The sequence below is a fragment of the Bufo gargarizans genome, chromosome 9, assembly GCF_014858855.1.
Source record: "Bufo gargarizans isolate SCDJY-AF-19 chromosome 9, ASM1485885v1, whole genome shotgun sequence".
Lineage (NCBI taxonomy): Eukaryota > Metazoa > Chordata > Amphibia > Anura > Bufonidae > Bufo > Bufo gargarizans.
The window spans coordinates 82,432,918-82,577,096 of record NC_058088.1 but is presented as its reverse complement, the minus strand read 5'-3'; the positions used below and the strand labels follow the sequence as shown (position 1 = coordinate 82,577,096).

General features: G+C 43.0%; 1 protein-coding gene and 1 long non-coding RNA gene across 3 annotated transcripts; one reads left to right on the top strand and one right to left on the bottom strand.

The window, feature by feature from the left end:
* Positions 1–23,652: 23,652 nt before the first annotated feature.
* On the top strand, positions 23,653–68,105 carry LOC122919894. The gene is made up of 3 exons (XR_006386830.1): positions 23,653–23,755; positions 65,259–65,314; positions 67,430–68,105. It is a non-coding gene; the product is annotated as an uncharacterized LOC122919894 (long non-coding RNA).
* Positions 68,106–98,905: 30,800 nt separating this feature from the next.
* Positions 98,906–143,930, bottom strand: LHFPL1 (LHFPL tetraspan subfamily member 1). Of its 2 annotated transcripts, none has more exons than XM_044306525.1 (5): positions 143,863–143,930; positions 136,397–136,473; positions 130,173–130,888; positions 106,866–106,964; positions 98,906–99,485 (listed from the first exon to the last, which is right to left on the bottom strand). In XM_044306525.1, the coding sequence occupies exons 3-5, from the start codon at positions 130,555–130,557 to the stop codon at positions 99,367–99,369; spliced, it is 603 nt and encodes a 200-aa protein (XP_044162460.1). In that variant the 5' UTR covers positions 130,558–130,888; positions 136,397–136,473; positions 143,863–143,930; the 3' UTR covers positions 98,906–99,366. The 2 variants fall into 2 exon arrangements, with proteins under 2 accessions (XP_044162460.1, XP_044162461.1); XM_044306526.1 differs by lacking the exon at positions 143,863–143,930 and adding an exon at positions 143,712–143,732.
* Between the last annotated feature and the right edge of the window lie 249 nt (positions 143,931–144,179).

Below are 144,179 nucleotides of genomic sequence, written 5' to 3'. Positions count from 1 at the left end.
TTTTGGCAACCCCCCACCCCACTCTCTCCAGGGCAGACCTGTGAAGGGAAGCATACTTACCTGCTTCCCTACACTGGCTTGCAGTTCTATTGCACCACGGCCTTGGATATAAACTTTTGTCTTAACACCGATGCAGCCAATCGCTGACTGCAGAGGTGACCTGCTCTCCTTGCATCATGTGACCATTTGACATGACACAAAGAGAGCAGGTCACAGACAAAAGTTTATATCTAAGGCGCCAAGCGTAGCAGCTGAGGCTTTGGAGTGAAGGAGCTCGGAGCCAGCACTGGGAAACAGGTATGTATGCTTTCCTTGGCAAGTCTGTCCAAAATGGAGGGGTTACCAAACCCCCCCACCCCCACCCCTCCAGCATACACACACACATGTCACTTTTGAAGCGTTTTTTAATTCAGCTACTGAAAAAACCTTCACCAGTTTACACTGTGTGCACAAGGTCAAACTTTTTACATTAACGTCAATGGGGAAACTGTTGGTGGAGTTTTGAATGTGGATTTAGCAGTGGAAAATGCCCAATGTCTACTGCAGAATCAGTAGCAGATTTTAGCCATGTGAAAATAGTTTCAAAGTATTGGTGGCCCCCTGAATTAAGGTAGAGTTCCTTCTGAGGTAGGAAGATAAGGAGTCTTGGTAAATGAGACAGGCCCAGATTTAATGTGTGCCCCTAAAATCTCTTAAAAATGACACCTATCTGTACTTTTACTGTAAGCTACTAGTAATTCATTCATACAGTAACTTCTAGTAGAAATAACTATGGAATGGTACATCATAGAGTCATAAGAATATTTGCCCCAGAATTGTTATTAAATGGAGAATTCAAGTAATTGCTCCTCGTTGAACGGGTATTCTAACAGAAAAGTATATGGTCTAAAGTAGTAAGGGTGCCATGCAAAAAAAGGCAGTGACTGGTGGCAGCACTCACTCCACTTTATTGGAATATCATCACTGGACCAGGAAGGACAAAATGACTGGAGACCTGACATCTTCAATATAGGAATGGTGAGGGACCTATTAGGTGAATACTGCCTTTTTCATGTTTATCTGCCATAAAACTCCTTTAAAGTCTTGGAAAACTGATGTTAAAAAAAGTATCTTACTTCTCTGGCTACGTGAGTCTTTGGTGAATATTTGTCACGCTTCGGTGTAGGAGGGAAACCTGCACCGAACGTAGGAGGTAAAGGGGTGAGGGGAAAAGGCCTGGAAACCAGGAAAAGGAGAAGGTCACCTCCTAGAGAAACCCTAATCAAAGTCCTCACTGACTGCAAGTATGAACTGACCTCAAAGGTAGGTGAGTTCATACACAGGAACCTAAAGTCCTAACTCACCCTGTATGACCCTGGTACTAATGTCAGGACAAGAGACAACCTGTTCCTCCAAACGGTAGTACACACAAATCCTGTCCTAATCTTATAGCAGGACAAGTTACTTCAGTACACTGAGCCAAAGAGCTGCCTCATCATCCTCTCTGCTTGTCAGGGATTATACAGCTGATAAGATCTTAAGCTGACTCTATGTAGGAATGGAGTCCATGAGGAGACATGAAGTACATAGAGGAGGGTGGGAATGTGGATAATAAGCAGCAGCTTTTGTATGCAGTCTCCATTACCAGAGTCCCACATTACCACAGTCTGTCCTGCCCGTCCTCTGTACTTGATGTCTCCTCATGAACTCCATTCCTACACAGATTTAGCTGAAGATCATATTAAAGTCTATTCAAGAACATAATCCCTGACAAGCAGAGCAGAGAGAAGGATGATGCAGCTCTTTACCTCAGTGTTGTGAATTAACTTGTCCTCCTGTGTGAGTAGGACAGGTTTTATAGGACAGCGGCCATTTTATTTCTCCTAATTATTGCTCCCTAGACAAAATGAGCCATTATAACTAATGAAAGATATTTGGGAATATATTTATAATAAAGTTATGGGTGATCAGCAGCCTTCGGCACTCCAGCTGCTGTGAAACTACAACTCCCAGCATGCACACTTACTCAGTTATTCTTGAAACTCCCATTGAAGTGAAAGGAGGTTTCTAGGAGTTGTAGTTTTTAGAACAGCTGGAGTGCCGGAGGTTGCTGATTCCTGCACTATAGGGATAATGCATTGCATTTTAAAAGCAATCAAAATATTGTCTGTTAATAGTCCCACAAGGGACTATAAGTGGTAAAAAAAAGTACAAAAAAAAACCCAAAAACATTTATTACCGGTAAGTTTAAAAAAAATTCCAGAAAAAAAACAAAATGCTTTTTTCTATTGAAAATACAGTTTTCAATGAAAAATTTGCAAAAAATAATCTCCTCCATATGTTTGGTATCACCACATCCATAACGGCCTGCACTACATAAATCATGTAGACTATGCCATACAGTGAACGCCATAAAAAAAAAAAAAAAAAAATGACTAAATTGCTTATTTATTCTTAGTTGTCACTGAAAAAACTTAATAACAAGTGATCAAAAAATAATTATTTACTCCAAAATGATACTAATAAAAATCAAGCCCTCACTCAACTCCATAGACATACAAATAAAAAGATGGGTCCTTTAAAAAAAGGGGTAGTAGTAACTAGTCAGTAGTAACAAAGTAGTAACATGTAAAAAAAAACTATATGCATTTAGTATCACTGTAATCGTACTGATCCAGAGAATAAAGATGTTATGTGATTTATACTGAAAAAATGAATGCCGCAAAAAATTTATAACGTAAAACAACTCAGTGGCAGTATTGCTGTTTTCCCATCTCCCTCCCAGAAAGAGTTAATAAAAGTTAATTATAAAGTTATGTGTATCCCAAAATGACACCATTAAAAACTACAACTTGTCCCGTAAAAAAACAAGTCCTCATACAGCTACATAGACGGAAAAATGAAAAAGTTATTGCTCTTGGAAGGCGACGATGAAAAAGGAAGAAAAACGCTTGGTCAGTAAGGCCCAAAACAGGCTGGTCACTAAGGGGATATATGTGTCTTGGCTCTGTACCTCTGTGTTTTGTACCTGAACTCTAGACCAGTTCATTAACCATACGTCTACTGATCATGACTTGTTTTCTGGATTAAACACCCTTTTCTGCTGAATTGGCTTCTTCTCAATCTCCTGGTATTCTGACCATGGCTAGTTTCTGAATTAACTCCTCATCTGCTCATTGGGCCTATTATCTCTCCTAATACTGACCGTGCTTGCCTTCTGCTCTTTTCACCCCAGTCACTCTGGTAGGTCTGCTTCTAGTGAGCTCATACCAGTTTTCTGCTACCTTACTCTGCAGACATAACCTGGCCTTCTGTGGACCCTGGTGAAGAACCTAGGGTTAGCATTAGCTTCCTACCAACTGGACTGTTTAAGGAAGGCAGTTTCTGAGTTTGCTAGCTGTAGTACTGCATGGCCATCATAATAATTCTTACACACTACTAGGGAAGCAGAAAGAGTTCAGTGCAGGGACCAACGCACCATGGAACCCATAGCAGTTTTACAGCAACATGGACGGCCTGCATGGTGAGTACACCATTGTGGAGATCACTTCAGCAGTGAAAGAGAGCGCACCAAGATCAGCATTTATTGTAATAACACGACGACATGTGTCGCGCGACATTTTGTTGCACCAATGTTGCGCGACAATTTTTATAATAATAATCTATGGTGTTGCACTGCGACATGCTGCGACTGCGACACGACAGTAGCAAAAAATCCATCCAAGATGGATTTTTCTGCGACTGTCGTGTGCGACACCATAGACTAGCATTATAAAAATTGTCGAGTTACATTGGTGCGACAAAATGTTGCGCGACACATGTTGCAGTGTAGTTGTGCCCTATGTGGTGCACAACTTATTGTCGCGCAACACATGTCGTCGTGTAGCCCTAGACTAAAACTCTTGACTTTGAGCAACAACTAGCTTATATGTTGTTTCGTTTTAAAGGTGCCAATTGGAATTTAAGAGTTAAGCGTCATATAGGGCAGTACACAGAGTCTCCTGGTGTTCCATAAAATTAGATTGTATGGGCCATACTGTATCTGACCTTAGTAAGATTACTAGTAAAAGGAGGTTGTAGCAAACAGATAGTAGTATTGAGTATTTAATTAGCAAGTCATTGAAGCTTTTAATAATTGAACTCCAGCAAAATCATGCCATTGCATAAAATGTACACTTGAAGCTCCTTGTAAGAAATATTTCATACTTGTAAATTACTTGTTTTGATTTAAACCCTCCGAGATCTGTATAAATACAACAAAATGTACTTGAACCCATATATAGAATATGTAATTAATGCCAACTCTGAAAAGCAAGAACACATAATTTGTTGGTAGAGGTATGAATGTACTGCGGGTATTCTCAATAAATGCTTTCTAGGCTTTTAAGTGGTAAAGTTTGATCTAAGACCCGGGGAAAGCACTTTAAGGTACTTTTAATCCTTGGATTTAAATGTTTTTCTAAATCTATTTTCAAAATTCAGAGCTGAGCAATTAGAGTCTAAGCTTTACCATGAACACAAGCAATAGAAATGTGGTACAGTGACCTGCTCTGTAATTTTGTGTTCTCTCCACTGTGTAAAATAATGAATGTCTAAAATGTAATTGCAACAGATGGAGTGAAATGCAACAGTATAAACTAATGTTCGAAAGGAAAATTCTTGAGAAAATAGCCTTTTATGATGCAAAGTACTAAACGAAAAGGAAATGCAATTTGTTCATATTTCATGTTTAGACCTCCTTCTCATCATATTTCTGAGCACACTTGGCTTGTGACTGGAAAGCATAACTTCTAGGCATGAAATTCCTAATGTCCTAGCTTTTCAAAATTTGCTTCATATATAGACACAGTAGACTTGTTCCTATAGATGTGGCTAGAAGGGCACCTGGTAAAGGGAAAGTTACACCATTTTTAAAGTATTAAAGTGATACAATATTTTTTTATTTTCTATTTTTTCATTTTTTTTTTATACCCATTGATTTTAATCCATACCGTTGTTTTTATATTGCGTTATATTATCCACACATTGTCTTGCAATTATTTGGTTCCTAAGCCCAATCCCCCCACCTTTTTTTTCTATTTGTCTCAGCGGCCTTCCCACCCTATTGATTGGCGCTTTTCCAGGGTCTTCTCGGATGGAGATTGGGAGTGTCCTCACACCCAATTCCCCCGCCCCTTGTTACTTGTCTTCATTTACCTGCAGACTCTTCTACAGGGCTGACCCTGAGCAGCAGCCTTTCCTCGGTTCCCTCTTCCTATCCTCCGCTCCTCCCCTGGACACCTGCTCCATTGGATCCCTGTAACCCTCAAACTCTCTCTCTTTCTCCGCATATATGGCTAGTATGCCAGTGAATCAAATACATTGTTATTTAGGCACTCACAGTCAGGGGCGCACCCACAGGGGAGGTCCAATGGGTCCCCCCCCCCCCCAGAAGCAGTTTCAGATAAGTGGGGGGCGGTGGCAGTGGCAGCAGAGCCGTGGGAAATAAGCGCTTTCATTGTGGAAGCACTTATCTCTCTACATTCATTTGTATTGCCGTTCTCAAGACAGCGATACAGTTAATTGCTATGGCGGGTCATCGTTGTGCCATCCGAGCCTGGCAGAATGCCTGCATCACATCACTGCTAGATGCAGGGAGGTAAGTATTAGAGTTAGTTTTATTTGGTACAATGCTGTTGAACGCACTACGGGGGGAAAGCACTATGGGGGCACTATATAGGGACATTTTATACTGGCACACATTATGGCAGGTACTATGGGAAGGGAAAAAGCAGCATTATTGTAGCATCTACTGGGGGCACTATAAAGGGGCATTTTATACTGGCACAGATTATAGGGGACACTATGGGGATGGAGGGGAGCACTATAGGACATTTACTGGGGGCACTATATAGGGGTATTTTATACTGACACGCATTATGGGGACATTAGTTCAACTGGGGGAACCAAGAGGGAGTATTTTTTGTACTGGCAAACAACAAGGGCATTTTTGGACTAGTTCACATTACTAAGAGGTATTTTATGCAATGGCACACATTATAAAGGGGCAATTTTTGTACTAATGCTTATTTTAAGGGGGCATTTTTTGTACTGGCCCACATTAGGAGGCATTTTTCTACTGTCACATTATAAGGATAATTATTACTACTGGGGGCGTTATAGTGAGCTTTATTACTACTGGGGGAATATGAGGAACATGATTACTAGTATGGGCACTTGGGAGCATTATTGCTTCTGGGGCACAGTGGGAAGATTATTACCATTGGGGGCAGTAATTACTACTAAGTGCGCTCTGGCAGAGAATTATTACTATTGGTGAGACTTTGGGGAGCACTATTACTGTGGGAGGCCCCATAGCATAGTATCAGCTTAGCACAATTATTTGGGGAACATTATGTTTACACTTTTAGTGTCAGGGGCAGTATTTGCTGGGTGTAGTTATTTTTTAGGGCACTGTGTGCCAATGATTATTGAAGGGGGAGCTATCTGTGTGGTACAAGTATTTTCAGAAGGACTGTTTCTGCAGTACAGTGTTGGGGAGCAGAGCGTGCACAGTATGGAGGGTGGCAGGATGGGGTGTTCAGAAGGTGGGAAAATGATGGAAAAGTAGGAAACTAAGATGTCTGTTTGTCAAACTTCAGAGACAAGAGATAATTATCATGGTGGTCTACTCTGAATGGAGAAGATGAGGAAAGAGAGCATATACATTAAAGAAGATGTCACTGGATGTAAGAGGTGTGTGGGGCTGTATTATCCTGTATGCTTTATAGTGTTGTATGTAATGTAAGGAGGGAAGTGGTTAGGTTGAGAATTTGGCATGGGGGACCATTTCAATTTTTCACCTCAGACAGCAGAAAGGCTAGGTTCATCCCTGCACTTTTAATTCTGCCAGTGTAGCAGTCAGGGGAGGAAAGAACCACAGGGCAGGATTAAAATACAGTACAGCAGACAAGGAGGCTGAAGCAGATACCGGCTTTATTAAAGGGCAAAATATAACGGCCGAAAAAAATTGGATTAACAGTATTGTGCCAATGCACCAGAGGTGCAATCGACAAATGACAAAAACAGGTTTACATAAATTTACAGAAAGATAACTGAACTTTGCATCCAAACAAAATGCGCTCTAAACAGCAAACACATAAAAAATGCAAGCTACTCTCCTCTAATATTCTCTTGTCTGCCCCTGCTAACCAAGGCACGTTTCTAAAACGCACTGACTAAGTCTCCTGCTCTATGTCCTACCACAGATTAGCACCGGTGCACACTCACAGTTCTGCAGGTAGCTGCTTGTCTTGGTCTGCAGGTGAAGGCAGGTGCAGGCTGGCTCCTGATCTGGTTGCTTGCTTGTCCCAGCACAGTCTTTTCCTCTCTCTATCTAGATTGCAGGAGCAGGCATCCACATAGTTCAGCTCTGACAGGAGAAACCCGTCGTCCTGTCATAGATCTCTGAATTGAACACTTTGCTCCTCTGGAACACACTTTGCAGTCTCTGTTGATCTGTCCCACAGCAGCCAGGAAAAATCACTTTATAATCCCTGTAGCTCTGTTCCACAACAGCAGACTCTCTTTGTACACCTCAGCAAGGATGCAGCACTCCAGCTCTCCTGCCCGGGAACTTCAACTCCTCCTGCTTCCTCCTGGAAGCAACAACTTTCATTTCTCTCTTAGCAACAGAGTGGCCTTTTGTGGCCGGAGGAAGACATTACAGTCTGTGTGAAGCCTTATCATTAGCAATAGAGCGCAATGTAAATTGGTGTTTCTAGGGGCTGACCCTTACACCAGCACAGCACAGGGATTAGTGTTGAGCGAATCAAAGCCAAATGAATTGACTTTGATCCAAATTTTGGTTCGCTGCAAAGCCAAATTTCTTCACACTTAGAGGTAAAGAATCTATTTTTCCTGAAATGGCAAAAAAAAAACAAAAAAAAAATACATACTCATCCATTTGCTTATGGAGAGGCCATCACGGTCATCATGATAAATTTTGCGTGGGGTGACATGGGATGTCACTGCGCTGGTCAGGCACAGTGATGTCATCAGTGATGATGTCACTGCGCCTGGCCAGCGTGATGATGTCATCACACTGCCATGCAATATTTTGCACAGTTTTTTCAATCAAGATGGCTAGACGGCCTCTCCGTGAACAAATGGATAAGATGAGTATGTATTTTTCTAACCCTGATTAAACCCTGAAGGGCCTTCATTTTAATATCAGATGTTGTTATCAACAATGAACACAGCATCTGAGGGGCTCAATGACAGAGGGGAGCGTGATCGATATTCCCTGTCATTGTGCCCGCTAATTAAAAAGTAATGTGAATTAATTATGAAGTCATTCGTAAGAAATCTAATTTCTTAGGGTCCATTCACACGTCCGTATGTGTTTTGCAATTTGCGGATCCACAAAACATGGACAACGGCAAAATTGCGGAACGGATGCGGACTCGTTTTGCAGACGTGTAAATGGACCCTTAGTGAAATTTGTCAAAGCAGTCGAATTGAATTTTTCATAACTTCACTCCCTCCCCTCTATGTATGATGTGTAGAGCTGGGTTCCTCCCACCTAGACCTACACACCTTAACTATCGTGCAGCTCCTCTTCCAGTTTTCCTTGGGCACCTTCAGGACTAGGAAAGAGGAAGCAAAGCTGCAACAGCTCCTGCCAGAGCCAGCCAAGTGGTGGGCAGTTTGTGAAACAGAACTGGATGGTGAGTCCTGTCACATGGAGTGAAAAAAATATACGGTATTTTGAGAGCAGTAAATGTATTTTGCGGCCCTGAGTATTAAGTACAGTGTAAGATGAGGTTCAGACTCTTACCTTCAACCTCAACAATATAATTTCAGCTGTATGGTGTTTGTTGGGAGTGGCCCTTTATATGTTGGAGGGGCTATGCGCGCTGCCTTTATTCTCCTCGGGCCCCCCTAAATAAAATGTATGGGGCTCTCCTGCTCACAGTACTCTGGAAGTGAATTGTAAACACCCAGGGAGGGACAAGGGGAAGACTGAAGAGAGTCATTGCACACAACATTCAGATTTATTCTGTAATAGCAGTTGAACATCATTTAAAGTTATATATGATTTGGTGTGCCTGAGATGCTAATCTGTGCCTTTCAGCATGTAAATCTGGCCCTGCTCTCTATGGATAGATAATAAGTGATGATACTGTGACTTTCTTTGTTATAGAGACATTGTGGCACCTAAAAAGTTGAATTTCTAGGGTTGACTGGGGGCACTGTGGCAGGCTTATACATGCCTATTTCTGTTACAGACCTCTGCCAGACTGTTCTCTCTGCAGTAGTTCCCATGTGGAATATTATAGAGTAAATCATGCTGGATTTGATTAGAAAACCAAACAGGAAGTTAATGAAGACAGGAAGTTCTGCATGTAAACATCCTGCCCAGATGCAGAAAAAAGGGAAAGGAAAATGCTGACATAAAAAGCAGATCTTTGAGGCAAAAATATGCATTGTTTGGGGTACTATGGGCAGTTAAATATTGGATATGGTAAACCAGGCACTATTCTCCATAGCCCCTCTAACACCATCCCTTTCATTAATGATTATTTTTGTCTGCTGCACATCTAAACTGAACTGACCAGCTTTTCCCCGGGCCCCACTTCATGCCTCCTGATGCCTAGCCCACAGTCAATTCTACAATAGACAAGCAACTTTAATCTCCAGTCCTCCAATACCTTTTTCAATTACCAAGTCTACTCAAGTTTCCAGGTCCTTGCTACTCCCAGGTGGACAGACCCCAGGCCCAACTTTTTCATAAGCCAACCCACAGTTTCCATAAAACAGGACCATCCACTCTTCATCTTTGACACCAATATGCTTTTAGCAGGCTTTGACTGCCAATACTTGTGCTTGCTCAGAGCCTAACCAAAGCCTAATATGTTAGAGGCTGACCAAAACAGATCTCCTTACCGCACTATCCCCTACTTCATGAAAATCAGCTCTTTGTATATCCTTTAATTTCTACTGCAGCAGCAACATTTAGAGACAGCAGTAATTGCTACAGCAATAGTATACAGTATAGCATACAGTGCCTTGCAAAAGGATTCACCCCTTGGTGTTTTTACCTTTTTGCTGCATTACAGCCTAGTATTAAAATTGATTAATTAAATCAATTTTAATTTTAAAGGAACAGATAAAATTGTACAAATTGTTACAGTGAAATAAAAAAATACATTGTTTATAATACAAATAAGTGAAAAATTGTATTCACCCTTTTGTAATGAAACCTTAAAAATGGTCTGGTCCAAACAAGTCACATAATTAATTAAATTGGATCACCCTTTGCTCTTTGGAGTATTCAAGTAAAATCTACCCTCCAAAAGCCATATGGCACTCATTCATTCCCTTCTGAGCCCTGCAGTGTGCTTATACAGCACTTTATGACCACATATCGTGAGTTGGTAACTCATTGGTAACAAATTGTGGTGTGCATGGCATTACCCCCTTGTGAAAATTAAAAATTTGGGCCTAAAGCACCACTTTCTTGTAAAATACAGTACAGACCAAAAGTTTGGACACACCTTCTCATTTAAAGAGTTTTCTTTATTTTCATGACTATCAAAATTGTAGATTCACACTTAAGGCATCAAAACTATGAATTAACACATGTGGGATTATATACATAACAAAAAAGTGTGAAACAACTGAAAATATGTCATATTCTAGGTTCTTCAAAGTAGCCACCTTTTGCTTTGATTACTGCTTTGCACACTCTTGGCATTCTCTTGATGAGCTTCAAGAGGTAGTCACCTGAAATGGTTTTCACTTCACAGGTGTGCCCTGTCAGGTTTAATAAGTGGGATTTCTTGACTTATAAATAGGGTTGGGACCATCAGTTGCATTGTGGAGAAGTCAGGTGGATGCACAGCTGATAGTCCTACTGAATAGACTGTTAGAATTTGTATTATGGCAAGAAAAAAGAAGCTAAGTAAAGAAAAACGAGTGGCTATCATTACTTTAAGAAATGAAGGTCAGTCAGTCCGAAAAATTGGGAAAACTTTGAAAGTGTCCCCAAGTGCAGTCACAAAAACCATCAAGCGCTACAAAGAAACTGGCTCACATGTGGACCGTCCCAGGAAAGGAAGACCAAGAGTCACCTCTGCTGCAGAGGATAAGTTCATCCGAGTCACCAGCCTCAGAAATCGCAGGTTAACAGCAGCTCAGATTAGAGACCAGGTCAATGCCACACAGAGTTCTAGCAGCAGACACATCTCTATAACAACTGTTAAGAGGAGACTGTGTGAATCAGGTCTTCATGGTAGAATATCTGCTAGGAAACCACTGCTAAGGACAGGCAACAAGCAGAAGAGACTTGTTTGGGCTAAAGAACACAAGGAATGGACATTAGACCAGTGGAAATCTGTGCTTTGGTCTGATAAGTCCAAATTTGAGATCTTTAGTTCCAACCACCGTGTCTTTGTGCGACGCAGAAAAGGTGAACGGGTGGACTCTACATGCCTGGTTCTCACCGTGAAGCATGGAGGAGGAGGTGTGATGGTGTGGGGGTGCTTTGCTGGGGACACTGTTGGGGATTTATTCAAAATTGAAGGCATACTGAACCAGCATGGCTACCACAGCATCTTGCAGCGGCATGCTATTCCATCCAGTTTGCGTTTAGTTGGACCATTATTTATTTTTCAACAAGACAATGACCCCAAACACACCTCCAGGCTGTGTAAGGGCTATTTGACCATGAAGGAGAGTGATGGGGTGCTGCGCCAGATGACCTGGCCTCCACAGTCACCGGACCTGAACCCAATCGAGAAGGTTTGGGGTGAGCTGGACCGCAGAGTGAAGGCAAAAGGGCCAACAAGTGCTAAGCATCTCTAGGAACTCTTTCAAGACTGTTGGAAGACCATTTCAGGTTACTACCTCTTGAAGCTCATCAAGAGAATGCCAAGAGTGTGCAAAGCAGTAATCAAAGCAAAAGGTGGCTACTTTGAAGAACCTAGAATATGACATATTTTCAGTTGTTTCACACTTTTTTGTTATGTATATAATTCCACATGTGTTAATTCATAGTTTTGATGCCTTCAGTGTTAATCTACAATTTCCATAGTCATGAAAATAAAGAAAACTCTTTGAATGAGATGGTGTGTCCAAACTTTTGGTCTGTACTGTATATAATTTCTCATTTTCGCAGCCAAGGAAAAATGGATTAAAATGGAAATGAAGTTTGTAAAATCAGTTTTGAATAATTTGGGGGGTTTAGTTTCTAAAATGAGGTCATTTATGGGTGGTTTCAATTATGTAAACCCATCAAAGTTACTTCATGACTGAATTGGTCCTTTAAAAAGTGGGTTTTGAAAATGTTCTTGCTTCTAAAGGTAGTTTCACACTTGCGGCAGAGGATTCCGGCAGGCAGTCTGTCAAAACGTATGCAAACTGATGGCATTTGTCAGACGGATCAGGATCCTGATCCGTATAACAAGTGCATTGAGATGCCGGATCAGTCTCTCTAGTGTCATCTGGAAAAACGGATCCAGCATGCTGTGGTATTATCTCAGTCCTAAAAAGTGAAAAAGATTGAACTGAAGACATCCTGATGCATTCTGCACGGATTGCTCTCCATTCAGAATGCATTAGAGAATAAAACTAAATCTAATATTTTCCGGTATTGAGCCCCTAGGACGGAACTCAATGCCGGAAAAGAATAACGCTAGTGGGAAAGTACCCTGAGGTTCTAAGCCTTTAAACTTCCTAAAAAAATAAAATGACATTTACAAATTTATTTCAACATAAAATAGATATATGGGGAATATTAAGTAATAACTATTTTATAAGATGCCACTATCTATCTTAAAGGCAAGGAAATTAAAATTTCGAAAATTGAGAATTTTTCCCAATTTATTTTAAAAAATTATAAAGAAAGGTAAGACAATTGGACTCTAATTTACCACTACCATGAATTACATTGTGTCACATGAAAACAGTCTCAGTTCAGAATGGCTTGCATAAGTGAAAACATCCCAAAGTTATTATCACATAAATGACATGTCAGATTTGCAAAAATCGGCCTCCCCTCCTCAGGTGTAAAGTGGCTGGGTGAAGGGGTTAATGACTTTCTTCTGTTATCATCCCTCCCCCCTCATCTGTTAGGGTTAATATTATATACCCTGTAGTTCAAACATAGCTGCTATTTTGGCACACTTCTGTGTTAAGAGCTGTATATAATGTGTCACTTTATACATCCATTGGCTAATATCACTTTTAAACCCCTTAATGCTATAGGCTTGAACCCTCCCTCGCCGAGATCGCCTGTAGAATGGTAGTCGCCTCGTGGTCCTATTAGCTAACTACAATAAAAGCCATCTTGCATACTCTTGAAATCCTTTGGGTCATCTATCAATAGGACGACGAGGTGACTACCATTCTATAGGCGATCTCGGCGAGGGAGGGTTTGGTGTCAAGTGTCTTGAGCTTATCTTGCACTACCCTCGCTGGTGAAGTGAGTAACACACAAGATTGTGTACTTCTTTTATAATAGTCATCTTATATGTCATTATATAAACATATACCTTTAATTATGTGATTTCATATAAACGCTTCAACTTTTATAATTCACATCATACAGCCTTTTCCCCTTTGCAAGTTTTTTATAGCAAAGTGAGATGTCAGCTTTATTGCTGTCCCCTCGCCTCTTCACTCACTCTTCATTCTTGAGCGCTCCACTGGTCCTTTTTTCCTTTCGTGTATCCATTTTCCAACCAATGTCAGACATTTCTAGCTATGTGACATTTGACATTGTCTTGATGGAAGATCCCATCTGTCCCAGGTACAGTAATACAATCAGCATGTATAGGTACACGAGAACTACAAGGATGGCGTCTTACCCAAATCAGTTGAGAGTGCTTTCCACATGGATGAGTGGGTTCAGAGAATGCCACAAACACATTCCCCATGTCCTTATAATGTGACTTGAATGTGTATAATTATAAGTTGAAGTATTTCATTACCATTCTGTTAATGAAGATACATACCATAGCCATTGTCATAATGTGTTCATTACCTTCACATTTCACTACTATTCTTTCCACTAATACAAGTGCCATAAATGGCGTGTGTGTTCTGCTGACAACCCACGGCTGTTTTCTTCTGGTATATAAATTGTTTCCATTGTATAGAATATAGATATTTAAAGCAATTTTAATAATAGCTTTCTAGTATGCAATCCAATTCCACTTCCCCATCTTGTAAAGCACATTCTATATATGTTTGCATTTATAGTTTTATTCATTACAGAGGTTTTTCTATTTTCTCAAAGAACATGGATAACCCTCTTGTTTTCTAAACTAGTTTCTTAAGGCTATAAATCCCTTTGTGCAGCTTGCTATTGAAATACTGTATTTCTTTGAATTTCTAAATCCTGTTTATAGTTCTTCATCAATCTCCCAAAAACAGAAATACCTTTTCCCATCTTTAGATATGTTTGTATCTTCTCTTGGATAGCCCTGGCACAACTGTTTTATTGTGGCCTCCATCTTATTTTTTCCAAGTATCCTTTGACAATTAATTTAGCTTTGTAACATTTGCATTCTCAATTTGCATTCTATTTGGTTTTCATCCATTTCCATGCTATTGCTTTTTTTACCTAAGATAATTGAGTCAAGGTCCTTGTTTCATTTTTATGGACATAATCAATTTTTCACGTGCTGTCATTACCCTTTTTTTTGCCTTCTTCTTCTTGTAACTGATTAATCTCCACAAAGAATGTCCAATATTTTTGTAGGGCTGGACTTTAAAAGACAGTCATTATTATTATTCAGCTTGGTTATGTCTGAAATTAGTTCCAGATTATTATTACCATTATACAATTAATTGTGATCAAGTTTTTATTTCTAAAAATGTTTTAATTAAGAATATTGGTCCATAATCACTTACAAGGATGATCTAAGAGTTTAAGGCAACGTACGCATTTGTACTGGGCTTTTTTTATATTTGCTTTCTAAATGCAAAAAAAAGCAACTTTTTAAATATTCTTCATTAAAAATGTCATACCATTTTGCAGCTTCTACTATTTTCTACAATTTGTCTATAAAAGTCCTTTCATAACTGACTGTACTACAGATTCACATTTATGGGCTCTTTTCAGCGTACATACTGAATGTACGTTTACCATATATATCTGATATACTAGATACTGTTGTATGAAAACCATAGCCTACTACTCTATTCCATACTGCTTTTTTTGTGTTATACTAAGTGTATTCTTAAATCACAAACATGATGTAAACATAGCGCTAGTGATACCAGCAGGGAGGGAAAGGAAGAGTTTATTCAAAGCTGAGCGTGATTTATTTGGCCAGGATTGGAGCACCCAGAGTCTTCAGGGGAAGGAGGAAAGATCACTCAGCATCAGTGTACAAAGGGAAAAGAGCACACAATGCAGAATCTGCGGGGGGAGGAGAGATCACACATTAACAGCTTGAGTGTCAATATAGTACAGTAGAGAGGAGATAATATATACATAATATTAGAATTTGTAATTAGTACAGGAATGAAACTGTACTGATACATCAAAGCTAGTGAGGACAGCAAAATCCCGAATCCATGAAGCTCACGTCTAGCATATATTACTGGAAGGGATTTAGCCACATGGGAAAAGTATGAAACCAACAGTAGGTTGCGAACTGCATGTCAGGTCTGAAAATGAAGAAATGAAGACTGCAGCCTGAAATTATTGCAACTCCTTTAATTCAGGGTAACCACTTATACTTATTTCCCTTGTCTAAGGTGTCTATTGCCATCAAAGAGAATTTGCAACCAATAAATTCAATGTGAAACCAGGCATACTATCTTGTAGGGCTAGCTTAGTTGAATGTAGTGATTACTTTTACATAGCTATCTGTTGCTTCATTCTGGAGAAAAAGTACTTGCAATCCATATATGCAAATAAGCAGTCAAGTACACTGAGGACAGGCCCAAGACACTTTGTCACCCTTGCTGTCCCTGCTTCCACTGCAGGCCATTCCTTCTCTTTCTTGATTTACAGGTCCAGGTTCCTGCATAGTCATCTCACCTCACCTTGTCAATCAACAAGGAAAGAGAGGGGATTGTCCCACCCTCAGTGCACTTATCTGCCTATTTACCCACAAACAACTTAAGCAGGGAGGAATCATGACTTTAGTTGGGAAAATTGGCAAATCTTCAAAAAAACTAATATATAGCACTATATCAAATATATTCATTTTTTTCGAATATTCGTAATATTCTAAAACAAGAATATATAGCAATATAGCGAATATCCGAAAAAAACGAATATAGAGCATTTTAGCTAAGGCTACTTTCACATTAGCGTTCGGGGCTCCGCTTGTGGGTTCCGCTTGAAGGCTCTCACAAGCGGCCCCGAACGCATCCGTCCAGCCCCAATGCATTCTGAGTGGATGCGGATCCGCTCAGAATGCATTAGTCTGGCACCGTCTGTCCTCCGCTCCGCTCAGCAGGCGAACACCCGAACGCTGCTTTCAGCGTTCGGGTGTCTGCCTGGCCGTGTGCAGGCAAATGGATCCGTCCAGACTTACAATGTAAGTCAATGGGGACGGATCCGTTTGACGTTGATACAATATGGCTCAATTTCAAACGGATCCGTCCCCCATTGACTTTTAATGTAAAGTCTGGACAGATCCGTCTGCAGCTACTTTCACACTTAGAATTCTTTCTGAAATAAAATTGCAGGCGGATCCGTTCTGAACGGATCCCATCGTCTGCATTATATGAGCGGATCTGTCTGGGCAGACCCCAGACGGATCCGCTCTGAACGCAAGTGTGAAAGTAGCCTAATATAGTGCTATAATCTTCTTGCTAAATTGCTCTACATTCTTTTTTTTAGAATATTCGCTATATTGCTATATATTCTTGTTTTAGAATATTAAGAATATTCGAAAAAACTAATATATTCGATATAGTGCTATGACTCATTGGCCCAGGAGCAAGAAGCAGGGAGAAATCATGTTTTTACTCTACAATCCAAAAATTTGCATTACGAAAATTCGCATATTACGCAATCATTACCTTGCCGATTTTTTGAGTAAAAAAATTATATAACGAATATTCAAATTCGCGAATATTCACCAAATATTCCAAAAAAAATTCACGAAATATCGCAAATTCAAATATGACCCCTGCCGCTCATCACTAATGGATACCTGATTAAGCCTCTGCCAACAGGTTATGGGCCCAGGAGCAGACAAAAGCACACAGCTTACAGAAGGACAACAGTGATCAAAGGAAAGCAAGTATTCAGTGAAATTCCCAGCGCCAGTCCTGACTAACCAGAACTACAATCCTGGAATTCAAAGTGAAGATGCTTCTAATAAGAACGTAAACCAGATCCACTACCAGAGGATTGGCTGGAGAAGGATCAGGAAGCACAGAGCACTATCTCGCTCAGTATAGATGATGATCAGAGTGTGCACATATGTAAATGTGAAACTGCAGAAGAGATGTGGGAGAAGCTACAGAAAGTGCATGAAAGGATGAATCTCAGCAACAAGCTCTATTTAATGAGAAAAAACTACCAGTCTAAGCTAAGTAAGTGCCAGAATATGCAGAACATAAGAAATACCTTAGAAATTATAGAGCACCTGATACAAAGAGACAAAGATAAATCATTTCAGAACTTTTTTCACCTTTAATGTGACCTATAAACTGTACAACTGAATTGAAAAACAAACTTAAATCTTTTAGGTAGAGGGAAGAAAAAATATAAAAATAAAATAATATGGTTGCATAAGTGTGCACACCCTCTTATAACTGGGGATGTAGCTGTGTTCAGAATTAAGCAATCACAAGTAGCAAGTGTTAAGCAAGTGTGCACACCCTTAAACTAATACTTTGTTGAAACACCTTTTGATTTTATTACAGCACTCAGTCTTTTTGGATATGAGTCTATCAGCATGGCACATTTTGACTTGGCAAGGTTTGCCCACTCTTCTTTGCAAAAACACTCCAAATTTGTCAGATTGCGAGGGCATCTCCTGTGCACAGCACTCTTCAGATCACCCCACAGATTTTCAATCGGATTCAGGTCTGGGCTCTTGCTGGGCCATTCCAAAACTTGAATCTTCTTCTGGTGAAGCCATTCCTTTGTTGATTTGGATGTATGCTTTGGGTCATTGTCATGCTGACAGATGAAGTTCCTCTTCATATTCAGCTTTCTAGCAGAAGCCTGAAGGTTTTGTGCCAATATTGACTGGTATTTGGAACTGTTCATAATTCCCTCTAGCTTAAAGAGGACCTTTCACCAGAATTAAACTTCTAAAGTAACTATACAGGCATGTAGAGCGGCGCCCAGGGACCCCCCTGCACTTACTGTTATACCTGGGCGCCGATCCGTTCTCCCGTTATTACCTCCGGTATCTTTACAGTTAGGCTCCACCCAGGGGAACCTGCCGTCGGCTCATTCTCCCATGCTGTAGCGCTGGCCAATCACAGCGCTCAGCTCATAGCCTGAGAGAGAAAAAAGCCTTTATATAACAGTATAACAGTAAGTGCAGGGGGGGTCCCTGGGCGCCGCTCTACATGCCTGTATAGTTACTTTAGAAGTTTAATTCTGGTGAAAGGTCCTCTTTAACTAAGTCGCCAGTTCCAGCTGAAGAAAAATAGCCCCTTGGCATGATGCTGCCACCACCATGTTTCACTAGTGGGTATGGTGTTCTTTTGGTGATGTGCAGTGTTGTTTTTGCACCAAACATATCTTTTGGAATTATGGCCAAAAAGTTCAACCTTGGTTTCATCAGACCACAACACTTTTTCCCACATGCTTTTGGGAGACTTCAGATGTGTTTTTGCAAAATGTAGCCTGGCTTGGATGTTTTTCTTCGTAAGAAAAGGCTTTCGTCTTGCCACTCTTACCTATAGCCCGGACATATGAAGAATAAGGGAGATTGTTTTCACATGTACCACACAGCCAGTACTTGCCAGATATTCCTGCAGCTCCTTTAATGTTGCTGTAGGCCTCTTGGTAGCCTCCCCGACCAGTTTTCTTCTCGTCTTTTCATCAGGGACGTCCAGTTCTTGATAATGTCACTGTTGTGCCATATTTTCTCCACTTGATGATGACTGTCTTCACTGTGTTCCATGGTATATCTAATGCCTTGGAAATTCTTTTGTACCCTTCTCCTGACTGATACATTTTAACAATGAGATCCCTCTGATGCTTTGGAAGCTCTCTGTGGCCCATGGCCTTTGCTGTGCGACTAAGAAAATTTCAGGAAAGACCAACTAGAGCAGCTGAACTTTATTTGGGGTTATTCAGAGGCACTTTAAATGATGGCAGGTGTATGCTGACTCCTATTTAACATGATTTTGAATGTTCTATGTTCAGGTACTGCACAATGCGCTCCCTGTCCACCTTCCCTGGTGGTAGGTGCCAAAAGAAAACAACAAGGTACACTTTGGCTCTACAACTTCAGATCAGTATTTACCTGTTTCTGGGTCCTTGTCTGTTTGCCTGTGTGTCTGATGTCTTCTTCGTTTTTGCTCCTACGTCCAAAGTGAAGGGGATGTTGGGAGGCTGGACCCTATTGTTATTAGTTTTGCTGAGCCTGCCCCGGCCGGCGGCAATGCTCAGTTTGAAACTCAGCTCGCTTGCGTTCGCACGGAGCGCTGTGTGACGTCACAGTAAGAGCTACGGATAGCTAGGAGGACCAAAATTACTCCAACGCATTTCGAATAAAACGTTATTCTTCATCAGGGATACTGATTTGGACTCCTAGTGTTGTTTATATAGGTCCATGTCTTCTCCTTCATTTAACCCCCTCATGATTTTACATCTAATGTACCCAGGATGTAATGCGGTTTCCATTTAAAATATGCTGGGTGTCTTTTAGATGTGTCGGTAATGTTTTTACACAAGGTTGAAAAAAAAAATCTATATAAAAATATTACCGACACATCTAAAAAACAACCAACATACTTTAAATATTTTAAATGGAATTAAATAGAAACCGCATTGCATCCTGGGTACATTAGATGTAAAATCATTATATACTATTATTGAGAATACAAAAGGGTGTGATGCGGTTAAATTGTGTTTACAAAATCAGGGAGAATTGGAACAAAATCTAATTGATTTTGTTGGAGACTGTATTATGTTTATTTTAAAGAAAAAAATGTTTTTATTTGAAGACACATTTCATATACAGCAGTGGGGTACCGCGATGGGGACGAGATTCACACCGGGGTTCGCCAATATATATGTAGGTCAGTGGGAACAGCAGGTTATCCACCCAAATGGCGAGCTCCGGGCGAATCTCGTCCTATGGAAGAGATTCATAGACAATGTGATATTCATTTGGGGGGGGGGGGAGGGGAGGAATAATTAAATATGTTTTTTAATGAAATCAATAAAAATAAAATTTTATTTAGAATTCACACCGGCATTCAGTAACAGGGAAATACACTTCTTGGACCTTACCATTTATATTGAAGATGAAAAAATACAGACCAAAACATGTAACAAACAGCTTTATTTCATGGGATAGCTGTCATCAGCCACAATGGTTGGAAAACATCCCAAAAAGCCAGTTCATGTGGATTAGACGCAATTGTACAAAAAAGGATGATTATCAAGTAGACGCAGATAAATTACAACAGAAATTTGAACAGAGAGGTTATAATAAAGAGAAATTAATACACCAAAAAGAACTGGTAGGGAAAGCAAGTAGAAAGGTCCTAATGAACAAAAAGATAAAAAAAAGAAGGATGGAGAAGGCGGGTCCTTTGAAATGCCGCCAATCATCACGCAGTACAATGGGCAGACAGGAATATTGAGGAATATCATTAAAAGGCATTGGGAAACCCTGAAAGAAGATACAATTCTAGGAAATTACATCCCTAAGAACCCAAAATTTATATACAGAAAGGCAAGAAATGTGGGTAGCCTAATAGCCCCCACCAATAAATGTGTAAGCAAAAAAAGTAAAAGCAGTGAAAGTCAGACAAAAATTGGGGATATAAGAACAAAATTACAAGCAGGCTTTTTCCCATGTGGCACATGTGGAGTATGTAAAAAAATAAAAATAAGTAGAAAACAACATATAAACACGCAAATAAAAAATGAATGGAGAGCCAAGGTAGGGTCACGGCTGAGGATGGGGGAAACCCTCAGCCGTGCGATGCCAGATGCTGTAGTGGCTACTCGGCCATGAGAACAGGATAGGGAGCAGGTCACCTCCTACAGCGTCCCTACCCTGACCCTAACTCCTAACCTGCATGGGCCGACCTTTAAGGTAGGAGGACCCATGCGCAGGAACCTCGGAGCCCTGTCTTACCCTCCGCAGATCCCTGAGCTAGGAGCTAGGTAAGACGACCTACACCTCCTTGGCACGAAGGAGCAGGAGTCTCAATGGCCAAGCTGTTGGGAAAAGGGGAACACAAACAGCTATACGGGAATGGCAGGCGAACGAGAAGTTCCAGCAACCTGCCACAGCCTTGCTGACTGGATCCCTAAGCAGACAGGAATCCAGAACCGTATGCTGCACCAAAACATATGAAGGTCCCAACAGAACAACATCACACATCACACATATAAGACATCAACATCACGACAATACTTTAACATAGCAACAATACTTTATGACCACAGGGGTGGCTCTCACTGGCAAGGAAGATGGAGGTCACAGGAGGCTGCTCCAGCAAGCATGGCTGAAGCAACCCACTGAGCCATGCTAAACACCCAGGCTATATAGGCCAAGAAGCCACGCCCCACAGTCGGACACACCCAGTGACATCACACACACACTGGGAAGGGAGTTAACCCTTCCAGCACCACAGAAGGGAAACTCAAATATCAAAAGTGTCCAACAGTAGCAACACACTGTGGTTGTTGCCGCTGGCAATGACATGGGTGGCAACCGTGTCCTGGGAGATAGCCCGGAGGCCGGGACACTGCCACCACATGTAAAGACAGCCAGACGTTGCCACGGGCAACCACAGTGCAGGAAGAGTGTCAGTGCACACCACACATACTACACAGAGTGCACACAGACATACAACACAGTGAACACAACACTCACACCTAACATAGTGGAAGTCAGGTGAGACCGCATGCCAGGACAGCAAGCTGCCTAGCGACGCTCAGGCTGCTCTGCTGCTAAATACAAAACTAGTTGCCCGCGGCAACCACAAGTGAGGCCACACACCAGCGGCCCTCACCCGTGGTTGAACACCCATACAAAACCGCAGGCAACCGCATGCGGTGCAGGAGTCACGGTCATGGGCATGGCCGTGACAGGTAGCCATACAGAAGATAAGAGATCATATCACATGTAGGAGTCAGGGGGTTATATATGTAATAATATGCCCCTGCAAGAAACTAAACGTGGGTCGCACCAAAAGAACCCTAAGCAAGAGGATAGGGGAGCATATTTATAACCCCCACCTAAAATATTGATATGATATGATTTATCTTTGTCTCATTCTTTTACAGCACAGAAATCTGACATTTTAACAGGGGTGTGTAGACTTTTTATTAGACACAGGATCTAGTCACAAGCAAAGCTCATTTAAAGGAGACACGTCAGTGTTTTGTGTGCAAGAAAACAGGTTATATGAAAGCTGACTGTAGAGTATGGAAAACTAGAATGAATCAGCTAAACAGGCAGAGTGATCAACAAAGAGTTAAAAGTGCTGTCATTGAAGAAAGCAGCACTCCAAGTACTGAAGCTGCATTTATTATTATTTCAAGTACATCAAGACATGCATGGTGTGCAGACTGTGGAGCAACTAGTCATATGACAAATGACAGAAACTTCTTCTCTAACCCTGACCAAAGTAAGACAGAGAAAGTGATCCTAGCTGCTGGTCAGTATATGACTTCCGAAGGAGTAGGAGATGGCTACATAGGGGTTGTCACACTTCAGCAAATAGTATTTATTATGTAGAGGAAGTTAATACAAGCCACTTACTAATGTATTATTATTATCCATATTGGTTTCTTTGCTGGCTGGATTTATTATTCTATTACATTATACACTGCATGTTTCCATGGTTACAACCACCCTGCAGTCTATCAGTGGTGGTCGTTCTTGCACACTATAGGAAAAAGCACTGGCCTCTCTGGTGGCCGGAACTATGGGACCACACATAGACTAGAGCTTTTTTCTATAGTGTGCAAGCACGACCACCACTGCAAGTCAGAAGATCAACTAGATAAAACAAAGACATCCGCTGCTGCATCTCCCGATCGCGCAGATCAAAACATCCTGCGATGGGGGGTGGAGCTAATAGTAGGCTGCATCGGTGACCAACCTCCCTAACATCGCGGGTGATGCTAGGGAGGCTGGTCACCGTCACGGCCTGCTATTGGTTGCTTCCCCTATCTCTGGATGTTTTGATCCGCATGACAGGGAGATTCAGCAGAGGATGTGCAGGGATCCGGAGGGACGCAGGTAAGTATGCTCTAGAGGAGGTGCACGGGCATTCTGACGGTCATTATAGGGATTAGATAACCCCCTTAAGCCTAATGCCTTATCTACAAGTGAATGACCTGATGACTCTACAAAATGGATTACTGTATTTCCAGTAGGTCTGCGTGCACCAGAAAGTAAATGAATAATATTTGAACTCAAGATAGAATGAGAGCTTCAACATGTAGTTTTGCCATCAGCAACTCCTGTCCAAAGAGCACATGATCTGCAGCCTGAATATGCATGACTTATTTAATTAGATTACACAGCTTTCAGCCTTGATTGCCTGTGTTCTCCGTGTAATTGTCAACATGTCTCCCGTCTTGAAGGAACATTAGCTTCTTAAACAAGTAAGTGCCAGGGAAATGTAGCTCAATAAATAGGTAATAAACGTATTTTCACAGTGCAATCAATACTGTAAAGCTTGAGTGTACTTTGAAGAAGAGGTCACTTGGGATGAAAGCTAAATAATGTGAGTCTAGATGCTTGTTTCTAATGTTATAACTACTGTACATAGCATTTAGCAGGGTTTATTACTGATGAATCAGAACTATTGTTCAAACTGAATTTTACTAATGTGACAAAGCTTCTTATCGTATTAAAAATGCAATCTCATGTACTGTAAAGCTTAACATTTGAAATGCTAGGGTTACATTAGGGAATGGGAAGGATATTCCCATGGTGTGTGCCATTACTATTATGTAACACTTTCTCAGTATTATTTTACAGAAACGGAATGTTTACCAAGCAAAAAGTATCATCGAAATTTCAATTCTCTAAGCTTTAGACCACCAGGGATAATACATAAACTCCTTCATTGCCCTAGACCAGGGGCGGGTTGGCCATATACAGGGAAATTTCCCAGGGGGCCACTTGAGCCCTCCTCACAGGCGCTGGCCCAGCACATAACAATCTGATGCTCACAGCATTAATTAATGCTAGGAGCACCAGGTACATGTGCACTTGGCCAGCAGCCGCAGGTCTCTCCTCAATTTAATTGTATCACCATCCTGATGGCCATAGGGCAGTACTTTGTGCTGCACTGTGGTATTTGGTTTTGCTTGGGCAGTATTTTGTGGTATTCCTGCCCCCACCTACTTCTATTGTCCTGCCTGCTTGTGGCTTGTGTTGGCCCTGCCTACTTGTGTTGCCCTGCCTTACATTTCAGACTCACCTATAACTTGGGCCCAGTGGCGTTGCTAGGGCTGGTGTCACCCGGTGCGGTAGAAAATGGTGTCGCACACCGTTAGCTCAGCAGACCCCCCCTAGCAGTCAGAGCCTGGTCTCGGGAGGGGCACTGTCCGCCGCCACAAAACAATGGTGCTTATAGAACAGACTACACAGTGTAGAGGTATATCAAGTGCCTCTCTCCTCCCCCCCATGTCCCAGTGTCATAGTGCCACCTCCCCCAAAAAGTGCCAGTATCAAGTGCCTCTCTCCCCCCAATGTGCCAGTATCAGGTGCCTCTCTCCTTCCCCCCCATGTGCCAGTATCATAGTGCCAACCCCCCCCCCCATGTGCCAATATCAGGTGCCTCTCTCCTTCCCCCCCCATGTGCCAGTATCATAGTGCCATCTCCCCCCCCCCCAAAAAAAAGCGCCAGTATCAAGTGCCTCTCTCCTTCCCACCCCCCATGTGCCAGTATCAAGTGCCAAACCCCCCATGTGCCAGTATCATAGTGCCATCTCCCCCCCAAAAAAAGTGCCAGTATCAAGTGCCTCTCTCCTTCCCACCCCCCATGTGCCAGTATCATAGTGCCACCCCCCCCCCCCCCAAAAAGTATCAGTATCAAGTGCCTCTCTCTTTCCCACCCCCATGTGCCAGTATCATAGTGCCAAACCCCCCCATGTGCCAGTATCAAGTGCCAAACCCCCCATGTGCCAGTATCAAGTGCCTCTCTGCCCCCCCATGTCCCAGTATCATAGTGCCACCCCCCAAAGTGCCAGTATCAAGTGCCTCTCTCCTCCCCCCATGTGCCAGTATCATAGTGCCAACCCCCCCCATGTGCCAGTAGCCAGTATCAGGTGCCAACCCCCCTCCCCCCCATGTTCCAGCATCAGGTGGTGCCAACCCCACCATCATGTACCAGTATCAGGTGCCTCTCTCCTTCCCCCCCATGTGCCAGTATCAAAGTGCCAACCCCCCATGTGCCAGTATCATAGTGCCAACCCCCCCACCTCCATGTGCCAGTATCATAGTGCCAAACCCCCCCACACCCATGTGCCAGTATCATAGTGCCAACCCCCCATGTGCCAGTATCAGGTGCCAACCCCCCTCCCCCATGTGCCAGTATCAGGTGCCAACCCCCCTCCCCCATGTGCCAGTATCAAGTGCCTCCCGCTCCCCCCATAGCAGCAACAGTCGGGTATTAAAAAAAACACTTCTACTTACCTCCATGTCAGCGATGTGATGCAGCCTCTTCCTGTGTCCCGCCCTGTATGTCCATATATGGAGCCAGTGCTTGTGTATTTCAGAAAAGTTTCTGCTGGGATTCGAACCCACGACCTTCTCTAACAGAGGCAAAGCACCTAACCACACAGCCATAAGAGGTGCAGTGCCTCTGACTGAAAAAATATGAGACTTCTACTGTTATAGCTGGCTAAGTGTACATCTATACACATGACAGCTGCCCCAACACACCCAGCACTGCTATATCTCTATATGACAGCTGTCCCAGCACACTCAGCTCTGCTATATCTCTATATATGATGTACACTTAGCCAGCTATAACAGTAGAAGTCTCATATTTTTTCAGTCAGAAGCATTGCAGCTCTTATGGCTGTGTGGGTAAATGCTTTGCCTCTGATACAGAAGGTCGTAGGTTTGAATCCCAGCAGAAACTTTTCTGAAATACAAAGATACAGAAGATCGGGGGTTCGAATCCCAGACACATCCTCTCCTGAGATGATTATGCCTGGGATTCGTAAATAAGAAGTGTGCAAGTTGCCGGCCCTGCTGGTGTCAACCCGTCACTGGTGTCACCCGGTGCAGCCCGCAACGCCACTGCTTGGGCCCACTTTTAGGTTTATTTCCAGGGTCACTAAGTTCCCAATCCACCCTTGCCCTAGACCTCTAAGAATGCTACACTAAACCCTTTACTCCTGCAAACCACCAGGTTCGTAGCAAGATCACCCTTCCTTGTGCTCCCAGGATCTGTGCTGCATGGACTCTACTTGTAAATGCAGAAAACTAAATTAGAAAAGAGTCCAGCCTCTTAGAATCCATAAATCAGGACTTTATTCAAATCCATACATAGTAACAGTTTGTAAGGCTGAAAAAAGATGAACATCCATCTAGTTTAGCTTGTTATCAATGTCATTACTCATGGCAGTGTGTTTGGTACAATGTTTCATGACTCTCCTCTCCATACTACCAAGGGTAGTTAATTCAATATATGACAGATACGATACCCAATTACTTTGGTTGTCAGCAACTTAACATTACAGAAATAGTTCTAGACTCTGATTCAGCCTTTCTGTCCAGGAGAAACCCTTACGAAAATGAGAGAGACACCCAAACGATTACAAAAAGATCTCCAGAACCTTGCAAGAAATTGAACTCCTCTGTCAGACACAATATTTTCAGAAATGCATGGATCTTAACAATATGATCTAAAAAAAAAAAAACAAACAAGATCATTCCTTAGCTGAAGGAAGTTTGCTTTAGGCCTCATGCACACAGCCGTTTTTTTTAAGGTCCACAAAAACGGGGTCCATAGGTCCGTGATCCGTGACCGTTTTTTCGTCCGTGGGTCTTCCTTGTTTTTTGGAGGATCCACGGACATGAAAAATGAAAAAAAAAATCTAAGTCAAGTTTGCCATTGAAATGATAGGAAAAAACGGACACGGATCACGGACACAGATCACGGACGCGGATGACAATCTTGTGTGCATCCGTGATTTTTCACGGACCCATTGACTTGAATGGGTCCGTGAACCGTTGGCCGTGAAAAAAATAGGACAGGTCATATTTTTTTCACGGCCATGAAACACGGATCACGGATGCGGCTGCCAAACGGTGCATTTTCCGATTTTTCCACTGACCCATTGAAAGTCAATGGGTCCGTGAAAAAAAACGGAAAACGGCACAACGGCCGCGGATGCACACAACGGTCGTGTGCATGAGGCCTAAAGGAGCAAAATGAGATATTTTAGAAAACCTGTCCATCACCCAGATCATGGTCTTCCCTTGGAAGAGTGAAATATCTGTGATAAAAATCCATGGATATGTGTAACCAAGGACTCTTGGGAATAGGCAACGGACACAGCTCTCCAGCAGGATGAGATCTGGGGGTCTTGGACCTCGCACAAATTTCACACACCGAAACATTTGTCCGAATATCTTTAGAAATAGTAGGCTACCAATATTGTCTAAAAACCAACCTACTAGTGCCCTCAATACCCAGATGTCTGCTCAACAGAGTCATGAAAATCAGACAATAAAGGGGTCCGAAACCCCGCTGGGACAAAAAAATTATCTGCAGAAGTACCCTGAGCTACCTGAATCTGATAAATGGACATCTCAGAGCCAGATCAGGAGAAATAGCATAAACCACAATCCCTGCAGATAAAATCAGAACCGGCTCAATCTTCAGGGCTAAAGTGGCACAAAAGCTTCTGGACGTTCTTGGAACCCAGCCTATAGGTAACAGCAGGGCTATACATAGAAATCACTGGGCCCTATAGCAACAATCTGAATTGGGCCCCCTAACCCCGCCCACTACCCCACCCTGGCCCATCCTACCTTCTGTCCTGGCTCCTCCCCTGCCACACCCCAATTAGTCAATAAAGGAATGTATACATACGTTCGTACGTATTCGTACTGACCCAGAGGGCACAGGTCAGTTTTGCGGCAAAGGGAATGTAACCGATCTCCTGGCACCCCGACTGGTTACCTCCGTTGATGGATGCTCCTAGTGCTTCCCGAGGACTCCGAGCACTCCAGTCGACACCGATACCACCACAGGAACAAGGAACAGGAACAGCTCTTACAAGAGCTAGGAGTTATAGCCAGGGGTGTATACAGCGTATAGCAATCCCCACACACATGAGACGAGGCTCAATGGTGAATGTAAAACAGGAACTCTTTAATGGGTTATTTTTCAGCCTTTTATGCAGGTCTCCTAGCAAGGGACACTCCCCCTGGGGACCTTGTAGAAGACTGTGACAGTTTATATATTAGCCAATCACATGCATTTACAGTATTGATGTATGCTGTTTAGCACGTTTTTATTCTATTATCATTTTTTGTGCAGGAGTGTATTGTTCACGCCAATCACACGGCGTATGTGTGTTTTTTATGTACTTTTAGGGGTATGTTTTCAAAGAATTAAAGCAGTATATTAATATTCACCATTGTGTTTCCCTCTTGAGTGTGCCCCCTTACTATTGCTCTTACCTCATTTACAGTATTGAAACCTTCCTAGCAATTGTACACAAAACCCCCTTCCCTCTGTCTGCAATGCAATTAACAAAATACAATGGGCATTGTCTTTGAAACAATCAACAAAATACAATTACCAAAACACAATAGGCTCTGCCTGTGATACAATTAACAAAAATAATGGGCTAACTTAATCACTCACAGGCAGAAAACACACATAAAACACAGAAAACACCTCAAACCCCCACATACCCCCATAATTTATACATCCATGGTTAGCTCTGATCTAAGTGAACAACGTATCCAAAAACCACCCAGATCCGAGCAAGGGTTCACGAATTCCATGGAAGTCACATTTGACCGACCGCCAACATGGCTTTCCTGCCCAAAACAGTTCCACAGATTTAGGCTGTGTCTGTCTTCTCCTTCAAAGTTAGTATATGGGTCATAATCCTGAGGCAAGAGGCTGGCAAACAAGCCCCTCCAAAACCTAGTGGCGAGGTTATTTTCGCCACACATCTCCCCCTCCCAGGGAAGACTAACCAGATACCTGACCTCATGCCGGTCGGTACCTGAGTTAGTCTGACAGTCCACCCACAACCAAATACTGGACCTGTTGAATTTGGTAGCCTGTCTCTGTCCAGTGAGTCCACCAAGGTTATGTTGGTAACTGGTACTCCCAGTCTCTGTGTTGCTCCCTGGCTTGGAGTAGAGGTTGCTTTGTGGGAAGGGATCAGCGATACCCTGCCCTGGTGCCAGCGCATCAGCTAGGCTAGTCTGTGGGGAGTCAGGCTATGGAAAAGAGGATAGGGGAGGGCAGAGGCCGACTGCGCTCTGCCTAGATGCCAGCTCTTCCGCTGGGATGTGGTCAGGGAATCCTACCCCCAGGACCTTGTTGCAGATCGGCTGTGGAGAGGAGGAATCGCTTACCTCCTCCTCCTGGCATTCCTGCGGGGTTGGTGGGGGATCTCTACCAGCCGTCCAGCATCCTGGTAGGCCTGGTGCAGAGACCGCAGTCCCATCTGCACCATCGGAATTAGGGGTGTTGTTCCCCTGTGGAGAGAGACCAGTTGTTTCTTCTCCCTTTACAACACACTGCTGCTGGGGAGTCAGACTGACTGTCTGGACTCCAGGTAACGCTGGCTGAGAGACTTCGGTCCCATCTCTACCTGCCATCGGGAGGTCTTCCCAGAACCATTCGATGAAGTTCCCTACTTTGGGAGTTAATAGGGAAGCAGGGGGTATCGCCACCAAGTGTTCCCAGTTGTAGGGGGGGCAGATCTGGCTTTGCTTGTTGGGTAGGTTGGGGATGAACGGAGCCGAGCAGGTGTTGGTAGGTCTGCTCTAGCTCCCACTCCCTTGTTACCAGGTGGGTCATGTCTTTGTGCAGTAAACCTGATGGGACTAATGCACACTGGCGCAATAATATGCACTGACTGGGTCAGGTGTAAATGATAGTTAAAAGTTTTTGTTTGTGATGCCAATTGCAGCGTGCACAGGTTACAGTCTCAGGGCCCTTTAAGGTGTTGCAACTCACGTACCAGGTGAGGAATGCCAGAGTGGTATAATGTCTCTGTGTAGCAGTAGTAATAGTGTCAACGGTGTCTCCTACCTTGGTATGGCTGGACTCCTGGATCCTGGCTCACTTGCAATAAATTAGTGTGTTGCTAGTAGGAGTAAGTGAGGAATTCGGTAGTAGTAAATAAGATCCAGACTTGGAATATAATTCAACTTTTCTTTACTGGAGGCAGCATTAATCCATATGAGATACAGCAATAGTCTTGGGTCCCAGCAGGTATTGGCAATGTATGGCAGGGATCAATATCTCTTCTGCTTCTATCATATGCCTGGAGCTCTCTTGCAGGATTAGTCGTCTGCTTACGGCTCTGTAATTTATGGCAGTAATCTATATCTTCTGCTCTGTCTATCTTCTGCTGTGTATAGGACTGACTAGCTGAGGAGGAATTTGGCTTCTCCTGGTCTCTGGATAATACTCACAGTTAGCTCACAGGGAATGGTTCTTAATGGAGTTCTGGAGGTGGCTGCTTGCTTGTCAACCAGCTGAGGCTGAAGGCTCAGACTGGGAATGGTGATCTTTGGTCTCAGCCGAGACACGATCCTGGGTTGGGATCCCTAGAACTGGGAGCTCCTACCAGCACAGCCTTCCCCTAGCCGGACTGTATCAAGAGACTGTTTAATGCCTATGGATGTATTGTTATCAAGAGTCATCATCAGTAAAGTGCCATTTGGAGTTTCATCCTGTTTGCCTCAGACTCAATTCCTCTATTAACACTCTAGTAAATGGTTATACCTCCATATAAAAGGTACTGGTGTCACGATTACAAGGGACCTTGCCACTGGCACATTAATACAGACCAACAAGGGGACCTCGGACCACCATCTGGCCAGTGTCCCTTACACCAGAGTGTGCCCCAGAGAATCTTTGTGCCATTCTCCTTTTCACCTATGCAGGCCTGCCCAGGGACGACAAACCGTGAGTAACTAGAACTGTATTTACCTCGGCCCACCTATTGACCTCACACATAATTCCCCTGTAAGGTCTGGCATACCGCACAAAGTAAAACCAGATAGTAACACATATCCCTTTTTATATAATCAGTTTTTATTTTCTGATTACAAATTTTTCATTCTATTTCCTGAACATGATTATGGGGGCAGCGATATTGCCTGGACTGTTCTTAACAGCATTTAGAAAGAATTTTAAGAATTGCTTTACAGCAGCCTCAAGGCATGCTCTGTAAGGGTCCATTCAGACGTCCGCAATTTCGTTCTGCATTTTGCAGATAGGAATTGCAGAGCCATTTATTTCTATGGGGCCGCAGTTATTTCCATTAGTTATTTTGAGCCAAAACCAGCAGTGATGCCTACTTAGAAATGAGGGGTAATAGAAAGATCTGCCCCTGTTTTGTGTTTTTGACCCACACCTGGTTTTAGGACACAATAACTGATGGAAATAACTAGCCAAATAACGGCACCTGAGGGGTTAATTGTGTGGATCACAGCCCCCTGTAAGAGATCGGGTGCTGCCAGGACACAGGGGGCAGTCATGTACACAGTTCTTAGTATATTCTATCTTGAAGCGTCCCCATCACTATGGGAACGCCTCTGTGTTAGAATATACTGTCGATCTGAGTTTTCACAATATAACTCAAATCCGATGGTACATTCTAACATAGAGGCGTTCCCATGGTGAAAAAAAAATGGACACGGATCACGGAACAACGGAACCCCGTTTTGTGGACCATGATAAAAACATGTTGTGTGCATTAGACCTTACATTGTTTTCAGTGCCGGATCCGTTTTATTTGTTGTTGTTGTTTTTTTCTTTTCGTTTTTATGCAGCTGATGCATCCTGAACGGATCTCTTTCCATTCAGAATGCATGAGGCCTAAACAGAAACATTTTTTTCTGCTATTAAGATCTTCTGCCGGATCTCAATACTAGAAAACAACAAGTTAAGTGTAAAAGTAGCCTTAGCTTAGTTCCTGCAAGGGCATTTGTGTTACAGTATAAGAATTAAGACCTGTAAACTCTTACATATAATAATGGCTGACATCATTTACAAGAGTATGCACATAGGTATGTAATTAGAGATCTGTAAGTAAACTCGTCAAGTTCTGAAGAGAATGGTATTCATCCTACACTCATTGTTTCCATTTACCTCTCTTTGATAATGACTTAATTCCTATTTATTATTCACAGGCAGATCGGTCCTATTTCTTAGCTGTATGATAAATTGTACTTGTAACAGTGCTAGGAGATCTCCATGTTCTAACCACCCGTGTACCAACCTATTATTTATACTTCTCTTCACGTACTGATTACAGGAACAATCTTCTCTTTGACCTTCAGCAGCTAGAAGGTGAATACACATATTTATTGGGAATGTTTCATTCATTTATTTTTTCTTTATTTATTTTTTTACAAAATGAAGAAAGATACTCACAGACTTCAATAAATTGGAATTGTAATTTTAAACATAAACAAGTTATGTTCCTAACTGAAAACTAAATTGAAGTCACGTCCACACAGTGATTTGACAGTGACAGCAGTGTTGGATTTTTGGGGATTCTCGTGTTGCAGTCACAGCAAACATGCGAGTCATGCTGCAAACCCATTCATTGCTATGCCAGCCCCGCTACACTGCGATCTTTGGTCACATGACAAAGATTGTCATGTAGATGTACTCTAACATCAGGGTGGAGATACCATCCTAAGCAAATGCACTGGAGCCCTGGTGACTTGCCACCAACATAAAATGCCACCAGTGCTACCTACGGCAATGGCCGGACTCAAAAGGGGGGGAAGGGGGCCCCTAAGGGAAGGCCCACATGACGGGGGGTTTGGTTTAGGGAGCCCCAGGGAATGCTAGGATTGGCATAGCATAGGGGTGGGTGGGGGCAGGAGGTTCCGGATTGGATGGTTTAAGGAAGAGGGGAGGGGCGAAGGGGTTAAATACAGCAGGGGGATAGAAGACGGTAGCCATTTTGGTTACTTGAAAAATATCCCTCCCACCCTCCCTTAAGTTTGTCTGCAGAAGGCCGGGGATATGGTATGTGCATGTGCAGAATGGGTCGGTCTTGTCACAGCGGCAGTGGTGGTGGGGGGTCCTTGGAGTTGGTTATGGTGGAACTGGAGGACATTGGGAGGGCCCCACGGTGGGGCTGGACTCCCATGGTGGCCGAGCTGTTATGGTGGATTGAGGGGGGGCCATTCTGTGGTGCTTCCGAGCTGGGGGTAACGGCTGGAGGCAAAATGGCTCACCCCGGTTCGGCAGCTAGAGGTTTTGGGGCTTCAAGGACCTCCCCCGTTAGGATGAGTCATTGTTGGGAATTTTACGGTTTATGTTATGTTTGTATTTATATTAATAAACGGCTGCTGTGGCCAATACATTCCAACAGGTGTCCGAGTCTTTTATGGGTTGGTTGGGTGTGTTGGTGTAAGGGGGTTGACTGAATAGGAGAGTGCAGGTAATGGTGAAAGGGGCGAGTGAAATATAACCAATACCCCCGTCATGACTACTAGACTGAAAATGTATTGGTGAATTGCGAACCACTGGAGACATTGGTACACTAGTGAATAAATTGGTAGAGCCTAATTTCTCGCCCCCTGTCGTAGTTGTCCGTCAGTGAGGTATATGTCATATCTCCAGTAGGTGCTTTGACTGTGTGATCATAGAATTGGGAATAAAGTGATGTTTTTTCTTTAAATTTAGCCAATTGGTTTAGGAATGGAAAGAAACACTGTGTTAGAGAATGTAAAAAGAGGAGCTCTGAGATGATCACCTCCCAATTATGTAGATGTACTACTGCACAGCAACAATCCACAATGTTAAAGCAGATATATCATCAGACTTTGTTGCCCAAACTCATAACTATGAGGTCTTGATTGGACCTGCCCCATACTATTGCTGACCTAACATACTGTATGTCTGATGACAGATGCTTTTAATCCAAACCCTAAGGGTGTTATTCTGGAACACCACAACAGACACACTGGAACAAGAGCAGAATCACTAGACTGGAAGACCACACATGAACAGAGCTAAACTGAGACCAAACAAGCAGGGAACACAGACAGACCAGAGACATGGGCAAGATCACGTCAGACATGAGAATGGACACATATTGGACACATAGACCGGCAAGGACTGGAAAAGCAACAGAACAACAGACTCAGATACAGGAACAATTGTTGTTGCTCAGTCAAGAGGCAGGAACTTACAGAACATATATCTGAGCACATCAGCCTAAAACACCCACAGGCGCTCACAAACAGAAAGAGGGATTAACCTCTACATGGAACACAGAACGCACAGCAAGCAAGAGGTGATTAACCCCTGCCTTGCTGAACATAAAGGAGAGACATACACTATGGTCATTTTCACACCACAAAGTACCAACAGCCAGTATGCACAACACAGAGACGGATATGCACTGCCACACCAACATATGGTCCTAGATACATATCCAGCAGTATATGGCAACCAGCCCACACAAAAACAATAGGACACCACAAGTATACGCAGCTAGTATGCACAAGACAAAGGCAGATATGCACTGCCACACCGACAAATGGCCACCCATATCTAGCAACCAGTCCACACGGCATACAATGGAACACATTGGTGCTCGCCTGCTTCTATACCTACCTGTCACCTCAACCACCCACTGAATCTATAATAATAGACTAGGTAGTTAAATAATCTACAAAGTTTTTTATATGAATATTGGTTCAAAAGCGCTGCCTATCTACAAGTAGTGGAGTCAATCTGTTGTGCCATGTGCTACTAGTGCTAGGTGTGAAGGACTAGGGGCCCACCAGGGGATTCACCTGCTCCCCTGTGGGCCAGTCCGAGTCTGTGTGAATCTATGCTTAGAAAACTATGAGCAATAATGAGCACTGCTGATCTTCAGAATCCTAATCTCTCCAATGCCAGGCTGCAGAGTCTTCCTTTGCAATACAATTGCAACCTAAAATAAAAAATCACAGTATACCCTTTAGGTTACATACACTGATCAACCATAACATAAAAACCACTCACAGGTGAAGTGAATAACATTGATTATCTTATAATACTAGCAATTGTTAACTGGTGCGATATATTAGGCAGCAAGTGGACAATCAGCTATTGAAGTTGAATTATTGCAAGTATGTAAGACAGTGCATTTTCTCCAGTCTCAGGAAACTTCTAGAAGCTTAAAAAAATGTAGCAAAAGTGAGTCACGCCTGCATGGCGCAAGCAGTACGCGCATATTACATTGTCGATTTTCGCAATCAAGAAAATAATGACTGGAGATCACAAATTCTAGAATTTGAAAATTTATGGCGAATATTAGGCGCTAAATTTGCTTCATATCGTGAAAATGAATATTGCCTATGCTGCTCATCACTAATAACAATATGGTGGCTTTTTGCTACAATGGGGGGGGTCAGATATATTGTGCTATTATACATACCAATAATTTAAATTTGTTCTACTTATGCTGCTGTTTTAATTTTCTAACACTAGCTATTAGGGGCACCATCTTATTTTGCTATGAGGCCCTATACATTATAGTTACGCCCCTTTTTTTGGAACAGTATTCCCTGATGCTTTGCTGGGATTCTAGGAAATCAAACAAAGTATGCTGTTCAGTATGTAGTAATCCATGTGTGTTCCAGCATGAAAGGTGCTTAGCTTATGTTATGAGCAGTCATATCAACTCATAACAACTAAGAAAGCATACTGTGGGCAGGGGTGCACCTAGCCTTTCTGCTACCTAAGGCAAAAACTGAAATGGCACCCCCACTCCCATGCCAAATTCTCTACCTAACCCCTACCCTCCAGCCCTACTTGTTTAGCGTAGATAGTCATGATAATGTCCTTTAGCCATCTCTTGTCTCTGTAGAGCTTTGCACACAGACATCTTAGTTTCCTACTTTTCTATCTTCCTCCTCACCTTCTGAACACCCCATTCTGCCACCCCTAATACTATGCCCACTGTGCTCCCCAATACTATACTGAAGAAACGGTCCCCCTGAAAATACTAGTACCACACAGAATGGGTGTGGTGTGTGCTGGGAAAGTGAAAGAGCCAGCATGCCTGTCTCACTCATTTTCTACACCTGTTTTAGGCGTAGAAAATGGTCTAAATTTACGCCAACAAGGGAGCTGGTGTAGATTTTGAAGCGGTGGTGGATCAGCCAAAGTTACTTTACTTAATCTTTAATTATATTTTTAGTAAACTTTTTATGCACCTAAGTCATGTTAAAGGCTATGTACACCTTTGGGGGATTTCTTTTTTTATATTATTGCATTGTACTTATTTTGAGCAAAAACATTTTTTTTTAATTGGTCTTTATTAAAAATATGGCTTCCTTTTTTCTGTACAGAGCCGATATGCTCTAGAACAGGGGTGCACAACCTGCGGCCCGGGGGCCACATGCGGCCCTTGATACCATTCTGTGCGGCCCCCAACCATCTGGTAACAGACATGTATGCCTATGTCTTGTGGCTGCTCATATGTATTTTTCATGTATTTCTCTCATTAGATGGGAGTCCTGGAAGTGTAACTAGACCTTAATGGCATATAATGTGTGTTCAATATATAAGTACATTATTTGTTGTTAATACACCTTTAAATTTTAATTTCGGCCCTCGTCATTGGTTTAGTCTGGCAATGTGGCCCCCAACCAGGAAACGTTGTGCACCCCTGCTCTAGAAGCACCCATTGGATTTTCCATCAGATCAGGAGCAAACAGACTCCTTATCTCTGCTTTATGACCTCCTAAACACTCAATAGCTCAGTTCTTATCTTATTGATAACAACATGGCTTAAATAAGTGTTTATGACCTCCTAGTAGTTTAGAGATTAGGTTTGTTAGATGACTGGCACAAAGTGAACGTGAAAGTACCAGTAACATAAAAATTGCCTCTGAAGGAGTACATAGCTTTTAAGTCTATTAAGTCACGATAATACATTTGGTGTCAGAAGTGGGATTTGGGCAAAAGATATGCTTATTTTTTATGAAATTATACAAAGAGTTGATATGGTCTGGTTGTCTATGGATAGGATCCTGTGCATCCATAAGACAAGGGAAGGGTGACAGTTTAAGCTGCCATATGGGATCTCTAAAGCGTCTAAATATATATAGAGAGAGAGAGAAATCATTAACATAGTGTCAGGAATATGAATTAATATTTACTGTCAGCCATGTCCTCACACCCACCATTTTCTGAAAGATAGCAGAGATAGTGAACTCCACAGGAGGGCCCTGCTTCAAAGCCGCAGCCAGATAGCAGAAAACTCCTAGCAGGCCACATTTGGTTAAATTTCACACCTCCATTCAGACAGCAGGGAAAACCTTCCTGCAGGGGGTCTAAGCCATTCCCCAGTTCAATCAAATCTAGCAGACAGCCTGGAATCTGCGATTTATAAGGACTTATGAATCGCCCGGCCATCGCAAGCGCAAACCAGATACATATTTGTGTCCCGGTGGCCACGATGAACATGCCCATGGTCTAAGTTTCATGGTGGGATGCCAGGGAAGGGAGATATACATAACTCCCCACAGAAACCACATAACAGCACCATGTTTGGACTCTAGTTGTAGCCACAACCCAGACGGCTCAATTGGGCCTTGAACCACCTCCCTACGATATTCTGGTCTGGAGCTATGAACCCTAAAGGGTTTTGTGGGTCATTTATTGCCAGCCCAGAAGAGATGGGAGTGGACCCTTCCCAGAGTAAGGGACGGCTACAGTTCAAAAGGCTTTTGCCAGCATGCGGGCGTGTCTTTTTCTGAAAAGGGGTCACATCGTGCAAATGTGTTAGGAGATACCTGGAAACCAGCTGACATCACTGCCCTCCATGTGAATACAGCAAAGGAGCATTCACCTACCCGGTAACTGACCTGTGCTCTGTGTAATCCTGTTTGTACCATATTACCTGTAATGGTGACCTCAGACCACTGTATATATTCTTAGTGTATATTGTGTTATCTAGTGTGCCCTTAAGGCGATTAAATATATAATTTAATCTTGTGCTGTCTTGTATCTCGATCACGAATTCCTACGTCCGTGTTTCGGCCTAGTTATAAGCTCTATAGTTGGTTTCTCACCCTATATAATCCCGTTAACTGACCGGGCTTATATCAAACGAGAAGCTGGTGGCAGATTACCTGGGCTAAGACAGCGCTGTTTACACTGCAGCAGTGAAAAGGCTCTCTCAGCTTGTTGCCTCTTTGTGCCCGCGTGGACAGGAGGTGTCTGTGTAACTGTACCAAGCTGACCTTAGAGGTTCCTCCAGGAGGGCGTAACGTCACATCTTGGCAACTACCAAGAGTTCGACGTAGTTGACGTCAAGTGGGCACGAGGCGTGGTATCCGTCACACACACTTTAATAGAACTTGGGCAAATTTACAGTCTGCCCATTGATCTCACGATAATACATAAATCCCACAATAATGCTCCAGTATTTTTTTCTTTATTTCAAGCACTTATGTAGTGCTGCTATATTCCGCAGTGCTTTACAGACATTAGCATTCAGCTTTCCCCAGTGGAGCTCACAATCTAAATTCCCTATCAGTATGTCTTTGGAGTGTGGAGGAAACCCACGCAAACAAGGGGAGAACATACAAACTCCATTCAGATGTTGTCGGATTCAAACCTAGGTCCTCAGCGCTGGAAGGCACCAGTGCTAACCACTGAGCCACCGTGCTTCCCCCTATAATGTATTCTTGTACAAAAAATACCCACTTATAATGTGTGCCAGTATAAAATGGCCCCTTATAAGGTTTGCTAGTACAAAAAAAAACTTTTTAGAACCCCCAGTTATATGATAATGACCATTCCCCCCCCCCCCCACCATCATTTTGGCCCAACAGCGTGCTGCCCAATAAAAATAATAAACTCAAAAACTTACCTCCATTCTGCTGTCAGCGATGCAGTGCAGGACACAGACCTCTTTCGTTCTGTGAGCTGTATGCAACCTGGGTAAGGCAGCGTTATGATGATCACACCAGCCTCTGATAGGCTACAGGCACTAAAGCCTATCGAAGGGAAGGGTGGGGCAGGGAGACATCACTTCCATGCCCCGCCGCAGCATTCAACTGTATTGCTGTCCTAAGAACAGTGATGGAGTTGAATATGCAGAGATGAGCACTTCCACAATGGAAGCGCTCATAGCCCATGGCTCCTCCGCTGTCCTCCACTTGTCCCTACCTGCCACTGCGTGAGACAATTGTCTCATCTTGCCTCATTGATGGTGCACCCCTGACTGTGGGTGCTCCAGGTGTTTGCCAGTCCTGCGTACAGGAGTAGTTTTAGGCATCCAAATATGTACGTAGTCAAGCTCTACAAGATTTAGTCCAAAAAATTATAACCACCAGGTTGAGTCATCCTGGTTGACATAGAGCTCAGGTAGGGAGTCTAACCATAACCACTCTGATGATGAGAGTTACTGATTAACTAAAAGAAGGGGAGCATGGACAACACAGCTCTCCTGATTTTTGGTGTTCCTGTATTTCTTAGTTTAGTTGTCAATATAGAAACATAGAATGTGTCGGCAGATAAGAACCATTTGGCCCATCTAGTCTGCCCAATATACTGAATACTATGATTAGCCCTTGGCCCTATCTTATATTAAGGATGGCCTTACTTATGCCTACGGTATCCCATGCATGCTTAAACTCCTCCACTGTATTTGAAGCTACCACTTCTGCAGGAAGGCTATTCCATGCATCCACTACTCTCTCAGTAAATAATTACTTACTGATATTACTTTTAAACCTTTGCCCCTCTAATTTAAAACTATGTCCTCTTGTAGCATTTTTTTTTCTTTTAAATATTTTCTCCTCTTTTACTTTGTTGATTCCCTTTATGTATTTAAAAGTTTCTATCATATCCCCTCTGTCTCGTCTTTCTTCCAAGCTATACATGTTAAGGTCCTTTAATCTTTCCTGGTAAGTGTTATCCTGCAATCCATGTACTAGTTTAGTAGCTCTTCTCTGAACTCTCTCCAAAGTATCAATATCCTTCTGGAGATATGGTCTCCAGTACTGCACACAATACTCCAAATGAGGTCTTACTAGTGCTCTGTAGAGCGGCATGAGCACCTCCCTCTTTCTACTGGTAATGCCTCTCCCTATACACCCAAGCATTCTGCTAGCATTTCCTGCTGCTCTATGACATTGTCTGCCTAACTTTTAAGTCTTCTGAAATAATGCCCCCTAAATCCCTTTCCTCAGATACTGAGGTTAGGACTGTATCACTGATTTTATATTCTGCTCTTGGGTTTTTACGCCCCAGGTGCATTATCTTGCACTTATCAACATTACATTTTAGTTGCCAGATTTTTGACCATTCCTCTAGTTTTCCTAAATCCTTTTCCATTTGGTGTATCCTTCCAGGAACATCAACCCTGTTGCAAATCTTTGTGTCATCAGCAAAAAGACACACCTTACCATCGAGGCCTTCTGCAATTTCGCTGATAAAGATATTAAACAATATGGGTCCCAGAACAGATCCCTGAGTTACCCCACTGGTAACAAGACCATGGTCTGAATATACTCCTTTGACTACAACCCTCTGTTGTCTGTCCCTCAGCCACTGCCTAATCCATTCAACAATATGGGAGTCCAAGCCCAAAGACTGCAATTTATTTATAAGCCTTTTATGTGGGACAGTATCAAAATCCTTACTAAAGTCTAGATAAGAGAAGCGATGTCTACTGCACCTTCGCCATCTATTATTTTAGTCACCCAATAAAAAAAAATCTATAAGAATAGTTTGACATGATCTCCCTGAAGTAAACCGATGCTGTTTTTCCTCTTTTAATCCATGGGATTTTAGATGTTCCACAATCCTCTCCTTAAGTATGGTTTCCATTAATTTCCCCACTATTGATGTCAGGCTTACTGGCCTATGGTTGCCCGATTCCTCCCTACTACCTTTCTTGTGAATGGGCACATTTGCTAATTTCCAATCTTCTGGGACGACTCCTGTTACCAGTGATTGGTTAAATAAATCTGCTAATGGTTTTGCTAGTTCACTGCTGAGCTCTTTTAATAGCTTTTGGTGTATCCCATCAGGCCCCTGTGACTAATTTGTATTAATTTTAGACAGCTGACTTAGAACCTCTTCCTCTGTAAAGACACATGCATCAAAAGATTCATTAGTCTTCCTTCCTAACTGAGGTCCTTTTCCTTCATTTTCCTTTGTAAAAACTGAACAGAGGTATTCATTGAGGCAGTCAGCTAGTTCTTTATCTTCCTCCATATACCTTCCTTCTTTTGTTTTTAATTTGGTAATTCCTTGTTTTAGTTTCCCTTTTTCAGTTATGTATCTGAAGAATGTCTTATCGCTTTTTTTCACTGACTGAGCTAATTTCTCACCTGCCTGTGCTTTAGAAGCTGTTATAACTTGTTTGGCCTCTCTCTGCCTAATCTTATAAATTTGCCTGTCATCCTGTTTTTTTTTTTTAATTTTTTATAATTACTAAATGCTATCTTTTTGTTTTTAATGATTTTGGCCACTTCTGCTGAGTACCACAGTGGTCTCTTCTTTTTTTTGCTTTTACTGACAAGCCTAATGCAATTATCTGTTGCCTTCAATAGTGCCACTTTTAAGTAGTCCCATTTCTTCTGGACTCCATTGAAACTGTTCCAATCTGATAGGGACTCGTATACCACTAATCTAATTTTAGAAAAGTCAGTTTTTCTAAAATCAAAAACTTTTGTTTTTGTGTGGTGTGACTCACTGTACTTATAGTAAATCACACTGACTGGTGATCACTAGATCTCAAGCTTTCCCCTACAGTAATATCAGATACCAAATTCCCATTTGTGAATACTAAATCTAAAATGGCCTCCTTCCGGGTTGGCTCCTCAACTACTTGCTGTAAAGATAATCCCAGTAGGGAATTTAGAATATCTGTACTCCTGGCAGAACTAGCTATTTTGGTTTTCCAGTTTACATCAGGAAGACTAAAGTCTCCCATAATGATAACTTCCCCTTTCAATGTCATTTTAGCTATTTCCTCAACTAGTAGATTATCTAATTCTTTGACTTGGCTAGGTGGTCTATATATTACACCTACACAAGTTACCTTATGATTATCAAGCTGCAAGGTAACCCAAACTGACTCTAAATTGGTCTCGCTAACTTGTATTAAATTAGATTTTCTGCTTTCACATACAGGGTTTCTGCAAGCTCCATTTAGGTGAATGTAAATGATTTCCTGTCATGGAAAATTCAGCAACAAAATCCAAAGCATATGAAGGCACCCTTAAAGGGAACCTGTCATCACCTTTATGCTGCCCATACTAATGGCAGAATCAAGTAGAGACAGGTGAGTTGATTTCAGCGGTCTGTCACTTATAAGTTAAAAGTAAGTGGTTGCCGTTAACCAACATCATAATCATTGCAGACTGGGCCTAGAAAAGAGTCACGGCCACCTGAGAAGAGTCATGGTTATTCATAAATTCCTGCTCTCCTGCCCACCTGCTGATGATTAACTGTCTTCTACCTAGTTTTCTCCCTTTCTCTCTAGGAGAGAACTGCCAATCATCAGCAGATGGGCAAGGAGAGCAGGAGTTTATGAATAACCATGACTCTTCTCAGGTAGATCTGAGTCTTTTTAAGGCCTGGGCTGCAATGATTATGAGGCTGGTTCTGAGCAACCTCTTACTTTTAGCTAATGAGTGACACACTGCTGAAATCAGCATTTCTGTCACTATTTTATGCAGCCCTCAGTGAGGTCAGGATAACATTGATGACAGGTTCCCTTTAAGCACTCCCAAACATCCATTAAGCTCCTGGAAAAAAATTGCTTTGCACTATCTGATGTAAATTAATTCTTGTAGAACATCTGTTGGGTCAAAATGTTCACCACACCCCTTGGTATATACTGTGAGGGGTGTGGTGTCTAAAATAGGGTCACTTCTTGGGAGCTTCTTTTTTTTATTTTACATCAGAGCCTTGGCAGGGGCTGCATGTCTCAAATGCACATGGTGCTCTTTCTCATCTGAGCCCTCCCCATAGCAATTTATGACCACATATGGGGTGTTTCTGTATTCAGGATGAAATGGGTAACACACTGCAGGGTCCTTTTTCTCCTGTAACCCCTTAGAAATGAAAAATCTGAGCCTAAAGCAACATTTTCTTGTGAAAAAAATGTAATATTAAAATTTCCCCCACCAAGTGTTTTTAAAGTCTATCAAACACCTTTTAGATTAAAGTGATCACTATAACCCTTGAAAAAATCATTGAATATGTGGTTTACAAAACGAGGTAACTTTTTTTGGGTTTCCACTGTAGGGATACCTCAGAGTCTCTAAAAATGCAGCATGGTGCCCAGAAATCATTCCAGCTAAATCTGCCCTCTAAAAGCATATTGCACTCTTACCGTTCTGAGTCCTGGGGTGTGCCTATACAGCAGTTTATGGCCACATATGGTGTGTTGTCGAATTCCATAGGAATTGAGTAACAAATTGTGGGATCTTTTTTCTCATATTACCCCTTGTCAAAATGAAAAATCTGGGCCTAAGCCCTCTTTCACACGGGCGTTACGGATACTGTCAGGGTCTGTTCAGGGAATAACTGAATTTGCACACAAGTTTAGTCAGTTTTGTCTGCTGAAAACTACCTCATGTGAAAGAGGCCTAAAGTAACATTTTATTGGAACAAATGAAATTATAACAGCCAAGTGTTTCTAAATACTATGAAATGCCTGTGGAGTGAAAGCAGTCAGTACACCCTTCAATAAATTCCTTGAGGGGTGTAGTTTCAAAAGGGTCTCTTAGAATGTGACATGGCGCCCAAAAACCATTCCATCAAAATCTGCCCTCCAAAACCATATGGCGCTCCTGCCTATCTGAGCAGTGCAGTGTGCCCATACATCAGTTTTACTGTTATCCCTTGCTTCCTTACAGAAAAAAAAGGATTAAAATGTAAAATCTACAAAAAGTGACATTTAATTCTTGTGAAGCAGCATGTAAAAGGTTAATACATTTTATAAAAATCTAATTTAAATAGTTTGAGGTGTATAGTTTCTAAAATGGGGTCATTTATGGGTGGTACTATGTGAGCCCCACATTAGTCCTTAAAGTGGGTTTTGGAAATTTTCTTAAAACATTTTAAAAGTTCTTCTAAAAGTGCTTCTAAGCCTTTTAATGTCCTAAAAAATAAAATGACATTTACAAAATGTCTTAAAAGCAGAGAAATTCTAATTTAGAAAATAGCAGATTTTTACAAATTTTCTGTAAATTTGTTTTTATTTATAAACAAAGGTGAAACATAGTGACTCAAATTTATTAGTAACATAAAGTACGATGTATTGAAGACAAAACTTTGTGGTACTCTTTTGTAGATACGGTACTGGAAGTTGGGTTCCCACCCCGTAGAAACAAGAAGAATCTAAACTCCAGTTTATGCGATTAATAGGAAATGCGGTAAATCATATATGCGTGACGTTTCGGCCACAATCCGGCCTTCATCAGACTGGTACCGCTTATGGAACTATTTGGATCGCGGGCAGATTGCAGATTTCGTTCTGCTATTAGTGATAATGGCGCCCTTATCACTAATAGCAGAACGAAATCTGCATCAACTGAACGTGCGCCCGCGATCCAAATAGTTCCATAAGGGGTACCAGTCTGATGAAGGCCAGATTGTGTCCGAAACGTCACGCATATATGATTTACCGCATTTCCTATTAAATACAACTCATCAAATCGCATAAACTGGAGTTTATATTCTTTTTATAAAGTACGATGTGTCACGAGAAAACAATAAGTAAAAGCATTCCAAAGTTATTACCAGATAATGTGACACATGTCAGATTTGCTAAATTTAGCTCGGTCCTTAGGGTACAGTCAGACGACCATAGTTTTGGTCCGCATCCGATCGGCATTTTATGGGTCCGTACTGTGCTGTCCGCATCTGTATGTCCATTCCGTAGCACCGCAAAAAAGATAGTACATGTCCTATTCTTCTGTATTTTGCGGACAAGGATAAGTATTGTTACAATGGATCCGCTAAAATACTCATCGGACGTCATCAGTATTTTTTGTGGATCCATGTGAATGCACCCTTAAGGTGAAACTTGGCTATGTCCCTAAGGGGTAAAAGGGTCTGCCTGGTTTTCTCATATTGATGAGCTATATGTAATTACACTACTCCACCGCTACAATGTAATAACCCAGTTGAATAATAAACCCAGTTGAATAATAAAGGTATCGTTTTAAATTTAAGCACGTTAAATTCTATATTCTTTAAAACTTAAACTTTGTACGTGTAGTATATCTACCACTTCAACCTTTATAAGTCTGCTTTCTAAATGTTGACATTGGGCAGGAAAACTGTGAAGAGAATGCAACGCTCGCAAGAGCACTGCATTCTCTTCAAAAGGCTAATTGATGGGTTGCCGGGAGTTGGACTCCCACCGATCTGATATTGATGAGTTATGCCTCATTCACATGTCAGTGCTTTGGTCAGTGATTGTGACCCAAAACCAGGTGCAGCTCTAAACACAGAACAGGTGTAGATCTTTCCCTTATTCCTAATGTCTGTAAAGGCTCCAGTCCTGGTTTTGGCTCCCAATCAATGATGGACATCACTGACCAAACACTGATGTGTGAATTAGGCTTTTTCCTGAGGATATTTCATCAAAGTAAGAAAACTGGACAACCCCTTTAACAAGGTTGAACGTATTTGAATTCCTGATGGTGAAATATCATTTCTGATCCTATGTCTATCGGGGTAGCAATAGAGAGTGCAGATGCTGGATCCCTATGCTGGGGATTCCCGACACTCACAAAATACAATATAGGAACTAAAAAAGCAGCTAAAAGAAATGAAAAAGACCATCCATTCAAAACCCGTTTTGTGTAGATGTGAAAATCAATATAAATGAAAACTATAATCTTGAGAAGAATACTGCAATGGCAGAAAATATATATTTTTAGTTTTTGATTTTTTTTTTGAATACTTTTTTTTTTTTTTTTATCTTAACAATAGGAGCACCAGACTAGAAGCTACGTGGGCTTATGCTGTACTTCATAAAAAGGATTACCAGCAGTGTCCTTATCAATTCAAGGTTATACTGTTCAGACATACTGTATAATGTAATGGTAATAAATTAACAAACACAATACATAAGCGTCTACTGAAAGATATCAGCTGAACAATGCAATGCCCTTGTACATGGCATAGAATTGTGTTTTATCAGACTTTCAGGGCAGCTGGGCAAAACTACAATAAGCTATTAGGACATCTGTGGTTTAAAATGCGAACATTGTACTAGAATATGCTTCTAGAAGGAACTGAATTTTAATTGGGATGCAAATGGAAAGAAGTTGCTTTGGGAGATAGGAACCTCAATGCTGAGCCAGCAGTGAAAGCGATGGAGGCCGACTGTGAAGAAAAGCGTTCACATAAAATGAGATTGCAGAAAACTGGGACCTGGAAATCCTGGTGCGTGTGCTAGTGATAAAAAGCTAATAGTCATTAAATGCTGATTAGTAACTGGGCTGTTTATAGATAGTTCTAAGCTTCATTGCAAATGGCACAGTGGGGTTCCAGCCAAAAATATGAATGCTATGTCATTTCTAGAGTAGAGCTAGCAATAGATAGAGTCTTGAACCAGCAACCAAACGCCCTGCCATGACAAATATCTTTACAATTCTGTGACATCGTCTGTAAATAAGCGAGTCGTTGTGCACTCACAGTATAGCATCATGGGCCACTTGTTCTTATGTATCACAAGCCCCTGCTTCCTAGCCCCCCCTGCTGAGTTTTGTTCGATAGCCTACCCTAAATATTTTGGGTGCAAAGTTCTAAGCACTGGCTCCCACTTTTACTGAGTCCATCTTTTGCTTGATAAACTTTGCATTCGCTATACAACAATCTTTATCCTTCTCAGGACCCATGCCCACGAGAGTAGGGGCCAGGTGCTCATGCTGCAGACCACAAATAGTGGTACGCAATGCACGGGCAGTGGCCGTGTGAACTACGGACTCATTGACTTGAATGGATCCACGATCCAAAGCATACAGCCAAACATAGAACATGTTCCATATTTTTGCGTTGCAGAGGCATGGATGGGAAGGCCATGAAAGCACTTCGTAGACCATTGGGGCTTAGCAAATGTGGTGCCAATATTCCAAAAAGGGGTCAAAAATAGAGTTTGGAAACTATAGGTAAACTGATTGAGGGTTTTCTGGATATGCTATTCTGAAATATCTCAATGAAAATAAGTGAATAACGCCATATCAGCATGGTTTCATGAGGCATTGGTCATGTCAAACTAATATAATCAGTTTCCATAAGGAGGTAAGTTCTAGACTTGACAGCAGCGAATCAATGGATGTCGTATATCTGGACTTCTCCAAAGCATTTGATATTGTGCCACATAAAAGGTTAGAATATAAAATTAGAATGCTTGGACTGGGAGAAAATGTCTGTATACGGGTAAGTAACTGGCTGAGTGATAGAAAACAGAGGATAGTTATTAATGGTACACACTCAGAACGGGTCACTGTCACTAGTGGAGTACCACAGGGGTCAGTATTGTGCCCTGTTTTCTTTAAAAAAATGTATTAATTATCTTGGAGAAGGCTTGCACAGTAAAATATAATTTTTTGCAGATGACACTAAACTGTGTAAATTAATTAACATGGAACAGGACAGTATACTGCTACAGGGGGATCTAGATAGATTGGAGGCTTGGGCAGAGAAGTGGCAGATGAGGTTTAACACTGACAAATGTAAGGTTATGCACATGGGAAGGAATAATGCAAGTCACCCGTACATACTAAATGGTAAAACATTGGGTAAAGCCTCATTCACACGTCAGCGTCCATATTTAAATCCGTGAAAAGGTGGTCAGTGATGTCTACGTGAAATGTCTGTGACGGATCCGTGTTGGGTCCATGTGTTCATTTTTTTGCTGTCCATGTGTCATCCATGTTTCACTGACGCTGAACAGCTGAAAAATAATTTTCAAAGCATCTCTTCCTAATGATCCTTGAAACACGGATGAATCACAGATGGCATTGGTAGTTTTCACGGACCCATAGACTATAATAAGCATGAAGGATCTGTGAACATGGAAAAAATAGAGCATGCATCTGTGCTAAAAAAAAAAAAAAACCCACGGACAGTGCTAAAACACCAATGTGTGAATACACACATTAAAATGAATGGGGACGTGTGCTGTCCATGGAGAACACGAACAGCACAGGTCCACGGAACACTGACGTGTGAATGAGGCTTAACACTGACATGGAAAAGGTCCTGAAACTTTACAAATCACTGGTCAGACCACACATGGAGTACTGTGTACAGTTCTGGGCTCCTGTGAACAAGGCAGACATAGCAGAGCTGGAGAGGGTTCAGAGGAGGGCAACTAAAGTAATAACTGGAATGGGGGCACTACAGTACCCTGAAAGATTATCAAAATTAGGGTTATTAACATTAGAAAAAAGACGACTGAGGGGAGATCTACAGTTGCAAGAAAAAGTATGTGAACCCTTTTGAATGATATGGATTTCTGCTCAAATTGGTCATAAAATGTGATCTGATCTTCATCTAAGTCACAACAATAGACAATCACAGTCTGCTTAACCTAATAACACACAAAGAATGAAATGTTACCATGTATTTATTGAACACACCATGTAAACATGCACAGTGCAGGTGGAAAAAGTATGTGAACCCTTGGATTTAATAACTGGTTGAACCTCCTTTGGCAGCAATTACTTCAACCAAACGTTTCCTGTAGTTGCAGATCAGACGTGCACAACGGTCAGGAGTAATTCTTGACCATTCCTCTTTACAGAACTGTTTCAGTTCAGCAATATTCTTGGGATGTCTGGTGTGAATCGCTTTCTTGAGGTCATGCCACAGGATCTCAGTCAGGTTGAGGTCAGGACTCTGACTGGGCCACTCCAGAAGGCGTATTTTCTTCTGTTTAAGACATTCTGATGTTGATTTACTTCTATGCTTTAGGTCGTTGTCCTGTTGCAACACCCATCTTCTGTTGAGCTTCAGCTGGTGGACAGATGGCCTTAAGTTCTCCTGCAAAATGTCTTGATAAACTTGGGAATTCATTTTTCCTTTGATAATAGCAATCTGTCTAGGCCCTGACGCAGCAATGCAGCCCCAAACCATGATGCCCCCACCACCATACTTCACAGTTGAGATGAGGTTTTGATGTTGGTGTGCTGTGCCTCTTTTTCTCCATACTTAGTGTTGTGTGTTTCTTCCAAACAACTCAACTTTGGTTTCATCTGTCCACAGAATATTTTGCCAGTACTGCTGTGGAACATCCAGGTGCTATTGTGCAAACTGTAAACGTGCAGCAATGTTTTTTTGGACAGCAGTGGCTTCCTCTGTGGTATCCTCCCACGAAATCCATTCTTGTTTAGTGTTTTACATATTGTAGATTCGCTAACAGGGATGTTAGCATATGCCAGAGACTTTTTTAAGTCTTTAGCTGACACTCTAGGATTCTTCTTTACCTCATTGAGCAGTCTGCGCTGTGCTCTTGCAGTCATCTTTACAGGACGGCCACTCCTAGAGAGAGTAGCAGCAGTGCTGAACTTTCTCCATTTATAGACAATTTGTCTTACCGTGGACGGATGAACAGCAATGCTTTGGGAGATACTTTTATAACCCTTTCCAGCTTTATGCAAGTCAGCAATTCTTAATCGTAGGTCTTCTGAGAGCTCTTTTGTGTGAGGCATCATTCACATCAGATAATGCTTCTTGTGAAAAGCAAACCCAGAACTGGTGTGTGTTTTTTATAGGGCAGGGCAGCTGTAACCAACACCTCCAATCTCATCTCATTGATTGGACTCCAGGTGGCTGAAATCTAACTCCAATTAGCTCTTGGAGATGTCATTAGTCTAGGAGTTCACATACTTTTTCCACCTGCACTGTGAATGTTTACATGGTGTGTTCAATAAAAACATGGTTACATTTAATTATTTGTGTGTTATTAGTTTATGCAGACTGTGATTGTCTATTGTTGTGACTTAGATGAAGATCAGATCACATTTTATAACCAATTTGTGCAGAAATCCATATCATTCCAAAGGGTTCACATACTTTTTCTTGCAACTGTAATTACTAGTACAGAGATCTATTCCATCATCTATTTATCCGCAGGACTTTGACTGTGATGAGGGGACATCCTTTGAGTCTGGAGGAAAGAAGGTTTGTACACAAACATAGAAGAGGATTCTTTACGGTAAGAGCAGTGAGACTATGGAACTCTCTGCCTGAGGAGGTGGTGATGGTGAGTACAATAAAGGAATTCAAGAGGGGCCTGGATGTATTTCAGGAGTGCAATAATATTACAGGTTATAGCTACTAGAGGGAGTTATTCTGATTGGAGTTGGGAAGGAATGTTTCCCCCTAAAATTAGGAAAATTGGCTTCCACGTCATGTTTTTTTTTTTTGCCTATCCTCTGGATCAACTTGCAGGTTGAACAGGATGAACTGGATGGACAGATATCTTTTTTCAGACTTACTATTGCAGCACGCCAGACCTGCAGGGTATTGCGATAGTGAGGTCACGGTTATGGGCAATCGAGGGTTACTCACTTTTTGGAGGAGAACCCTGGGCAGGCATGCGGCAGTGAAGGAGAGGTAGACATAAGTTCCTCTGGGGCACACTCTGGATGTAGGGACCAGGCCTGATGGTGGATGAGGTGCCCTGGATGTTGCAGGTATTTTGAGTGCCTGGGGCAAGGTCCCTTTAAGGATCGTGACGCCAGTGCCTGTAACGGTGGCACACCGATTTGTAGGAGTAGTAATAGAGTACACAGATGGTAAACCAAACGTTGCTTTACTTTGGAAGAACAGTCCAACTTTGTACAGACAGTTACAGTTGATGATGATGATGCAGTCCCTTATATCACAAATGCACAGCAGGTTCACTTCACAATATGGCAGGTATAAATCTTGCAAGATACTTGGAGGGCAAACAGTTAATGCTTCGCAGAACTATGCTGCACTATCCCCTCAGCTATTCTAGCTGGCTGGATCCCAAGGCCCGGATGCCTAATTGCTGGCTTGAATCCTTGGTATATAAATCTTCCTCCAGTATTGACCCTTGCTTTATATTTAAGTACCTTTGCCCATCAGCTTACTTCTCTGAGCTGGGTGTCCTGTCTCTGCTGGGTTGCTGCAGGTTTCTCCCAGGAGGACCATTCCTACTACTGGGGTTACTTCATCTGTGTTAGCTGGATTACTGGTCTCCAGGCAGGCTGTACTCCTTCTAGCCTCCTGGTGCAACTAGAAGCCTGGACTATCCAGCTGCATGTCAGGAGGAGGCCCTCAGCATATCTCTGGCTGGTGCCTTCTCACTTCTGTCTCCACAGACTCCTGACTATGACCTAACCCCTCCCTTGTGTAGAGAAGGGTCGGCACTGCTGGATGGACGCGGTGCACGAGTCAGTGGGTAGACGTCCCAATACTTGCAATAAAAGGAAAAAAGACCGGCACTCGCGATGATGATGAATGTTGCTTACCCCTCCCTGTCTGGGCCTGGACATTTATACTAGGGGCTCCCTATCTCCCTCTAGTGTCTAGGATGTCTAACTACACCCAAATAGGCCTGCTGAGCATATAACAGGGGAACCAACATATGTAATAACACATAGAAAAATACATTAAATGCATATATAAATATAATATCACTGTCCCTTATGAGCAGGAGTAACACGTGACCCAATTAACCCTTGTGTAGTGCCCACTCCTACCTAGTGGGACACTACACTATGTTATGTTACTATCGTACTGTGCAAAAGGTTTAGGCAGGTGTGGGGGGGAAATGCAGCAAAGTAGGAATGTTTTCAGAAATAGTGTTAGTTTATTTTTATCAATTTTACAAAATGCAAAGTGGAGGAACCAAAGAGGTGTCTGATTGGTTCCAAATTTATCCTAAATATGAACAACGACCTCAAACATACAGCCAATGTCATTAAGAGGTATCTTCTGTATAAAGAAGAGCAAGTAGTCCTGGAAGTGCTGACATGGCCTTCACAGAGCCCTGTTTGCAATATCGAGTCAATCTAGGATTACATGACGAGGCAAAAGCATTTGAGCAAGCCTACATCCACAGTAGATCTGTGATTAGTTCTCCAAGATGTCTTCAACAGCCTTCCTGCTGAGTTCCTTCAAAACCCTATGTGCAAGTGTTTCTAGAACTGATGCTGTTTTGAAGGCAAAATATTGATTTAGATATTTTTTCATTCACTTTCCATTTAGTTAATTGTTAAAAATAAACTATTTATACTTATACTTTACTCTTATATTTGAAAAAAAAGTATTATTACTCTTACTTTGCAGCATTTTTTCACTATATATATATATATATATATATATATATATATATACTGTATATACATATATATATATATGTATATATATATATATATTGCTGATTGAACACAGACTCATTAATTTCTATAGGCCCACACAAAAGTACACATATCACGGACAAGAAAAGCAATTTCAAGTAATAGGAGAGAGAAAAAAGGTGTCTGTATTTTACAGGTGATTGGCAGACAGCTATAAGAACACTTTCATGTGCATAAGGCTGAACACTTATGAAATCAGAGGCCCTCTAGAGTCCTCATAGTAAATGCAGATTGCTATAACCAGATGCTTTTAATTTATTATGTGCTGCAGAATGTATTTATTTTTTAATTCCTTTCACATTTTCAATCTTTTTGTAATAATTGATAACTACCACACGAGGGCACTGTTTTCTTTCTTTCATGTTCTTAAATGATTTCAAAAACTGTACTGTGCTCAATAAATTATTACAACTGCATGCAGACTTATTCAGTAGCCATCTTTTATCAGCACTACCGCAAAGTGTGAACGGCGATAAGAATGAAAAGCATTTACCAAAACAGATTTCTAATCTCCATTTATTACCTAATGAATAGCTTTACAGTAACTAGAAACGTATGTATAACACAGAATAAAAAAATCTTTCTTAGCATTTCTCCCCACGTTTCCAATCTGTGTATTTTTTAATCTCAATAAACATAAAAAAAATAAAAAAAATTGCCAGAGAATGGTGTGACTTAATAAAATAAGTCAATAATTACCTTGTTTTCTAGTGCTTTATGGTCTGGTGAAGGTTTGTTGATTATTGACCTATTTTGCTTTTTACACCATAGTAGAAATGTTAGGACAAGTTCACGTATTCTGTTATTCATTTCCATTATTTTTTCAAAATAATGGAACTTAAAGGGGTTGGTCAGAAAGTTGCAGCCTGCTGGGAAACCCTGGAGGTAAGTTTGGGGTCTTCACTAGGCCCTGGCCTGCATGTACTGGCAACTGCACCCCTCAATCTCATTTGCACATTCCCTCTGTAACCGCTTATATACAGCAGGTGCTATTACCTGAAGCATGGAAGGAGTTAAACAGCCAGGATTGGCACTCCTGTCAATCCAGGCTGTTATAGCAGAATCCCGGCTCACATGCCAGAGCCAAGTAGCAGAGCTAAGACTGGACCGCCATAAAAAGGTGGCGGCCCAGCCTAAGGCCCCTTAGTGACTGCCATAAAAAGACATATTGGTTGTCACTATTAGTGGGTAATGATATTAAACAAGCTCCCTCTAGTGGTGGCTACATGCAGGAAGCTATATTTAATATATATGTGAGAGTATTATATTGAAGAGTACAGAAACACACTTTATATGTTATTAAATATGGCAAATAATTGAGAACAATCATGCCTAATGATATTTATAACTTATTGACGTATAGTTCCACATAAAACATTGCAATATATCTTACATTTGTTCAAAAATGTGTAATATATGGCACTTTACAATAAATGTAGTTTAATGTAAAGTAGTGAAAGGACTAAGTCTGGTTATAAATGTGTGGTATGGGCTGGTTGTGAAGTCGTTGCCCAAAGGACAGACAACACAGGGACTAGTGTTGATCACGAATATTCGAATTTCGAATTTTTACCGCGAATATAGGTACTTCGAAAATTCGCGAATATTTTGAATATAGTTATATATATTCGTAATTTCGAATATTTAAAATTTTTTAGATTTTTATTTTTTTTAGATTTTTTTTTAATCAGTACACATGATCCCTTCCTGTCTCTAGCTTGTGGGCAAATAAGAAGGCTGCAATATACTTGACTTTAGGAGTAGTAGTGTTTGCGAATTTTGCTCTATATTCATTTTTTCAAATATTCGCTATATTGCTATATATTCTTGTTTTAGAATATTACGAAAAAAATCGAATATAGAGCAATTTAGCTAATACAGCTCCTTCTCAAAAAATTCGCATATTGTGATAAAGTTCATTATTTTCTGTAATGTACTGATAAACATTAGACTTTCATATATTTTAGATTCATTACACACCAACTGAAGTAGTTCAAGTCTTTTATTGTTTTAATATTGATGATTTTGGCATACAGCTCATGAAAACCCAAAATTCATATCTAAAAAAATTAGCATATCATGAAAAGGTTCTCTAAACGAGCTATCTGAATCAACTAATTAACTCTAAACACCTGCAAAAGATTCCTGAGGCTTTTAAAAACTCCCAGCCTGGTTCATTACTCAAAACCGCAATCATGGGTAAGACTGCCGACCTGACTGCTGTCCAGAAGGCCATCATTGACACCCTCAAGCAAGAGGGTAAGACACAGAAAGAAATTTCTGAACGAATAGGCTGTTCCCAGAGTGCTGTATCAAGGCACCTCAGTAGGAAGTCTGTGGGAAGGAAAAAGTGTGGCAGAAAACGCTGCACAACGAGAAATGGTGACCGGACCCTGAGGAAGATTGTGGAGAAGGACCGATTCCAGACCTTGGGGGACCTGCGGAAGCAGTGGACTGAGTCTGGAGTAGAAACATCCAGAGCCACCGTGTGCAGGAAATGGGCTACAGGTGCCGCATACCCCAGGTCAAGCCACTTTTGAACCAGAAACAGCGGCAGAAGCGCCTGACCTGGGCTACAGAGAAGCAGCACTGGACTGTTGCTCAGTGGTCCAAAGTACTTTTTTCGGATGAAAGCAAATTTTGCATGTCATTCGGAAATCAAGGTGCCAGAGTCTGGAGGAAGACTGGGGAGAGGGAAATGCCAAAATGCCTGAAGTCCAGTGTCAAGTACCCACAGACGATGGTCTGGGGTGCCATGTCAGCTGCTGGTGTTGGTCCACTGTGTTTTATCAAGGGCAGGGTCAATGCAGCTAGCTATCAGGAGATTTTGGAGCACTTCATGCTTCCATCTGCTGAAAAGCTTTATGGAGATGAAGATTTCATTTTTCAGCACGACCTGGCACCTGCTCACAGTGCCAAAACCACTGGTAAATGGTTTACTGACCATGGTATCACTGTGCTCTATTGGCCTGCCAACTCTCCTGACCTGAACCCCATAGAGAATCTGTGGGATATTGGGAAGAGAAATTTGAGAGACGCAAGACCCAACACTCTGGATGAGCTTAAGGCCGCTATCGAAGCATCCTGGGCCTCCATAACACCTCAGCAGTGCCACAGGCTGATTGCCTCCATGCCACGCCGCATTGAAGCAGTCATTTCTGCAAAAGGATTCCCGACCAAGTATTGAGTGCATAACTGAACATAATTATTTGAAGGTTGACTTTTTTTGTATTAAAAACACTTTTCTTTTATTGGTCGGATGAAATATGCTAATTTTTTTAGATAGGAAATTTGGGTTTTCATGAGCTGTATGCCAAAATCATCAATATTAAAACAATAAAAGGCTTGAACTACTTCAGTTGGTGTGTAATGAATCTAAAATATATGAAAGTCTAATGTTTATCAGTACATTACAGAAAATAATGAACTTTATCACAATATGCTAATTATTTGAGAAGGACCTGTATAGTGCTATAATCTTCTTTCTCTACTAGTTGTAACTTGAAAAATTTGCAATAAAAATTCGAATACAAAAATTTGAATTACGAAAATTCGCATATTACGCAATCATTACCTTGCCGATTTTTCGAGTAAAAAAAATAATCGCTAATTTTCGAATCTTCGAATTTTCGAATATTTGACAAATATTCTAAAAATATTTGCGAAATATCGCGAATTCGAATATGACCCCTGCCGCTCATCACTAACAGGGACCACTACTATACCTAGCCACATGAGCCTGTATGTGAATGCTATACCTGCATGCATAGGACTGTAACCACATGGAGCCTAGGCACCAGATTCCTTACACATTTGCTTTCCTTGCATCTCACAAATCTATGGTGTTTGTGTATTAAATCATGTAGAGGTATTTTGTTTGATAAGAGAGTATAAATGTTTTATGTCTTCCATAGTGACTATACCTAACAAGTGGCAGCAAGACATTGCCAATGGCCTGTGTTTAGGTGTAGCTAGGCTTTCCAGCACCTGGGGCAAGGGTTCAGCATTTGTGCAACTTCACAGTAGTAATGCCCACCTTTGTGCCCCTTCGCAGTAGTTCTACCTATCTTTGTGCCTTTTCACAGTAGTTATACCCACCTTTGTGCCTTTTCACATTAATTCTGCCCACCTTTGTGCCCCTTCGCAGTTGTTATGCCCACCTTTGTGCCCCTTAACAATAGTTATGCTCACCTTTGTGACCTTTCATAGTAGTTATTGTTGCAGAGCAGGATTGCTGGGTGCAGCAGAGTCAATTCAGATCAGACATTGTGGAGTAAAAGGAACTGGGTTTATTGGAACATGTGTGCAATAACAGAAAGTCACCTTACATAGTGACTGGTACAGAGAGGAAAAATAAAATCAGTGAGTTCACCTCAATGTACAGGAAATACAACACATCATAGAAATGCATTAGAGCAGCGGTCCCCAACCGCCGGGCCGCGGTCAGGGCCGTCTTTAACGCTGTGCTAATGAAGCGCTTCCATTATGGAAGCGCTTCACTAGTACAGAAGGACCAGGAAGTGGTGAAGGATCTGTACTCACCACTTCCTGGTCCTCGGCTCGGCTATCGGCTGTGCAGGGCTGCGCACAGCGTGAGGTCGCTCTGTGACCTCACACCGCGCGCCGCGATACACGGCCGACAGCAGAATGAATGAAAAGGATCGCGATGGTGACTAGGAGCAGGAGAGGTAAGTGTTTTTTTTATTTTATTTGCACTGGGGGCTGATGGCTGACCTGGGGGACATTGGGCAGACCTGAGGGGCTAATGGGGGACATTGGGCAGACCTGAGGGGCTAATGGGGGACATTGGGCAGACCTGAGGGGCTAATGGGTGACATTGGGCAGACATGAGGGGCTAATGGGGGACATTGGGCAGACATGAGGGGCTAATGGGGGACATTGGCAGACATGAGGGGCTAATGGGGGACATTGGGCAGACATGAGGGGCTAATGGGGGACATTGGGCAGACATGAGGGGCTAATGGGGGACATTGGGCAGACATGAGGGGCTAATGGGGGACATTGGGCAGACATGAGGGGCTAATGGGGGCTTATGGCAGACATGAGGGGCTAATGGGGGCTTATGGCTGACATGAGGGGCTAATGGGGGCTTATGGCTGACATGAGGGGCTAATGGGGGCTTATGGCTGACATGAGGGGCTAATGGGGGGCTTATGGCTGACATGAGGGGCTAATGGGGGGCTTATGGCTGACATGAGGGGCTAATGGGGGGTTTATGGCTGACATGAGGGGCTAATGGGGGCTTATGGCTGACATGAGGGGCTAATGGGGGCTTATGGCTGACATGAGGGGCTAATGGGGGTTTATGGCTGACATGAGGGACTAATGGGGGCTTAAGGCTGACATGAGGGGCTAATGGGGGCTTATGGCTGACATGAGGGGCTAATGGGGGCTTATGGCTGACATGAGGGGCTAATGGGGGCTTATGGCTGACATGAGGGGCTAATGGCTGACATTGGGGGTTATGGCTGACATTGGGGGCTAATAGATGGCTAAAGGTTTGGGGGTCTGATTGATTAACATTGGGGGTCTGATTGCTGGTCTGACCTGAGGTGTAATGAAAAAAATGTTTTTCTTATTGTTCTCCTCTAAAACTAGGTGCATCTTATAGGGCGAAAAATACGGTACAGTGCAGCAGAGACCAGTGCAGCAGAGACCAGCGCAGCAGAGACCAGTGCAGCAGAGACCATAGTTAGTTTATATAGTCATTATATAGTGTTATATATTTTAATATGCACCTTGTGTTTTGTTATGCGCGTGAATCGGTAAGCCCCGCCCACCCCCTAAGCCCCGCCCAAGAACCCCGCCCCTTTCCCCCCCCCACCCGGTCCCTGGGAAAATTGTCTTGCATGAAACCGGTCCTTGGTGCAAAAAAGGTTGGGGACCACTGCATTAGAGAGAGATTACAAGTGAACATTAGTAACAGCGACATCTAGTGTTATAACTATGAACTGCAGTTAATCTAGCAATAGACTAAGCTGTCAGATGTTGTATCTCCAACAGTTATGTCCTCCTTGTGTCCCCATTGGCCCCTAGTGCCTTCTTCAGCTACATAAAAAAAACACAAATACTTACTGTTTCCCTGATGATCTGACCACATCCTGCGTTCCCCAGCAGCAGCATCACGCTATCACACACATACTTTATGCTGCTGGCTGATTCCTGGGTTTTCACAGCTCCTCCCACATATCCATCAGTGCGATCTGCTGCTGCTGGGGAGCACTGCCAGCAGAATGGTGAAGCAAGGAGTGCCCTGCTTCATCAAGTAAATTAACCTACAGGTCCTTCTCAAATAATTAGCATATTGTGATAAAGTTCATTATTTTCTGTAATGTACTGATAAACATTAGACTTTCATATATTTTAGATTCATTACACACCAACTGAAGTAGTTCAAGCCTTTTATTGTTTTAATATTGATGATTTTGGCATACAGCTCATGAAAACCCAAATTTCCTATCTAAAAAAATTAGCATATTTCATCTGACCAATAAAAGAAAAGTGTTTTTAATACAAAAAAAGTCAACCTTCAAATAATTATGTTCAGTTATGCACTCAATACTTGGTCGGGAATCCTTTTGCAGAAATGACTGCTTCAGTGCCGCGTGGCATGGAGGCAATCAGCCTGTGGCACTGCTGAGGTGTTATGGAGGCCCAGGATGCTTCGATAGCGGCCTTAAGCTCATCCAGAGTGTTGGGTCTTGCGTCTCTCAAATTTCTCTTCCCAATATCCCACAGATTCTCTATGGGGTTCAGGTCAGGAGAGTTGGCAGGCCAATAGAGCACAGTGATACCATGGTCAGTAAACCATTTACCAGTGGTTTTGGCACTGTGCAGTGGCGTAACTACCAGGGAAGCAGCTGCTTCGGGGCCCGGGCTGCCAAGGGGGCCCGGCGCCCCAGCAGCATGTGTGACAGTTTATTTTCAAGTTAGTTAAATATCATGTTCAGGGCCCCTTCACAGCAGCCGCTAGTGTGATCTAATTTTACTGTCTGCTAAAGTCTCCTGGTCTGGGATTCGAACCCACAACCTCCAATCTATCAGTGAATCAGTGGCAAAGCATTTACCCTCACAGCCATTAAGGCTGCATTCAACTGACTGTAAAAAAAAAAAAAAAAAAATACATCTATACACATGACAGCTGCCCAAACACACCTAGCACTGCTATATCTGTATATGACAGCTGTCCCTGCACACTCAGCTCTGCTATATCTCTATATATGACAGCTGCCCCAGCAAACCCAGCTCTACTTCATCTATACACATGACAGCTGCCAAAACACAGCCAGCTCTGCTACATCTATACACATGACAGCTGCCCCCAACACACCAGGCACTGCTATATCTCTATATGACAGCTGTCCCAGCACACTCAGCTCTGCTATATCTCTATATATGACAGCTGCCCCAGCAAACCCAGCTCTACTACATCTATACACATGACAGCTGCCGAAACACAGCCAGCTCTGCTACATCATTACACATGACAGCTGCCCCCAACACACCAGCACTGCTATATCTCTATATGACAGCTGTCCCAGCACACTCAGCTCTGCTATATCTCTATATATGACAGCTGCCCCAGCAAACCCAGCTCTACTACATCTATACACATGACAGATGCCTAAACACACCCAGCTCTGCTACATCTATACACATGACAGCTGCACCAGCACACTCAGCTCTGCTATATCTCTATATATGACAGCTGCCCCAGCAAACCCAGCTCTACTACATCTATACATGACAGATGCCCAAACACACCCAGCTCTGCTACATCTATACACATGACAGCTGCACCAGCACACTCAGCTCTACTATATCTCTATATATGACAACTGCCCCAGCAAACCCAGCTCTACTACATCTATACACATGACAGCTGCCGAAACACAGCCAGCTCTGCTACATCTATACACATGACAGCTGCCCCAGCACACTCAGCTCTGCTATATCTCTATATATCTATCTACTGTATAGCAATACTTAGAGATATATAGATGTAGCAGGGCTGGTTGTGCTGGAGCAGCTATCATATATAGAGATATAGCAGGGCTGAGTGTGCTGGGGCAGCTGTTATATAGAGATATAGCAGTGCTGGGTGTGTTTGGGCAGCTGTCATGTGTATAGATGTAGCAGAGCTGGGTTTGCTGGGGCAGCTGTCATATATAGAGATATAGCAGGGCTGAGTGTGCTGGGACAGCTGTCATATAGAGATATAGCAGTGCTGGGTGTGTTTGGGCAGCTGTCATATGCATAGATGTAGCAGAGCTGGGTTTGCTGGGGCAGCTATCATATATAGAGATATAGCAGAGCTGAGTGTGCTGGAACAGCTGTCATATAGAGATATATCTGAGATACTGCTATATCTGTATATGACAGCTGTCTCAGCACATTCAGCTCTGCTACATCTCTATATATGAGCAGCTGCCATGTGTATAGATGTACACTTTGCCAGCTATAACAGTAGAAGTCTCATATTTTTTCAGTCAGCCTCAAGGCAGCTCCTATGGTCTAGTGGTTAGCTGCTCTGCCTCTGAAGCAGAAGGTCGTGGGTTCGAATCCCAGCAGAAGCTTTTTCTGAAATACAAGCACTGACTCCATATAAGGACATACAGGGCGGGACAGAATACAAGGCGGGACACAGGAAGAGGCTGCATCGCATCGCATGGCTGACATGGAGGTAAGTAGAAGTGTTTTTTGTTTTTTTTTTAATACCCGACTGTTACTGCCATGGAAGGCACCTGATACTGGCACATGGGGGGAGGGGGGTTGGCACCTGATACTGGCACCTGGGGGGGGGGAGTGGGGTTGGCACCTGATACTGGCATGGGGGGGGGAGGGAGAGAGGCACCCGATACTGGCACCTGGGGGGGAGTGGGGTTGGCACCTGATACTGGCATGGGGGGGGGAGGGAGAGAGGCACCTGATACTGGCATTGGGGGGGGGGAGGGAGAGAGGCACTTGATACTGGCACTTTTTTTGTGGTGGTGGGGGGGAAGATGGCACTATGATACTGGGACATAGGGGGGGGGGAGGCACCTGATACTGGCACCTGGAGGGGAGAGGGGGGGTTGGCACCTGATACTGGCACATGGGGAGGGGGGAGGGAGAGAGGCACTTGATATTGGCACTTTTTAGTGGGGGGGGGGGAGATGGCACTATGATACTGGGACATGGGGGGGAGGAGAGAGGCACTTGATACTGGCATGTGGGGGGGGGTTGGCACTATGATACTGGCACATGGGGGGGAGAAGCACTTAATACTGGCACTTTTTTGCGGGGGAGATGGCACTATGATACTGGCACATGGGGGGAAGAGAGAGGCACTTGATACTGGCACATGGGGGGTGGGAAGGAGAGAGGCACTTGATACTGGCACATGGGGGGAGATGGCACTATGATACTGGGACATGTGGGGGGGGGAGAGGCACTTGATACTGGCATGTGGGGGGGGGGGTTGGCACTATGATACTGGCACATGGGGGGGAGAAGCACTTAATACTGGCACTTTTTTGCGGGGGAGATGGCACTATGATACTGGCACATGGGGGGAAGAGAGAGGCACTTGATACTGGCACATGGGGGGTGGGAAGGAGAGAGGCACTTGATACTGGCACATGGGGGGAGATGGCACTATGATACTGGGACATGTGGGGGGGGGAGAGGCACTTGATACTGGCACATGATGGGGGGCACTTACTGGCACATTATTGGGGGGCATTATGGGGGACACTAGGCCGGCAGCCTATCAGAGGCCGGACACTGAGGGGCATCTACTGGGGCACTATATATGGGGCATTTTATACTGGTACATTTTGGGGGGCACTAGCAGGAAGGGGGGAGAGGAGCACTATGGGGGAATTTACTGGGGGCACTATATAGGGGTATTTTATACTGGCACATTATGGGGGCACTATGGGGACATTAGCTCAACTGGGGGCATTACAAGGGGGTATTTTTTGCACTGTCACATTATAAGGAGAATTATTACTACTGGGGGGGGGCATTATGGTGGGTTTTATTACTGCCCCATGGTATGACCCCCTAGTAGCAGCACCAGCCTCTCCCTGCTCTGCTATCCCTCTGCCCCTTCTCCAAATCCTTATTATAAAATCTTTCTCATTAGGATAAAACACAACATCAGCTCCGCCGAGCCCCCGGCCAAAGTGTGGAAGTGGCGTCCGAGATCCCCAAGGGCAAAGCCAAGTAACTGTAAGTGTTCATGTGGAGTATGTTTATATAATGCACATATAGCCTACACTGTGCCCCACAATGTATAGTATACCGCTACACTGTGCCACACAATATACAGTATACCGCTACACTGTGCCCCACAATATACAGTATACCGCTACACTGTGCCACACAATGTACAGTATACCTCTATACTGTGCCCCACAATGTACAGTATACCTCTATACTGTGCCCCACAATGTACAGTATACCTCTATACTGTGCCCCACAATATACATTATACCTCTACACTGTGCCTCACAATATACAGTATACTGCTACACTGTGCCCCACAATATACAGTATACCTCTACACTGTGCCTCACAATATACAGTATACTGCTACTATGCCACACAATATACAGTATACCGCTACACTGTGCCTCACAATATACAGTACACCTCTACACTGTGCCCCACAATATACAGTATACCTCTACACTGTGCCTCACAATATACAGTATACTGCTACTGTGCCCCACAATATACAGTATACCTCTACACTGTGCCCCACAATATACAGTATACCTCTACACTGTGCCCCACAATATACAGTATACCGCTACACTGTGCCACACAATATACAGTATACCGCTACACTGTGCCACACAATATACAGTATACCGCTACACTGTGCCACACAATATACAGTATACCTCTACACTGTGCCTCACAATATACCGCTACACTGTGCCACAAAATATACAGTATACCGCTACACTGTGCCTCACAATATACCTCCACACTGTGCCACACAATATACAGTATACCGCTACACTGTGCCTCACAATATACCTCTACACTGTGCCACACAATATACAGTATACCGCTATACTGTGCCACACAATATACAGTATACCTCTATACTGTGCCACACAATATACAGTATACCGCTACACTGTGCCAAAGGAGTGGGGTTTACACAGGAGGAGGGAGGTGCGAAGCGCGCTGAGGGGGGCCCTTACAAATATTTGCTGTGGGGCCCAGTCACTTCTAGTTACGCCCCTGGCACTGTGAGCAGGTGCCAGGTCGTGCTGAAAAATGAAATCTTCATCTCCATAAAGCTTTTCAGCAGATGGAAGCATGAAGTGCTCCAAAATCTCCTGATAGCTAGCTGCATTGACCCTGCCCTTGATAAAACACAGTGGACCAACACCAGCAGCTGACATGGCACCCCAGACCATCGTCTGTGGATACTTGACACTGGACTTCAGGCATTTTGGCATTTCCCTCTCCCCAGTCTTCCTCCAGACTCTGGCACCTTGATTTCCGAATGACATGCAAAATTTGCTTTCATCCGAAAAAAGTACTTTGGACCACTGAGCAACAGTCCAGTGCTGCTTCTCTGTAGCCCAGGTCAGGCGCTTCTGCCGCTGTTTCTGGTTCAAAAGTGGCTTGACCTGGGGTATGCGGCACCTGTAGCCCATTTCCTGCACACGGTGGCTCTGGATGTTTCTACTCCAGACTCAGTCCACTGCTTCCGCAGGTCCCCCAAGGTCTGGAATCGGTCCTTCTCCACAATCTTCCTCAGGGTCCGGTCACCATTTCTCGTTGTGCAGCGTTTTCTGCCACACTTTTTCCTTCCCACAGACTTCCTACTGAGGTGCCTTGATACAGCACTCTGGGAACAGCCTATTCGTTCAGAAATTTCTTTCTGTGTCTTACCCTCTTGCTTGAGGGTGTCAATGATGGCCTTCTGGACAGCAGTCAGGTCGGCAGTCTTACCCATGATTGCGGTTTTGAGTAATGAACCAGGCTGGGAATTTTTAAAAGCCTCAGGAATCTTTTGCAGGTGTTTAGAGTTAATTAGTTGATTCAGATAGCTCGTTTAGAGAACCTTTTCATGATATGCTAATTTTTTTAGATATGAATTTTGGGTTTTCATGAGCTGTATGCCAAAATCATCAATATTAAAACAATAAAAGGCTTGAACTACTTCAGTTGGTGTGTAATGAATCTAAAATATATGAAAGTCTAATGTTTATCAGTACATTACAGAAAATAATGAACTTTATCACAATATGCTAATTTTTTGAGAAGGACCTGTAATAGCAGTGTACCACCCCAGCCTATGCGCCTGGGGCACATGTCCCGGCTGACCCCCCCATCATGTACCTGGGCCTTGGTAAGTATTATTATTTTTAATGGCTAGACCAAACAAAAGTCCATGTCTTTACACTGACATCATTTTTGTTATCTTGTAGACATGTCATCCAAGAGATATTGATAATTCTACACTTACAACATCTTTAATTAACCATTATTTTTAATGTACTGATACAGGAACCGTATCAGAGGAGGGGGTGGATCCGCCAATGTCCCCACAACTTTCAAACTCAGTAAGTGTTCTAAAATGGGATAGTATGTCACCACCAAAAAAAAGCCACCACCAAAAAAAAGCCTTTAGCTTTAATTACGGCACGCATTCACTGTGGCAGTGTTTCGATAAGCTTCTGCAATGTCACAAGATTTATTTCCATTCAGTGTTGCATTCATTTTTCACCAAGATCTCACATTGATGATGGTAGAGTCTGACTGCTGCGCAAAGTCTTCTCCAGCACATCCCAAAGATTCTCAATGGAGTTAAGGTCTGGCCAATTCATGTGTGAAAATGATGTCTCATGCTCCCTGAACCACTCTTTCACAATTTGAGCCCGATGAATCCTGGCATTGTCATCTTGGAATATGCCCGTGCCATCAGGGAAGAAAAATCCATTGATGAAATAACCTGGTCATTCAGTATGTTCAGGTAGTCAGCTGACCTCATTCTTGGAGCACATACTGTTGCTGAACCTAGACCTGACCAACTGCAGCAACCCCAGATCATAGCACTGCCCCCACAGGCTTGTACAGTGGGCATTAGGCATGATGGGTGCATCACTTCATCTGCCTCTCTTCTCACCCTAAAGGCGCCCAACAGGGTACATCTGGACTCATCAGACCACATGAGCTTCTTCCATTGCTCCAGAGTCCAATCTTTATGCTCCCTAGCAAATTGAAGCCTTTTTTTCTGATTTGCCTCACTGATTAGTGGTTTTCTTATGGCTACACAGCTGTTCAGTCCCAATCCCTTGAGTTCCCTTCGCATTATACGTGTGGAAATGCTCTTACTTTCACTATTAAACATAGCCCTGAGTTCTACTGTTGTTTTTCTTGGATTTGATTTCACCAAACATTTAAGTGATCGCCGATCATGATCATTCAGGATTTTTTTCCCGCCACATTTCTTCCTCGAATACGATGCGTCCCCACTATCCTTACAGTTTTTTATAATGCGTTGGACAGTTGTTAACCCAATTTTAGTAGTTTCTGCAATCTCCTTAGATGTTTTCTCTGCTTGATGCATGCCAATGATTTGACCCTTCTCAAACAGACTAACATCTTTTCCACGACCACGAGATGTGTCTTTCGACATGGTTGTTTAAGAAATGAGAAGCAACTCGCTGCAATAGTTGGGGTTAAATAACTTATTGCCAGCTGAAAGATAATCGCCCATGCAGTAATTATCCAGTAGGAGGCTCATAACTATTTGCCTAGTTAAATCCAGGTGGCGACTTTTTTTTGGACAGGCAGTTTATAATCGTGTAGTACAGCTCAAATGTGGGTAATTCCTGTAAGCATGGATAACACCTGGATCGGGTGTACCAATCTTGACACTGAAATATGGTGAAATCCATCTTCCATTAAAAAAAATTGTTGTTTATGCATAAAGATAAAAAGCCATACACACAGACAAAAGCATCATTGTTGACGCTGTTGTATGTGTATTTTTTTTTTTATCTTAGTGCATAAATAAACTACATATTTTTATGGAAGCTGGATTTCTCCATATTTTTGTGTCAATATTGGCTCTACTATACCAGTCTCAGGTCAGACATTACTATAAGGCAGATCAGTGAAGGAGGTCATGCATGTGTAGGTATGCATCATTTTAGAATGTTTTTGGGGCCACTGTAGAGTTATGTAATCAGAATCCATGTAGCAACCAGATATCTCAACAATGATTTTTGCTGAAATACTATGAGCTTTTTTTATATGACTATTTAGGTTGCTTTGAAGCATTTATCACACACTACATTGAAATGTCATCAAAAGTATGTGTTTTATCAATGCTGAGGAAGGTTGTGTGGGTTCACCTACGTACGTATGACAAATTTACATGTACAGTAGTTGTCGGCCAAAATACGGTAGATTTCTCTGTAGTTACTCAATGATGATACTGGCTCTTTGTATATCGGTGGTGTAGTTTTTTTTTTTCAAATATGTATGTTTGGCAACTGAAAATATATGTCCAGCCAATGCATTTCCTAATCACGAGTCACATTATCTGACTTTGAAATAAGATTTATTATTCTGTTGCAAATAACTATTAGAAATATTTTCCCCTGTATGTTGATGTGTTAAAGTAAACATATTTGAAAATGTGTACTTTTTTTCTTTTACTTTTGTTGCAGAACACATTCAAGCACCCAAGAAGCTCAGCAGAGAAAGGACCCATCGAAGTCTGATTCTGAGGTCCATTGTGGGGCCCTCTGTCCCTCAGGAGCTAGCTTGAGAAAGTGATTGTCCACTATCTGGTCCCTTGGCTCCTACTGAAACAGCCAGAGCACACATATCGTCTGCTTCGGCTGGAATAGGTAGGAGACGTACATCGAATTTGGAGAATCTAGCAAGCACTGTGAGAGATTGCTTGCTTAGATTGGAAGAGCAAATGAATTGGGATAAGGAGGAACTTCTTGCTCACATCCTGGGAGGAGGCAGCAGGGCAGCCTGAAAACCTTTCTCCGAATCAGAGTTTTCTCCAAACTCTGACTCTGTGGCTGGAGCAGACTCTTAAGTGCTGAGTGTCACTTATCCAGATGGTATAGAATTATGTGCCGTCCCCCACCCCACTCCCATCACCCCTACTCAGTTTGAGGGCAGGATCCAGGATTTCCCTCCTTACCACCAGACTCCTTCTCATTTTGTCCTTCACTGCTATTTCTCCTCCTGGTCCTGCTCTGTCAGTATCCTCTACCCTCCACACTTCCCCTCCTCCCGCAGGTTATTCCAGTTCCGCACCACACCTCTGCCACCAAGATCTGACAGCCAAAACCCACCATATGACGGGTAGGCTGAAACAAAAAAATTATTGTTATTCTTTATTCATTGTACATACTTTAAGTTTGTAAAAAAATATATATATATAAATAGTAAAGTACCATACTTTGTCATCTATGTTTGTTATTATTGTGTTATTTGCTTTAACATTGTTACACTAGGCCTAAAGTAGCCCCTACCATAAGTTCTGGATCTTTCAAGAAACAGGTAAAAAAAAAATAGGAGAAAACTGTACAAGATTATGCACTGTAGGATAAATAAAATATTTTATTTTACAATACACACATTCATAGTAAACACAAGTATTGAGCGAATTGAAGTGAAACGAGTTGATTTCAGGAAAAATTTGATTCGCACTTTGTGGTAAAGAATTGTTTTTTTCCTAAAATGGCAGCTACACATTTTACAAAATTAAAGTAAGAAGCCTGGGAACACAATATGACAAAAAATGCTGTGCAGCCAGCCAATCAACAGATAGCCATTCCCTGTGATGTCACAGCTCTATAAAAGCCTCATCCCTCGAGGTTGCTGCCATTTCACTGTGGAGAGACATGGCAAACACTAGGGACAGTGTGTTAGAAAGCTTTTAATTGTAGAATATTGGATAATGACAGTGTAGGGAGATCACAGGGTAAATTGTTAGACACTGTAGGGAGAGCATAGGGAGACTGCAAGAACAGTGCAGGCTCAGTGTAATCGCCCTGTGCATCTTGTTCAACTGCTGGGCCATTCATTTTTAATCTGTTCTGTTATACACAGACTTACTGTGCATCAGACTGATTGTCAACAGGTAGTCTAATATATAGGTGCGTTTGTCTAGTTCATCTGCTGCGCCATTAGTACTTAATCTGTTCTGCTATAGAAACATTGATTAATAGATACACAATTCTTTTAGGCCCTGATTCACAAATTGGGGTGATACACCTATCTCATTCTACCGTTTGTAGCGTGTCTACATTGATATTTAAAGGGAGTCTGTCACCTAATCTGAGCCTTTTAGACCACTCAGATCAGGTTATAGACTCCTGTGCCCTCATTACAATGGTACCTTTATTTGTTCTGTCCCTTGCCGAGATCTTCCAAAAAATACTTTTTAAACCTATGCTAATGAGGTTCGGCTAGTGCCCAGGGGTGGCGTTACTGCAGCAAGTGCCCAGGCCCCTCCGTGATGTGCCCAGAAAACCACACCTCTTTCAGCCCTCTGGCCCGCCCTTGTTTCCTATTATTACCTCCTCCTCTTCCTCCCAGATCTCTCGCCTGCGCCGCTCCACACTTGTCTCGCACCTGCGCACTGCTGTTCCCATTATGGGCAAAGGAACAGGATGTTGGACTGCGCATGCACTGGCGAGATCTGGGAGGAAGAGGAGGAGGTAATAGGGAACAAGGGCGGGTCAGAGGGGTCAAAGAGGTGTGGTTTTCTGGGCATATCGTCTGGGTACTTGCTGCAGTAACACCACCCCTGGGCACTTGCTGAACCTCATTAGCATACGTTTAAAAAGTCTTTTTTTTTAAGATCTCAGTGAGGAACAGAACAAATAAAGGTACCATTGTAATGAGAGCACAGGAGTCTATAACCTCATCTGAGCGGTCTAAAAGGCTCAGATTAGGTGACAGACTCCCTTTAATGGCTTCTGCTAGCCAAATAGTTACTGTGATTGTGTTACAGAGCGGTCTTACTTAACACCCTGTGGGCCGCACAAATAAATTGAGAGTTGCCCATGAGTTGATCGTCGTTTTTTGTCGGAAATATTATTCCTTTATCTGAAAAATTATTCTTGTAGCGAAAAAAATTGGTCTTTTAGCAAATAAATTACCCTTTTACCAAATAAATTAGTCTCCTCCAGTATTACAATCCCCGATCCCTATGACGAATGACGTTGAGCAGGTAACCTGCACCTGTTGGCAAAAAGTAGATACAAGGAGATCCCTTCAGTGCAGTGTGTGTGCAGCCCCAGACATGTAAGAGCATCACAGAACAGTTAGTGCTGAATGTCACTTGGCCCTCCAAGAAGTTGGATTGCAGAGCACCTGGGGTCAAATAACTCGTATTAGGGTTAAATCCAGATGTACTCTAACTTTCAGAATTATAAACTCTCTTCACGAGATTATTCTGTATTACCACCATCCTCCGGTACAAGGGGGTACTACTTACCACACCTATCTCCTCCATACTCTTGGAAGTGGGACCTCCTATAGTGTTCTCTCTTTTTTTTAATCAAGGCCGGTTGGATCCAATTAGCTATTTTGGAACCACCAGAACAGGTTCACCCATTACTGGTATTTGTCTATTGGGAATGAAAAACATTTTTTTCACCTCCCCATAACACTTGTGCTGCCTTCCCTAAATAGTTACTGAATGGCACTTAGACTGTGGCGCTTTTTTATTTTCCTCTATCTACAGTCGTGGCCAAAAGTTTTGAGAATGACACAAATATTAGTTTTCACAAAGTTTGCTGCTAAACTGCTTTTAGATATTTGTTTCAGTTGTTTCTGTGATGTAGTGAAATATAATTACACTACTTCTTTTTCAGGACTTCTGCAATTCGACTGGGCATGCTCTCAATCAACTTCTGGGGCCAATTCCTGACTGATAGCAACCCATTCTTTCATAATCACTTCTTGGAGTTTGTCAGAATTAGTGGGTTTTTGTTTGTCCACCCGCCTCTTGAGGATTGACCACAAGTTCTCAATGGGATTAAGATCTGGGGAGTTTCCAGGCCATGGACCCAAAATGTCAACATTTTGGTCCCCGAGCCACTTAGTTATCACTTTTGCCTTATGGCACGGTGCTCCATCGTACTGGAAAATGCATTGTTCTTCACCAAACTGTTGTTGGATTGTTGGAAGAAGTTGCTGTTGGAGGGTGTTTTGGTACCATTCTTTATTCATGGCTGTGTTTTTGGGCAAAATTGTGAGTGAGCCCGCTCCCTTGGATGAGAAGCAACCCCACACATGAATGGTCTCAGGATGCTTTACTGTTGGCATGACACAGGACTGATGGTAGTGCTCACCTTTTCTTCTCCGGACAAGCCTTTTTCCTGATGCCCCAAACAATCGGAAAGAGGCTTCATCGGAGAATATGACTTTGCCCCAGTCTTCAGCAGTCCATTCACCATACTTTCTGCAGAAGATCAATCTGTCCCTGATGGTTTTTTTTGGAGAGAAGTGGCTTCTTTGCTGCCCTTCTTGACACCAGGCCATCTTCCAAAAGTCTTCGCCTCACTGTGCATACAGATGCGCTCACACCTGCCTGCTGCCATTCCTGAGCAAGCTCTGCACTGGTGGCACTCCGATCCCGCAGCTGAATCCTCTTTAGGAGATGATCCTGGTGCTTGCTGGACTTTCTTGGACACCCTGAAGCCTTCTTAACAAGAATTGAACCTCTTTCCTTGAAGTTCTTGATGATCCTATAAATTGTTGATTGAGGTGCAATCTTAGTAGCCACAATATCCTTGCCTGTGAGGCCATTTTCTATGCAACGCAATGATGGCTGCACGCGTTTCTTTGCAGGTCACCATGGTTAACAATGGAAGAACAATGATTTCAAGCATTACCCTCCTTTTAACAGGTCAAGTCTGCCATTTTAACCCAATCAGCCTGACATAATGATCGCCAGCCTTGTGCTCGTCAACATTCTCACCTGAGTTAACAAGACGATTACTGAAATGATCTCAGCAGGTCCTTTAATGACAGCAATGAAATGCACTGGAAACTTTTTTTGGGGATTAAGTTAATTTTAATGGCAAAGAAGGACTATGCAATTCATCTGATCACTCTTCATAACATTCTGGAGTATATGCAAATTGCTATTATAAAAACTTAAACAGCAACTTTTCCAATTTCCAATATCTATGTAATTCTCAAAACTTTTGGCCACGACTGTACTAGTATCTTCTCCGTCCCTCTGGCACCTTTTCCCCAGGGCCTATAGCCCTGGTGGAATCACTCAACCTCTTTTTTCTTTTCTCCTATTGCATGGGTCCACTTTTGTCACAGTTACTGCCACTGCTGCATCCACCGTCCCCACTCTGTCATGAGGCCACTACTGCCGCTGCTGCTGCTACCTTCCCCACTCTGTCATGGGGTCACTATTTGAATCTTGGGGCACTACACAGTTAAGTCCACTGTGATAAATTAGACCTGACACTTTTATTGACCTGTAATACTGACGAACAGTAATTCCACAGCTAACAGAAGGGATTAGTTATGAATCTTGGTGCCCTACACAGTGATGTAGATTGCGATAAATTACAACTGCCTGTAATACTGATGGCACAATACCTACAGAATGAGTAAATTATGAATCTGGGTGCATTAGACTGCAATACCCTCTCCCTGCACTCTCTTTACCCTGTCCCTGCAGTTTAAAGGGGTTATCTCATCATGGACAATGGGGGCATATCGCTAGGATATGCCCCCAATGTCTTATAGGTGCGGGTCTCCCGTCTGGAGTGAAGGAGGGCGCACTGCACATGTGCAGCCGCCCTCTATTCATTTTCTATGGGGCCGGCGAAAATAGCCGAGCGCTGGCTCGGCTATTTCCATCGGCCCTAAAGAAATGAATGGGAGCTGGGTCCGCGCATGCGTGTACGCTCCCATTCACTTCTATGGGGAGCCGACTTGGTGGTGGCCGGACCGGAAGTCCTCCAGCCACCACCTTGCGGGACTCCGTTCGATATGCCCCCATTGTCCATGATGAGACAACCCCTTTAACTTCCAAACTTTCACACTGAGATTGGGCCACAAAGTAGGATGCATATGATTAGGCAGAATGGCCTGGGTATACCAGATTTATTGCAATTCATGACAAACCAATTCAGAACTAAACAAATTTCTTCAAAAACTTCATCAGAATCAAAATTTTCTCTTGTAAAAACATTGGCCAATGCATATTGGCCAAATCAAAATGTAATCTTTATATAAAAACATCTATTAAGAGATCTGATAGAACATGATATACAGGTGGTCTACATGCTACAGCACAAGAACCGTATATTTACATTTTTAACAGATACAGTATATCAAAATTGAATAGGAAGAAGCTATCCCATTATAGTGAATAGGAGGTTTGCAATTACACCTGCTCACCGCTGTGATGTCAACGGCGAGCAGGTAAACAATGTAGGGAAGGCTGCACTTGCACGGAACTCTGCCTTCCCTTCAACCAGCTGACCAGCTGGAGTGTGAGATGTTGTACCCCACCGATCTGATATTGATGACCTATCCTGAGGATGGGGTCATCAATATTAAAATCCCAGAATACCCCTTCAACAGCAATGGTAGCCCGTGGGCCAGTGGGTTTATGCAGTTAGCCAGTTGACACAGTAGGCAGAGCTTCTTTCATTAAAAAATAATTGTGCAAAACATATGCCTTGATCACTTGGTCAAAAGCATCTGCAAGCAGTTGGATTGGCTTCATGAAGACTCTCCACTTAGATGTCCTAATTCCAAATGTGCACTCCACCATCCAGCGTGCCCTGCTCAAGCGATAATTAAAACTGTTTTTGCTGGTCACTTAACCCTCGCAGTCCATATGACTTGATGAGGTTTGTGCACATTTGAAAAGCTTCATCTGCTACTGTTACAAAGGGCAGATGGGGCTCTGTTCTACCAGCAAAGGTTGGGGAAAATCCAAATTATTGCCATATACTCGGCAGCCCATGGCCTTAAGAATCTGGTGTCTCAAAACGCGTAGACTGTTCTGTCGGTGTCAGTCACAGAATTTCATTTTTAATGGATATCAATAAATGGACATTTTAAAAGACTACCTTTTGCTGGACATTTCTTTCTCCATTTCAAGCGAATCTATTTTTGCACCTTGGGATGTGGAGATTTTCCACAGTGGGCTAAACTGTAATTCGGTGTGCCTAGGCACCTGAAGCCTCTCCTGAACACAGTGCCGTAGAGTCAATAAGGCCCATGGTTTCCATACGCATACAGAAATATAGTAAATGCATTAATAACATTAGAAATACAGTTTTACACTTTGAAGTCTCCTATACCTCAGTGTAGGCAGAACAGGCAAATGCTATGGACCGGGGGGGAGGGGGGCCTGGCGCTAAATTCCTTCCTCTTCACAATGTAAAACACTGCATTTTCAGGCAGCCGCCACTAGAGGGAGGTCAATCTGCTGGCACATTTTTTAATGTAATTTTTGCAAAGTCACAGAAAAACTGCATGGGGGGATTTCATGGAATAGAGCCTGTTCTATAAAAAAGTTAAACTTTCTTTTGAAATAGGAATATGAAATATGTTTGAATATGTGTGAATATTTCTTACATTTCAAACAATGCAAAGGTATAATACTGATAATATCCTCAGAATAGGTCATCAATATCAGATCAGCAGGAGTCTGACCCTCAGCTGTACCTGCACGCTCTCTGGATTGTAGCAGTGGTGCAGTGCAATTACAAATACTTCCCATGCTTCCCTTTCAAGTGAATAGGACGAGCAGTGCCGCTATAGACTGCACTGCCACTATAAGCAGCTGGAGTATATATTGACGAGGACGCACCACTTGCACAAACACCTCATCCCCATCAAACAGCAGATCGATAGGGGTGCCGGGAGTCAGATAGGGGTGCCAGGAGTCAGACCCCGGCCAATCTGATATTGATATTGAGTGTAGGTCATCAATATGATTGCAGCACACAACCCCTATAACCTTCTACCTGATGCTGTCACTGTAAACTGTCACTAAGTAGCCGTCCTGTTACTAACAAACCTGTACATAAGGACCATCGGGCCACTATGTACCTGCTCTGCCAGATGCATTGTAATTAGGGATGAGCAAATCGACTTCTGATGAAACATCCAAAGTCGATTTGCATAAAACTTCGTTCCAATACTGTACGAAGTAGGAGATCCGTACAGTATTAGAATGTGTTGTCTCTGATGAGCCGAAGTTATTGCCAAAGTTGCTAGAAATTAAGACAATTTGGGAGATTAAGGAATGGACTAGTCTAATAGTCAATACAACGAGTTGTCAGTGATTGTGTGTCTCCTGCTCTTATCAGTCACATTATCACTGGGGTTCCTGAGAGAACGTGGAGTTCCCTGGGTCTAGCTCCCTATTTAATACCTGTTGTCCTATATCTGTATAGTAGTTTTCACATTGCTGATATCTATATGTGGGAGCAGGACTAGGTGCATACCATCACTGTCCACATTTGAATTAATTTCCTGATATAAAGAAGAGATCTTAAAAATAAGGTTTTCATCAAAAAGATCACAATATTTACACTGTATTATTAGATATATAATCTATACCTCATCAGTGGGGGTCAACTGTTAGGACCCTGCCAACAATGAAGGATCCATGGTGCTCGATGAAGCACTTTGGCGCTTTTGTCTTCTCCCTGAGACAGTGACACTCCTGATCTAGCATTGTGTGTAAATGAATTATAACACCCTTGGATAGAAATGTATTACATGTTATATCACAGTGCTCCATTGTGAAAGGTGCTGTATAGTGAGGAAACCTAATGTGCTTTTTCCAGAACCATGAAGTCCCTCATTCATGGGATTGATAGGGTACTAGCGGTCTTAACTGTCACAGATCAGACATGATGGCAAATCTAATCAATACATTATCAATGATCTTGGTGGTTACAGGTTAATTTAGGTCATTGGAGAAATTTAGAGAGGTAATCATCTAGCTTTTCTTCTTCCACCCTGAGCTCTGGTTATAGCTGGGGCAAATAATCATTACTTTTGGAAATTTCTGGGCAGCGTTATACACTCACCTAAAGAATTATTAGGAACACCTGTTGTATTTCTCATTAATGCGATTTATCTAGTCAACCAATCACATGGCAATTGCTTCAATGCATGTAGGGTTGTGGTCCTGGTCAAGACAATCTCCTGAACTCCAAACTGAATGTCAGAATGGGAAAGAAAGGTGATTTAAGCAATTTTGAGCGTGGCATGGTTGTTGGTGCCAGACGGGCCGGTCTGAGTATTTCACAATCTGCTCAGTTACTGGGATTTTCACACACAACCATTTCTAGGGTTTACAAAGAATGGTGTGAAAAGGGAAAAACATCCAGTATGCGGCAGTCCTGTGGGCGAAAATGCCTTGTTGATGCTAGAGGTCAGAGGAGAATGGGCCGACTGATTCAAGCTGATAGAAGAGCAACGTTGACTGAAATAACCACTCATTACAACCGAGGTATGCAGCAAAGCATTTGTGAAGCCACAACACGCACAACCTTGAGGCGGATGGGCTACAACAGCAGAAGACCCCACCGGGTACCACTCATCTCCACTACAAATAGGAAAAAGAGGCTACAATTTGCACGAGCTCACCAAAATTGGACTGTTGAAGACTGGAAAAATGTTGCCTGGTCTGATGAGTCTCGATTTCTGTTGAGACATTCAAATGGTAGAGTCCGAATTTGGCGTAAACAGAATGAGAACATGTATCCATCATGCCTTGTTACTACTGTGCAGGCTGGTGGTGGTGGTGTAATGGTGTGGGGGATGTTTTCTGGGCACACTTTAGGCACCTTAGTGCCAATTGGCCATCGTTTAAATGCCACAGGCTACATGAGCAGTTCTGAAGGCAAAAGGGGGTCCAACACCGAATTAGTATGGTGTTCCTAATAATTCTTTAGGTGAGTGTATAGTATAGTTGAAAAAACAACATATGGGGTCATTTATTAAACTGGTGTAAAGTAGAACTGGCTTAGGTGCCCATAGCAACCAATCAGATTCCTGCTTTCATTTTCCAAAGGAGCTGTTCAAAAATGAAAGGTGGAAGCTAATTGGTTGCTATGGGCAACTAAGCCAGTTCTACTTTACACCAGTTTGATAAATGACCCCAATAGTTCAAGGTTCAACCAAGGGATGAGAGAGGATGTGGATGAAGAAATGGGTTATAGCTAAATTTTACTATTTATGCAGAGGAATTTAAGAAACCCATGCAAGATACACTAAAATGGTCAGGCCCTTCCCATGTCTACCAGCTTTCTAAGACATTGCCCTTAGGCTCTGTATAGCAGACTGTACAGAGGCACACAGATTTCCTGTCACACTGTACTATAGAGCCATAGGCACTCCGTGTACCGCCCTTTAGTTGTCTGTGCAGCACCATGTTACAGGTTAGACGCATTAGGAGGTGGAGCATGTTACACTTCTCCTGAACCTCAGTATTTTTCCAGCAGGAGACAAAAAACTGATTATGGAAATAAAGGGGGTCATTTACTATCCAGAAATACACCTATGTTAGGCTTATCTATGGCACAGATTGCAGCACAGAGGTTATTTGCGCAGCAATCTGTGACTATTCCCCGCTCACGCAAGGTCTAAAAAAGTGGACATGGCATGGGCGGGAAAGGGGACGGGCTGGCAGCCCCATCTCATTTATCATTTTCTACGCATGTTTTAAGCATAGAAAATGGTCTAAATGTAAGCCAGCAAGGAAGCTGTCTTACATTTAGACTGGCGCTGGATATGCCAAAGTTATGTAGAGACCGGCACCTCTTCATATCTTCGGCGGATCCACCTTCAGCTATAGGGGTTGTTAAGACCAGCGTCTAAAATGCCGGTCTTAAGGGGTTCTCCGGGAATTAAGAAAATGAAAATACTTAAATATTACTTTATTATATATGGATAAATGGCCAGAGTGTCCAACACTGATTATCAGAGATTTTAACTGTGCTATTAACCCTGTGTTGGATAGGGTCTCTATGGGTGGTAAGGGAGACATCTCTGTTCAGGGATCCCCCTTAGCACGTTTTTGTTCTAAGGCCGGGTTTGAGGATGTTTGGGGACGTCTTGGTCATGGGAAATGGGCTTTTTAATGTATCAGTAAATCAGGTAAATCCATGTCCAGAATAGACCTTGCCCTGATGAATAGAAAATATGTGAGATATGTAAAACGAACGAAGTACGAGACAAGGTCATTCTTCATCCATTTGCCTCTATTACTTGAACTTTGTCTGACTCACGATAAAAATATAGAGAGGCCCCCATTCAGACTAAACCCTTATTGGTTATCAGTAATAAAGAGACACAAAATAATACAAAAGGACATTAACTGATTTTGGGATACTAACTATGGTTCAGCAAAAATCCAGGTGGTATGGGATACCTTTAAGGCCTATATGAGGGGAATAATGGTCAGTAACATTGCGAACCTGAGAAATGAGTACAGGAAAAAACAGAAAAACTTAGAAGAACTAGCATCCTCAGCTACACAATCTTTTTATATAAACAAGACAGAGGAAAATAGGGAAAATATGCAGAATACTACACAAGCATACTACAACTTCTTGTTGGAGAAGGCCCAACAAAGTAAATTTTTTAAATCAAAAATTTTTCACAGAGTCAGGGCGACCCGGGAAACTTCTATCAAGAGTGATTTTGAGCCAGGAATCCAAAAAATACATAGATAATATCCAACTGACCAACGGTAGGATGGTTAGTGGACACAATTCTATGGAGAAAGATTTTTTGGATTACTTTTCAGATATTTACAAAGCAGAATGTAAGATTACAGATGAAATTATGGATTCCTATCTCGATGGCATTGTTTTCCCAACTATTACCGTGGCCCAAAAGAAAGCACTTAAGGTAGACTTCTCCATTCAGGAACTTGAAGGGGCAATTAAATTATGCTCGGGTAACTCCACGCCCCCGGTTCAGACGGACTCCCATATGAATTTTACAGTAAATATAGGGAGATTATTCTTCCTAGATTGTTGGGGATCTTTGCTAAATCAGTGGAGGATGGGAAAATGCCAGACTCAATGATGGAAGCTGTAATAACATTAATTCCCAAAAAAGCCAAGGATCCCACAGACCTGGGATCTTATAGACCGATTTCACTGCTTAATGCAGATATAAAGCTCCTGGCAAGGATCTTGGCCACAAGGCTCTCTAGGGTCATTCCCTCCATTGTCCACCAGAATGGCTTCATTCAAAATAAGGGCACTCATCACAATCTTCATCGGCTCTTTGCCAATATACAGGCCCTTGGGGAGGCCGCCCGCTCCATCCTGTCACTGGATGCATCCAAGGCCTTTGACAGGGTGGAGTGGCGTTGCCTGTGGAGGGTTCTGGCCAGGATGGGCTTTGGGGAGAGATTCATAAACATCCTTAAATTACTGTACAGATCCCCTACGGCGAAGCTGAGTCTTAATGGGATCATGACTATTAGCTTTGATCTAAACAGAGGTACTCACCAGGGCTGTCGTCCACTATCTCCACTGTTATTTGACATTTACATTGAGCCCCTAGCTCTGGCCATTAGGCAGGATGATCAAATTAAAGGATTTGGAACATTAGGAGTGGAAGATCGTATCTCCTTATATGCGGATGATGTTCATTTTTTTGTAGACCACACGGAAATAACTCTTCCAAGAATTATTCGAATGGTTAAATTATTTGGTGAGGTATCTAGTCTTCACAAAAACTGGTCGAAGACCAGTTTGATGCCAATAGACCCTTTATCCCATAAGGAGGCCTTGATAACCCAGTTGGATGTTGTTGACACTCTTCAATACCTGGGTATGATGATATCGCCCAAGGTTGAAAACATTGTCCAACTCAACCTGATCCCATTAATAATGAAAACTAGAGCAAAAATAGGGATTTGGTTGAAACTCCCCCTATCTAGAGCCGACCGAGTCTCACTGATCAAGATGGTGATTCTACCACAATTCCTGTATGTTCTCAGGCATACACCTATTTGGATAGAAGAAAAATACTTTAAACTCATGGAAAGAATAATCAATGATCTAGTCTGGAGAAGAAAACGAGTGAGGCTAAAATTGGAATATCTATATAAACCATTGGAATGTGGGGGTTTAAATCTCCCCTACTTCAAAGGTTACTTTATTGCCGCTCAGTTATGGATGTGTTATGAATGGAAAAACAGCGCACTTTTAAGGAGCCTAGTAGAGAATTATTCATATGATAACATATTTACTGTATATTCCTGCGTATAAGACTACTTTTTAACACATGAAAATCTTCTCAAAAGTCGGGGGTCGTCTTATACGCCGGGTATGGCGGGCGCTGCAGTGCCGGGACGCCCGAATTATCAACAGAGAGAGCCCGGGCTATTGCCTTGTATCCCCAGCAGCTGATAGCTGCGATGTAACCCACGGCATATTCCCCCCCTGCGCTGTACCTTGTATACCGCCCCTGCTCTGTACCTTGTATGCCTTCCCCCTGCTCTGTACCTTGTATGCTCCTTGTACCGCCATCCTCCCGGCCGTTCGCATCTCGCTCCTAGGCATGTGCGAGATTTCATGTGGCGAGCGTGGATACACGAGATCCTCTCGGTCGCTCGCATCTCGCTCCTGCGCATGTGCGAGATCTCCGTGCGGCGTATCTAAGTGTGGCGCAGATGTGCATATGTGAATGTGAATATGAAGAATAACATAACAAAAACATTATCAGGGTATAGGTGGCACATGTTTAGGGTCTGGGAGGCAGGGAGCGAGGACAAGGAAGGTGGTGGGATGCAGGGATGGTGGTGATACCATGGGATGGAGGTGGTACCTAGGGATGGTGGTGGGATGCAGGGATGGCAGTGGTATCTAGGGATGGTTGTGGGATGCAGGGATGGTGGTGGGATGCAGGGATGGTGGTGGGATTCAGAGATGGCAGAGGTACCCAGGGATGGTGGTGGGATGCAGTAATGTACTGCTGTGTGTTGAAAAAGGGGTAGTCTTATACGGCGAGTATATCCCAAACTCTATATTTTCAGTGTAAAAGTTGGGGGTCGTCTTATACGCCGGCATATACGGTACTCTTTTGGAATCTAGACTATTGATTAGTCGAGATCAGGACTATAAAGAGACTACAAAATTACTTTCTAAAATGTGGGCTACTACTAAAATATGGTTGGAGGTAAAGGGTGCACTTATATTCACGCCTCTTTGGCATAATGTCCACCTTTTAGATTTTAGATGGTATAGCAATGGATACATTTTGGCAAAAGAATAGGATTCTTTATATTTCACAAGTAGTTAAGGATAGAGAGATTAAGTAGTTTATGGATTTATCACATAATCTAGAAAACCTCTCTTGGTTTAGGTATCTTCAGTTGCGCTCGGCACTATTTAGTTTGGATGAAAAATCACTATTGGATATAGATAGTTGCTGTTTCTTAAACGATTGTATAGGGATGACACCGTTAAGAATAAAGACTACAAATATATATATACATTATTACTTAAAGGGAACCTGTCATGTGAATATTTGATTATAATCTAACTAATTATATACAATCATTAACTACTAAAAAGTGCCTTAGATTTATTCACTTACTGGTGTGACAGATGGTTACCTAATAATATACACACAAAGATGCCGCATGCCGCATGCTAATGAGCTGATTTGAGTCCAGCGTGATGTCATTGAGTCCAGCGTATATTCAATTCAGAGCTATAGCCACTCCCCTGCACACCTGCTGCTGATTCATATGAAAAAAACTGTCATTCAGCAGCAGGTAGGCGGGGAGAGTCCAGAGCTCATGAATATTCAGGACTCATCATTATCAGCTGGAGCTTTTCAATACTGTCATGGAACCATGAACCAGACGTACAACAAGAGATAAGTGGAAATAAGTAGGCTTTATTGAAAATCAAGCTGTAAGGCAAAAGTCCAAACGGATGGCTAAACCGAAGCAGGGTCTTGCGAAGCCAGAGGTCAGGAACCAGAAGGGTAGTCAGACGAAGCCTGGATCGGGAACCAGCAGGGTAGTCAGATGAAGCCTGGATCAGGAACCAGCAGGGTAGTCAGACGAAGCCAGGATCAGGAACCAGAAGCAGCAGCAGTCTTAGAAGCATGTGAACACAGGAGGACCAAGCAAGGAACTGAAGCCACAGACCTCCTATATATATGAGCTAGGCATCCAGCTCCTCCCAGTGGGAAGGAGAAGCCGCAGGGTGGGAGGCTACAAGAAACCCAGAAACCAAGATGGCCGCCAGCACATGTCAAACGAAGGAGAACAGCAAGAAGGTAAGACCATGACAGTACCTCCCCCTCAAGGGCCCCTCCTCCGCGGAGTAAAGAACGGTTTCTGAGGGAAGTGTGCGTGGAAGGCTCGGAGCAAGGCAGGAGCATGGACATCTGCGGAGGGAACCCAGGAACGCTCCTCTGGACCATAACCACGCCAATGAACCAAAAACTGCACCCGACCGCGGACCAGGCGTGAGTCCAGGATATTGCTCACCTCATACTCCTCACGATTGCCCACTTGGACCGGACGAGGCCGAGGAACCGAGGAAGTGAAACGATTACACACCAGTGGCTTCAACAGGGAGACATGAAACACGTTGGAGATCCGCATGCCAGGAGGAAGCGCAAGGGCATAGGCTACCGGGTTTACCCTGCGAAGCACTCGGAAGGGACCAACAAAGCGAGGCGCCAGCTTGGGAGTGGGCACTCGAAGGTTGAGGTTGCGGGTGGACAACCATACGCGGTCTCCGACCTGGTAGGAAGGAGCGGGCGCTCGTCTGCGATCAGCCTGGAGTCTCTGGCGCTGCGCAGAGACCTCAAGGGACCTCTGGATCTGTACCCAAGAAGCACGTAGGACGGAAAGGTGATCCTCCACAGCCGGAATATCCTGGGGAGAGAATACCTCCGGTAACACGGCAGGTTGGAACCCATAATTGGCCATGAAGGGAGACGTCCCAGAGGAAGAGTTCACCGCCGTGTTCCTGGCAAACTCAGCCCAAGGCAGGAGGTCAACCCAATTGTCTTGGTGATCGGAGACATAGCAACGAAGGAATTGCTCCAAGGCCTGATTGGATCGTTCTGCGGCCCCATTGGACTGAGGGTGGTAGGCCGAGGAGAAAGAGAGATGAATCCCCAACTGGGAGCAAAAGGCGCGCCAGAACCTGGACACAAACTGACTCCCCCGATCCGACACAATCTCCTTGGGCAAACCGTGCAACCGGAAGACCTCCCTGGCAAAAATCGTGGCCAACTCTTGTGCAGAGGGTAACTTCTTGAGAGGAACACAGTGGCACATTTTGGAAAACCGATCCACAATCATGAGAATGACCGTATGGCCTCGGGATGCAGGGAGGTCCACAATGAAATCCATCCCCAGGTGTGACCATGGACGCTCCCCGGTGGCTATGGGTTGCAAAAGGCCCAACGGAAGGTGCCGAGGGGACTTACTCTGGGCACAAACGGAGCATGCCGCTACATATGCGGCGATGTCGGAACGTAGAGAAGGCCACCAGAACAGACGTGAAACAGCCCAGGACAGCTGATTCTTTCCAGGATGCCCCGCGGCCTTGGAGTTATGGTAGGTTCGCAACAACCGAGTGCGCAACTCCTCAGGCACAAAACATCTGCCGTTGGGTCTCCCAGAGGGAGCACCAGATTGAGCCGCCAAAATCTGCTCACCCAGGGGAGAGGTCAGGCTGGTGCGAATGGCGGCCAGGATCTGATTCGGAGGTATGACCGAAGTCAGAATCGACTCCTCCCCGGACAGCTCGGAGTACTGCCGTGATAAGGCATCCGCTCTGATGTTCTTGGAACCGGGTAGGTAGGAGACCACGTAATTAAAACGTGACAAGAACAGAGCCCATCTGGCCTGACGTGGTGTCAATCTCTTGGCCTCAGAGAGGTAGGTCAGATTCTTGTGGTCCGTCAGGATGAGAACCGGAACCACCGAGCCCTCGAGCAAGTGCCTCCATTCTTTAAGGGCCTGCACGATGGCCAATAACTCCCTGTCACCAATCTGATAGTTGCACTCCGCGGAAGACAGTTTCCGGGAGTAAAACCCACAAGGAAGCAGAGGACCCTCTGGTGTTCTACGCTGAGACAGAAGGGCGCCTACTCCCGTCTCAGACGCGTCCACCTCGAGGACAAAAGGCAACCCAGGGTTGGGATGCGACAGAATCGGAGCCGACACAAAGGCGGACTTTAGAGCCTCAAAAGCTCGGATGGCCTCGAGCGGCCAAACCTGGGGATTACTGCCCTTCCTGGTCAGATCCGTGAGAGGCTTGGCTAGCATGGAAAAGTCCCTGATGAACTTCCGATAATAATTGGCGAAGCCCAAAAAGCGCTGCAGGGCACGAAGACCACTGGGCTGGGGCCACTGTAAGACAGCCGAAACCTTCTCAGGATCCATGGAGAACCCCTCAGCGGAAATGATGTAACCTAAGAAGGTTACCTGGGATCGGTGAAATTCGCATTTCTCAAGCTTACCGAACAGCTTGTTCTCTCGTAACCGTTGCAACACTCGTTTGACATCCAGAATGTGGGCCTCCATGGATTCAGAATATACCAAGATGTCATCCAAATAGACCACCACACACTGCTGCAACAGGTCACGGAAAACATCGTTGATGAATTCCTGGAAGACTGCGGGCGCATTGCACAACCCAAAGGGCATAACCAAGGATTCATAATGACCGGTCCTGGTGTTAAACGCGGTCTTCCACTCATCGCCCGCCTTGATCCTTACCAGGTTATATGCCGCCCTCAGGTCGAGTTTGGTAAAGACCGTGGCCCCTTTGAGGCGATCGAACAGTTCGGAAATCAAGGGTATCGGGTAAGCGTTCTTGATCGTGATGCGATTGAGACCCCTGTAATCGATGCAAGGCCTCAACTCACCGCCCTTCTTTTTCACAAAGAAAAATCCAGCCCCTGCCGGGGACGAGGATTTGCGAATGTGTCCGCGTGAAAGCGCCTCCCTGACATACTCCTCCATGGCCTCATTCTCCGCTACCGACAGTGGATAGACTTTGCCACGAGGAAGAACGGCACCAGGTTGTAACTCTATGGCACAATCGTATGGGCGGTGCGGAGGTAGGGCAACCGCACGCACCTTATCGAATACATCCCGGTACTCCTCGTATTCAGGAGGCAACAGAGAGTCCGAGGAAGTACACAGCAACTTGACAGGCCCATGGATGCAACTAGCCCCACACTGCGGTGACCACGAGAGGATCTCGGCCGATCTCCAATCGAAAGTCGGATTATGCTTCTGGAGCCAGGGGTACCCCAAGACCACCGAGTAGTGTGGAGACGAAATAACCTGGAGACAGACCGACTCTCTGTGAACGGCACCAATGGCCATCCCCACTGGAAGGGTCTCCTGAGTCACGTGTGGCGGCAGAAGGGGTCTGCCGTCTATCGCCTCAAGAGCCAGTGGGGAACCTCGAGGCTGCAGAGGAATGGAATTGGCGGCAGCGAACACACTATCAATGAACAAACCACCAGCACCAGAGTCCACCAACGCCTGGGTCGTCACCGAGCCCCCGACCCAGGAGAGGACAACAGTAATCAGTGGTTTGTCAACACGGGAAACCGGGGACGAGGAGACTCCACCCAAGATCTGCCCCCGACAGGATCTCAGGTGCGAGCGTTTCCCGGACGGTTCGGGCATGCCAACCGAAAATGCCCACCGAGACCACAGTACATGCATCGGCCCCCGCGTCTCCGGAGTACCCTCTCCCCCTCGGACAGGCGAGCAAACCCCAGCTGCATGGGTTCACCCCCAGACAAGTCATCCCCAGGAGGCGTGGGAGGAGAGGGAGGCACGGGTGGGACAGCAAACGTAGGCGCCAATCTGTTAGAAGACCTCCGCAGGCTCTCCTTAAATGAAGGTCTCTCCCTGAGTCTGGTGTCAATCAAAATCAGGAAAGAAATAAGAGACTCGAGCTCTACTGGTAGGTCCTTAGCTGCAACCTCATCCTTCAAGGCATCCGAGAGACCATGAGAGAAAGCAGCGACCAGAGCCTCATTATTCCAGCCCACCTCTGCTGCCAGGGTACGAAACTCAATGGCGTATTCAGCTACGGATCGTGAACCCTGTCTGATGGACATAAGGAGCTTCGCAGCAGAGGCAGCACGAGCCGGCACATCGAATACCTTCCGAAGAGAAGCAACAAAACCGGAAAACTCGGCAACCACCGGATTGTTGTTCTCCCATAAAGGGCTGGCCCAGGCCAAGGCCTTGTCCGAGAGCAGCGAGATCAAGAAGCCCACCTTTGATCTCTCAGTAGGAAAGGCATGTGGCAGCAACTCGAAATAAATGCCCACCTGGTTAAGGAAACCTCGGCACTGAGTTGGCTCTCCCCCAAAGCGCTGTGGAAGGGGGGCAGAACCGGTCATACCCCGAAACACCGCAGGCGCAGCAACAGGTGTCGGGGTAGACTCTGGCGCAACAACCGGAGCGGCAGTAGGAGCGGGCCCAGGAGCGACAACCGACCCATCGGCAACGGAAGCTAAATGAGCCGTGCGTTCAAGCAGGGTTTGCAACGCCACAGCGAACCGACCCAACAGGTGATCCTGCTGATCAAGTCTGGCAACCAGCGTAGGTAGCGAGGATGGCCCTGTACCGTCAGAAATCATAGCTTGGTCCTAATGTCATGGAACCATGAACCAGACGTACAACAAGAGATAAGTGGAAATAAGTAGGCTTTATTGAAAATCAAGCTGTAAGGCAAAAGTCCAAACGGATGGCTAAACCGAAGCAGGGTCTTGCGAAGCCAGAGGTCAGGAACCAGAAGGGTAGTCAGATGAAGCCTGGATCGGGAACCAGCAGGGTAGTCAGATGAAGCCTGGATCAGGAACCAGCAGGGTAGTCAGACGAAGCCAGGATCAGGAACCAGAAGCAGCAGCAGTCTTAGAAGCATGTGAACACAGGAGGACCAAGCAAGGAACTGAAGCCACAGACCTCCTATATATATGAGCTAGGCATCCAGCTCCTCCCAGTGGGAAGGAGAAGCCGCAGGGTGGGAGGCTACAAGAAACCCAGAAACCAAGATGGCCGCCAGCACATGTCAAACGAAGGAGAACAGCAAGAAGGTAAGACCATGACAAATACAACATGTTGGCAGATTGACTGGGTCAATTAAAGAAAGTGACCCAGCATTTTGCTAAGAGAATCAGTCACTTATTTATGTTGCCCTTAGTTAGGACACCATAAAACTGGTGACAGGTTCCCTTTACGGCACGGTTTTGGGATACACAGGACAAAAAGCTTGGGAGTTGGATTGTCCAAGCATACAATTAGAAGGGTGGGGGAATATTTTTACTAATTTAGGCTCACTATCCGATAACTTCAACCATGTTTTTGTGCAGTTTAATATCTATCATAGATTATATGTTACCCTTATATGGCTAAACAAATGCGGGTTAAGAGATACATCCAAGTCCCCTAGATGTGATACCCTAGGTGCGGATTACCTGCATATTATCTGGACTTGTCCAGAACTTAGAGAATATTGGAATAGCATCAACAATTTTCTTATTTACAAACTGAAAATACGGTCCCCTTTGAGCCACAATTGTTCTTGCTGAATGATCTGTCCATAATAAGCAGCCACAAATATCAAAAGATCCTTTTAGGTAGAATACTTTTATTAGCTAGAATCTTGATCAGCCGGAGCTGGTTTGCTCGTCATACTCCAGAGTTAAACACCTGGACAAATCAAGTTAATAAGGTAAAAAATTATGAACAGATCCTTTATAGGCAGAGAGATGTAGACGAGAAGTGGATTAAGATATGGGATGGCTGGAAGATCTGATTGATTGTAATTTTTCTCACAAAAAAAACTTTTTTTTTTCTTTCTCCCTCTCCTTCTGTCTCCTATTCCTCTCTTTCCTCTGAAGAGGGGGCTGGGGAGGGGAGGGTGGATGCATCACAGGGCTGGGGTGGGGAGAGAGGGGGGTTGGGTTGGGCGATGAAAGAGGGAAAAAAAGGTATTAACTATATTGAGTGTCTACTCCTAATCTCTTCTTTGTGTATTTGTTTTATATACCAATAAAGTTGTTAAATAAAAATATATATATATATATATTACTTTATTATAAATATATTTCCAAATACCTTTAGGTATAATGGCTAATTTTTTCTGGGGAGCAATCATCAGGGGAAACAAAATGGCTGCTGTCCTATTAGTTCACACAAAACCTGTCCTAATCACACAGGAGGACAAGTTACAACACTGAGGTAAAGAGCTGACTCATCCTCCTCCTCCTCTCTGCTTGTCAGGGACCATGATCCTGAATAAAGCTGATAAGAATTTTAGATAAATCTCTGGGGAATTTAGTTCATGAGGAGACATGAAGTACAGAGAGGACGGACAGGACAGACTGTGGTAATGGAGACTGTAAACAAGTGCTGCTGCTCATTATCCACACCTCACCCTCCTTTCATGTCTCCTCATCATCTCCATTCCCACAGAGATTCACCTGTATTCAGGATCATGACAAGAAGAGCACAGAGGAGGATGAGGCAGCTCTTTACCTCAGTGTGGTGAAGTAATGTGTCCTCCTGTGTGATTAGGACAGGTTTTGTGTGTACTGATAGGACGGCAGCCATTTTATTTCTCCTAATGATTGCTCCCTAGACAAAACAAGCCATTCTAAGTAATGAAAGGTATTTGTGAATATATTCACAAGCAGGTCACAATCTTTTTAAAATGTAGGATTCTTAGCTACAGACATGATTGATCCATATGTCCATTGCTGTGTGAATCTACGTGTAAATGTTGCAATTCACATAAAAAAAAATTCCTGAAAAGTAAATGTGACATTTCTAATAACATTATTACCAACAATATATTCTGTTTAATGATTCAATAGAACAGTCTTTGTCTTTAAATATTGATGATAAAAAAAAATGTTTAATGGTTGTCTGTCACCTACTTGACACATTTTTAAACTGATTATATAGCTCAGTGGGACACAAATACATGACGCTCATGTTACCTTTGTTTACTGTAGTTTGTGAGAGTCTCCAAAATGAAGTTTTTAAGATATGTAAATGAGCCATTGCAAGTGCCCAGGGGAGGCGCGTTTACTGAAAGTGCCCAGGTCTCCCCAGCCTTACTCGTGCCTAACTCCTCCCCTGTGTATCCTCCAGCCTGTGTATCCTAACAAAATACAAGTCGCCCGTAAAAATCAAGCCCTCACACAGCTCCATAGAAAGAGAATTTAAAAAAAGTTGTGGATCTTGGGATGTGCTTATGCAAAAAACATTTTCTTTAAAAAAAAATTGTTTTTTATTGTGTAAAAGAATGTTCAACCAAATATATATATAAAATTTACAATTTAATCTATGATCAGGTCAGCCACAGTAACACACTTACCTCTTCCGCTCTGTCCCTCCTGAAATCAGGCAGGAGGAATGTTTGCCTGGCAGGTTTTGTAAGCCTAGGCCCAGTAGAGACGAACCTCCTTGGTAGTGTAAGGATCCATCTGAATGAGGCTGCCTTGTGGTAGTAGGTTAGATTTTGTGACGACTAATTGCATTTTGCTATGTCACAGTATCATGTCATGTAGTGGTGAGGGTCCAGCTGATGAGACCCATTGATCATCAGGAGGATGGGGCTGTTCCATAAGTCTCTCTTTACAAGAGTTTATGACCTACTAATGTGAACAATGTATGAGAGATCACTGATTCTGTAGTTTACCCAGGACGAGCCAGAAAGGTGGATGGGAGTGGTAGTGGTCCAGTCGGACTGGCTTTTTTCACACCATTGCTCCCTAGGGCCATACAGTCAAAGGAGGGTGCACCCTTTCTTCCCTTAGGGTACACCCTAATGTTCGGGCTCCTGCCTGATGGTAGTCAGGGTGTCCATGATGTTAGGTGTCTGTATGGGTGATAGGCAGGGCATATAGAGTGCAATGGGTGGTAAATGGTGCAGGAGTCAGTAACCAGGCCAAATGTAGCAGAATAAATGTCTTTTTTCTACTGAAGTGTAAAATAAGAGTTGTAGTACATCCAGTGACAGCAAAACACATTTCCAACTGTACACAGTTTTCTCCTGTTGCTTGGGTAGATAAATCACCTAGTTCTGTACATAATTCCTGGGCGTTTATGTCCTCATCCTCATCCTCCTCCTGTGTCAGTTCATTTATCTTGTGGTCCTGGTGACTGATAAATAAAGTGGCCTCCTCAAATGGCCTGAGAAAATGGCTGGTCTCACACATGAGCTGCCACTGTCTAACATAAAAGTTACACCAGGGAGTAGTCCTGTCCATCTCCATCATCAAGAAATTGGTCACAGGTGTCCTCTGTTCATACAGTTGGTCCAACATGTGGAGTGTAGAGTTCCAATTGGTGAAAACTTCACATATGAGGCGATTTAGGGGAACACCATTCTGCGCAGCTCAAGGAGGGTGTGTTTTGGCATTGTAAGAGTTGCTGAAGTGCAAATGCCCAGACGTTTTGACATTTCCAAGAAGACTTGAAGTTGGGTGGAAGACTTCAGGAACTCAGTGACAACCAGATTGAAGACGTGCACCATGCAGGGGGCATGTGTCAGCCCTTCCTGACTCAGAGCAAGCAGAATGTTCTTTCCATTATTGGTTACCATGGTTCCTATCTCCAGTTGGCAGGGAGACAGACAGGATTTGATTTCTTGGTTGATGACACAGAGCAGTTCCTCCCAGGTGTGACTCCGTTCGCCCAGGCTGACCTGGGGCAGAACCGCTTGACAACGCCGTGCTTTGTATAGGTTTTATACTGGAGGACCACTCTGAACTATGCCTACAGTGGAAGCTGCGGACAAGGTGGAGGATGAGGAGGCAGAGGAGGACAGTGGTGCAGAAATCCCACGATTACAACGTGGAGACAGCATTGCCATCACCTGGCCAAGTTGCTGGTGTGTCTGGGCTGGAACCACATTTACCCAGTGAGCTGTAAAGGACATATATTGTTATTGACCATAGTTACAGCTCCACACGTCAGCACTGGCATGAACTGTACCAGATGCCTACAGGTCCACCTTCTGCTTAACATACGTTTGCAGGGCTGGTGCAGCTTTTTTAGAGAAGTAATAATGGCTTGGGACTCTTCACCTTGGGTGGGCACAAGCCATCAGTTTTCTGAAATATTCAGATCCCACAACATGGAAAGGGAGGGACTATAGTACCAGCAACTTGGCCAAGTGCAGGTTTAGCTTCTGCGCCATTGAATGAGTGCATGCATACTGTTGTCTCTTTGCAATTGCCTCAGTGATCGAGGGCTGGCAAAATACATGACGAGAAGTATGAGGCAGAGGAGGAGGAGCATCAGGAGCAATAGACGAAGGAAAGGAACGACAGCTTCCTTCTGCTGAGGTTGAGGAGACCTGACTGCTGGAGAAAGCATACAGGCCTCTGGGAGATGCAGCGGTTGCTGCATCAGGCTGTACCACTGAATAAAACAAACATTCTCCCACTGGTGATTATGGCATTTTACCCCCACCTCTCCGTGCTGACTGCCTGCCGCTGCCTCTATGAACCCATGCACTGCTAGTTGTTACCTGACTGGTACACTCCTAAGTAGCAGGTGGTCTACCCCGGGTGCATTTGGCTCCAGATTTTCCACTGCTTCCACCCTGCTGGCTTATCGGCACCCTGCCACCCTACTGCTGTATCACGGGACTGCTGCCACCCTCACCCCCTAATGATGTTGCCCCCTCTCTTCGGCCGGCTCCCACGTGCGATCGGTACATAATCATCCACTACTGTCTGTTCGTCACTTATGTCACCCTTAGTGATGAGCGGCATAGGCAATATTCGTTTTCACAATATTTTGCAAATTTTTCGCATAATATTTGCAATAAATTAGCAAATTTTAGAATTTGTGATCTCGTCATTATTTTCGCGATTCTGCAAATCGGCACTAATGATGCGCATATTTTTGCAATACAACTTCACATTTTATCAGGTCTGAGTAGATATTACTGATTGGTGCACTAAGTATTGTTGTGACATATATAGCATATATGTATGGACAGCAGAGAAACAGTAATTCCTATCACACTACCTAACACCCTGCACTGGAACCTATCAACTACACTATATCACTATCTAACCTACACTGACTATCTCCCACTAACTATCTGTATTATATATATGAGCTAACTAACTATGTTATGTAATTGGATAAGGAATAGGATCCAGATGAAAGCACAGAGCACAGCAATGACACTGCTCTCTCTCTCTCTCTCTCAGAACTGCAAAAAAACTGCAGAAAATGGCTGCTGGGGAGGTTCTTATATAGTAAGGGGTAGGCAACTTTCCTATTGGTTGCTAGGGATGTTGCTAAGCTCAGACAAAGACATTGCAGCCTTCTCATTGGCCCACAAGCAAGTAGGGAGGTTACTGATGAAAAAAAAAAAATCTAAAATATTCGCAATTATGAATATATAGCACTATATTCGAGATCTTTGCGAATTCTCAAAGTGATGATATTCGCGATATAAATTCGCAATTAGAATATTCGCAATCAACACAAGTCACCCTCACCAGTCTCATGGCCACGTCCCTGACCACTCGCAACACAAGCTCCCACCCAACTGTCATCATCGCTAGTTGCATTCCAAAGGGAAGATACAGTAGACCTCTCCTCCAAGTCTGTGCAAGCCGGTAGCTGCTGTACCTCAAAAAGCTTGTCCTCACTGAAAAGCAGAGCAGAGCCAGCAGTATGCATTACTTCCTGAGCAAAAGGAGCAGCAAAAGAAAGAGGCAGTTGCAGGACAGGTAAAGGCACAGAGGTTGTTTCTGGCCATGCCAATTAAGGGTAGTGTCAGAGGAACCCACCGATTCCTGGCTATATCTGTTGTCACCTGAGATAATGCTGAAGAGCAAGTCAACCAATTCAGTACAGTTGGATTATTGGTCAAAACTTGACTGCTGGATGACAGTAGAAACTCTGACCTGTCGCTGCGGCTGCTGCTACCACCACCCCTTCTTCTGCTGCTACTTGTGCCACTCCCCGTTCTCTTTGAGGGCCCAGTCAACTGTATTTTAGCCATAGTGTACAGTAACTGAATCAGTAATGTAACAGATTACGTATGAATGGCGCAGCAAGTGTACTAGATAAGTCCACCTATATATTAGACCACCTGTTGAGACTAAGTCTGATGCACAGTAAGTCTACATATTACAGAACAGATTAAGCATGAATGGCGCAGTAAGTGTACTAGATAAGCACACATATATATTAGACTGCCTGTTGACAATAAGTCTGATGCAGAGTAAGTCTATATATACTAAAACAGATTAAGTATTAATGGTGCAGTAAGTGTAATAGATAAACGCGCCTATATCTTAGACTGCCTGTTGACAATTAGTCTTATACACAGTAAGTCTATATATAACAAAACAGATTAAGTATTAATGGCGCAGTAAGTGTACTAGATAAGCACACATATATATTAGACTGCCTGTTGACAATAAGTCTGATGCAGAGTAAGTCTATATATAACAAAACAGATTAAGTATTAATGGTGCAGTAAGTGTAATAGATAAACGCGCCTATATCTTAGACTGCCTGTTGACAATGAGTCTGATGCACAGTAAGTCTATATATAACAAAACAGATTAAGTAATAATGGTGCAGTAAGTGCACTAGATAAGCACACCTACAGTGTGGAAAATAAGCATTTGATACACTTTTGATTTTAAAAGTTTTCCCACCTGCAAAGGCAGGGGTCTGCAATTTTTTTCGTAGGAACACTTCAACTGTGAGAGACAGAATCTAAAAAAAAATCCAGAAAATCACATTGTATGATTTTAAAATGATTAATTTGTATTTTATTGCATGAAATAAGTATTTGATCACCTACCAACCAGCAAGTATTCTGGCTCTTGCAGACCTGTTTGTTTTTCTTTAAGAAGCCCTCTTACTCTGCACTCATTACCTGTATTAATTGCACCTGTTTGAGCTCGTTACCTGTATAAAAGATACCTGTCCACACACTCAATCAATCACACTGCAACCTCTCCATCATGACCAAGACCAAACAGCCATCTAAGGACACCAGGTACAGAATTGTCAACCTGCACAAGGCTGGGATAGGTTACAGGACAATAGGCAAATAGCTTGGTGAGAAGGCAACAACCGTTTGCACAATTAGAAAATGGTACACTCCTAAGTAGCAGGTGGTCAACCCCGGGTGCGTTTGGCTCCAGATTTCCCACTGCTTCCACCCTGCTGGACTACATAAGAACGCCTATATATTAGACTGCCCATTGAGACTAAGTCTGATGCATAATAAGTCTAATTCATACTAGGAGCATCAGGTACTTAGGCACCTGGCCAACTGCCACATGTGCCCTCCTGAACTCAATTGCATCAACGTCCTCACGACAGTGATACAGTTGAATACTGTGGCGAGGACGGTAGTATTTTGTGCTGCACTGTGATGTTTGGTTATGCTGCTGCAGTCTTTTGCACTGCACTGTGATATTTTGTTATTCTGGGACAGTATTTTGTGCTGCACAATGGTATTGTCGCCCCACCTACTTCTATTGTCCCTACTTACTTGTGTTGCCACATCTTCTGTCCATTTGGACTCACCTACAACATTGGGCCACTTTTAGTTGTTTTTTTTTTCTAGGTCCACTTTCAGTTCTCAGTCTGGCATAGAATATATATTTCTTTTACACAGAACAGTGAACTCTGTCTTTGAGCTTATGTTTAGCACACATATTCAGTTATGGTACTCCCCACTGTTCTCTCTCGAGTGAATTGATGTTTTTAAATTGTGCTTAGAAATTCTTTAAAAATGCAATTCCAGATTGTTAACTCTTTCAATGGCCATAAACATAGAGACTTCTCATTTGTATGACTAGAAGTCACCCAATGATGCTTCCTATTTTTACCTGCCAATTTTCAAATACCTTCATGCAAAGTATATCTCCAGGTCTACTTAATCACTACAATTCATTGTTGTAGTTACCATAAAGGTAAAGCACCCAATTGTTACAAAGCTCATAGTTAGAAAAAGGCAAGCAATGTCATAGAAGCTATCAGCAGCTACCACAACGAGCTCAATGTATACAGCTTAGGCCTGTTTCACATCTGCATTAAAACAAATCTGGCAGGCTGTTCCGGCCAGGAACAGTTTGCCGGATCTGTGAATACTATGCACTACTGTGCACAGCCGAGATACTGTCCGGACATATTCACTATAATGGGGATCGGCAGAGATTCGGCTGCTGCCCATCAAATATGCCGAGAGGCAGCCAGATGAAAACTGCTGCACGCAGCGGTATTTGTTCGTCCACTTCTTGGCATATTTGCCAGGTTGCGGCTGATCTCGGCTGGTCCTCATTAAAGTGAATGCGGCCGGACGGTATCTACGCAGTGCACTGTAGCATTTAGCTCCCCTAGTGGTAGCGACATGCAGCCAGAATTATTTTACTAATTATGTTGTTTGAAGGTAAATTACAAAACGCAGGTGGCTTGGTGTTTGTTCACACACAAGGAAAGTCCATAAACAATAAAAGTCACCTTTTCTCCTTAATTCACAGTTAGCAGTTCAGCCTTATCAAGTCGATAGGCAGCCTGTTCGCCTTTAGAGGGGCCTGAGTCCTCCAGCCCGGCTCAAACCTCAAATCCCAGCACAGCCCTCACTTCACAGCACATAGACTCCTGAGCTCCACTGTCACAGAGAGTTAAATCCACCACACCTGGCAGTGCTGGCCGGTTTTTATGCCTGACAAAACCCGGCCTGGAACATGGGGAGTAGTCATCCACCCAGCACTTTGACTACTCCCAGTAAGAGCCGTCCCGGAACAGCTATGACAGCCATATTAAATCTCAAGGTGTCAATTAGCAATAGCTGCTGCTGACACATAAAATACTGTCTCTTACTTCACCGAGGCCAGGAACCTCGGTGACACATACCCTCCATCCACAATGATTCCAGGTACCTTCTTACACCCATGATATATTTATACATAATAATTAAATCTCCCCTCAGTCAGCTTTTTTCTAAAGTCAATAACCCTAATTTTGATAATCTTTCAGGGTACTGTAGTTCCCTCATTCCAGTTATTACTTTAGTTGCCCTCCTCTGAACCCTCTCCAGCTCTGCTATGTCTGCCTTGTTCACAGGAGACCAGAACTGTACACAGTACTCCATGTGTGGTTTGACTAATGATTTGTAAAGTAAGACTATGTTCTCATCACGGGCATCTATGCCTCTTTTGATGCAACCCATTATCTTATTGGCCTTGGCAGCAGCTGCCTGACACTGGTTTTTATAGCTTAGTTTGCTGTTCACTAAAATTCCTAGGTCCTTTTCCATGTCAGTGTTACCTAGTGTATTACCATTTTGTATGTACGGGTGACTTGCATTATTCCTTCCCATGTGCATAACTTTACATCTGTCAGTGTTAACCCTCATCTGCCACTTCTCTGCCCAAGCCTCCAATCTATCCAGATCCCTCTGTAGTAGTATACTGTCCTATTCCGTGTCAATTACTTCACGCAGTTTAGTGTCATCTGCAAAAATTGATATTTTGCTGTGCAAGCCTTCAACAAGATCATTAATATATATATTGAAGAGGATAGGGCCCAGTACTGACCCCTGAGGTACTCCACTAGTAACAGTGACCCAATCTGAGTGTGTACCGTTAATAACCACCCTCTGTTTTCTATCATTGAGCCAGTTACTTACCCACATACAGACATTTTCTCCCAGTCCGAGCATTCTCATTTTATATACTAACCTTTTATGCAGTACAGTGTCAAATGCTTTGGAGAAGTCCAGATATACGACATCCATTGATTCGCCGCTGTCAAGTCTAGAATTTACCTTTTCATATCTAGCTAACAGTAGTAACAACTCCCCGAGTAACAATTACAACTAGTTTAACTGCTCTGCATAACATATGTCCCTGAAACAAAGGTAGATGTCTCACCAGATATGATTTTACAAGCATGGTGAAGCTTAAGAAGGAGATATACAAAAGGACAGCTCTGCTGATGTGTCCTGGAGACTGGAGACTTCTCTTTTCCAGGATGCTTTGCACTCCCACAATGCAGTGCACCACTCACAATGCAGTAGTCTTTGTAACAGGAAAAACAAAGTGTAATACAACTCAACACTACTAGATGGTGGCTATAACCACATTAAACACTTCAGAAATACAAAGACTGAAGCAGACGTGATCTGTAATGATTCTCTAACTTAGCTGAGTAGAACACTCAGTACTTAGTTGAAGCACCTTTGGCAGTGATTACAGCCTCTAGTCTTTTTGGGCATGATGCCACAAGGTTTACACACATGGATTTGAGGGATTTATTGCAATTCATAGATCCTCTTAAGCTCTGTGAGGTTTAATAGGGTTCTACTCAGGGTTCTGGCTAAGCCCCTCAAGGAGATTCACAGAGTTGTCCCTAAGCCACTCCCACGTTGTCTTGGCTGTGTGCTTAGGGGTCATTGTCTAGTTGAAAGTTGAACATTTAGCCCAAAGCACTCTGGATCAGGTTTTCATTTTGAATATTTCTGAATTTCTTTGCTCTATTCTGCTTTTCCTCAGCCCTGACCAATTTACCTCTCCCAGAGCACTAAAAAAATACACCACAGCATGATGCTGCCGCAATTGTAGGGATGGTATTGGGCAGGGGATGAGCAGTGCCTAATTTGCTCCAGAAGTGATGCTTAGAATTGAGGCCAAAAAGTTCAAACGTGGCTTCATCATATCAGAGAATCTTGTTTCTCACAGTCTGAGATTCCTTTAGGTGCTTTTTTTTTGCAAACTCCAGGCAGGCCTTCATGTGTCTTTTACTGAGGAGATGCTTATTTCTGGTCACTCTGCCATAAAGCCTATATTGGTGGAGTGCTGCAGTGTTGACCTTTAGGAAGTTTCTCATATCTGCACACCAGATCTTTAGAACTTAACAAAAGTGACCATTGGGTTGTTGATCACCTCTCTTAACAATGCCTTTCTCCCCAGATTACTTCATGTGGTGGGGTGGCCAGCTCTAAGAAGAGCACTGGTTGCTTGAAACATTTTCCATTTAAAGGGAGTCTGTCAGCAGATTTACCCCTTTTTAGCAGTTGCCATTCCGCTGTAGCCGCAAAACAGATGATTAACACAGTACCTTTATATGCTTTGGTGGACTTTTAAATATGCCAAAAACGAACTTTGATGAGGGCTCGCAAGTGCCCAGGGCGGAGTCCACCGGGTTGGAGCCCAGGCAGCTCTGCCTCTTCGGCTCTTATCCCCGCCCAGCCTCCTCCTCTGCTCGCCTATCTGTTGTCTCTCCCCCTCAGCGAGATCCCGCGCCAACGCGATGACTTCCTTGGTCGGGGCATGCGCATAAGCTACTGCGATGCCGTGTCAGCAATGGGCATGGCAGTGCGCATGCCCCGGCCAAGGAAGTTATCGCATCGGCGCGGGATCTCGCTGAGGGGGAGAGACAACAGATAGGCGAGCAGAGGAGGAGGCTGTGCGGGGATAAGAGCCAAAGAGGCAGAGCTGCCTGGGCTCCAACCCGGTGGACTCCGCCCTGGGCACTTGCGAGCCCTCATCAAAGTTCGTTTTTGGCATATTTAAAAGTCCACCAAAGCATATAAAGGTACTGTGTTAATCATCTGTTTTGCGGCTACAGCGGTATGGCAACTGTTAAAAAGGGGTAAATCTGCTGACAGACTCCCTTTAAGAATTACGTTGGGAACTTTTAGTGCAGCTGAATTTTTTTTTACCTTTCTCCAGATCTGTGCCTCCACACAATTCTGTGTCTGAGCTCTACAGGCAGTTCTTTCCTCCTCATGGCTTGGTTTTTTCCTCTGATATGCATTGTCAGCTTTGAGACCTTATATAGAAGAGAGTGGTCTTTCCAAATCTTGTCCAATCAATTGAATTTACCTCAGGTGGACTCCAATCAAGGTGTAGAAACATCTCAAAGAAGGTCAAGAGATATAGGAGTCCCCTAGAGCAGAGCTCAATTTTAAGTGTCATAGCAAAGGGTCTGAATACTTATGTCCATGTGAAATTTTAGTTTTTCCTTTTTAACAAATTTGCAAAAAAAAATCTAAAATTCCATTTTCACTTTCTCATTATGGTATATTTAGTGCAGATTAATGGGGGAAATTATTTTTTTTTTATTATTTTAGCACAAGGTCACAATATAGCAAAATGTGAAAAAAGTGGAAGGGACTGAAGACTTTCTGAATTCATTGCATGTACTGGATTTTTGCTTATGTAATAACAGATATGTTTTTGTTTACTGATATTAATTTATAGTAATCAGTCAATTACGCAAATACTATTGATTTATTTCAGTGAAATTCTCTTTTATATAGTATTTCCATAATTTGTCGTTCAAGTGATCTATCATAATTTTCATATCAGTTTATGGCAATGTTTCTTTCACAGGACTGAAGAATGGCGCAGCCATTTTCTGAGTCTTCATCACAGTACTTTCATATATGCTTTAATTAAGCTAAACAAGCCCCTTGCATATACTTTATACACAGCTTCATCCTGTTAGGAGGATTTTAGCCTTCTCCATTATGGCTTGGCAATAATCAGAAACAAATCATCTACATTAGTTATGACGAGTAATAGTCCATTGTCAATAAGGGGACGGCTTACTCTTCTTCCCAGCAAAACAAGACAACCATGTACAGATCAGCATAGTGACCGCTGCTCCACCACCAGTGCAGTAATAAGCCCAGCCGATCTTGCAGGTTCCTAAAGCAAGAGACAAAATGTCATGTTGTGGACAATAGTCATTAGCATTACATTCATGGAGGACATAGCAGATATCAATACTACTTCTGTGTTTAGCAGCTTGATTATAACAGCTGACCTTGCAACATCCTGACGTAACTATAATGTAAATGGGTAAATATCTAAAGATGTGCTTTACAGGTAAGAGAGGAAAATTGGCAAAGACCAGAAGCGGTTTAAGTGCGGAATTACATGAGCACATTATCCCTGTGGGAGCCATTTACAAGGTCCAGGGTGTTCCAGGCTTGGCAGTAATCATGCAGATGAAGGTTTAATGTGTTTCAGGGGACGGGAATAATGTATCTGCCTGGTAACAGCACAATTAATTTTTAATGATTTCCAATTGTCTTCTGCTTCACCTGTGATTCCATGTTATTGCTTGCATATATTATAGCATTTAAAAAGCTTATTCAGCATATAACTCTTTGGATACATAGTAATCCCAGAGAACAGAATTGTAATTCCTCCAAAAGTCATTGGTCTGCAATTGAATGGTTTGTTACACCACAATAAATCCTTTAGGCCTTTGAATGGGTCCACAATCCGGGAGATGCGGTGTGGAGCGGAATGGAAGCACTGATCGGAAGCCCACGGAAGCACTACGTAGTGCTTCTGTGGTGTTTCTGTCTGTGCCTCCGCATGGCAAAAAAATAGAACATGTTCTATTTTTTACGGTGCGGACAGATCACTGACCCATTCAAGTTGAATGTGTCTTGACCCGTCCCGGCCGCCGCACGGATGTTGCCCATGCATTGGGGACTGCAAACTGTGGTCCCCAATGCACGGAACGCCCGGACAACAGCCGTGTACATGAGGCCTTAGGATAGGTCATAAGAATATCTTAAAGGGCTTTTGCACCTTTCAGGGTGTACTTACCTGCTTCCCAGTGCTGGATACCGGTTCTATCGTTCCCCAGCTTCAGCTGCTCAGTTGTGCTCCCCAGATGTAAACTTTCTGTTTGACGCCGCTGCAGCCAATCTTTGGCCACAGCAGTGATTTGCTCCTGTTGCATTATGTGATCATTTGTCATGGTTCAAGGGAAGAAAGTCACAGCTGCGGCCAGCAATTGGCTACAGCAGTGCTGAACAGGAAGTTTACAGTTGTGTTCAAAATAATAGCAGTCAGACATCACTAACCTGATCAATGACTGTTTTTGGTAGAAATTATATTTCTACATGGCAATTCATTTACTAGCAGGTGTAGTAGAGTAATAGAAATCCAACAGACCCAACAGTCATGACATGCATGCTGCTGATTCTGTGTAATTAAATCACTAATTGAAACGGGCATGTTTAAAATAATAGCAGTGTGGAGTTCAATGAGTGAGGTCATTAATTCTTTGAAAAACAGGTGGCAATTATTGACCTTATTTAAGGAAGGAAGGCAGCAAATGTTGTACATGCTGGTTACAGTGCATTTCTCTCTAAAATTCTGTGGAAAATAGGTCGTTACAGACATTGTTCAGAATAACAGCGTACCTTGATTAAAAAGTTGATTGGAGAGGAGAAAACATATAAAGAAGTGCAGGAAATGATAGGCTGCTAAGCTAAAATGATCGCAAATGCTTTAAAATGGCAACCAAAACCTGAAAGACGTGGAAGAAAGCAAAAAACTAGCATTCAAATGGGATAGAAGAATAGCCAAAATGGCAAGGACTAAAGTTACCTGTGAATACTGTTACAATTAGAAGACGCATATGTGAAGCCAAGCTATCTGCAAGAAGCCCCCGCAAAGTCCCACTGTTGAAAAAAAGACATGTGCTCAAGAAGTTACGATTTGCCAAAGAGCACATTGACTGGCCTAAAGAGACATTTTGTGGACTGATGAAAGTAAGATTGTTCTTTCTGGGTCTAGTGGCCGGAGACAGTTTGTCAGACGACCCCCAAACACTGAATTCAAGCCACAGTACACTGTGAAGACAGTGAAGCATGGTGGCGCAAGCATCGTGATATGGGGATGTTTCTCATACTACAGTGTTGGGCCTACAGTGAGGAAAAGAAGTATTTGAACACCCAGCAATTTTGCAAGTTCTCCCACTTAGAAATCATGGAGGGGTCTGAAATTCACATTGTAGGTGCATTCCCACTCTGAGAGACAGAATAAAAATAAAAAAAAATCAGGAAATCACATTGTATGATTTTTAAAGAATTTATTTGTCTTGCACTGCTTGAACATAAGTATTTGAACACCTGAAAAAACAGCAAGAATTCTGGCTCTCAAAGACCTGTTACTGTGCCTTTAAAAAGTCCAGCTCTACTCCACTCATTAATCTAACTTAGTAGCACCTGTCCACCCCACAGTCAGGCAGATGCCAACTACTACCATGGGCAAGATCAAAGATCTGTCAAAAGACACCAGAGACAAAATTGTGGACCTCCACAAAGCTGAAAAGGGCTACAGGGCAATTGTCAAGCAGCTTGGTGAAAAAAGATCAACTGTTAGAGCAATTATTAGAAAATGGAAGAGGCTAAAGACGACTGTCAGTCTCCCTCGGACTGGGACTCCATGCAAGATCTCACCTCGTGGGGTATCACTGATGATAAGAAAGATGAGGAATCAGCCCAGAACTACAAGAGAGGAGCTGGTCAATGACATGAAGAGAGCTGGGACCACAGTTTCAAAGGTCACTGTCGGTAGTGTAGCTGGCCAGCTAAGACCTGTCCTAGGTTGCTAGTATAGCTTATATGTGCATACAGCTAGATCTGCTAATAACCTTAATACAGTTCCTATGTTTATGTGTTAAAGACAAAAGCAGAGTTATTTACTGTCACATCATGTTTTGGATGTCATATAACTGTTATATTTTGTGTAGAAGCAGAAAAAGATAATATCCCTTTAAGATTCATTTTGTAATGTAAGGTAAGCTCAGTGATACAACAGAAACAACAGAAAACAGTGTGTTAATCTGCTGCTGCTGGGCAGAAGTCTAGACCAATCACAGCCAGCTTCTCACACAGTAACAGTTTTCAACAATGACAGCCAGCCTCACACACAGCCTGTCTGGGAATTCCCTTAGCAGGAGCTGCTAGAATCTTTATTCACCAGAGACAGGAGCTGAAGAGGCATTCACTGCACTGAGAGCTGTGTTTTTATGGAAGCAGAGAGGCCAAAATAGGTATTTAAAATAGTTATATAATGTTCCTACTGTTAGTATAGTGATTAGAACTGTATACTGAACCAGTTATATGTGTGTTTACTTACAGTTCCACCAAATTCAAATTACCAGTACCAGCATACAAATTGCAAGCTACAAATTGCAAGCATACAAATTCAATAGCAAACTGCAAAGTTCACAATACAAATTTAAATTCCATATTGCAATCCAAATTGCATACAACCATACCAGATCATACTCAGCCAATCTGCAAATAGTTACTGCTAACTGCATACTGCAAATTGCAACCAAATTCAGCAAGTGAACTATTAGTTAGACCTCAGAGAGATCATAAAGTGCTTAAAAAAATTAAAGTGAGAGTACAGATACTCAAGAGATAAATATATCCACCATTTTATGTTGAATGACAAGATTGAACCACCATCTTAATCATACCGCCATTTTGTGATATCTTTTCAACATGTGTTATGTACATGGACTATCTGCTGCGGAGGTGGCAGTGTTATATATGAAAAAAAGTTGAAGTTAATAAAGAAGTTATTTGAAGCATTTGGTGTGCTCTTTAAACCTACTGTTTAAATAGAACGGCGGATCTACAGAGTAATAAACAGTCTGGTTAGACTAAAAGTCAGAGATATCCAAATTCTTCTAATGCCACAGCACAACAGGCACTTCATAGTACTGCGCCTGCCACAGGTAAAACACTACGCCATCATGGTTTCAAATCATGCATTGCACGGAAGGTTCCCCTGCTCAAGTCATCTCACATGTCCAGGCCCGTCTGAAGTTTTCCAATGACCATCTGGATGATCCAGAGGAGGCATGGAAGAAAGTCATGTGGTCAGATGAGACCAAAGTAGAACTTTTTGGTCTAAACTTCACTTCTCGTGTTTGGAGGAAAAAGAAGGATGAGTTGCATCCCAAGAACACCATCCCTACTGTGAAGCATGGGGGTAGTAACATCATGCTTTGGGGGTGCTTTTCTGCAAAGGGGACATGACAACTGCACTGTATTAAGGAGAGGATGAATGAGGCCATTTATTGTGAGATTTTGAGCTACAACCTCCTTCCCTCAGTCAGAGCATTAAAGATGGGTCGTGGCTGGGTCTTCCAACATGACAACCACCCGAAGCACAGGATAACCAAGGAGTGGCTCCGTAATAAGCATATCAAGGTCTGGAGTGGCCTAGCCAGTCTCCAGACCTAAATCCAATAGAACATCTTTGAAGGGGACTGAAACTCTGTGTTTCTCAGCGACAGCCCCGAAACCTGACAGATCTAGAGGAGATCTGTGTGGAGGAGTGGGCCAAAATCCCTGTTGCAGTGTGTGCAAACCTGGTCAAGAACTACAGGAAATGTTTGACCTCTGTAATTGCAAACAAAGGCTTCTGTACCAAATATTAACACTGATTTTCTCAGGTGTTCAAATACTTATTTTCAGCACTGCAAAACAAATCAATTCTTTAAAAATCATACAATGTGATTTCCTGAATTTTTGTTTTAGATTCTGTCTCTAGGGAATGCACCTACAATGTGAATTTCAGACCCCTCCATGATTGGGAGAAATTGCAAAATCGAAGGGTGTTCAAATACTTCTGTTCCTCACTGTATTTATCGCATACCAGGGATCATGGATCAGTTTGAATAAATCAGAATACTTAATGAGGTCATGCTGCCTTATGCTGAAGAGGAAATGCCCTTGAAATGGGTGTTCCAACAAGACAACGACCCCAAACACACCAGTAAATGTGCAACATCTAGGTTCCGGACCAACAAGATTGACGTTGTGGAGTGGTCCCAATCTGGATCTTAATCCAATAGAAAACTTGTGGGGTGACATCAAAAATGCAGTTTCTGAGGCAAAACCAAGAAATAGAGAAGAACTGTAGAATGTAGTCCAATCATCCTGGGCTGGAATACCTGTTCACAGGTGCCCGAAGTTGGTTGACTCCATGCAACACAGATTTACAGCAGTTCTCAGAAACCGTGGTTATACAACTAAATATTAGTTAAGTGACTCAAAGGAAAGCAAACTCTTCAAACATTTTTCAGTTTATATTGAATGTTTGAGTTTGTAAAGAAGAAAACAAATACTGCTATTTTTAACAGTCTAATATTCACTTTTCTTCATTTTCTTTAGAGGAACAACACAAATTTGATATATTTTTCTTCATGTTTTGATTTGAAATAGAATGTGTAGTTTCCCAATGCATTTGTGTGTATGGAAATAAAAGCTATTAGAAGGATTTTGAGCTTTATTCACTTTTTTGAACACACTGCTATTATTTTGAACACAACTGTACATGCAGGGAGCCCAGCCGAGTAGCCGGGGCCAGGGAGCAAAGAAGCTGGGAGCCAGTGCTGGGAAACAAGTATGCTTCCCTTCGCAGGTCTGCCCAGATTAACAGAGAAAGCTTTGAGCAGGGGACCCACCTTTAAAGGTGAGTCCCCTGCTCAAGGCTTTCTCTGTTACGGCTCATTCAGATGACTTTATCCTTTAGTGATTCCACAAATTGTGGATCCACAAAACATGGACAAAAATTGCCAGTCCTATGGTAGAAATGCCTATTCATGTCCACAATTGCGGACATGAATAGAACATGTTCTATCTTTTTTACGGGGCCACGTAACAGAAGTACGGATGCAGACGGCTGGTCACTGACTATGTGCGCTTTTTAATATTTATTATGGAATAAAGAAGATTTGTGATTTTTACTCGCTGGATCCAGTCCATTTTTCTCAGTTTGGATTATCCTGGGTGTGAACTCACCTGGGTCCGTGCTGCATTGCCCTGCTATCTGAGCTGGATATTTTTTTTCACCACATCAGTCACACCAGAGTACCAGAGACTCCAGGCTCTGACATAGTAGTGGGCCCCAAAGGTCTTGCAGAACTTTGGAGTTATACCTTAGGGGAAAGTGTAGGATTTTGTCTAGGAAAAATGTCAAAATCCATAGCGGAAACTGTCTAGATCCTATTATAGTCAATAGAATCAGGTGGCCCCTTTGGTGTTTGGTGCTGAGGTTTATCTGTTCCTATACCAAAACAGAAAAGCCGAACAGCACTTCAGATGTAAACCTAGCCTTATCCTTCTGCCACAAATGAGTTAGGCTGGGTTCACACGGGCGTGTCCGGATTAGGTCCGGATGCGTCCCGGTGTATTGCGGCAAACCCGCGCGATTAGGTACGCAATTGCAGTCAGTTTTGACTGCGATTGCGTTCCGATGTTCAGTTTTTATCGCGCGGGTGCAATGTGTTTTGCATGCGCGTGATAAAAAAAGACTGGTACCCAGACCTGAACTTCTTCACAGAAGTTCGGGTTTGGGTTTGGTGTTGTGTAGATGTTATTATTTTCCCTTATAACATGGTTATAAGGGAAAATAATAGCATTCTGAATACAGAATGCTTAGTAGGTGGTCAATTGAGGGTTAAAAAAATTAACTCACCTTCTCCTCTTGATCGCGTAGTTCCCGGTCTCTTCTTTACTTCTTTAATGATGAACTACCGGCTAAAGGACCTGTGGTGATGTCAGATCACATGCTCCAATCACATGGTTCATCACCACGGTGATAGATCATGTGATTGGAGCATGTAATCTGATGTCACCACAGGTCCTTTTGCCTGGCAGCTCATCATTAAAGAAGTAAAGAGATCGGCAACTACGCGATCAAAAGGAGAAGGTGAGTTAATTATTTTATTTTTTTTAACCCTCAATTGACCACCTACTAAGCATTCTGTATTCAGAATGCTATTATTTTCCCTTATAACCATGTTATAAGGGAAAATAATACAGTGAATAGACTGTCACCTAACAACCATGCGTGAAAATCGCACCGCATCCGCACTTGCTTCTATGGGGCCTGCGTTGCGTGATAAACGCACAATATAGAGCATGCTGCGATTTTCATGCAAAGCATAAGTGATGCGTGAAAATCACAGCTCATGTGCACAGCCCCATAGAAATGAATGGGTCCAGATTCAGTGCGGGTGCAATGCGTTCACCTCCCGCATTGCAGCCGCGCGGAAATCTCGCCCATGAGAACTCAGCTTTAATGTTTCATGCCAATGTAACTATATAACATGTATCCAGCACTGTACACATGAAAAGACTGCTGTATTGATTTCAGTGCCTCCTGGCCATAATGAGTTTTACGGAGACGCACAGCTAGTGCCTCTCATACACACTGGTATCGGGCCACGATCTGTGATTGTGAGTCACTTGTTACCTAATTGGAACTGACTGGAAACATTGCCACACGCCTGCTGGATTTCAGGGCTGTTCCACCCCAGTGGATACAGGGCACATCCGGAGCTAATGAGGAGTCCTACAGAGATTCACAGGGAGACAAAAAGGACACGTTTGTTTACTCAGCGTGAACCACACTGCAATCTGCGCTATTCATTGCAACCAATTACACCGTATAGTTATAAAGAACATTCTTGTTGCCTTGCATATTTAATCCTTCAGAAAATTTAAAGTTGCACACAATGAACTAAAAGAAAAGAGAAGTATGCATATTAAATGAGAGTTGTGGCATTCTGTTCCGGGTCCGGGCATGCTCTGGGCTTGGTACCTGTTTATGCAGGAATTGTTTTAGTTAGGAGGATAAATGAATAGGTTATTATACATCTAGGGCTAGATATAGGTCTAGTAAGTTATGTGTAATGAAAGGTTAAAAAACAAAACAAATCGACGCCACTATGCTGTGCCAACATTATCCCTAATGTAAAAGAAGTGAATCTCAATGCATCTTCATGCTATGCAGGCACATTGATGGATCTGCTATAATCGGTGTAGTACAATTCCTTTAGCTTATCAGTTTATATTCTGTTTTATCTCACAAAATATATAAACCTCACAAGAAGAAAGAAGGCAACAATAAAATGTTAAAACAAAATCTGCTACTGTAACATTTTTTCATCAGAGGAGTTTCCAAATTATTCTACAAACCAGGGGCCAGATAACCACATCAGATACCGCAGACGTGAACTTATAAAAACCTTTTCTTCGCCTGCAGCCACCAGGAACATAAACATACAATTACCAGATGCAAGTACAGAGTATTAATATGGTAATTGCATTATTTTAGTGATGAGCGGCAGGGGCAATATTCGAATTCGCGATATTTCTAAAATATTTTGTAGAACATTCGTCATATATTCGCAAATTCGAGAATTTGCAATTATTTTCTTGATTGGGAAAATCGGCAATGTAATATTTGCGTAATGCGTGCGCAATACAGGCGTGGCTCCCTTTTGCTACATTTTCCAAGCTGCTAGAAGTTTCCTAAGACTGGAGAAAATGGTTGGCACGGCAGAACATTAGAAATGGCTTTATATGCAGATAGAGTGCTCCAATATATTCGCAATTGTGCTAATCAGCACTAATGATTCAAACATTTTAGCAGGTCTGACTACAGATTACTGATTGGACTAAGTATTGTTGTGAACTTGTGACATCACGGCACTATGTATGTAGCATGTATGTATGGACAGCAGAACCTATCACACTACCGAACACCCTGCACTGGAACCTACAGCTACACTATATCACTATCTAACCTACACTGACTATCTCCCACTAACTATCTGTAATTATATATATATATATATATATATATATATATATATATATATATATATATTTGTGTGAGGCGCTTACGGTAGTACAGTGAAGAACCCTAGGAAATCAGGGAATAAGCGTAGTCGGTTGTGGTGTGCCGAAACCGAGGATGAGGTAGGCCTGAGAAAGAAGAGGGCAAAAATGAAATAACCAGTTATTGTAGTCAAATATACATGAATAGCTCAACCCGACATGTTTTGGAAAGTATCTCTTAACTCTTGTGTTGGATTGGGAATGTATCGCGAGTAAGCGGATGACTTCCAGCGCCCCAATTCCTGATGACATGAGTCGGGGCGTTGGCACTGGAGGCCGTGGACGCGGCTCCAAAGCGAAAGGAGTGCCCTGAGTAGTTGGCTGCGTTGAGGCCCAGTTGTGTGAGGGGTGACCTGACATGGGTCATGAAGGTGGTGGTGGTGAGTACCGAACCATGTAGTGAAGTAGCGGTTGCGAGGGTAGAAACTTGTGACGTTGTCTGTAAGCATCCAGAACCCTGACTGGACACCCTCTGTTGTGCGTGGGGTGATATGAAATGTTGACGGGTAAGTGCTGACTACTCTTGGAGTGAGGTAAGGTCAGGACGTAATGATCCATGTGTTTTGCCAAGTGGGAGACAAGAAGACAAGGTGTGGCTTGGGTCGTGTAGGTTGTAGTGAATTCCCCGGGCCTCAGGAACCGTAGAAGGCCAAGTAAATTGCTGTTTTGAGGATGGAGTTGGTATCTGCTTCAGAAGGCTTGGCGTCTAGTAATTCGGATAGTGCCTTGAAAATATGATTGTTAACGGGTAGCCTCTGGGCTGGACGCGCGGGTTCCGTTTTCTGAATACCTCTGAGTATGGTTTTGATTTGGCGAGAGGCCACGCAACTGATGTTATTGGGGTGTAAGATTGCATGTGGTGTAAAATGCCAGTGAGATAGAGTATGATGGCGTTGTATGACATTTGAGTTTAAGGTGGCAAAAAGAAGCAAACCCCAGAAGAGAAGACATGACAAAGTGGGCGTGATGTTATGCTCCAGGAGGAATCTGACAACCTAGAAATTAAAAGTCAGAGAAAATGATAACGTGAGAGAGACTCTAATGGCGCAAGCCACGCGTGCGAGTCACCACAAGATAATTGCATTGCAAGCCACAGATGACCGAGCCATGCGAGCGGGTCTGAAGGCAGAAAAGACATGGAACCTGCTGGTTGTGGGACCACGCAGCCGGCCTCGACTGGCAGAGTTATGTGTGTGGAATTAATATGGGGAAGCGATACGTGAGAGACTCTAATGGCGGAGCCATGCGTGCGAGACTCTAATGGCGGAGCCATATGTGTGAAAATTGACACGGAGAAGCCATGCGTGAGAGACTCTAATGGCGGAGCCATGCGTGAGAGACTCTAATGGCGGGGTCGTGTGTGTGAAATTAATACGGAGAAGCCATGCGTGAGAGACTCTAATGGCGGAGCCATGCGTGAGAGACTCTAATGGCGGGGTCGTGTGTGTGGATATAATACGGAGAAGCCATGCGTGAGAGACTCTAATGGCGGAGCCATGCGTGAGAGACTCTAATGGCGGGGTCGTGTGTGTGAAATTAATACAGAGAAGCCATGCGTGAGAGACTCTAATGCGGGGTCATGTGTAAGAGACTCTACTGGTGAAGCCATATGTGTGACACCAAACGGAGAAGCCATGCGTGAGACTAATGGCGGAGTCATATGTGTAAACTAACACGGCAAAGTGATGCGTGAGAGACTCTAATGGCGGAGTTATGTATGTAACACTGAAACGGAGAAGCCATGCGTGAGACTAATGCGGAGTCATGTGTGTGACACTAAAACGGAGAAGCCATGCGTGAGAAACTCTAATGGCGGAGTCATATGTGAGAGACTAATGGCGGAGTTATTGTGTGAAACCAACGGTGAAGTGATGCGTGAGAGACTCTAATGGCGGAGTTATGTATGTAACACTGAAACGGAGAAGCCATGCGTGAGACTAATGCGAAGTCATGTGTGTGACACTAAACGGAGAAGCCATACGTGAGAAACTCTAATGGCGGAGTCATTTTTTTTTTTTTTTCCATGGGGGGTTTCACAGAGATATTAATGTAGCAATGAAACCGGGGTTATTTTTGATTTTAATAAAATTTTTTTTTTTTTTTTTTTTTTTTTTTTTACATATGGCGGGTTTATTATTATTATTTATTTTTATTTTTTCCTTATGGCGTTTTTTTTTTTTTTTTACATATGGCGGTTTTTTATTTTCCCTAGTTTTTTTTTTTTTTTTTCATATGGCGGGATTTATTTATTTATTTGTCAGATTTGCTAAAAATGGCCTGGTCCTTGCTGAGGACAGTGCTGAGGAGATCGAGAGTGGACTGTGGTATGAACGTCGGCATGACCTGAGAGGATCATGACGTCAGCAGCAGTGGTGCCACGGCTGTGCGGATGGCGTGCGAAATGAGGCCCGTGACGTGGGGGATTTGTTGCGGAACGTGTAATCAGCAGACCGTATATTTTTTTTTTTTTTTTTTTTCTGGCGTTTTTTTTTTTTTTTTTCATATGGCGGGTTTTTTTTTTTTTTTTCCTCCATATGGCGTTTTTTTTTTTTTTTGTTTTTTTTTCATATGGCGGGTTTCTTTGGTGATTGTGTGATGCGTTTTGAATGGTGTGGATTTTATTGTGGTGGATTTGTTTATACATTGATGTTGGCATGGCGGGTGTGTTCCCTGATGCAAGCCCTTGTGATGATGACTTGCGCCCCCCCTGAATGCGCTGCCTGCTGGGGGGGGAGCGGTAGCTGGATCTGTGGTGCTGGTGCAGGGGTCATGACGTGAGCAGCAGTGGTGCGAAATGAGCCCCCGTGACGTGGAGGAAGGTGTGATTCGCAGACCGTGTTTTTTTTTTTTTTTTTCCAGGACTATATGGCGGGTTTCTCTTCTATGATACTGAGGAAAATTTTTTTTTTTTTTTTTATGTGGCGGTTTTTTTTTGTTTTTCCATATGGCGTTTTTTTTTTTTCATGTGGCGGTTTTTTTTTTTTTGTTTTTTTTTCCATATGGCGGGTTTATTTTTATTTTTTATTTTTTCTTTCGGTTTCTATTTTCCCATGCGGGTTGTTCTGGTGGTTTGTGTGAAGCGTTTTGAAGGTTTTTACTGCGGTGGATTTTGGTACATGGATGTGGCGCCCCCCTCCTGAATGTGCTGGCTGATGGAGGGGAGCGGTAGCTGAATCTTGTGGTGCTTGGTGCAGGGGTGCATATGCGGCACCCCTCGGCTCCCCCCCCCCCCCCCCCCCCCGCACAGCGCACGCGCGCGGCACCCGGCCGGCCGCCGGTCACGCGCCGCGGCCGCGCATGCGCAAACCGGGCGTCATTGGCAGCGCGGCAGGAGGACGGAGACGCGGGGAAGAGAGGGACCGTGGCACTGGTGTAGTGTGTGGAGGGGGAGCGTGGAGCGGCCGGGTGCGGCGAGCAACTGGTGACGGTGAGAGGGCGGGCGTGCCGCTGAGCTGGGCGAGGGGAACAACTTATTTCCAACAAAAGTAACAGAATGGTCCGCAGCAAGTGACAGTATGACACATATATATATTTGTGTGTGAGGGGAAGGAAAGTGTGGGATGATGGTGAGGAGGGGAACGGCGTTGGTGGCTGCCATGGGAACCTGGTACAACGTGTTTGGCAGCGCTGGGAGTGGGGATGTGGTGTGGTGACCGTGTGCATGCATGATCGGAAAACGTAGCAAACATGAAAACCGTGACTTGGAGTGAAACTGTGACATGGTTTGACAAGGAAAAGGTGAAATGAACGAGCTGGTACAGGGGCAGCCGTGAGGCCCTGTGCTGTACCGTATGACAAGACTTGCATGATCCGGAGCATGACAGACAAGAAAATAGCCAGTGACTTGTGAACGAAAAAATAGCGTGACATGAGTGAACGAAAGGTGAAATGAATTGAGCTAGTACAGGGGACAACCGTGAGGCCCCGTGCTGTACCGTGTGGATGGCTCATTGACAGGCATGACTGACATGAAAATCGGCATGATTCGAGAGTGAGAAAACCTGACCTGAGTCCAACAATGGCGAAACGAAAATGAGTGGCACAGAGGAACAAGCGGAGAGGCCCCGAGCTGTCCCGTGTGGACGACCCACAGCTTCACGGGCCACGCGACCCACAGTGAAACCTGGCGGAGCAGGAAGAACGGAAACAGGAACTCTCCAAATCCAGAACACCGACGGCGACGAACTTCCAGAAACTTAGCAACTCGCAAGCAAAACTCCCGCGACTCCCGAAGCGACTCTCTCTCTCAAAGCTCAGACCTCGGACGGTGCAGGAGCCAGGTAAAGGGGGTGCCCTAAATAGGCTGGAGGCGGACCTCAGCCCCTCCCACAAATCCAGGCAAACTGCCTTCACACATAAGCTGTCTCTCTCAGAACTGCAAAAAACTGCAGAAAATGGCTGCTGGGGAGGTTCTTATATAGTAAGGGGTAGGCAACTTTCCTATTGGTTGCTAGGGGTGTTGTTAAGCTCAGACAAAGACATTGCAGCCTTCTCATTGGCCCACAAGCAAGAAGCAGGGAGGGATCATGGGTTCAGATAAAAAAAAATCTAGAATATTCGAAAATACGAATATATATAACTATATTCGCGATTAATATTCGCGATTCGAATATTCGCGCCCAACACTATTTATTTTGGATGTGTCTGTGATAATGAACATCAAGAATACATCTGAATCTAACTGCGCAAGACATTCACTCAAGCCTTGATTAGAAGTAAAACCGCACTAGATTTGCTTCTGGAGAGTTTTAAGATAAATAAAGATTGGTATCGAGCCATCGATCTGCAATCACCTTCAAAATCGATGAGCCATTTTACAGAGTGATGAATTGGCACCAATCATATCCCTGCTTTCATTTTCTAATGGGCCTTTGGAAAATTAAGGTGGTCTTTGACTAGTTGCCATGGACAACTGCACCATGTTGTTTTCCGATCTGAATCTACTGTCAATACAGTATAAGGCCGCCTGCCCTGCAGCGAGCCCCCCTGGTTCTACCCAACAGATAACAATGGCTGCTATTGCTCCTCTGCAGGCATTGGATTCAGCCAGTTCCCTCCAGTTCTCCAGATCCGGTTATTAAAATTACAACTGAATCGGAGAACCATGTTACTGGCTGAGTTCCAATCCGGTGCTCTGGCGGTGGCAGGGCAGCTGGAGATGCACACTTCCATTGCTTTGTGCGCCGCTGATAGTTTAACTCCTTAGTTGGCTGGTATGTGTGTGCAGTGTATATATGGTGTATTTATCCATGTGTACCATGTATATGGTGTACTTATGTGTATGTGTGTTGCATATATATGGTATATGTAAACATGTGTCCGCCGTTAAGTAGGGAACCTGTTGTTAAAAATTTGAATCCCACCCCTGCTCCTCTGTGTTCTTGTGGCTGACTCTTATACCTCATCCTGTCAGCCAATCACAGAGAAACGCCTTTTTGAGCATCTCTGTGATTGGCTGACAATTGATGATGTACAAGCATCAGTCAGCCTAGCCAGGATCTTTACAAGCAGGAAAGTGCACAGAGGACTACAGCATTCCAGATCCAGGTCCAGTCCAAACCAGAGCAACTCATTAAGAAATGTTAAATGGCGCTCAGTAAATTGTAGTTGGCGCAGCAATGTGATCACAAAGGTATTGAAGTTACTTGGGGGGGGAGTATATATATATATATATATATATATACCTATACATGTATATATATATATATATATATATATATATATATATATACACACATACACATTGTAAACATATTGAACTGTAGAATAATATTGCCAAGCAGATGTCAGCACGATGGATATATATATCATGCGCCATTAAGGTAAAGCTAGCGCCGGCTCAGCCTAGTCCCAGCTGCAATGTCCACGATCAGTCTACTGACTGATTGTGGATATTTAACCCTTCAGATGCTGTGGTCATCCTGCTGCGACTGAGAGGAGGAGTGAGCCATCCAATCTTCAATCTCATTCTCTTTCTCCTCAACGTTACGCCATTTCAAAGCCAACAGGGACACCTGCGGCCTACTGTACTACTACTATTTCTGGCCAGATAGCTAGTGCTGTTGCTACCCACTTTATGGCTCTGGGTCTTTTGTTTGGAACCGTTCCGTGACATTTCTAGGCCTCACAGATAATTTTGTGCGCAACCCTGTGTATTGGTGTACTGATCACATTTATGCTGGTTTAGTTAAATTGAACAACCCTAAAAAAAAAACTTGCAACCGTGTAGAGAAATAAATAAATGAAAACAGCTGACTGAGGCCTGAAGCCCAATATTATTCCCAATACCACTCACTGATAATTTTGTGCATTACCCTCTGTATTGGTGTAGCAATGACATATATGCTTCTTTTTATAAATTCAATACCCCCCCCCCCCCCCCAAAAAAAATTTATTTTTAAAAAATTTAAATAAAAAAAATAAATAATAAACAATAAAAAAAATACGTATGTGAGATGCCCTGGAATGGAGTTTGGACTAGTATCAGGTCAGGTGTTTTCACTCAGATTTTAAATTCCAGATCGATGGTAGAAAACATATTGTACAGTATAAAAGTAATGTCCTTGCAGGTATCTGCTTTTAAGGTTTGCTGCAGTTCTGCTAGGAGGCAAAGCTAGCCTCAGCTCCTTACTTCTCACTCCCTGGCTGACAGCTTTCCCTGCCTGCCTATTCTACACACAATTCTTCTTCTTTCTGTTTCTAACCCTTCCCTTCACTGTCCTTCCCTTCACTGTCCCTGGCAGTAGAATACAAGCTTGATTGTAATTTCTGACTTCCTAAGATCGTTTTCCTGGCAGACATTGTAAGACCCAACCACCTTCATTCACAGTCCAGCACAGAATGACATTCTGCTCGTTCTGCTAGGGCACCTCTCTGCCTGCTGCAGCAATGATTGGCTCATGTAGGCTGCCTGTTGTTCTGTGAGCCAAACAGGGCAAGCCCCCACCCCTATTTCCTTTCAGGGTCATGTGAGTACCCTTCTTCTTGCTTTATAGTGCTTTTATTTTTTTTGCTGCCGACATGTGTAGGTAGTAAAAGGGCATTATGTGCCTTTTTAGTAGATTTGACTGAAACAAACCTGAAAAGATTTGGGTTCATCTGTCATCCGAAAAAAAATGCAAAGTTCATAACAAACAGGGGCGTTGCTAGGGTCTCAAAAGATCCGGGGCCCAAGCCCCAATAAATATGGCCCAGTTCTCTTAGTCGCCAAACCCCCTTCCCCCCCACACACCGCATTTTGCGGGTACTTGCTATACAGCAGCACATACCTGTCAAATCCAGGGCCTCCCAGGTGACCTCTCCTCCGATGTAGATCTTCTCTGTCATCATCTTCTCCATTTGGTCCATACAGCTTCTTTCAGCCGCCTCGTCTCTGCAGAGTGTTACACACAGACATCTTAGCTTCCTCACTTTTCTATTATCATCTCCCAACCTGGAGTCCCCACAGTGTTACCCTGCTGCTCGCTGTGCCCAATACCGCCAAATACTATACTGAAGAAATATTAGTGCCCCCATAGTAATAGTGCTCCATATAGTCCCACCAATAGTAATTCCCTTCTAGAATGCCCTCATTAGTAATACTGCCCCCTACAGTGCCCCCAACCGTGATAACGCTCCCAAAAAGTGCCTCCATTAGTAGAAGAGCCCTTCAGTATTAATAATATCCTCACAGAGCCCCCAGTAGTAATAAGGCCCCCCATATTGCTCTTAGTAGAAAAAAGGCGGATCTATAAGTCCCTCCTATAGAGCCCCCAGTAGTAATAAGAATGCCTATAGTGTCCCCTGGATTTGCAGTGCCCCTTGTAGTTATATTCCTCCCTCCACCATACAGTCCCATGTAAATAACATCACATCATCTCTCCTGTCCCTCCAAAATACAGTCCTATGTAAATAGGATCATTTCCCTCCCTTCAGCCCCTCTAATATATAGTCCCATGTAAATAACACTATTTCCCTCCCTCCGCCATATAGTCCCATTTAAATAACATCACACCATCTTTCCAGCCCCCTCCAAAATACAGCCCCATGTAAATAACATCCCTCCCTCTCTATCTACACCCCCCTCCAAAATACAGTCCCATGTAAATAACATCACCTCCTCCCCAGCCACCTCCAACATGCAATCCCATGTAAACATCACCCCCTCAACATTCAGTCCCATGTAAATAACATAATTTCCCCCACCAGACACCTTCAACATACAATCCCATGTAAATAACATTGCCCCCTCAACATTCAATCCCATGTAAATAACATCACTCCCTCCCTCCCTCCCTCAGACCCCTGTAACATTCCGTCCCATGTAAATAAAATTTCTCCCTCCCACAGCCACCTCCAACATACACTCCCATGTAAATAACATCACTCCCTCCCACAGCCGCCTCCAACAAACATACAGTCCCATGTAAATAACATTATCCCCTCCCACAGCCGCCTTCAACATACAGTCCCATGTAAATAACATCACCCTGCCCCCTCCAACATTCAGTCTCATGTAAGTAACATCACTCCCTCCCACAGCCGCCATCAATAGTGTTGAGCGAAATTTTGTTTTAAGTTTGGCGTCTAAAGTTCGGATCCGGGTTATAGAAGAATCCCATTATTGATTCCGCTACCACAGACCACAACGGAATTCAGAATCCATATCGGGATTCTTCGATAACCCAAAGCTGAACTTTAGATGCCGAACTTAAACCACAAGTTCGCTCAACACTTGCCATCAACATACAGTCCCATGTAAATAATATTACTCCCTCCTAAGCCACCATAAACATACAGTCCCATGTAAATAACATCACTTCCTCCTACAGCCACCATCAACATACAGTCCCATATAAATAACATGACCTCCTCCCCAGCCGCCTCCAACACAGTTCCATGTGAATAACATACCTCTCTTCAGCCCTAATATACAGTCCCAGTTAAATAACCACAACTCCCAGCATTGCTCTGCCTTCACTTACCTCTCCTCATGTAGCAGACTTCACTACAGCTTCTTCTCCTCCTCACTGCCGTCCTCTCCTGCACTGGTCACATGATGGTGACCTCATAGCAGGTCCTTCTGTCACCGCCAGATCTCTGAGAAGCTCTGACAGATGTTCTTCAGTACCTCTTGCTTGAGGTTCTTTTGTTTTGGTTTCGTTTTGTCATCTCGTTTCCCTCTCTCAGCTGTCATCTAGTTGCACTGATTGCATCCCTTTATATCCTCTCCCATACTGCATCACTTTGCGGTTTATACAACTTCCTGGATTGTGCTCACTGCTAGATGCTGCAACTGCTGGTTCATCAGATAAGTCTGTTCCTTTATTTGTGTTTTCCTGTTGGCTTGATACTAGGTGACCCTGACTCCCTCCGTATTAAGTGTAGGGAGCCGGTGGTCGTGTTCCCTCACTATTATAGAGTTTTCAGGTGTCACACAGTCTAGGTACGAGGGCATGCAATTATCTATCATAAAGATCTTTGCATTGGCTGAGAAGTCAGGGAGAGCTCTAGGGCTTTTATAGGGCTCACCCTTATGTTCCTTAGTTTGGGATCAAGTCAGTCGGATCTTTATTTGGGTCTTCTAGCTTTCTGCAACACCATCCGTGACACCTTCCCAACCACTGCCTGTTTTGATGGTCACATGACCTGTGATGTCACTACAGGTACTTCAGCTCTTCCAGTGCATTAGATTAAATTGTATAGCCATCCTTGAGCAGGCCCCCGTTCACACACCTCCTGTCTTGAACTAGACTCCAACTCCAATTACTGGAAACTTTCCCCACCCTTCTGTAGGAAGCAGGACTGGCCCACTTATGCCCAAAGGGGAGAGAATGGAATGGCAAGTTCTATTCTCTCTAACTATAACTCCATTTGCATTGCCACCTGCCGGTGAACCAGGCACATTACATGTAATAAAACAGTTCCATAGCAAAATTAGGAATGCACAGTTTAGAGGACCTGGACAGAAATACATAAGGCGGCATTTAGGTTAGACCATTAAAGATAGTAGCAGGGTGTAGGAGTGGTAACACCACTCCAGGGTGTTACAGACACATAATAATTATCTCTCTAAAACAGAGGAAAGCCAATCAGGTTCAGCCACCAGCTATTTTAGGTATTGTTTACTAAGGTATCCACTGATGTCTTCAGGTTTAACACATCAGTCCGAACTTGCAGTTGAATTCTGGTGGCAGCGCATCTTAAGAAGTAATTTTACACTGTCTAAATCTCATATAGTATTTGTAAATTTGGCCCATTGAAGCTGAAAGAATGCTATAAAATTTCAGCTTTAAAAGCTGCAGAATTGCAAAAGCTGCTCTGGCCTATAATATATACTGTCACTTAGGTTCAGCAGAAAAAATAAATGATTAAATGTATTTACATAAAATGCTTCAGCTCTGAATGCTACAGAATTGTGAATACAGTTTTGGTCAACTTTTTACAAATTGCCACCAGGCAGTAGGGTGCGCCTGCACTGGAACTCAATGCATAGAAAGTCATCAAAGCTTGTGTAATGATGCTTTTGCTCTTTATGTATGACTGTTTAGTTAAATAAGTGACATTCAGAAATATTAAAACTGTTAGACCTAAAGTACAAGGTTATTAGCTGTAATATTGTGTGATGATCAACTTCACCTGCAACATCTAAGAAGATAGAATACTGATCATCTCTTTGAACTCTTATGTTGGGATTGCCAGAGGATGCTTAGGTGTAGGTTCTTTAAAGGGACTCTGTCACCCTGATTTTGCACTATTATCTACAATAATATATGAGTAGTACTGCAGATAAGAAGTCTAGATCACGTCCGGACTGCTGTGCCATGCTAACATAATGGAGAGGACTCATGTGCGCATGCACAGCAATCCTGACAATGTATTTCAACGCAGCTCTGAGCGCTGACAGCAGGGGAGCCGGAGGCAGTAGGAAAGTAAAAATAGTGATCTGGACTCCATATCTGTAGTACTACTTATGTATTACTGTAGATAATGGTCAAAATTGGGATGACAGATTCCCTTTAACACCATCTAAATTGCAAAATAATACTTTATGAAAAGCCTTTACAGGTATACTGTACCTCCCCTCAGAGAAGCTATAAGTACTGAAGTAATTGTACCACAAGTTATCTGCTTAAAACCACTTAGCATATGCATCTCTGTATGTAAAGCCAGGTATCTAAACTAATATACAAATAAATATATATTGGGAATTTTGGCGTTTGGTAGGCGGGCTTAGATGTGTTTTGATCAAAATATATCGACTAAGTGTCTCAGACATTATCATATCAGAGTGAGGACTTTGTCCATATATAGTGCTTGCATCTACTTTACTAAGTGCATTATTATCTTATTTCTGTGGTTTTCTTCAATAATATGGCCAGGGACATCCGCACATTTGTATATCATATCGTGCAGGATGTTTTTATCTTAGTTTTTTCTGTGGAATTTTTTTGTCTATGTAGTATTTGCTTGAGGGAGTGGCACCTTCAAGTGTGAATGCGCACCTATTATCTTGGGAGTAGCATTCCTCTGCACTTTTGCCCTTCCTATCCAATAGATCACCTTTATTAGGTGGTACATATGGCTGTGCTTGCTCCTCCTCCCATTGGTTGCTTGATGCACATGGAGGTGACTAGGAGCAGCACACCATATGTGCGGCGTCTGCGCTCCTGAACATAGAAGCCCAACGGCTTAGGTAGGTTTAGCGTAGGACCCGCCTGACCTGAGACCACCTTGGCGTTCGGTAGGCGGGCTTAGATGTGTTTTGATCAAAATATATTGACTAAGTGTCTCAGATATTATCATATCAGAGTGAGGACTTTGTCCATATATAGTGCTTGCATCTACTTTACTAAGTGCATTATTATCTTATTTCTGTGGTTTTCTTCAATAATATGGCCAGGGACATCCGCACATTTGTATATCATATCGTGCAGGATGTTTTTATCTTAGTTTTTTCTGTGGAATATATTTGGAATTTTACCCACGCCGGACTTCCGAAGATGTTACCATACTCAGAGTGTTTCTTTCTGCAGAGGTGCAGTATGTGAAACTGTCTCAGACAGCTCAGTCTCTAACAGGGGTGGAAGCTGCAGAGGGGACTAACAGGAGGGGAGGCTGCAGAGGGGACTAACAGGAGGGGACGCTGCAGAGGGGACTAACAGGAGGGGACGCTGCAGAGGGGACTAACAGGTGGGGAGCCTGCAGAGGGGACTAACAGGTGGGGAGCCTGCAGAGGGGACTAACAGGTGGGGAGCCTGCAGAGGGGACTAACAGGTGGGGAGCCTGCAGAGGGGACTAACAGGAGGGGAGCCTGCAGAGGGGACTAACAGGAGGGGAGCCTGCAGAGGGGACTAACAGGAGGGGAGCCTGCAGAGGGGACTAACAGGAGGGGAGCCTGCAGAGGGGACTAACAGGAGGGGAGCCTGCAGAGGGGACTAACAGGAGGGGAGCCTGCAGAGGGGACTAACAGGAGGGGAGCCTGCAGAGGGGACTAACAGGAGGGGAGCCTGCAGAGGGGACTAACAGGAGGGGAGCCTGCAGAGGGGACTAACAGGAGGGGAGCCTGCAGAGGGGACTAACAGGAGGGGAGCCTGCAGAGGGGACTAACAGGAGGGGAGCCTGCAGAGGGGACTAACAGGAGGGGAGCCTGCAGAGGGGACTAACAGGAGGGGAGCCTGCAGAGGGGACTAACAGGAGGGGAGCCTGCAGAGGGGACTAACAGGAGGGGAGCCTGCAGAGGGGACTAACAGGAGGGGAGCCTGCAGAGGGGACTAACAGGAGGGGAAGCTGCAGAGGGGACTAACAGGAGCGGAGCCTGCAGAGGGGACTAACAGGAGGGGAGCCTGCAGAGGGGACTAACAGGAGGGGAGCCTGCAGAGGGGACTAACAGGAGGGGAGCCTGCAGAGGGGACTAACAGGAGGGGAGCCTGCAGAGGGGACTAACAGGAGGGGAGGCTGCAGAGGGGACTAACAGGAGGGCAGGCTTCAGAGGGGACTAACAGGAGGGGAGGCTTCAGAGGGGACAAACAGGAGGGGAGGCTTCAGAGGGGACAAACAGGAGGGGAGGCTTCAGAGGGGACAAACAGGAGGGGAGGCTTCAGAGGGGACAAACAGGAGGGGAGGCTGCAGAGGGGACAAACAGGAGGGGAGGCTGCAGAGGGGACAAACAGGAGGGGAGGCTGCAGAGGGGACAAACAGGAGGGGAGGCTGCAGAGACTGAGCTGTCTGAGCCTGTTTCACAGACTGCATCTCTGCAGAAAGTGACACCCCGGGGATGGTAACAGAGCATTAAACATCTTCCGAAGTCTGGCGTGGATAAAATTCCAAAGTGCATGTGCAAAGATATCCTGACCAGTGCATCAGAGTAAGCACGACAAGCGCAGGAAAACAGCTGAGTCTGGTAAGAAATATCCAGAGTTTACTTATAACAATAGAAGGACAGCACAATCTAGAATATCGGACAGTAACACTTGATTGTGTATAACGATATATTAAGAGCTATAACATCTAACGCTATTACGATACCGCTGCAGCACAACCCAAAGTAAATTTCACCGATATGAAAAAGACTGCTGTGCAATTTGCATAAATACAAGTGTGAACTATTACAATATACAGAAGACCGTAATATAAATCGCACTAATATAAGTGTCAACTGTTAAAACATACAGGAGACGATTCATTTTAGAAGTGTGGGACAAAAGTCATAAAAGCCGCCGTCTCTGATAATACATGCGTGCGCAAAAAGGGACTGAGACTATAAGAGTATTATTTTATGTTTTTTAAATGCACATGTATTTTAAACCTTTATTAGATGGATTGATGTTACTGTGAGCCAGCCGTACTGTGAGTGCAGTGTTGGAGAAAAAACATGGAATAGCAGGATGTCTGTGAGCCTGTAGAGGGAACTTGTTAGCTAGCAAAGTTCTGTGATCACTGCAGTATTGGCGAACAATCAGTGTATGGGGGAAAGGGGAGAAGAAGGAAGTGTAATGTATGCTCGCAGGCTTATAGGAACAGTGACCAGTGTGAAGATTATGACCAGGCTGCAGCTCCACTCTATCCAGATAATGATAATTAATGAATAATAACAATTGATCATTTATGAATTAAAAAGGAGGAGAGCTCTGCACAAATGGCACTACTTTCAGAAAGTCTTCATCTCAGTCCTGTAAATTAGGATCTAGATGCACTGAGAAACATTTATTTTTCACAAGGTGTAAACAGAGGAAGTTTATACAGAATGATCATTCAGTATAATTGCAGTTTCTGAAAAGAGGGGAAGGCGTGAACTACAAAAGTTACAATCACCCTTTGTGTACCCTATACCCACACAGAAGTGAAAGCCTAGTAAGCAGTTTGAGGTCGATGCTGTCAATGTATTGAATGACAGTCTTATGATTTACAATCACATTACTGACAAAAATCTGCATTCGTGCGGAATAGATCATTTGAGTATGGCTGATATTTGATAGGTTAAAGTTAATTGGAATTGCTGGCAATCAATTTGTTTAATTTACAATTATGTGACTAGAGAAATTGGTGACCGATAGGACTAATTTCTAAGTCCACACAATTGGACTTAAAATACAGGAATAGCTCAATTTTTAAAGGACATCTGTCAGCAGTTTTGCACTCATGACACTGGCTGACCTGTTACATGTGCACTTGGCAGATGAAGCCATCTGTGTTGGTCCCATGTTCATATGTGCCCGTACTGCTGAGAAAAGTTTTATTATATGCAAATGAGCCCCTATTAGCTACGGGAGCGTTGCCATTACACCTACAGGCTCTGTTCTGTCTGCAAATACCATGCCCTCTGCAATTTGCCTCTCCCTGGCAATCAAAGTGGAGAGGGCGTGGCAGTTGCAGAGAGAGCAGAGCCTCTAAGTGTAATACCCCCATTGCTACTAGAGGCTCATGTGCATATATTAAAACATCATTTTTCTCTGCAATGTGGGCACATATGAACATGGGACCAATCAGATGCCTTCACCTGCCAGGCGCACATGTAACTGGTCAGCCAGTTCCATAGGTACAATCCTTTAAGATTGAAGGCTTAGTAGTTAATTAATGTGATGTATAGCGAGTTTATTTTAGCGAAATTTATTCAGGCAGTTAATCTGATTTTTATTTTATCTTTTGCTCCAGGTGTTGTTTTTTTAATCTCTTTAAAAAATTGGCCATGATTCAAAAAATAACACTCTAGTTATAACATTTTTCTCATATCATTATGATAATTGATTTCATTTTACAATTATGAAGACTAGGGATCGACCGATATTGATTTTTTAGGGCCGATACCGATAATTTGTGAACTTTCAGGCCGATAGCCGATAATTTATACCGATATTCTGGGAATTTTCATTTTTTTAAAAAAATTAAAAAATTCCCACAAATATGCAGAAAATTAATGTTTATTGTTAATGTGTATTTTATTTCTTTTGTAAATCTTTCTTTTTCATTTATATTTAATATTTTGGTGTTTTTATTTTTATAACTTTTTTTTTTTAACTAACTTTTAGCCCCCTTAGGGACTAGAACCCTTGTCCTATTCACCCTGATAGAGATCTATCAGGGTGAATAGGAGCTCACACTGTCCCTGCTGCTGTGTGCTTTGTGCACACAGCAGCATGGAGCTTACCATGGCAGCCAGGGCTTCAATAGCGTCCTGGCTGCCATGGTAACCGATCGGAGCCCCAGCATTACACTGCTGGGGCTCCGATCGGAGGAGCAGGGGAGAGGGGATCCTGTGAGGGGGCGCACTTTGACTGGGGTGGGGGGCGCACTGCGACTGGGGTGGGGGGGCCCTATGCGCCACCACTGCTTAATACTGGGGGGGAGGGGGGCGCACTGCGCCACCAATGCTTAATACTGGGGGGGCTTGGGGGGGAGGCGCACTGCGCCACCAATGCTTAATACTGGGGGGGGCGCACTGCGCCACCAATGAAGCTTAATCTCTAATTTATTCATATACAGGAGGCAGGAGCTGGCTGCAGGATCACATAGCCGGCTCCCGACCTCTATGAGCGGTAGCTGCGATCCGCGGCACCTGAGGGGTTAACTACCGCAGATCGCAGCTACAGCTCATAGAGGTCGGGAGCCGGCTATGTGATTCTGCAGCTCCCGCCTCCTGTATATGAATAAATGAGAGATTAAGCTTCATTGGTGGAGCAGTGGCCATAGCTCCTCCCCTCCTCTTGTCCCCTGTCCTTTCATTGGCGGCAGCAGCAGCAGCACAGGGGGAGGAGACACTGCTCCTTCTCCCCTGTGCTGCTGCTGAGGGAACACGGAGAGCGCTGTCAGCAGCGCGATCTGTGTTCCCCATACGCTATCGGAATATCGGCAAAATAAATGCTGATACCGATAGCGTTCAAAATCCTGAATATCGGCCGATAATATCGGTAAATCCGATAATCGGTCGATCCCTAATGAAGACCCTAGAACAGAAGTCTTCAACCATTGGCTTTCCAATTGTTAGGAAACTACAACTCACAGTGTGCACTACGAGCCCATGGCTGGCATTTCCACAACAGCCAGGGAGCCACTAGTTGAAGACAAATGGTATATGGGGCTGGAAAAACAGAATTATTAGAGAACTACAAAGGAGTATGGTAACCACTGTGCTGAATTCTGAATTTCTATGGGCGACACCTCCAGGCTACACTAAAATACAGCGAGCCTGATGTATGAAAAATAACCTGTTAACACCTCTCAAATAGGATGTGCCTTGTTGCTCCCAAAATCTGAACTTAATAAGTTCAAAAGCTACCACTAGCCTAGCTTTGCTAAATATGTCTTTAACACAGGTCCTCTTCAAAGGTGCAGATAATGTTGTATTACAATGATCCTTGCGGTAAAGTCTCCTCTACTTCACAGGTCTACTTCTAGGTACCATACTTCGGGGTTAACACATTCAGGGACATTTAGCAAATGCTGTACATGTACACTATTAATTTGGCAAAAATTTTTACTAATTATGTTGCACCAATTTGCAACTGTTCACTTCTCTATCCACTTTTCAGGTGTCAAGAGAAGCAGGAGGGGCATGATCTTCTGCAACCTGACAGATTTACTATAATTTACACCAGAAATTGGAGTAAACCATAACTGAAACCTACGCCAACTCTTAGCTGGTGTAGATTTAAATTTCTGGCGCAGAGACTGCCTGGAGATGCACAAAATTTATTAGGAGACCTCTAAAAGGGGTTTTTCGGGAGTTCGATACTGATGGCCTATTCCCAGGATATGTCATCAATATTTGATCGCTAGGGGTCCAACTCCCTGTACCCTCCCATGGATCAGCTGTTTGAAGAGGTAATGACGCTCACTATTCCTAGACCAGTAACGTCACATTCCCAGTCCCATACAAGTGAATGGGCCTGGCTTCAATATCAAGTTCAGCTGCTATACAGTGTATGGTGCTGTGCTTGGTAAGCAGAGAGGAGGCCACATTGTTCACTGGATGGCAAACAGCTGATCAGCAGGGTCTCAGACCCCCCCAATAAGATATCAAGGATAGGCCATCAGTATCAAACTCCTAGGAAACCTGTTTAATTTGGCACATTCTGTTCCACTGGACTTTTTACTGTCATTTGTTACATCTATCTTACTATATCTGCCCCATTTGCCTCCTTCCTTTTGCCCCCCATAAATGCTAGAGCATAGTTAGTGCCTATAGAGATGGTCAAGCCACTTCCTCCTCATTCAAACAGAATTTAAACAGTTAAATACCATCTTGTTGTATTCTCCTCCCCAATCCCGTATTTCAACAAGAACGTACATTAAATCCCTGTAAAAGAACATTTAAAATGGAATGTTCTTTTAAGAGCCAGAACAAGCTATTCAATACGCCCCATTTTCTCTGTCCTCTTTGGAAATTCTACAGTAAAGCTACACAATGAAGAGGGATAATCCAAGTACAGAGAGTCTGCAAGTTCAAGCCAACATGCTTAAAGGATAATATTGCACCTTAACCTGTTTTTGTAGAAACCCAGTTTGGCTGTTTGTACTTTCTAATATTGTCATGCATTCAGTCACATTATTTTAAGTAACGCTGGACATGTAAATAGTCATTTATTGTAATGTTTTACAAAAAAATCTTTCATTATGATGCCAACAAGCCTGCTACATAGTTCTAAAATGTTACAGGGCACTTCTTAAATTGGGATCTACACGAACATGCCACTTCAATTAAAATTGTCTCGACTCATTTTGTTTTTGTTTCTGATATACAACATATATACTATACTTGTGTGTGTGTATATATATATATATATATATATATATTTTTGTATATACTTGTGTGTGTGTATATATATATATATAGAGATATATATATATATATATATATATATATATATATATATATATATATTACATACAGGAATACAGGAGTGTGTGGTGGCTCACCTGTCGTGGCAAATGGATAAGGTGCTCTGTTAAAAAGGTTTCCCTGAAAAGCCTCACAGAATAAAGATGAATAATTACACGTCCGAAACGCGTCTGAGGAATACATTAATGTAATTCTAAAGAAGCTTCTTGTATACTAAAAGTTCACACCGTACGAGGCAAAGATAATCCACTAAAGGAAATAATACTACCACAAACCGTGGAACACAGTGTGGCAGGACCTAAATCGGGGTGAGATTCCTACAATCCTCAATCGCAAGGAGGATCTAAAACAGCCCGGCAATTCAAACAGCCCGGAGAGAAAGTGCGCCAACGCGTGGGACGCCAACCTCAGGAGCAGTATCAACACGCCGCTGAATGAATGAAAGGACTCGGACGGTGGGAACACAACACAGAAGTCAATACGGTAACTGAGCTACATAGTAGCTAATAGCGCGCTATTGACACAATTTGATATAAATACTGAGCTCAGTACTAACTGTATATCCTAATACGAAGGAGTTAATTCCAGATCTCAATCAAGTAATAACCAGAGGGACACATTAATTATTGATAAATATGGCAACATCACTAGTCTATCCCTATTATTTATATTTATATTTACTATATTTATTGTATACTCATTTTCATACTCTTTAGTTTTATATTTAATCATTTTTTACTTTTTCTATATATTTTTATATATATACACTTTCTCACTATTTTATCATCACAATCACTGGACACTAAATAACTTTACCTCTTTGGGTCAACTTGATAACGAATATACTCATTTATCAAATGTGGAGACATTGAACTAAATTGAACCATAAAAGGATATTAATGGACTGCTCTGGACTATATACATAATTGTGTTTAATATTTATCAATTTATAAAATTTTATATTTTTATAAATACTTTTTTTCTTCTTTCTTATATATAATCCCTTTTTATCTTATTAAAATTGTGTTATTAATAATTGTAGTTATATGCTTTAATCTATATAATATTTTATACAATAAATTGGTGTGGCAGATACACTTTATTATATTATACTCATATCTGTGATATTGAGAGCTTAGGAGGGTGGTCACATACAAAAATATGCATCATCTATACACTATTTCTATATCATTGTGTGTACAGACACTCGATGCAGTTCTGAATGATAGAGTGCCTGTTATATATAATTATTCATATATATATATATATATATATATATATATATATATATATATACAGTACAGACCAAAAGTTTGGACACACCTTCTCATTCAAAGAGTTTTCTTTATTTTCATGACTATGAAAATTGTAGATTCACACTGAAGGCATCAAAACTATGAATTAACACATGTGGAATTATATACATAACAAAAAAGTGTGAAACAACTGAAAATATGTAATATTCTAGGTTCTTCAAAGTAGCCACCTTTTGCTTTGATTACTGCTTTGCACACTCTTGGCATTCTCTTGATGAGCTTCAAGAGGTAGTCACCTGAAATGGTCTTCCAACAGTCTTGAAGGAGTTCCCAGAGATGCTTAGCACTTGTTGGCCCTTTTGCCTTCACTCTGCGGTCCAGCTCACCCCAAACCATCTTGATTGGGTTCAGGTCCGGTGACTGTGGAGGCCAGGTCATCTGACGCAGCACCCCATCACTCTCCTTCATGGTCAAATAGCCCTTACACAGCCTGGAGGTGTGTTTGGGGTTATTGTCCTGTTGAAAAATAAATTATGGTGGAATAGCATGCCGCTGCAAGATGCTGTGGTAGCCATGCTGGTTCAGTATGCCTTCAATTTTGAATAAATCCCCAACAGTGTCACCAGCAGAGCACCCCCACACCTCCTCCTCCATGCTTCACGGTGGGAACCAGGCATGTAGAGTCCATAGGTTCACCTTTTTTGCGTCGCACAAAGACACGGTGGTTGAAACCAAAGATCTCAAATTTGGACTCATCAGACCAAAGCACAGATTTCCACTGGTCTAATGTCCATTCCTTGTGTTCTTTAGCCCAAACAAGCCTCTTCGGCTTGTTGCCTGTCCTTAGCAGTGGTTTTCTAGCAGATATTCTACCATGAAGGCCTGATTCACACAGTCTCCTCCAGTTGTTCTAGAGATGTGTCTGCTGCTAGAACTCTGTGTGGCATTGAACTGGTCTCTAATCTGAGCTGCTGTTAACCTGCGATTCCTGAGGCTGGGGACTCGGATGAACTTATCCTCTGCAGCAGAGGTGACTCTTGGACTTCCTTTCCTGGGGCGGTCCACATGTGAGCCAGTTTCTTTGTAGCGCTTGATGGTTTTTGTGACTGCACTTGGGGACACTTTCAAAGTTTTCCAATTTTTCGGACTGACTGACCTTCATTTCTTAAAGTAATGATGGCCACTCGTTTTTCTTTACTTAGCTGCATTTTTCTTGCCATAATACAAATTCTAACAGTCTATTCAGTAGGACTATCAGCTGTGTATCCACCTGACTTCTCCACAATGCAACTGATGGTCCCAACCCCATTTATAAGGCAAGAAATCCCACTTATTAAACCTGACAGGGCACACCTGTGAAGTGAAAACCATTTCAGGTGACTACCTCTTGAAGCTCTTAAAGAGAATGCCAAGAGTGTGCAAAGCAGTAATCAAAGCAAAAGGTGGCTACTTTGAAGAACCTAGAATATGACATATTTTCAGTTGTTTCACACTTTTTTGTTATGTATATAATTCCACATGTGTTAATTCATAGTTTTGATGCCTTCAGTGTGAATCTACAATTTTCATAGTCATGAAAATAAAGAAAACTCTTTGAATGAGAAGGTGTGTCCAAACTTTTGGTCTGTACTGTGTATATATATATATATATATATATATATATATATATATATATATATAGTGGTCCCTCAAGATGCAATGTCCTCAGAATAAAATATTTTCAACATACAGTGGTGTTTTCTGACCCGTCATAAGTTGAAACCAGACTCAACATACAATGTCTCAGACTCAGATCCAACCATAAAGGCCACTTCTCTGGTAAAATAGCTGGATTAGTTGTTCGTTATCTGCTATTTATGACTGTTATATGTAAGGATTAGTTTTATCTGTCTTAGTCGTCTGCTTATTTTTCTTAAATCTTCATCTTCTCTTATTTTGAATAACATTTTGGGACTTTGGAACCAATTACTCAACTTACAATGGTTTCAACATATAATGGTCGCCCCGAAACCCATTAATATTGTAACTTGAAGAACCGCTGAATATATATATATTTTTTACATTTATACAGTACTATATATACACAACTATATAAATTATATAGTAGATATGCAATATACATACTATACTTGTATATATATATATTTGTAGATACGTGTGTGTGTGTGTTTATGTGTATATATATTTATATTTGTATATACAGTACTATATATAAAAATATCTAAACTATATAGTAGAAAAAATTGTAGTCTTGGTATTTAGCAGTGCTAATTAAAAAATAATTTCACCTTTTATATAGACTTACCTCCAATAAACTGCATAGCTCCTTGAACTCTACCGGTCATTCTGGAGATGAGGTCGCCAATACAACAGCCAAGAACCGCAGCTGAAGACACTAAAAGGAGTAAAGCACAACCAATGCCCGTCACAAGAGTACAGATCTGCCAGGATAGACTAGGGATGGCACTAAAGCTGGCATATCTTCCACATTCTTCAACCATAACCAAGTTCTTTTCATCTACTTGAGCAGGGTACGTACACCGGCGGAAAGTGCTGAATGAAACTGGTTTCCCCATTTGGAAACCATACAACCAATAAGGCATGAAGAAACTGGTGCAGCTGGCAGCAGCTGATAGGAAAGACAGAAGTGCCCAGAGGGCACCAAGTTGTGTCAGGCTGCTTTTCATCATTCACAGCTGTATTTTTTCAGTTTTTTTCTCGTTAGTTTAATCTTCAAGTTCATAGAACAAGAGTTGGCATTGTTAGAGAACCTGATCTGCAATCATTTGTCTTTGCTTGTTACTAGTGTTTCACAGCAATCTTCTGATCTGTTAGTCTTTTTTGCTTCTTTGTCTTAATGTCAGGTCTTAAAGAATTTGCACGTAGCAGAAAGCTCATGCTGAAGCATAATGGTCTTCACCCTCTGATGGTTGCCACTTCAGCCTCGGAGACTCTGGTTGTATATCTTCTCATCGGCACTCTCCTTTAAACTGTTTTATTGTAACTACTAAAAGACGCTTCCTGTTGAGGGGAAATATAAGGACAATGGAATAAATTACTGCTTAGTCACACAAAGGAGCATTAGCTGCAGGTGCAGTGTCTATAGGATCAGTCGGGCTGATATACTGTAAACTCCTTCTTATTACTAAAAGGAACATTAAACATAGAAATGAATGCAAAGTAAACAGTAGATAATCTTGCTCTCACTGTTTGCCAGTCTGTGGCATTTTATGAATGATACTAAAACAGTCTTGCAGAAATTCTGCAGAGGAAAAAAAGGGGTTAATCTCCTGCTGATCTGTTCTATCTTCAACTGGAGACCTGTCATGGGGTAGGAGCTTAGCTAAGGGGTATCACAAACTTTGTATCCTTCTGCAGACAGCAGGGAGGCTCCAGCTCCAGCCACATGTTTTACAGTCGGACAAGGGCAGACTAGCCATAGACCCTACAGGGAATTTTCCCAGTGGGCCAATGTCCTTAGGGCCACCAGAGTCCTCCTTACTGCTGCTGAATAGGTACATACTACTGGGGGAACTACAGAGGTCATTATTAGAGGGAGTCCAGGCAGTATGGTGAAGGTAGGGCTGGCTTGTTGTTGTGGTCCACATTATACCTCCTAAGCCCCCCACCCCCGCTACATATACATATTAATTGTAGGAGGAGGACATAACATGACAGCTATTGATGGCTGCCACAGAGGGACAGCTTCTGGGGAGGTATTTGGTTCTGAAGGATAGTATTCTGTGCTGCACTATATTACTTCTGTCAGTTTGGACCCATCTACAACATTCGGGCCACTTTTAGTTTTTTCCAAGGCCATTTTAAGTTCCCAGTTCACCCATACAGTCAGACATAAGATAGTGAAGTGGAGGAGGGATGGGGACATGGCTAATGGAAGGAGTGTGGGAATTTTTTTTCGTGTGCATTTTCTGTGTTTAATGTACCTGTATCCAGTACTCATTCCTTGTTTTGTTTTTTAATCCAGGGACCCCAGGTGACCACCACTGACACCTGAGGGTGATACAAGGTTTATTGATGCAGTTGTATCTGTCCTTTTTACTTTCTCTCTTTTTATGATCCACTCCTGATGTTGTCTTCTAAAACTGCATCCGGAAACCTGACCGCGTGGCCGTACCATAACCAGGCCTTATATTAAGTTTTGTTTGAAAATGTGAAATACAGTAATAAAATCAACATTGCAAAACATCAACATCATTTTGCCTTAGGCTACTTTCACACTAGCTGTTCACCCTGTCGGATCCATTCTGCCACTATTTTGCCGTGCCGCCGGACTGCCGCTCCGTCCCCATTGACTCTAATGGGGTCGTGGGGGAGCTCCTACAGCAGCACTGCAGTGTGCAGTGAGAGGCCGCCAGACTAAAAGTACTGCATGTTTGACTTTTTAGTCCGGCGGCCTCTCACCGCGCACTGCCATGCTGCACCGGAGCTCCGCCCCGTCGCTATTATAGTTAATAGGGACGGAGCGCCAGTCCGGCAGCACGGCAAGATAGCGGCAGGACAGTTCACCCTGTCGGATCCATCCTGCCGCTAGTGTAAAAGTAGCCTTAGAGCTTCACGTGCAGTACCTCAAACACAGCAGTTTTCTCATTTACGTGGCCAGCTTAAAGTAAATCTCCACCGTTTTAAGACTGAGCCCCCTGTGTGAATGGAGCAATGCACATTCATGACCATTGCTCCCTTCTCTTCAGTCCCATAGGCAGTGAAGTAGCAGTCACACGTGTGCACTACCACTCTGTTCACAGAGGGGGCTTGGGGGACCTCCATTCTCACGATCACTGTGATTCTAAGTAATCATACATGTATCACCTATCCTGTGGATGGGCGACATACGTTGTTTATGGAATATCCTCTACAGTTCAAACAAAATAATTAGCTATAGTTAGCAATTAAGTAGTGTTCATATTTTTTAAAGACTTACAAAGGAACTTTTGTCTACTACATAGCAAATTGGACCCAGCACCATTAAAATTTACTTCATCAACAAAGGAGGTATGGGAACTGCCAGGAAACCTATTACCACACCTGGGCCGGGCTTTTGTTGTCCTCATCAACTGAGGTGTGGTAGTAGTAGCACAATATATTAGTACACACCCCTTACCTACAACTGATCCTTTATCCTCAGTAACATTCAGGCGTCAGTATAAGACTACAAATTGCAGAAAGAGAGATATTCAGAGCTTTGTGGCTGTTTTGTAGCATAAAGAGGTGTTAAAGTCATCTTTATTAGCTATTTTTAGTGTTTCTTTATTGCATAATGGCTTAACATAACTACTATGAATTCATAGATATCAGATTTTGTTGATATTTAGGCGTCTGATGGTTGGACTTAGGCACCAGAATGGTTTGGAAGTCATGATCTATATGTCTTTAATAAAAATAATAAAAAAACATAAATGCTCGCATAGCTACAGCAAAATATTTATGAGACAATCTTGGCTAAAGGTAAAATAAAGCCTATAAAAACTGTAGGCTATGGCCATTTGATCAAGATATAAGCAATGCAATCAATTTAGCAGACAAGGTGCTCATTTCTACTGGGCTGCACAGAGCTCCATCTATACACCACAGTGAGGATGAAATGTCTACCCTGTTCTTCTACAAGGCATGTAGGAGCAGGAATAATAAGTATAGGGTTTCTTGTCCCACAATGATGAGTGTTCTGGCATAAATCAACAAGAGGGTTCCACATTTTCTATCACTATAAAGTCTTATCTAGTGTATTTATCCTGACGTGTGTCATCATATAACGCTACTAACCTGATTCATGACTGATTAGTACACAGTATCAAAGGCTTAATGTAAAAGTAAAAGGAAAAACAAAACAAACTACTTAAAATATAATGGAATAAAAGATAAATAGATCTCCCAATATTTCCTAGAACTATTTCATTAAAAATAAAAAAATACCCGAAACTTGCATTAAAAACTGCATGTCATATACAATGTTCTTTGCACACAGGGGTTGGCTCTCTATAATGCCACTATCATCTTGCCTACCAATGTAGAAATTCCAGCTAATAGGCTAACTTTTACATATATAAATCGTTGCTTGCTGTGGAGACATTGTATTAAGAAATTAAAATGAATTCCTTCGAAAAATTCTTCCCAGTACTGCAGGAGTATTGTCAGATTACACCTACTTGTAAATGGAGATATTATACTAAATACAGTACATTTTAATAGCGATTCACTACTGTACTTAAATAGTTCCTTTAAATCTGCAGGGTGGCTACAAACTAGAGCTTCATTTAAATCCACTGCACAAACAGCTCAAAAATGCAAAAGATCACAACATTTCTTACAATAAAATATACAGTCAGGTCCATATATATTTGGACACTGACACAAATTTAGTTTTTTTTTACCTGTTTACTAAAACATATTCAAGTTATAGTTATATAATGGACATGGGCATAACGTCCAGACTTTTAGCTTTCATTTGAGGGTATCCACATTAAAATTGGATGAAGGGGTTAATAGTTTAAGCTCTTTTACATGAGGAACCCAGTTTTTAAAGGGACTAAAAGTAATTGGACAATTTACTCAAAGGCTGTTTCCTGGGCAGGTGTGGCCAATTCCTTCATTATTTCATTCTCAATTAAGCACATAAAAGGTCTGGAGTTGATTTGAGGTGTGGTGCTTGCATTTTGGAGATTTTGCTGAGAAGTAAACATGTGGTCGAAGGAGCTCTTCATGCAGGTGAAACAAACCATCCTTCATCTGCAAAAACAGAAAAACCCATCTGAGAAATTGCTACACTATTAGGAGTGGCAAAATCTACAGTTTGGTACATCCTGAGAAAGATAGCACTGGTGACCTCAACAATGCAAAAAGACCTGGACACCCACAGAGGACAACAGTGCTGGATGATTGCAGAATAATTGCCATGTTGAAGAGAAACACCTTCACAACAGCCAACCAAGTGAACAACACTCTCCAGGATATATGCGTATCAATATCCAAATCTACCATAAGGAGAAGACTGCGTGAAATTAAATACAGAGGGTTCACTTCACGGTGCAAGCCACTCATAAGCCTCAAGAATAAGAAGGCTAGATTGGACTTTGCTAAAAAAAAAAAAAAAAAACATCTTAAAAATCCAGCACACTTCTGGAAGAACATTCTTTGGACAGATGAAACCAAGATCAACCTTTACCAGAATAATGGAAAGAAAAAAGTATGGCGAAGGCGTGGTACAGCTATTGATCCAAAGCATACCACATCATCTGTAGAACACGGCGGAGGCAGTGTGATGGCTTAGGCATGCATAGCTGTCCGTGGCGCTGGGTCCCTAGTGTTTATTGATGATGTGACACAGGACAGAAGCAGCCAGATGAATTCTGGGGTTTTCAGAAACATACTGTGTGCTCAAATCCAGCCAAATGCAGTCAAACTGATTGGTCGGTGTTTCGTAATACAAATAGACAATGACCCAAAACATAACGCCAAAGCAACTCAGGAGTTTATTAAATCAAAGAAGTGGACTTTTCTTGAATGGCCAAGTCGGTCACCTGATCTGATATAGATCATTTCACTTGTTAAAGACTAAACTTCAGACAGAAAGGCCCACAAACAAACAGCAACTGAAAACCACTGCAGTAAAGGCCTGGCCGAGCATTAAAAAGGAGGAAACACAGCGTCTAGTGATGTCCATGAGTTCAAGACTTCAGGCAGTCATTGCCAACAAAGGGTTTTCAACCAAGTATTAGAAATTAAAATTTTATTTACAATGATTTAATTTGTCCAATTACGTTTGAGCCCCGGAAATGAAGGGATTGAGTTTATAAAATGTTTTAGTTCCTCGAATTTTTATGCAATTATTTATTGAATTAAAGCTAAAAGTCTGAACTTCAACTGCATCTGAATTGTTTTATTCAAAATCCATTGTGGTAATTTACAGAACAAAAATTAGAAAAATTTTGTATCTGTCCAAATTTATATGGACCTAACTGTAAATATTAAATGCTTTACCCGTAATGCATGTATCCTTAAAAGCATAGCACAAATGGATGCACTACACACTCACATTTTAATGGCACAATGTGACGCTAATAAAATAACAATTATCATATCCAAATCTAACTTTTCGTCTTACGCTGAGAACACAACTGAGAGTTCTAATGTTTTTAAGCTATTAAAATAGGATTTCATTCATTAGGCAAACATTAAGGGAGCATTTAAGCCACTTGTAAAATCCATCCGAGTCCATTAGTTCATCTCTAGTTTAACCCAATGCTCCCCATGGGTTTCTATTCTAAGGACATTTTACAGTTATGCAGCACAGACTACACGGAGAACCACATGAACATATTATGCAAATTAAAGAAATAGGTTTTAAATTACAAAATGAAACCTTTCTAGAACATTTGTCTAAATGACGATCTCTAACACATCGCTGGGTACATGTAAGGCATTCCCAACCATTATTGTACACAAAAAAGAGTTAATCTTATATCTTTGTTACAAACGTGCTAATTAAAATGAATGAATGTGAAGGAATGTTCTTACCGCACAGATGGAGGGTTCTGTGGCATCCTGTAGACTTCAGGATCTTCTGGTGACTTTTCCCAGAGCAGTCAATTCACCTTACACAGAGAGAGGTGGAGTTCATTATGACAGAAGCCAATAACCAACAAATGTGATTTTACAGGGCACATCTGACACTAATGAATAATGAATATTCACCCCAGGGAATCAGATTTCTTCATTGCAGACAATAAACATTTCTGCAATAAAGAAAGCATAAGAAAGTCCTACACCTTTCTTAAAGGGAGTCTGTCACCACCATATGGCCACATACAGTGCTTACATTGTCCTATAGCACAGCTATACATGCATGTAATGGTACCTTTGTCTTTTTCTTTACACTTGCAGAAGCTGGAAAAACAAAGTTAAATTCATATGCAAATGAGCACTCGCAAGTGCCCCGGGGGTGGCGTTCACTGTGTTGGAGCCCAGACTGCTCTGCCTTTTTTCATTGTTTCCCCGCCCCAGCCTTTGCCTATGCCCGCCCTCCTATTCCCTTGCGTCATCTTTCGGTCGGAAAGGCGCGAAACCAGTGGCAATGTGGCGTTTGCCGGCGCATGCGCAGCAGTTAAAGCGATGCCGTGCCCACAATGGGCATCGCAGTGCACATGCTCCGGCCCGGCGAGGCAGTGTACAGGCGCTGGATCACGGCCGGACCGAAGGATGACGCAAGGGAATAGGAGGGCGGACATAGGCAGAGGCTGGGGCGGGAAAACAATAAAAAAAAAAAAGGCAGAGCAGCCTGGGCTCCAACACAGTGAACGCCGCCCATGGGCACTTGCGAGTGCTCATTTGCATATAAATTAAACTTTGTTTTTCCAGCTTCTGCAAGTCTAAAGAAAATAACAAAGGTACCATTACATTCATGTATAGGTGTGCTATAGGACAATGTGAGCACTGTATATGGCCATATGGTGGTGACAGACTCCCTTTAAATACTTTGTGTTATATACAGTTTTAAGAGGCTCCAAAGCTGCATATACACATCCCTTATATACCAATAAGGCTGAAACTATATGCCAGCACCAGTGCCCTGTGAAAAAGCCAGTGAGCGAAACGGACGTCGGGCCGTCCCTCCAGCCAGGTTGGTCATTTGTCATGTACTCAGTATGCTAGCATTGCTGCTTGTGTGTTGATACCGTGGACTAGCGGTACCCTGTATAGTGTTATGCTCCTTGGTCTTCTCAAACCACCCAGGTTTTATTCTCGGTCCTGTGGTGTATTTGTGTATATATGGATAAGACTGACTGAGCACATTGATTGTTCCATCTTTTTTGTATACAGTCTCCGGTGTACCACACAGGCAGTAGCAACTTTATGCAACAATTATGCAATGATATACTTACTGGCATGGGGGGGGTTTCATCCACACTTCTTTGCATTTCCCTTCTGGGTTTTAATCATTCAATAACTATTTATCTTGTTTTTATGCATATTTGTTTAATAAAGATTTGTATGAACAGTACCGCTGGTGTGTTTTGCATTTGTAGGAGTTTCATATACACATCCCTTACAGCAGCACACAATCCCTTTGTGTGCTGTTGTCCTTTAATGGGTATTTAGGGATTTTAATATGGATGGCCTATCCTGAGAATAGGCCATCAATATCTGATTGTCAGCGATCTGACATTCCCCCCCTTCAGCTGTTTTAGAGTCGGCACCGGAACTAAAAAGCTCCATTGCTTGTGTAGTGGACGGAGCTGGTAACTTCCATGGGAGGAGCGCTGCACTTACCAGCTCCATCTACTACACGATGGATGAAGCTGTACAGTTACAGCACTGGAGATACTCCCAGACAGCTGATTGACAGGGGGGCAGGGTGTCCGACCCCCGCCGTTCAGATCCTGAGCATAGGCTCTCAATGTGAAAAGCTTGAAATACCCTTTTCAAGCAAGGACTTGAGCATAGGCGAGAATACAGTATGCCAGACCGACAGGGGAATTATACCTGAGGTCACGGTGTGAGCATTAGGTGGGCCGAGGTAAATACAGTTCTGGTTACTCACAGTTATGTTGTCCCTGGACAGTCCTGCACAAGTGATGAGGAGAACGGCACAGGAATTCTCTGGGGCACACTCTGGTGTAAGGGACACAGGCCAGATGGTGGTTCAAGGTGCCCGTGATGGTCTGTACTAATGTGCCTATGGCAAGGTCCCTTGTAATCGTGACACCAGTACCTTTTATGGTGGTACAACCATTTACTGTAGTGTTAACTGAGGAATTGGAGACTGAGACAAGGATGGTGCAATACAGCTTATAACTTTTACTGAATGTTGCTCCTGACAACGGTTACATCCAAGTATAAAACAGTCTCTAGTACATCGAGATATGAAATACAGTCTCATGCATACGGGGGTAGGATATTGTAAGCCCTCAGGTAAAACAGGCTCTTTGTATTTTATATATATGAAAGCTACTGCTTCAGACTAGGCTTTTGAAGTATAAAAAGTCTTAGGCTGGTATTAACTCTCGCCTTATTCTAACCTAGATTAAAGGTGGTTTTCAGAATCCTTGAACCTCTATTTCCAGTGCTTTTCTGACAGTTGGCCTAACTGTCCTCAGGATTTAAACTGGAGGTGTGGATGCCGGAAGCTGTGTCCTACACCTAATTGCAAAGGTGCCTGGGAAGCCTTTCAGTATGGCATGTTTGCTATCCTTTGACTTGAATAAAATATACTAGTCCCCTTGAATACTTGCTGTTTGCAGTTTTTCACTGGTCACCTCGGAGGAGCGAGCTATAGAAGTAGATTTCTCACCTCTAGGCTGAATCTTGTAGGCTTTAACCCTGGGCTGTGGAGCCAACAGGGAGAGAGCAAAGAGGCAGGAGGCCTCTATCCAGCAGGCAGCTACATCTTGGCTGCACGCTGACTAGACTTCAGGAAAAGAACCCCCTAACTAGGCCTGAGCTAAGCTATATATAGTCTGTAACACTGCCCCCTCTAGTGGAGAAACTAGTGTAGTGCGCACTAACCTGGCCTGTATAAAGGACCTTACATATAAAATCACATAGTGACATGGGAGAATATGACATGAGATGAAGTACAGCATACAGCCATAATACATGACAATAAAACACAATCAATTAGTTTGCTGTGCCCAAGATCATGAGTGGGACACTGCATACGACCCTTGTATAACATATGTCGCCCCCCGACACATCCAGGACAGGAAGCTGGTCACCTGCAAGACACCAAAACATACACTATATACAATCACGTCCAAAAATAGCAAATATAAATGTGGACTTTGCAATGTACTATAAAAACATTCTAGGCAAATACGTCACATATAATACAGTCCTGATCAAAAGTTTAAGACCACTTAGAAAATGGCAAAAAATCCTTTTTTACATTGTTGGATCTTAACAAGGTTCCAAGTAGAGCTTCAACATGCAACAAGAAGAAATGAGAGTGAGACAAAACATATATTTTGAGTATTCAATTAATTGAAAATAACGATTAAACTGAAACAGGCTGTTATTCAGCTGATCCAAATTTTAGGACCACATGCCTTTAAAAGGCCAAATCTGTGCAAAGATGTGGATTCATTGTCATTTTCTGTCAGGTAGTCACACGTTGTGATGGCAAAGGCAAAAAAACTCTCCCTTTTTGAACGTGGTCGGGTTGTTGAACTGCATAAGCAGGGTCTCTCACAGCACGCCATCGCTGCTGAGGTGGGACGCAGTAAGACAGTCATTTGGAATTTCTTAAATGAGCCTGAGGGTTATGGAACAAAAAAGTCAAGTGGAAGACCCAAAAAAATTCATCAGCACTGAGCTGGAGGATCCAATTGGCTGTCCGACAAGACACTGGACAATCCTCGACCCAAATTAAGGCCTTTACTAGTGCTGACTGCAGCCCCATAACCATCAGACGGCATCTGAGACTGAAGGGCTTCAAAAACAAGAAACCTCTTCAAAGACCTTGTCTCCTTGAACGCCACAGAACTGCTCGTTTGGACTTTGCAAGAGAGCACCAAACATGGGACATTCAAAGGTGGAAGAAAGTTTTATTCTCTGATGAGAATTTTTTTTTAACCTTGATGCTCCTGATGGTTTCCAACATTACTGGCATGACAAGCAGATCCCACCTGAGATGTTTTCTACACGCCACAGTGGAGGGGGCACCATAATGGTCTGGGGTGCTTTTTCCTTCAGTGGAACAATGGAGCTTCAGGAAGTGCAGGGGCGTCAAACGGCCGCTGGCTATGTCCAGATGTTGCAGAGAGCATTCCTCATGACTGAGGGCCCTTGTCTGTGTGGTAACAACTGGGTTTTTCAACAGGACAACGCTACAGTACACAATGCCCGCAGGACAAGGGACTTCTTCCAGGAGAATAACATCACTCTTTTGGCCCATCCTGCGTGTTCCCCTGATCTAAATCCAATTGAGAACCTTTGGGGATGGATGGCAATGGAAGTTTACAAAAATGGACAACAGTTCCAGACAGTAGATGGCCTTCGTGCGGCCGTCTTCACAACTTGGAGAAATGTTCCCACTCACCTCATGGAAACACTTGCATCAAGCATGCCGAAACGAATTTTTCAAGGGATAAACAATAACGGCGGAGCTACTCATTACTGAGTTCATGTTTTGAAGTTGGATTTCTGTTTTGGGGGGGGGTTTAGTTTTTTTTTTTTGGAGGTGTGGTCCTAAACTTTTGATCAGCCTAAAAACAGCCTGTTTCAGTTTATTCGATGTTTTCATTAAATTGAATGCTCAATTTTTTTTTGTCTCACTCCCATTTCTTCTTGTTGCATGTTAAAGCTCTACTTGGAACCTTGTTAAGATCCAGCCATGCTAAATATGATTTTTTGCCATTTTTCAAGTGGTCTTAAACTTTTGATCAGGACTGTGTATATACATAATTTTATATATATATATATATATATATATATATAATATCACTGGTCTGGATGAATAATGGGCGTTGACACTTTCAGTGCTTGACAGGGAAACATGGACGACGATCATAAGTAAGGGAAATAAAGTCCATGGCAAGTAATAAAGAGTCCCAATAAGTATTGGCATATATCAAAGTGCAAATATATATTATTCTTTTTAGCATATAAAACTTTTAAGAGATACAGTCATGTGAAAAAATTAGGACACCCTTTGAAAGCATGTGTTTTTTTGTAACATTTTTAATAAAAGGTTATTTCATCTCCGTTTCAACAATACAGAGAGATTAAAGTAATCCAACTAAACAAAGAAAACTGAAGAAAAGTCTTTTCAAGATCTTCTGTAAATGTCATTCTACAAAAATGCCTATTCTAACTGAGGAAAAAGATAGGACACCCTCATATGTATTCCCTCTTAAATTGGCTCAGATCTCACACAGGTATATCACACCAGGTGCACATAATTAGTAGATCGTTACTCTGCATGTTGAATGAGGCTTGCCCTATTTAAACCTCAGACATTTAGTTTGGTGTGCTCCTGACTGTTGAAGTGAGAGTGAGCACCATGGTGAGAGCAAAAGAGCTGTCAGAGGACTTCAGAAAAAAGATTGTAGCAGCCTATGAGTCTGGGAAGGGATTTAAAAAGATCTCAAAAGATTTTGAAATCAGCCATTCCACTGTCCGGAAGATAGTCTACAAGTGGAGGGCTTTCAAAACAACTGCCAACATGCCCAGGACTGGTCGCCCCAGCAAGTTCACCCCAAGAGCAGACCGCAAGATGCTAAAAGAGGTCTCCAAAAACCCTAAAGTGTCATCTCGAGAACTACAGCAGGCTCTGGCTACTGTTGATGTAGAAGTACATGCCTCTACAATCAGAAAGAGACTGTACAAGTTTAACTTGCATGGGAGGTGTGCAAGGAGGAAACCTTTGCTTTCCAAGAGAAACATCGAGGCCAGACTGACATTTGCCAGAGATAAAGTTGACAAAGACCAGGACTTCTGGAATAATGTTCTTTGGACAGATGAGTCCAAAATTGAATTATTTGGACACAACAGCAGAGGACATGTTTGGCGTAAACCAAACACAGCATTCCAAGAAAAGAACCTCATACCAACTGTGAAGCATGGAGGTGGAAGTGTCATGGTTTGGGGCTGCTTTGCTGCAGCAGGACCTGGTCAGCTCACCATCATAGAATCCACGATGAATTCTACTGTGTATCAGAAGGTGCTTGAAGAACATGTGAGACCATCAGTTAGAAAATTAAAGCTGAAGCGGAACTGGACCATGCAACATGACAATGACCCAAAACATACTAGTAAATCAACCAAAGATTGGTTGAAAAAGAAGAAATGGAGAGTCCTGGAATGGCCAAGTCAAAGTCCAGATTTGAATCCCATTGAGATGCTGTGGGGTGACTTGAAAAGGGCTGTACGTGCAAGAAACCCCTCAAACATCTCACAGCTGAAAAAGTTCTGCATTGAGGAGTGGGGTAAAATTTCCTCAGACCGATGTCGAAGACTGGTAGATGGCTACAAGAACCGTCTCACTGCAGTTATTTCAGCCAAAGGAGGTAACACTCGCTATTAGGGGCAAGGGTGTCCTATCTTTTTCCTCAGTTAGAATAGGCATTTTTGTAGAATGACATTTACAGAAGATCTTGAAAAGACTTTTCTTCAGTTTTCTTTGTTTAGTTGGATTACTTTAATCTCTCTGTATTGTTGAAACGGAGATGAAATAACCTTTTATTAAAAATGTTACAAAAAACCACATGCTTTCAAAGGGTGTCCTAATTTTTTCACATGACTGTAGCTCAGTGCAATGATTACAGAAAATGTCCTTTAGGGCATATGGCTTAAAACATTATAAAACATGTCCATAGCAAAACCCCAAATCAACCTGAAAAAGGGGTTAAAGGGAGTCTGTCACCTCCATATGGCCATATACAGTGCTTACATGGCTCTGTAGCACACCTATACAGGATTCTAACGGTAGCTTTGTCTTTGTACTTGCACAAAAAAAAGAGCAAGGATTTTTTCAAGGTAAAAAATCTCATTTTATTCAATATAAATCACATGATCATTACAGGTATTGCTCAAATGGGACAGGACATGAAGACTGAGCCACAAGGGGCTATACAATGTGGAGAATCACAATGGGGGATAATGTGACCATACCCAGCAGAAAACAACAATTTACCAGAGGCCGTGAGCAAAAGTGTAGTTGCGGGTGCGAATGCTGATCCCCTAGTATAAAACACCTACTGACTATTGCTCACAACCTCTGTCCGGGGATGCTGTGAGGTGTCAATGGACGGTGCAGTACTACTAATAAAGATGGCATATAACAATGAACTGCAAACCTCTCGTCCCACCCTGATCCAGCTGCCAAGTTACCTACCCATGTTGCTGCTGTAGAATGGTAACACGACTCCCCCACTGCTTCAACCTCGACACGTGTTTCGCCACGTAGGCTTCGTCAGGAGGTATAAACACACTAAGACAAACTTGGGCATATAAAGGCTAAAGAGGAGGGATTAATTATCACTCACCATGATCATCTGTACTGGGGGTGTGTTCCGGCGCGAACCGCCCATGTTGCAAGACTGCCTCCTTCAGCGCTCTCTGGTCATCAAATTGCGACCTGATTCCAGCACTTCCGGGTGGCAGTCATACAGAGCATGCTCCAGCCGCATCATCCCCCAATCACATGATCGCTCACTGGTCACATGGTCCTGCATCATGGACATGTGACCATCTCCTAGGTCCTTGAGCTGTAGCTAAAAAGTACTCCCAGGTCCTGAATACAACTATAGTAAATAACTACCAGTCATTGAGCTGAAGCTAGCTATCCATAACTCAGCATACC

Coding starts and splice junctions, on each gene's coding strand:
- LHFPL1 (XM_044306525.1), bottom strand. CDS start 130,557: ATGATGAAAAGCAGCCTGACACAACTTGGTGCCCTCTGGGCACTTCTG. Junction 106,965..130,172: donor AGCTATGCAGTTTATTGGAG/GTAAGTCTATAT, acceptor GAATCTCTGTAG/GACTCCTCATTAGCTCCGGA. Junction 99,486..106,865: donor TTCCAGTCAGTTCCAATTAG/GTAACAAGTGAC, acceptor CTCTTGCTTTAG/GAACCTGCAAGATCGGCTGG.